The sequence below is a fragment of the Pithys albifrons genome, chromosome 8 (genome assembly GCF_047495875.1).
Source record: "Pithys albifrons albifrons isolate INPA30051 chromosome 8, PitAlb_v1, whole genome shotgun sequence".
NCBI classification, from domain to species: domain Eukaryota; kingdom Metazoa; phylum Chordata; class Aves; order Passeriformes; family Thamnophilidae; genus Pithys; species Pithys albifrons.
In genome coordinates this window covers 27,247,175-27,385,939 of record NC_092465.1, presented here as the reverse complement: position 1 = coordinate 27,385,939, position 138,765 = coordinate 27,247,175, and the positions used below count along the sequence as shown (strand labels likewise).

General features: G+C 44.7%; 1 protein-coding gene across 1 annotated transcript; it reads left to right on the top strand.

The window, feature by feature from the left end:
• The first annotated feature begins 49,916 nt into the window (after positions 1–49,916).
• Positions 49,917–116,690, top strand: KLF7 (KLF transcription factor 7). The gene is made up of 4 exons (XM_071562501.1): positions 49,917–50,326; positions 80,360–80,966; positions 101,230–101,353; positions 108,141–116,690. The coding sequence occupies exons 1-4, from the start codon at positions 50,225–50,227 to the stop codon at positions 108,190–108,192; spliced, it is 885 nt and encodes a 294-aa protein (XP_071418602.1). The 5' UTR covers positions 49,917–50,224; the 3' UTR covers positions 108,193–116,690.
• The last annotated feature ends 22,075 nt before the right edge of the window (positions 116,691–138,765 follow it).

Genomic DNA, 138,765 nt, shown 5'->3' with positions numbered 1-138,765 from the left:
CTGCTAAATATATTTAGCTCTTTTGGAAGTATAACTAAACAAGTAAAACCAATGTAAAGTTTGGTTTCGTTCATGAATGCTTTTAGCAGAGAAGGAACAAAATGGACACTGCCTATTCAGGTTTCTTGCTGCAATTTCTGGCGAATTGCAACTGGATCAATCTTGATTTCTGCAAAACAGAAATGCAGTAGGATCTTTGTTATTTGCAAAGCCATAGCCAAGTCTGACCTTGCTCCTGATGTCTCCCATGAGAGATTCTCTTGGTGGACATGAGACCCACCCTGAGTTACAGCAGTTTTTGTGTTCCTAAGCACTGAATTGCATTCTCCTCTCATTCTCTGGGCTTGCATTCACTGCCACTTCCATCATGGCTACAACATCAACTACATGTCAAACAAGAAGGCGGGATAAATATCCCAAAGCTGCTTTTGCCTTTGAGGCTTGGCAGCCTTTATGGTAACTGTGATTTAAGAGGAACGAGAGGGACCATGAAGTGTGGAGCAAGAAAACAATGCAACATGGTACCATTTTAGTGCCAGATTTCCATGAGTTGGCTGACACAAACCTCTCAGCAAGGCAGAAACGTGGGAGCCACAGAAACACAAAAATGCAAGAGGAAGCACCATGCTACAGCAGCAACTCTCAGTAAACAGAATCATGCTGTTTCTGTAAGCACAGCCAGAGCTCTATTAGATCATGCCAACCCCAGTCCAAGAGGAATAACCTCTAATTAAACAGCTGTGAAGGCCAGATAACCTGGGGTTAACTTCATCTGCAGAGGGTAGTGGGCTGGGTGTCAGCTACTCAACCAAGTTAAAATTTGGATGATGGTGTCTGCTGTTAGGCTGGCTCGTATGAACTACCCCAGGTCAGACACCTTTGGAGGGGAAGTTTGTTTTTTCCCAGCACTGATTTCTTTGTGCAGGATCCCTGCTTGCCAAGGACATCTCACCCAGTGTGGGTGCTATGCAGCCATTATTGCTTCAGAGAAGTGTTTGCCATGCCTACATTTGGAATGATAGCTCAGCTGCCAAATATCCTGATAATAGTGTGTGATAATATGACCATTCCTTTCCCCATTGTTTCTCTCATGGCACCTCTGTGGGGAGTGTCTCAGGTGATGAAAGGTTTGTAAGGAAAGGTGATATTTCTGATCTGAACAAAGGATGCAGTTGCAAATAGGTAGACTTTGGGTCAAACCCAAAGTTTGGGGTAAGGGTGGGTGCTGAGTGGTCTGTGAGACACCAGTGGTCCCAAAAGGACAGGTAAGAAAAACTACTATGGAAAAAGATTTGGTTAATCACTAGATTTTCCTAGGACTATGTGAAAGTAAAATCAAACTCTTTGAGTCCTGCTTAAGATGGGCTTAATGCAAGATGCACAGAAATAATGGAGTATCATGCCTGGAAGTATGTAGGATGACACAGGTATCTGGGGTTTGGAACACTATCATGGGAAGCTATGTGTGTACCTTGAGTTACACTGGTAATTCTCTTTAAGTGTGCCACCCTGCTGGGACGCCAGCACAATCTCCCGGCACCGGCACCGAGGCAGCTTCTGGGAGATCAAGATTGTTATTTTTTTCTCCTTTTAAATCTTCCAAACAAGAACTTATGTGCAGCCTAAGCAAAAAGTCCTGAGGCTTCAAATAGCAGAGAAAAGAGGTATAATGACCGTATATGTTTAATGGCAGGCTGTAAAGTGACTGGTGATGTGTCAGCTGGAGGTCTTCAGCAGAGCAAAACTTGATCTCAGAATGGTAGCTGCCACCCATTATCTGCAATGAAACAAATGGAAATACTTTTGTGTCTTTGCTTGATGCCTTTTTTATGTTACAGGCTTGGAGATTTCCCTTGTTCTCGTGAAGAAGACTATACTAACAAAAAGGAAAATGGCTTGCAGCCAGCTTCAGTGTGGTATTCACACTGCTAGCACAGCCTGCATGCTCCCACACTGTTCTCTGGGGCCTAGGAACTTCTGCCCTGCTTCCACTGCTGTCAGGAAAGGTGAGGGCCTAAAGGCGAAGGCAAGCTCCTTTACCTCTTGCTCCTTCACTTCTTCCTCATTCCTAACTCCTGGTGTGGACTGTCCTGTTCCAAGGTGATAGCACTGGCCAGCTGCTGCAACCAAACATGGGTACTGGTGATAGCATCTCCTGTAACCTTGGTCAGACCAGGCTCCCTTTGTTTTCCTAACTTTGACTTTCTCCACCTGGATTTGTGCTCATAAAGAAAACAGCAATATTGTACTGTGTGTCTTTTATCATGCAGTCTGTGGAGTCACAGAAACTGCATTTTCTGACCAAGTCAGGAAAAAAGACGTAGTTCAGATCAGTCCAAATAGTTTGGCTCACTCGTGGCTGTGAGTTTTTTCACCCTTTCTAAAAAAATCCATTTATATCAAAAGCAACAACAAAAAAATCTGTTTTGAAGAAAAATCAAAGTATTGTGATGCCTTGCTCTGACACTGAAAAGCTTTATATGAGTCATACAAACATCTTGGGACTTCAAACAATTTATTTTTTGGGTGCTGATTTTGGGGTGGTGCCTATCTGGTGCCGGTCCCTGGTTGGGCAGCCAGCACCTTGTGCTCTTCCTGTGGGCAACCAGGGCAGGGTTCTGCCTGTGGGAGTTTTGGGGGGCTGTGGGTTACCCAGCGTGCTGACCCTGCACAGCTCCTCTGCACATGCATTATCAGGGCAGAGCTGAAGATGGCAGCAGGAATTTGGTTTCCCTTCCCGTTTTTTGTCTCCTTGGGAAGCAAAGCTGTGAGAGTGGCTTCTGAAAATGGGATTGCAATATGGGTTTAATTACATCACTCCTGGGGTCACTGCAGAGACAAACTTTTCTCACCTTGCATTTAACCTTGTTTCATGCACAAAGAACACTGTGTAGAAACACAGGAATCTACATGTGGGTCTTGAACTGAGGTGACTGCCTTCCTTAGGGCTCCCCCATTTGGTGTGGGGATACAGGCTATACCCCCAAACCCAGGAGCTGCCTACATGCCTGTGCTCCTGCACGTACTGATATCTCCATGCTGTCTCTGATGGATTTCAGGAACAGGCACCATATGGGTTTGCAGTGCACAGCTAGAAAAAGAACAAAACCTTCAAGAAAAATCTGCATTTTGCATGCTGGATGCCTTGCTCACAGGAGCTGGCACAGGTGGCTGGGGAGGGGGCACTGCCAAAAGCCCTGGGGACTGGGGTTTTGCCTGCTCTGCTGAAGGGCAATCACGACATAAGATCTGCCTATATTATGGCAGTAGGTAAGAGAGGGGTGCCTGGTGCACTGCCAAGTACGCAGTCATGAGCACTTGACTCTCAAGCCAACGAGAGAGAGGCCAAGGAAGACAGCAGGAACTTTATTCTGCATCTTAATTTATTGATGTTTCCCTAATCCTCTCACAGACCTCATCTGTTTGAGAAATCAGGTTCATATGTCACCTGTAATGTCTCCTTCCAGACAAATAGCACCACAGCATCTGCAATTTCCATAAGTGTGTTGCACTTTGAAGATGGAGATACAGAGGACACTTCAGCATAGATTGCTTTTAAGTGCTGCAGGATTTGCCTCATCAACATGAAGGTCTATTTGCTGTACAGGGCATGCTGGTATTAGTTTCAAGTTGCTCAGATGCATCAAAAGTAGAAGAGCCCATTGCTCTGGGCAGGCAGTGTTAGCTGATGCATTGACCAGATCCTCATTTAGAAGGCAGAAATTGAGAGGATGCCTCAAAAAAAAGAAAAAAAAAGAAAGAAAAAAAAAATAGAAAAAATAGCAACCCCGTAAACTTTACATAATTTCCTGAGTTTCATTCATTTTGCTGTAATTTTACACATCTTCACATTAAGAGATTATATTGTCAGAGGAGCACTCAGGATAAGTAATGTCACTCAGCGAGTCCCAAATGGAAGCCATGTCAGCTGGCATTGCAAAATGGATCTATAACTGGCTTTTTGTCCCTCAATTTGAGATGATCTAATTCGATTTCTGTGATTTATGGCTGTAAGGAAGATGCTTGGTGTTCTCTCATTCCCTCCATGCACCTGGGCTGGATGTCTTCTCCTCTTCTGAATATCCCAGGTTTTGGAGGTCATGAGTCTCTGAAAGGGCAGTGCATGTATTTCCTGCCTGAACTGATTTGTAAAGCACTAACTGGAAGAGGGAATTTTTTTACCTGTCCTTGCTGACATCTCAGGATAACACATATCACTCATGCCCACCCTGAATTTGGAGATCATGGTGAAACTGCATTAGTAAGAAAAATGAGCTAGGCTTTTGGGTGAGTTATGGAGACCTGCAAGAATTTACCACCACAACATGGAGCTTCCAGCAGCGGCAGTGGCACCCAGTGCCAGCCCAGGCTGCTGCTGCTGCTTGGAAGCCTCCTCTCCACATGTTTATTTACTTGCTGTAGCTCTGACACAAAACCTGCCAGTGTCAGTGAGTTTCTCTGGGCTTCAGTGCGATCGAAGCTGTGACACACAACAATAAACTGTCTGTAAAATCTCACAAGCTGCTGCTTGGACAAAAGAAGAACTGTCACTTAATGTAATATGTCTGATTTAGCAAAAGAGGTGTTGCATCCCAATATCAAATACAATTAATATCAAGATAACCATGCACATATGGCAGAGGGTCAACACGTTCAACTTTGTGGACACAGTGTGTTAAGGTCCTCAGAGCCCTGCGAGGTGCTACTGCTCTTGCTGCCAGAGAAGAGGTGGCAGCCTCGATAAACCTTGTGGACCTGAAATTTGGGGCTCTTCCCAGCTCACCCTGATGAGAAGCCAGAGCATCAACATATGAAATCCATTTGCTTTAACATCATATTTAACCATTTACCTGTGCTGGTCACTGTGATTTCCCACCCCTTGGAATGCAGCAGCAAGTCCCTGCCTCCTGGCTGCCACGTCAGTGCCAGCTGTGCCACAGCTGCTTGCAGGCTGTCTGTCAGTCTGGCATGCAGAGCAGGGGGTCAGCCATGGGTACACAGGGGCTCTGTGATTTCCTGGGCACTGCTATGGGTCACACACAGCTCCACATGTGCACATGGGTGCTCGCAAACATTGCTCCTCCGAACAGACCCCAGCTGACAGCACCATGGGGGTAAATCCTCTCTGCCAACCTAAAGCCTCTGTTACTGTTCACCACATACAATACTTGCCCTCTCTGGTGCTGACCTGTGATAGAGTGTGGGTATGAGCTGCTGATTGGCTGTGGGTCCCAGCAAGAGTGGTTTTGGCTTGCAAGGAGCTCCCAGAGCTGCTGGGGTGGAAGGCACTCCATGAAAAGAGGGACAACCACCCCTTATCTTGCTCATCCCAGACACTCATGTTGCTACCTCTATGAACAGTCCTGGATAAGTTCCATCCTGACCTTGTCAGCCAGGATTTTGAAAAGAAAACATGTAGGGATGCCTTTGTGCACCCCGTGCCTGGGTCACCTACCAGGCCCCCAGACTACGTATCTATAAAATTTGGGCAAAATTTATTAGTGGCTGTCAGCAGCAGCAGCAGGACAGACATATTCCTGCCATGACCCTGGTGGGTCACTCATGGCTTCCCAGTACCCTCTTTCTTTGCTGCATTACACTTGAGTCATGAATATATGTATTAACTACAGAATAGTCTTAAACAAACATTTATCTTGCGGAGCAATGGCTGTTGTTAAAGACTCCGGGGGTGGATGTCTAGGAAAGCAAACCCATTCAAGCACAGTGCTGGAAATGAGGACATTCTCACAATAATTTTTTCCTCGGGTTAACAGTTTCCAAATAAGCAGGTGAAATGGTCTGAGGTGATTAAAGCAATAGAGAAGATTAGTTTTGTTATATATAATCACCTTTGCTTCTCTTGTATGTGTGGAGTGATTTTCTCAGCAGGATGTGTTATCTATTTTAAGGAACACTAGTCTTTTTATTCTTTTTTTTTTAATGTAAATCAGCTTTTTAATCTTTTTGTGTCAGTTTGATAGACTGTAATAGCAATTCTGTTCGGTAGTAGATTCCCCCCTTCCCCAAGCACTTCTTTGCCTTTAATTGACTTAATTGTTCCAATTTGAATAAATCTGGGATCACACCTTGGCTTGTGGAAATTTGCTGCAGATCTGTGGTGTTCTGTGTGGAGCCACTCCTTCAGATTTCTCTATCAGTTCTCATGGATGGGATGGCAGGGGGTGGGGGAAGTGAAAAACCCAGGTGGTGCCTGATCCTGGCAATGAGAGAGTACGAATTCTGGACCTCTTCTAGGATGGGTTACATCTTCGTCTCAACTCTATTTCACTCTGGCTCCTACAGCAAGTGGACACCTACTTCCTCCTAGCTGTCCCCATTTCCCAAAGAGATGAAGTTTTGGGTTAAATGAGGCAAATCTCAAAACACATGTGCCTTTTTTTTGACCATTCAAACTTTTTCTAGCAGTGCCTGCAGTGCCAGGGCACTTGCTTCTGCAGGATTTCCTTTCCCTGTGCCTCAGAGGAAGGCATGGATTTAAAATGCTTATTTTAAGTGACACAAAGCAGCAGCAGCCCTTTTGAACAGTGCTTGACTTTGCTGCCCCCAGTCCTCTTTGTCTGGGGAGAGGACACAGATGCTCCTAAGGGGATATTCCTGTCCAAACCCCTGTGCTGCTCTCAGCCTTGGGGATCTGCAGACCCTGATCAGCCGCTCCACTTCAGATTACAGACAGAAAGAAGAGAAAGGTGCAATTTGGCATCCATGAGCATTTCATTGGTGAGCTGGGTTAATTTTACCCCAGCAAAATATTTATCTCCATCAATCCCTGGGCCTTGGTGGAGCATCCTCGCCAAAAGATGCAACCAGGAGACAATGCCTCCATCAGTATAGGATGTGTTCATGATGGCGCATGAGCTGATATGGCCTATCAGTTACACAACAGGGCAGAGAAGAGCCTGAGAAATATTTCCTATAGACCACTTGGAAAACAGTCCCTGGAGCAGCCTGGATGAGAAGGGCTCCTTTGGGAGTGCTGGGAAATGAGCGTTCATCTGCCAGCGATGTTTTTAGGAGTTGGAGATGGCCATGGGCAGCCTCCTGGCCCAGACAGGGACAGCCTGTGGATGGGTCACTGCATATGGGGTGTTGCCTGCACTGGGAAGTTCCAAAATCAATGTGAAGGTAGTTAGGGGATTTATTTCCAAGGAAATTGTGCCCAGACTGCACAGGGCAGCCCAGAGAGTCAGTCCTCCTCACTCAGCTTCTGTGCCCATGACATCCAACCTGAAAGCTGCCAGGACTGGGGGAAAGTGCTCTCTTGATGAAGCTGCCACAGGGGCACTCGCCAGCTCTGGGGTCACCACCTGCTTGTATAGAGAAGTTAAGTGCTGTTGGGAAATAAAGAAGGAAAATGCTAGATGATTATCATGGAGGAAAAAGGGTTACCATAAAGAAAGGAATTAAGAGAAAAATAGCAAATTGACCATTATTAGGGAGGGAGATGCAAAGAGATAAGGAGGGGGGGAGAACAAACATCTAGTACAGTATATTAGACTTGGGTGCGGATGTAAGTATAAAATGCTCCACAAGTCCTGTAATTGAGAAAATCTATCAAATGTCCTGACAGCTGTTCCAGCATTTCCAGAAGCGATAAAACTTGAATTTATTTCACTTCTGGAAAGGGGGCAGTATCACCTTCTGGCGGCTCTAATGAAATGCCATAAAATTTGAGGAAAAACTGTGCTGTAAAGTAATAAAAAAGGGCAGTCGGCAGTGAGTTGTTTGTTGCAACACTGTCGGAGGGGACACGGTGGGGCAGACCTGCTCCTACTGGTCACAGTACCCAATCTGGGGGGATGCTCCCAGCCCTGGCCCTGCTCCCTGCAGCCACGGTGCTTGGAGTAGCCGTAGCAGGGCTGGGTCTTGGCACTGGTCAGAAAGCACGGAGGTCATGGAATAACCAGCACATGCCAAGGTTCAGGCAGGGTTGCAGAGTAGGTGGGAGAGGCTTGTGTCGCTTCCACCCACTGTGGGTCAGCCCCAGCACCTGGGCCAACTTAGAGTAGAGGAAGGCTGCAAAGTGTGACCAGTGAGGAAATTACTTTAATTTAGTTTTTCTTTTATACTGTCATTTGGTGATAGGAGAGAAGGCCATCCCTGTTTCCCTCATGCTGTAGCTGCTAGGCAACAAGCTTGTTTTCCTATTGAACTTGTTAATTGAAACTAAATTTGTAATACAATGTTTAACTTATTTGAAGACTCACGGACTCAGTATACTATTTAGTCCTAATTTGTTGTCAAGAGAGCACACCTTTTGCATACGTTTTTCTTTTTGTCTCACCATCATCTTTCACGTAATTGCTGAGATGGTTTTCTTCCTAATTTTGTGTAAATGCCGCAGGCACCTTGAGAGCCAGAGTTACTACCCCCAGCTGGCAAATATTATGGATCTAGGTAATATATTTCACCAAGAGTGGGAGAAGACATCTAAAAATAGAAGGGAGGGAAGAGCAGTTCTGCCAGTGCAGAGGGAGCCCTCTCCTCCCCAGCACTGTCACACTTCAGGCACAGGGGTGACTGCTCACACCTTGACTTCCCTGAGTGACACAAGGGTGAAGTGGCCAGGAAAGCACAGCAAAAGCTACCAATTTGCTCCCAGCTAGGGGTTAATAATGTAAAATCCTCCATGCCAAATGAAATGTTTGGGAGGAGACTGTAAGGATGACCTAGCTAACACAACCTGGTCATTATGAGCAGTACAACACTGTAACACTGATTCCTGCTCCGTGAGACCCTGTGTGCTGGCACTGTGGCCATGGCCAGTGCTGTGTTTCTGTCAGCATCTCCCACTCTCAGACACCTCCTTTGGCTGATGGACCATTTAGGGGGGTAGCTGGGACAGCTGTATGAGATGAGAAGTCTGTACTTTGGTCAGACTGTAGTTCTTAGTACACTGGTAGGAAGGTGAATTATGGGAGTCATGTGGGAGCAGGAGTCTGCTGAAGGGGACTCAATTCGAGGGAAGTATCTCACTGCCAGTGTGCAGGAGGTACAGCTGCTTGTGCTCTGCAGCACACTGAGTACTTTCCACCACAAAGCAGAAAATAAAGAAAGACAAGAAAGATGATCATGAAAGGATTACAAAATTCCTAAATGGGTTTGTGGTCTCACAGACACCAGTGTATATTGGCCAAATTGGAGAGGCTGAGCCCTGCTGATAAACCTGCTTGCTTTATTTTGTGTTCCCAGCCCAAATCCCTGCTGCTCACAGAGGTGTTGAAATGAGCAAGGGAACGATTGCCTTCAGGCTATAAGGAGAATTCAGAGCCCTTTTCTCCTGGCAGGTGAAAGGCTGCTCGTGGTCTCTGCCGTCTTGCCCACCTGCATGTGCAGGGGGAACTGGAGCCATCCTGTGGTGTCCAACCAAGTTCCACAGATGTTTCCTAGACTGCTTGTGGAAAAGTGCTTTTTCCACAATAAATACTCAGAATCAGTCCATGACTTCAAGTAGGAATTATTTGAGTGTCAGGGAGAGGATTTTTCAAGGCTTTGGTGACAGTGTGTTAGAGGCTGATACTGAAATACCCTTGAGCAGGGCCGAGCCAACCCCTTTGGCAAGGGACAGTGCTGTGCTGGCACCTCACTGGGGGGAAACCCGGCTCCTGCCCAGCCATGGGAAGGATCTTCCTGATTAACCCAAAGTCCAGATTTCTACATGAAGGTTCCCATGGCAACCAGGCTGCAAAGATTGAATATTTAAAAATATGGAAGTGATGCTGGTGTGCCAGGCAAATGCAAGAACTTTAGGGTAAGTGATGTCTCTGTTCCATCCACATGGTTGGGTTGTGGCCCACACCATTGTCCTGCAGCCCAACCTTTGCCATCTCACCTGGCAAGGCTTCTCCAGGCTGGCAGCAGCCACCCCACCCATCACTCTGCCCATCATCCTGCCCATCAGCATCACTGCCCACAGCCACTGTGGGGCATGTCCCTGCTCTCCAAATGATTTTCCCAGGACAAACTTCAGGGCACAAGGCTGGCCCCTTTTGGCAATTGCTTCTTTTGCTACCAGTGCTCCTTAGGAAAAAAGGGTGGAAAATGCAATTTAAGTGATGAACAAATCTTCCCCAGGCCTCTGCCCAGTGAAACATCATTTGTGGAAAACTTCAAACTGGTTGCCAATAATTTGGGGATGGGGGGAGCAAACAGAAAAGCACTTCTGATTTGCCTTCATTGTACAGCAGGAGGAAAGCACTGTTTAGTGAAAGGCAAATGCTTTGTGGGAAGTGATGAGTTTAATGATATTTTGACAGAAAATTTCTAATCCACTAGAAATGAATAATCTGTTTTAACCTTGTTTTGTTTCTGACATATTATTTAACTCAAAGTGCGTGGCTCGGCTGGCCCTGGCCCTGCTCACTGCGCCAACTCTAACAGTACCCATCCCATGGTAAACCACAAAATACCACTTACAGCAACACAGGACTTTCACTGGGGGTTGACATTTCAAGTTCAGCGTGCTCATGTCTTCTCCCACCAGTCAACATTAATTTATTGATACAGTGATTGAGTAATAGTGGCAATAATAAAGGAAGGCGGTACCAGCATTGAGGCATCTGCAGGGAGGTACAGATGGACTCTCCAGACACAGCAGAGATTTAATGGCCCCACAGTTGCAGCTCTCATCTTTGGAAAAGAGATATCTCATCTCTGAAATTACTGGAAAGTTAGGGAAGTTGAGTTTTTAATGGCACCCACCATACCTATATCCACTTTTAACATCTCAGTCTTTTCTCTAAGGTAAAGAAGAGTGAGGCTCATTAGAGCCCTTTTTCTAATTAGCTGCTGCAAACAGATTTTATTTTATAAATGCCTGAATGTAAAGTTATTTGTGTACCTAATTTCTTTTTTATGTTACATTTATTTTTAAGTGTAATTCACAAAGGCTTCACATTTGTAATTCTTGAAGGGGCACTACAACCAACGATGCACATTTATTACAACCCCTTAATTTGCTGCATTTTATTTCCATATGCTTTTGAATTGCTATTGAGCTTGTTTCATGCTCTTCCCATCGTTAAATTGTATTTTTTTATTGTACATAAATGGTAAATAATTGATACCTGCCATCTGGTGCTAATCATTCTGCCAGCCCTATGTCTCCACCCTGTCCTTTCATTCCTTGCTAGGTCTCCCTCATCAGTTTCCCCCCTTTCTTTCCCAGTTTTCTCTGCATCTTCACCTCTTTGCTCCCAGGAGGTGCTTGAAGTGTTGTGGTGCCAAGAAATGTGCTGCCCTTCATCTCTGCTCAGCCCAAATACCCCTCTGCCTCCCTGACACCTTTCAGGGGAAGTTGTTCCACTGGGATGTTCAACTTGCCATCCCCACCCAAGCTCCCCTCATCCTCATGGTCTGTCTGGTCCCATCACCCAGGGATTGCTGCAGACCCTGCAGTCAGAGCTGCTCTGCCGCAAGGCAGTTGCCCTTTGCAGCACATCTCTTGTGGTGCTTATGTGCTCTTACAGAGGCAGCATCCTTGCCAGCATTTCCTCCTGCGTTAGCCATACGTACAGACCTCCAAGATATGAACACTGAACTGCAGGGCTGGCTTTCTCTCAGTATAGCCTGTTCTGGAAAAAAGCAGCCAGGCATTACAGCAGTTAATGGCAGCAAACCTCATGTGCTGGTGGCTCAGGAGAGAAGCAACAAGCCATAAGTCATGGTGACATGATGCTGTGACCACCTCCTGCTCCATCAGGGAACAAAACAAAGTTCCTCTGACACCTGAGATTGCTCAGCAGTGAGTTACATGGGCTATGCACTGTAAAAAATACATTTGCAAAGTATTCAGTTACCAAAGTGAAAGTAGGGAAAGCCCAAAGCTGCCTAAAACCAGAGTGCACTTTCCATTAGCAAAGCCATTTCTTTCTCTTAGCTTGAAAGAAATCTTTCCAGACACAAATAAGACCTCCTTGAAGGCAGAATCTTGGGGTAGAGAATGTCTGTGTAAACAGTTAAAAGTTCAGCAACACTGTGAGTGACCAAAAGCAAGTCTTTATGATGGGAAATGCTTGTGAAAATCAGGAGCCAGCATTATTACCAGCCCAGCCAATAATAACAGCTGGCACTGTGCAGATATGTGACCATCCGTGCTGAGCTAATTGTTGATAAAATCCTAGGAGTTCTAATTAGCCCCTGTGGGACTCCTTGTGCTGCTAAACTGAAGCACACACCTCCCTGTTTGCAGGGGAGCTGCAGGGCAGGGCCTGGCCCAGCACCCCAATGTACAGGATGTGACCCAGCTGTGCAGACCCTGCTGGGCAGTGCTGGTCCCAGAGGAGGGGAGGCTGGGGGTATTTGAAGGAATTGGGGATAAATGAGCCAGTGCCTCCCACCATTCCACATGATGGCCAAACTGGGCTGTTACAGGACAGTTTTGTCATTCTGCCCTTGCCAGAGCACAAGCCCTTCTACTACTTTTACTGCCTTCAGGACAAGGAGGTTTTGAGATGCTGTACTTGAACATCCATGTGTCCATCTGTGTGTCCTGAGCAGTGTATATGGGACACAGGTGTGCAATGCTCCTCTCTGCTCTGTGCAGCATTGTGGGTGCAGGCATGTAGCTGCATGTGGTGCTCAACCCCTCCAGCAACCCCTGGCACAGCCCTAGCAGTGCCCCAGGGACAGGGCAGAGATGACCTTGGTGCCCTGTTGGAGCAGGTACCAATGGCACTTCTGCAGGCAATGGGATTTTTGCCTCTCCCTCAGTGTGTATGTGTGGGCAAGATGGGCCAATCCTCCATGAAACCAAAGCCTCTGCACGGCCATGGCAGGTGCCAGCCTGTGGGCACCGCTGGGCACAGGGCTCCATGGTGGCAAAGAAGGGCAGCAAAGGGGCCATGGGTGGGATGGAGGAGAGGGGAGGAGAGCGATGGGAGGTGGCAGGAGAAAGGGAGAGAGGTGAGGAAGTCTGTGTGCCAGCGCTGGGGCTCAGGTAGCCCGAGCTCTGTGAAGGGGAGGTCACTGCCAGCCATGGGTCAAAGCCAGCAGCCTTTACCTCTTAATATTGATGACTGATGGTTCATCATTAAGAGATGGAAAATCAGCTGAAGGCTAAAGGCACCCCTCCTGATGTACTGATGCCTATCATGGCTCCTTTCCATACTCTGTGCTTTAGTGCACAGGGAACAGCCCTACTGAATGTGCCTCAAGCAACTAACACCCAGAGAGACACACACAGATGGGCTTTGCTCCATCCTCAAACCCCCTTTTTGGCAATCCTGCTTGACTGGGGGACCAATCAATAATTAAAATACCGGATAATTAAAATCTTAGGAAAACCCTTTCTGAGTCCTCAAAGTGAAATATATCAACTTCTCCACTAGCTACATTGCTTGCCCTGATTTTGCAATGTCCCCCAAACACTGTGATCTGACCACAATAGCTTGCTGCTGTAGAGAGCAGGACATGACAGCCTCCAGGAGCACCAGTCGCCTGCAGCTCTCCCTGGGGCCCTGATGCATTTCCAGCACTGGTTGCATCATTTGCAGCCCGATGGCGTATGGGGTTGTGCTCAGGTGTGTGCATGCCAGTTTTTGTTGGAAAGCAGGGCAGTTTTACCTATTTACATACACCAGAAACTGAAAACCCCGGGTTCCCTTGTAGCTGAGCAATGTACCCACCAGACCTGAGCAGGGTCACCGTAGGAGTGCAAAGTGAAATCTCAGCACTACGGAGAAAGACTAAAGACACTTTACCTGTTTATTGCCAGGTAAAAAGTAACTATTCTAAGAGCTTAACTTGTAAACTGGACCATTTTTTATGTGTTCGTAAATGTAATGATGAAAATAAAATGGTAGTCATTGAAAACCCAGACCTTTTCCAGGCATCTAAATGTTAAAATACATCAAGCAGATTTTGAACACAGAAAGAGAGCTCCTCTGCTCAGGGATGCTTTCCCAGGTGCATTCAGGCCTCTGACACACTCTAGCTAAATGGCATTCATTAGTTCAGAGGAATTTCTTTAGAGGAAAAAGCTCTGTACTGGAGCCAGGCTCCACCAACGTGTGATTAATATCAACTGGTGGGGTCTGCGCTCATCAGTGGGGGGGATTAGAAATGCTCTTTCCCTCCCAAATGTCTTTGGCACAAGCCTTGGCAGCTCTTTCTAAGCTTTTCCTGAAATCTAGCTCTCTTGTGAGATTAAAAAATGCTGCTGCATCAACAGCTGTGCTTATGGGAGCAGGTGAAATGCAGCTCTGACATTTCCAGGCTATACAAGCAAGACAGTTCCTGACTATATCTTTGCCTGGATGCTAATGTTGGCTGCCAGGCCGCATTCCCTGAATCCCCCAGGCATGCTGGGGAGCAAGCTACATTGTGGGGGGTAGGCTGTAGCCCTCCTCCAGCTGCTGGGCCACAAGCCCACCCCTGTGGGTCACACCTGGGAGTCTGGGTCCCTGGGGGCAAGTCTGTGTGCCCTGCAGCCTCCACATCCCTGTGGGCCACGAGCATGTGAAGAAATGGCTGTCATTGCCAAGGCTGCTGGTGCTCAGAGCTGGCACCGGGGCTGCTGCTGCGTCCAAATCCTCCCACGCCCCCGGCGAGGCTCCGAGGCTGGCAGCAGCACCCGCGGCTTCGCAGCGTTCGTGGGGAGGGGGGGACATGGTGGCGCATGGGCCTGAATTTTCTCACTTGTGTCTGGTGGGCTAATTATTATTGATTGGCATTTTTGGAGTTTTCAGGGCACTTTGGGGAAGTGTAGAGTGTGGGAAGAGGAATATGTTGACAACTTTTTCACATAATCCTTTCCAGCCCCCTCATTTTTCAGTCAGCCATGGAACATGTCCAAATATCTGGGATTTTAATGAAATTAAAAGCAAGCAGACCCAAAGTGCCTTGAAAAATACAACAAAACTTCCACAAATCATTGTTTCCTTTCTCTCCAGCCCCTGTGCCACATGTCTGGGATGGATGTCCAAGGGGGTTTGGTAGTGATGTAGGGAGCCTGCCCTAGCCTTTGTGCCCAGCACCACACCAGGGCATCTGTCCCAGCCTCACAGCACCACATGCCCACTGTGCTTGGGTGATTGGGTGGTGTTTGGTGAGAGCATCTTTCTCTCCCTGCACGGTCTGCCACCAGGTCCTGTGAAAAGGACTATTTACATGACCAATCTCTGCCCACACAAAGAGCCACATGGCATCCTCAGTCCTGTTACAAGAGAGGGTCCAGCACCCCCACGTGCTGAGCTGGCTTAAGCAACATTTCAAGAGCTATAGCTTCCACTGTGTATTTATCCTAAGCCCTGAGCAAAACCCCACTGGGAGCTGCACCTCAGCATATGCTGTTCAGGATCCCCAAAGGGCTTTGAGCAGGTTTGCTGCAGGAAAAAAGATCTTTGTATTAATAAGTAACAGTCTACTTTAGCTTAACTGAACTGAAGCAAACAATTTGTCTCGCACATGCTATAACGAAGCAGTTAAAGATGGTTACAAGGGACAAACAATTGCATACTGCACACAGGAGCACCTCCACGTGCAGCATCTACCTCAGCTGCTGTAAATGCGTTTGCATAAGTTTAACCACCGCTGCTGGTGGTAACTCTCATATTATACTGTGAACATTGAAAACTGTTGTGCAGTAAATACGTAACTAGCAAGCTGGGTTTTAAACAAATTTTCCTTGGAAATGGCAACCCAAACTGCCTGCGTGGCTGGGAGGCATCGCTGCTTCCTCACAGCCATGGCTGCTGGCGCCGGGCAGACCCTGCACGGCGATGTCTCCAAAAGATGTTCCCATTGCATGCTAATACTGAGAAGGTACAATCCAGACACAGCTGGAGCTCTGGCTCCTACAAGATATTCAACCCTCAGCCTGCAAACACATACTCTTTGTATTTTCCCCGGGCAGCTTGCTTAGCCCTTAGGCTTCCTGGGTTTTGAATTAACTCTGCCTTTTGAGTGGGAGTTTTAAGAAAAAAACCCTAGCAGGTTGAAAGCAAAGGAGCTGGCTGTGCTGACTAACCATTTTGATTTAAGGCAAATGTGGGAAATACCGAGGGGAGAAGCAAAGCCTCCGCTTTGTGAGTGGCGCAACAGCAGTCAGCAGCAGCACGCACTTAAAATGGATCCCAATACCTGCTGTCCTCAGCTTAACACTTTTAATGGTACTTAAACTAAACTAGACTGGACAGAAGGATTTTCCCCCAGCATGGATTAGTGAGTCAGGAGAAAAACAAAATTCAGGAGAAATCCTCTTAGTCATTTTTATTGGAGGTAGATTTTCACATCTGAATCTCAGCTGCCAATTTGCATGAATAATCTCAGATTAGCTTTCATCCCTGGTTCATTTTTTTGTTTCCCACCCTAAATAAGCCCACTTTTGCAGTGACAAAGGAGAGGAACAATTCTTTAGGAGAATGGTTGTGACATCTAAATAACAATGATAAAAAAGTCCATCTAAAAACAAGCAGCTCGGCACTTTCGGCTCCCCCCTTCTTGCTATGCATTATTCATGGTAGACAACGGGACCAAATGTGTATTCTCCCTGTGCAATTACCAGGAGAACATATTCAAAGACATATGCTAGTGCCTCTTAGTGAAAGGAGATGTGCAAGTACCCATTATTTACTAGGCACTGTTATAAAATCTGCAAGTTTGACTCCAAGGTTGCAGCTTAATTGACTCCCCCTGGTAGCTCTTGTCATCCATCTAATTCAAGCCATGTGAAAGCCTGGTTGTTGTTTTGTGTGTGTACAATACACTGGCTGCTTCGGCACATGCTGGTGAAAAAAATGTGGTTTGCATCAATTAACCTTTTTTATAGCAAGGAGACTGGCTGAATGACAGGGCTTCTGAGAAGCATGTAAAACTTCAGTGCATCACCCAACACAAACCACCACTGAGGTCATCTGTGTTATCATCATGGCTGCCTTTGGCCCTGCTCCTCCCGAGCACAGAAGCCTTGATAAGGATCATCTGCTTGGTTTATTGCCTTCTTGATCCAATAAATATATTTCCTGTGAGAAAACCCTTCTGTGGGATTTATTTAAATTAGCCTCCCCAAATTCATCTATGCAAACTTCCTTCCTCTTCCTCCCACACTGTTTCTCTCTGCATGCCATAAGCTTTAAGGATCTTCGCACTGATTCCTTTCTGTATCCTGTTCCCAGGCAGGCAGTAACCTCTGCACACATGGAAATCATTTTCCTCCAGTCAACCAGACCAACTCAGCTCTTTTTCACTCCAGAGCACATGCCCCAGAGATGCATGCCCCTTTGGAAAAGGTGCACTGAGGGGCAATGGCAGAGAAGCACCACCAAGAGGACCAGAGGAAGGTGCTTTCTTCTGTCCTTTTTTGCAGTTAAGATGAAGAAATTCTGTTATTTATCTTCAATAAAGACGTTTGACATGGTGGTACAACCACCACCGGAATAAAGAGCTATGCAAGGGACATGGAGACTGGTGGTGTAAAGACACCTTTCCCAGTGCAAAAAAGCTTCAATATGCAGGTTCTGAATGCCCCCAGGAAGCTGCCCCATGCCCTGGGGCTGCCGTGGGTGGGGGATGAGGACTGCACACCACAGGGCACCAAAACCCTCCCAGCCACGCTGGCCAGACTGGCCATGGGGACCGTCAATCAGTGGTTCCTGTCCCGGAGAGCACTGCTCTAATACTGACCCATCGAGTGGGCGAGGATCTGTCACAACATGGAGCTGGGAGAAGATTGGCTGAAATTAATAAATAGGGATGATAAAACTTCCCTTGGTAGGGAATTGTTGCTGACAGACACCACTGAAATGAGAGCGGCAAAGTCCTTCTTGCACTGATGTGCCAGGCACTGATGTGCTTCAGGCAGCTGTTCTGGCCAGCAAAGGGCTCTGCAACCACCAGGATCAGACCTGACCGGGAGGACCTTCCCCATGTGCTGCAGAGGGATGTGCCTGGGTGGCCCTGGAGCTGGGAGATGCAGCAGGACCAACCGCAATGCACATCCTGCGTCATTGCTGCCCCTCGTTGTCTGTTATGCACAGCTCCTCTCCTCTTTGCCCTCCTGTTCAGTCTCGCACCAAGCAGCGTTTCCCCTGGGGCTGCCATCTGTGGGCCAGGGAGTCCAGGGCACTTGGCTCTCTCCACGTGGGATCCTGCAATATGGGAGCAGCAGAAAATGTGCTGAGGATGGCCAGGCATGGAAAAGCAGCACCTATTTCTTTTTAAAGTGAGAATGCCATGAAAAAGGAAGGACGACAGTTAAAAAAGTTTTGGGAGGACAGTACCATACTTCTCCTTAACCAGTCAAAAGAACATAAGAATCTGTATAGAAGCCCTTGTCCTAATTTTGAATGGCAACAAATTCAATTAAATAGGTACATTTTGGAGACTCTTTGTGAAATATACACCCTTTTTCGTAAGCAGCCCTGCTCTCTGCAGTGCTTTGGGAGGCAAAGCATCACTTCCAGCTTGCTGAGACTGGGAGGAGTGACAGAAGCAGAGATCTGGTGTGCTTTCCACACGAACCCTTAATGTAGACATGCTGCAGCACCGCAAAAGGGAATTGACTGCACTGCAAATGAAGCAAGGCCTTAAGTGCTTTGTTGAACAGCAGCCGAGCTCTTTGGTAATGAACAACAGTGACAAAAGAAATAAGCAAGCCATGATAGCCCGATGTGGTTGCAGTGCAGAAGCTGTTCCGATGGCTGCTGGTGTGAGATGACGTGAATGCAATCTATCTCCACATGTTGCTGCAGCCTTTCACAAGAGGCTAGTTTAAAGACCTTGAAGACTTGACAATTAAGAGGACCTCTAATTGAAGCAGAACAACGGTAGCATTTTAATTGCCATGCAGCTCCCCTCCAGAGCTTTGTGGTCTAGCAGAAATTCAAGGTTTCTACCAGCAGGTTTAAAAACAGATTTTTAAAATCATACAGAAACCATGTCATGTGTGTTTTGCCTCAAGAGCCATTTGCATCCCTGTGGAAGGGATTTGCTTTTCCACAACACCAGGGCCACACATTTGGGTAGAAAAGACATGCTGCTTCAATGGGTGACATGCCCTGGAAACCTTTGTGCTACAGGGCAGGGACACCAGCTGTAAACACTGGGCAATTTAAAATGCAATAAAACATGCTTGGAGCCCAGATCTGAGCCTCCTTAAACCAAACCACTGGCTGATAATGATTATCAGCTGGATAGGGATAGGGAAAACCCACTGGTGTGGGTGTCATGCAAACTGGGATGGTGTTGTTCCAATGTGCCTCATGGAGGTGATGCAGAAGTTCAAGCTACATCAAAGGAAAAACAACCAGAGGTCGAAAGATCCAAGTCCCATTACCTGTGTTATCCTTTTGTTTGGCGGCATTGACACAGGGTTCTTCAAGGAAGAGGCATTCATTCATTCTACAGCTGGGAAGAGAAACATTCCATGTAGCACTTAGAGTGATAATAAATGGGATTGCAGCAGCAATCTCACCACAGCACAGAGTGTGGACATGGACCCTTCAGGGAAGGAGGGAGATGCTGGAGGTGCTGGGAGCACTGCCATGGTCCCCTGTGGTGGGTGCCAGGGCTCGTGCTGGGCAGGAGCCACTGGCAAATATATGTTGTAATATATTAACACACTTTTACAATTCCTTTCATTTCCAAGATCCCCAAGACATGCTGCAGCAGATAATCCTGCTGATTAGCCAAATCAAAGCTTTGTGAGCAAACCCTGCACACTCTTTAGGGAGCTGCACAACACGAAATCAATGTATTGAAAGAGCACTCTCCTCAGCAAGTGCTGCTGATTCACAGCACTCATCTGCTTCCCATTTCAGGGCAAGTGACATCTGAAGAATGGTCACGGTGTTGTTTTCCATTACTAATTATCTACTGGTCCTGGTCTGGATAGCACTCGAGACATAAAGACACCATCCCTTCCCCAGGGAGATGAGGACCAATGCACAGAGGGAAGACTAAGGCCAGGAGAGGAGGTTTCTGCTGTGCGATCTGTGCGACACCCAACCTAGGCTGAAGTGATACATGCAAAAAATGTCTGCAAAAAATGGTGAGTAGGTGTCTGGCACAAGGGGAAAAGAGAACAATAGATGAAGAATAAAGGTCTTTTCCTCTAACCAAAAGCTGTATGAGGAATCTTAATCTAAAACCAGCCAAACCCAAACCCCTGGCTGCGACCTGGGCATTTGCCACTTGTTTTTCAGAAAATCCAGTGTCAGGTGCTCCTGTCTGCATCAGGTTCCTGATGAATGTTTTAAAACTAGGTCTTGGTCCTCCTTGAGGGGAATCAGGTGGTGCCAGGGGAGCAGCACCCTGCAGGAGTCCCAACACAGCCCCCACTTTGCATCACATATGGTGAGGCATCACCATAGCCCTTGTTTTCATCCCTCCTGGCCCTGGCAGCCCCACGGCATCTTGACGCTCCACCATGGGAAGGACCTATTAGATAATTGACTGCATCCCCTGCCAAGGCAGCAGGCAGTCTCCTGACAGAGGCTGTAACAGATATTAAACATACTGCTCTTGATCTCAGCAAAAAAAGGCCACTGGAGTAATTTTTTTTAACCCTCTAAGTAAAAGCTTTCTAGCTCATATTAATAGGTTTTATCTGATGAAAACGGTACATTCATCAGGGAAAGGCTTTTCTTTTTTTTCTCCTCCATTAAACTTTCGAAGAAATGTTTTAATTTTTTTAAGCTGTCATTGATTTTTTTTGTAAGCAAAAATGGACATGTTCAAGCAGAAAAAAATCCATTCCATTGTAAGCCAATTTTCATTTAGCAAACATTTCAACATACAATTTCCAATTTGGTCTTGTCATATCCTCCTTGTCCCACTGTTACACAGGTCAAAACATTACCAGAGACTGATAAAAGTGCAAAAATGTGAGCTTGTTTTAGCAGTAATAGGTACTTTTACATTTGTTTCTAGACAGTTTTTTCCAGCTGCTTTCCCCTTTTTCTATCAGCCCAAGAGACTAACACCTCCAGGTAGCTGCATCCTGATGCCAGGCCCATCATAGAGACATTTGTCCCTCTCCTCTTCCCATTTCTAAACAAATTCCTCAACCAGACATGAAGTATGACCCACATTCAGGTGAGCAGGCACCAGCACCACCAGCACCACATGTGATGACCAGAAAGTAATTAATTTCTGTGTTAAAATCAATCTCATTGCTGGAACACTGTCTGTCCCACACTCCCAAAAGCCTTGGTGCCCTTGGAAGGCTTGCCCTGCTCTCACTTCCCACCGGGGGGTGTGGGGGATGAAGAATGGGATGGGAGGCAATGAGGCGACAGACCCCCAGCAGGGTCCTGCTCCTGCCATCTCAGAAACACGGGGTCATCAGCATGGTGAGCCCCTCTGTGCACCTGGGTAACACCTTCTGCCAGGCTTTCAAATATTGCACCAGCCCCTTGGTGCTGGCAAATACTGGCAGTAGTGCCAGTGCTGCACCTTTGAGCTCTGAACACCTCGTGGCCTCATTAGCCCCACATTATGCCCAGCCAGGATTACATACGAGCCAGTCTCCAGCAGCCAGGTTTTCCTGTTGCCAGCTCAGCATCTCTGCCCGCAGCCTTGGATGTATTTTGCAGACGAGTCCGTTGGATACTAACTGAAGGAAAAGAGGGAAAAGGAGAAAAGCAAGGAAACGGACTCCTGCATTGTTCATCTCCAAAGGAGGGAGGGGAGCTGCTGCTACAGCCCGCAGGGGCACCATCTGCCGTGAGTCAGCAACCAGCCAGATTTACTGCCGATTGATTAAATTAACATTTGTTATAAGCCAGAGAAGGGAGGGAGGAGGGGAAAACTTCTCTTCACTGCTCTTGAATTATTTATGCCCTCGAAGCCTCCATGCCATGCTCAGGGCAGGCAGCAACGACGTGAGCTGCAAGCCCCAGTGTGCAGGGACAGGTTGGGCTACCACAGGTCCTCCTGACCCGCGACGAATTATAGCAACACAGAATGGTATGAGGTGTGCAGGGTACACCGCTCCAGAGGGCATTTTCTTCCTGTTGTTTTGGCCATGAGCTCTGTTTTCCCAACAACGGTGTGACGGATGGTAGTAAGTGCCACTGCACTGCTGAAGCCTTCCGCAAGTGTTTGTGGAGTGGTGCAAGAGTGAGGGCAACTTTGTGAGAGCAGGATAGGCCAAGCTGGCTTTGCTCCACTCCCCTGTCAGGGATCCAGGAGTGTGAGAAAAACCAAGCTGAGTTCCCATCAATGTGATGTGGTATTTTTTTCCTAGGTGCTGATAGTGAATCTGGACTAGTCAGCTGGATGCTTTCATCTCATTGAAACCTGTTTCCAGGTGCAGTGTGTGCGACATGAGGCACTGAATTGGGGACTGGGCTCGTATTTCTCTGCAGGGGCTGTCAGGGCTCAGCAATGTGTCTGATGCGGGGCGGGGAGGAGAAGACATGGTGGCACTGCTGGGAGATGTGTTACATGGGCCATGCCTGAGTGGGCTGGACTAGCCGGGAGAAAACATCCATGCAAAGCTGAGCACAAAAGTTGCCAAGCCAGTGAGAAACAGAGACTGTGGGTCTTCTGTTTTTGTGGTTCACTGTGGGTTTCAGAGCCAGCCAGCCCTAATGCAAGGCCAAAGCCCTGACCATCTATCTGCAAAGTCTGCAGCCAGCCTGAGTGAGAAATAAGGCAACTCTTCCCTTTCTCCCACAGACTAATATCCTCCATGCAGACACAGTGAGGATGTGTTTTCTTTGTCAGATGACCTGTTGTACAGGGATGAGGCCCCTTGCCCCCCTCAAGGTTATAAGCAAGGACCGTGCTTGCTGCAGGTATTGGGGCACACAGTGAGGACAGGGAAGCTAGGGAAGAAAAGGAAGAGTCATCAAGAGTGGTGAGGGCAGCAGCAGGGGTGACTGTGGGAGTAATGCCACCTCCTATCCTCACCAAGCCTTCCCAAAGCCCAGTCACTGCCTGTGCCTCTGCAAAGGCTCACCCTACAGCCCATGCTGGCATGTGAGGTCTACCTGGACCCCCATAACTCTGCACAGCCTCCCTGGCTCTCCCTAGTCCCAGGCTGCCACATGGCCTGGCAACAGCAGGGCAGCCAGTGTGACTGTACTGGGGAATGAATTTAGGTATTTAAATGTCTCATTACAGTCAGCCATCAGATATTCACAGTAACAAATAAATGAGGAGAGGAGGGGCGAGCCTATTGCACAAGGGCTGAAAAGAGAAATAACTTTTTATAACTAGACAATTAAGTTATAAGTCTGGATATATCCAGGATTTATGTACCATGCTCTCTGGATGTAAGCACACTGAAACTGCAGCTGCAAGCAAGGGTAGGACAAGTGTGCTTTGTCCAGCTCTGGCATGAGAGTCAAAGAAGGTGGTAAGAGGAGGTCAAGAAGGAGAGGATCCTGGTGTTAGGGATACAGGGAGGGAAGGCCTCCCTGCACAGCCTGCAAGAGGACATTGGGCCGTGCATGGTGGTGGGAGGTGACAGCAGGACTGATGCCTAGTGAGTTGGGGTACCAGGCAGGTCTACTCCCTCTCACTCCCCAGCTTCCTGCAGCTTCAGGGTATTATACTCCTCCATGCTTCAGCACAGATGAAGAAGATAGCAAAAAGCCACTAAGACCCTTCCCACAGATGCCCAAAGGGCCAGTGCCCATGGAGAGTTTCCCAATACTGCTAGGTTAAAGAGGAAAAGACCTCTCTCCTCAACTCCTACTGCAGGAAACAGACCTTCCATCGTGTTTTGCAATGGTGTGGCTTGAAACATTGCAGGGAAAAAGCCATGTCCCTCACATGAAGGGAGAAGACACAGCACCAGGGAGGGAACCACATCTGCTGGTACTAGACAGAAGATGCCCAGGTGGCCCGTCCAGCCCTAGGAGGGTGGTTTGGGTTTTCCTTCCTCTCCAAGCAGCTACTGAGCCTGAGCTTACCCTCCAGTGCCTGGAGAGACATTCTCATGGACTGTTTCATCAGATTTTCAGTTACCAGAGAGAGGGCAGCACATGAAGGGAGCTGCCTGCTCCCTGCTCTCCTCTGAACTGCTGGCAGGCACAGGCGCCCAGCAGGTACACAGCAGCCCCAGAAGTCACCAGCAGACTTTTCCCCATCTCTGATAGGAAAAGGGGTAGGTGGGGTGGAAAGGCTGTTCTCTCATCGCCCATCCCATTCCCAAAGCCCTCTCCCCATCTTTGTTTCCCACAATGACTGTATCCACCATGGGGGCACTGGCCAGTGCAGGAGCCCTGCAGTGAGGGGGGGCCTTAGCAAAGCTTATTTCTGCACAAGGATTTTCCCTCAGCCAGGCCAGGATTTCCTAAGCCTCAAAGGCCCAGCATTGTAAAGGTCAGGGCATATCTCAGCAGCACAGCACATCCGGCATGGTGAGCGGATGCCTGGACCCCTCTCCCAGTGGCCAGTGCAGATTCCTGGACAACATTGCAACGTGAAGTTCCAGGTTTTCTGCCTCCCAGGGAGCAGAGCCATCAGGGAGGGTCAGAGACATGCCAAGAGGAGTTCAGTCTCTGATGAAGTTTCCAGTCATGTTCTATTTTAATGTTGAGATCCTCCATTTGTTCAATTCTTAAAGGTGACCCAAAAAGGAAAGTACAATTTGGGCCCCTGCCCAGTGTTTGCTTCCCCTTGCTGAATAAAAAGACCTGGAAGTAGGTATTTTTATAAAGCTACTTTTTGGCACTAGATGTGTGGATCCTTGCTTTACCTCAAGACCCTGGGGAGGCAAAAGGACTCACATATGGTCTGGTTACAGAAATGATAATGATGTGAGCCAAGCTGCTGCGAAGTGACTGGAGCAGGCTGTTTGCTGTCCAGTGTTTCTGCTTGTTTTGTTATTAACATCACTTAATTTCAATGACCAGCTGACATTTTGGATAAAAAGCCTTGTTGAAGCCTCAGCATCCTTCCCCCTTCTGTAGTACATTTTCCATGGGTTCATCCTCCATCTGTTTCAGCAAAACATATCGACTATCACTTCCATCAGCTAAAACAACAAATGGAAAAAATCTTTAATAGCTTTTCCCTTCCAGGACTTTTGTCATACAGAGAAGATACCTACAAGACAGCAACCCAAATAAGAAAAACTCAGTTGCGGGCTCCAGGGGCCCCCAAGGTTGCCCTGGCTGTGAGGGGCTCTTTGATCTTCCGTGAGCCATGGGCAAAGGAGTGTGTTGTCCTTCCATGAACATAGCACAGCCAGCCCCTGCACCCTATTCTGGGACAGGATTTGTGGGTGTCCTCCCATAGGAGACCACTGGTATGAAGCACAGTCAACTTCACAGAGGTTTTTGTCTCAATCTGTGTGTGCCTTGGGAGCTGTATCGCTGTCACCCCTGCATGGACAACCCTACACCTCTCCTCTCACCTTTGTCTTATTTCTAGAGTCACTTCTGACTCTGGGTCTGTGCCTATACAGATGACAGCAAAAACACCTAGGAAATTTAATCATTAACAGAAATCCAGTTCCCATGGGGCTGACATCACTCTTACATGCATTGAGGGTTTTCTTGCAATGTTCCCGCCTTTTCCAGATCTTGCTCCTGGGCCAAGGCTGTTGCCTGTCCCTGAGTGCCTGCCCTAGGTGAATTGTGTCAGGTATGCTGGCAGGCAGGATGAGGGCAGCAGTGCAGGGCTGGGGATGCTGCTGGGGATGCTGCTGCAGCTCTGTCTGTGCTGAGTCACACCCGCCGGGCGCTCCTGCATATCCCCACTGGAAAGACCCCAAGAGCATTAGCACTGCAAGCCCAATCTCTACAAAATAAGGCTGTTGCCTGATCCTTGCAGTAGCTCCTGTTACAACCCATGGCTCCCTTGCCTGTGTCCTTCAGCCATTCATCCTGCCTGGGCCAGGCAGCCTCCCTTTGGTGTGTGCTGTGTGATGGATGTTCAAAGCAACATGCTTGGGCCTTCTCCAAAAAACCCAATGGATGTGGTCAGCTGGTGCCGTAGCTTCCTTACAGACTGCTGTTTCCCCTCCCATGCTACTGTCCTCCAGCACGTGGTGTGATTGGTCCCACCTTTTTGCTCCATCCCCTGGTACTGCTTAGCTGTGGGCATCTCTGCCCATGAAAGGATAGACAGATGCCAAAGTAGCCTTCAGCAACATGAGTGGCTTGGATGAAGGCCTTTTGTCAACACTTGTAAGCACAGGGAAGGCAAAGGCTGGGAGGGACTGGCCTGCCCTGCTCTCTGGAACTCTCACAGCCCATGAGCTTTCCTTTTCTTCAGCCTCAGGCAAGTGATTTATGGCTCTGTGCCTCTGTTTCCCTGCCTGGGACTCACACAAGCCTCCTTTCCTCTCTAGGCTGCTGTGACAATGGCTGTGTTTAAAGCCGGAGGTTCCCGAACACTATAGCAACGTGGCCATACAAACACTTAGGGTTGAGCCACTCTTTGTTTGGCATTTCTGGAGCTCTGGTATGACTGATGAGCTCTCATCAGACCAAAATCATCTTGAGCAGGCTCTGCCACAGCCAGGCTCCTCTTGACGTCAGTAGGCTTTGGACTGGGGCCAGTCTTCCAGAAGCCAAAACTGCTTTTAAATTGTGCTGCTTCTGCTGGCAGCAGAGAGGATAGAACAGGCCACAGGCCCACAGCAACCATGGCAGGGTCCTCCAGGGATGGAGCTTGACCAAATCACTCATTTTATCTGGTTGGCCCTTTCTACCATCTTGCCCTCAAGACCCTGGGACTTCTGGTGTGGCCAAAAAACCTGGCACACTCCCTGCCCAGAGCGCTCCAGCTGTTTCTTAGGAAGATGGGGCTTCCTCTGCCCAGTTCCTCAAGCATCACTTATCATCTCTACATGTCTTCCTTTCCAGCAAGGTTTTCTGAGGGGACAAGGTTACTGCCAACAAGCTCTGCTGACAGTGGGTGACTAAACAGGACTGAGCAGCTACAGAACTGGATCTGCTTGGCATTCATGCTGTGGGAGACACTGGAGAGACGAATTGCAAGACCCCATGATCCCAAAGATGTCTCCAAGGCAATACTGAAAAGGCCAAATTACCAGCAGTTCAGGCTGTTCCAGGGCATCTCCCCTTCCTATTGGGTATCTAAATGTCTCCCTCCCAGTCTGGGTCTTTACTGCAGTGTCAGGGACAAGGTGAAGGTCTGCGAGCAGAAAGCAATCCACTGGCCATGGTGTCTCCTCCCCAGCTTGCCCTTCCCGTGCCCCAGGGCTCCTGGCTCTGACTCCTGCTCTCCTGTTTTTGGTTTATACTAGGTCTCTCTGGGCTCCCACATTCTGAGGCTCCAGGGACTGCCAAGCCACCAGCCCATTTCCCAGGCTGTCAGATGGGCAGTGGATGTCCCAAAAGGACCCTGACCTGCAAAGGACAGAGGAAGAGGAAGGCAGGGGTGCCCTGGGATATCTGTCCAGAGTTGGGATTCATTCAGGACAGATGCAGAGATCCTGTCCCCATGCCCTGGGACAGGCAGAGCCTTTGCTGATGCTGCAACCCCACTGCTCCAGGTGCTCTGCATGAACTGGTGTCTGCCAATGGTGCTGCTCCTTCAGACACGGCTCCCCAGCACCTGCTGCCCAGGCTGCTGGCTTTGGCTCTGGGCCTACCACGTGCCTGGAGTGCTCCGCGATGGAGGCTGCCGGGCAGGATGGCAGCGTAATTAACTGCTAATCTTCCTTCTCCCTCGATTTGTTCAGCTTCGCTAGGTCTCCCTGCTCTTGCTTCCAGGCACTTTGTTGTCTCCTGGCTCCTTTCTGCTCACCTTTTCCCATCCCAGGGCTGCTCTCTGAATCCACCAAAGCTGCTACTTGGGTCTTACACTAATTTTAACAAAGGCTCTTCCTTTCCCTGGGGATTTTGTTAGTGTCTGTCAAAGCTGCCTTTGAAAGCTTTGCTGCTTGTGCTCACTAATAATTTAGTGTTTGGCTTCTGCATGGCTTCCTACTGTTCTCCTGGCTCTACCAGTCTCCCTCCTGCTTCACTCGTCTTCTTCCTCATGGAGGTTGGGAGCAGGAACCCGTTAATATTTGATTTTCCCTCTTGGCTGCCATGTCTGGGAGGCATAAGGAGATCAGCCACAGCCTGTCCAAGGTGGGAGCAGTAGACCCCTTAGAGCTATTCACAGCCCTCCTGGATGTCTTCACCACCTTTCTGCCTTATGATGCCTCATTGTCCCCTCGTCCCAGCGCACACCAACCCCCCCAAGGTCTGTTCTCCCTGTTGATAATCCATTATCTACATTTAACGCCTCACTAAAGTCCTCCCCTTTGTCTGACAGTGAAACCCCGACCAGATGTGAAGCTTCTTCTGTTACTAATGGCAAATCCTTTTGAAATAGCTGGTTGGAAAATGGGGAAACCTTTCTAATGAAATAAAAAGTGAAACACTGGACTAATTTTCATTCTGTGGGCCTCATCAAGGAGCAGGTTTCATTCGGCATTATTTATATATTTTTACAGAAGATCATTCTTTAGAACTGAGGCACAGAAGATCATTCTTTAGAACTGTGGCTGAGAAGATGGGTTTGTATTGTCAGTGCTCGCACTACCAAACATTTCCTTTGCTGTGCTGGTGTAGTTACTATTGCTCTCATGGTCCACTTGCCTCTGAAAAAAAACAAATGAAAGGGAGCAAGAGTTGGAAGAAAAAAATACAAACGTTCTGTTATGTGTTCAGACTTCAGAAAACTGAGGTCACCAGTAGCATTTTGAGAAATAAGATTGCCCTCTGCATGCTGAGCACACCCAGATGGGTGTGTAGATAGGCTCCAGGAAGTGGGTGAAGCCTGACTTAAATGAAGGCCTCCAGTTAACCCTCAAACTGTGTTTCTATTATTTGGCATGATTTTCAGAGTCCTGCAAACTTCTTCACTGCTATAAGGTGTTAGGTTGTCTCATAGTGCCACTGCCATGTAAAGTCGCCCTCATGCAAACAACCATTAAAATACAGCAGTGCCAGCGGCAACACAGCAGCAGAGCTTTCCAGCAGTACCAGCAGCAGCAGCAGCAGAGCTGTGGTACCCAACAAAGCCCATGAGAGCCTATGGACAGAGCCCTGCCATAGTGGATGGGTGCAGATAAGAGGTCAGCACATGCCCTTTGCGGGCAAGCCAGCACTAGCACAGCACTTTGGTCTTGCATTTGGGCTGCATGAACTGGGATCTGCATTGGGTTTTTTTCTGAGACAGGTGGTAAGAGGAAATCCTGAACCACAGAAATCACAAGCACTGCCAATAAACTGGCAAAGAACTGTCCTTCTGTATTCCCTTACTACAGATAAGTCTATCTTTTTCCTTCAGATGCAAGTACTCATTTTTGCAGCTAGTTAGAAATTCACTGATCAATGCCAGTCTAAAATGTTTCATCTCGTGTTCAATTAACTGTCACTGAACCAAAAAAAACCCCCAAAATTTTCCAAGGACATGCCTGCGCTCCTGGTGGGTCTGCCTACAGCCAGGATTTGAGAGCTTCCCAAACTCACTTATGACATTCTTCCAGTTGAGGGAAGTCTAGCTAGTTTTTAAGTTTTTGTCTAATTGAAAAAGATCTTTTGATTTTTGGATACAGTTTAAATCCTGTGCACTGGAAAGCCTGTGTACCAGCAAAACTGTGAGTTAGATCTGTGGAGGTTCCTGTGTCCTGTCACTTGGGATGAAGAAGTCGATGAACTCACTGGATAACCCAAAGAGCTGAAACAATAAGTAAAATATACAAAGGACAGACACACAAGGCAGCATGAACACCTATGCATCCTGAGTGATTCAATGGGAGCTGGTGCAGCAAAGGTGCTGGGTTGTGACTATGAAGATGTCCAGGGGCAAAAAGAGCAGGCAGACAGGTTCAGGAATGGCTGTGGGGAAGCGTGAGAGGAAGCTGGCAAGGTGGGCTAAAGAAGAGAGATGAAAGGAAGAGGTGCAGGACCATGCACCAGCAAACCCAGCCCTGGAGTCACAAGCAAAGACATTTTTCCCCATGTGATTTTCCCCAGGCACAAGGAAATGTTTCACAGTGCAGGTAGAGGTTGTCAGCAGAAGTGCCTCCCCTTGCCTGCCAGGCACTGTCTTTTGTGGTCTCCACCATCACCAAGGAGAGGCAGCCACGCATGCAGTGACTGACTTCAGTGAACCATGGCTTCAGTGAGTCACTTGGACAAAGGCTTTTGACCTGGGAGATAAAAACATCTGGAAGACAAAAATGCCTGGAAGTGGTGACAGCATCTTTGCCTGGCTTTTATTCTGAAGCTGAAGGCAACAGCAATGAATGCAGTGAAAGGAACAGCCTCAGCCTGCCATCCCTCAGTTCCCTTGCTGTGGCCCACAGCTGGCTGTGTTTTGGCATTAACAGCAGGGCTAGCAGGTCTCACAGGATGAGATGGCACTGATGGCTGCAGGTTGTCAGCAGGAAATGCTCTTTGCTCCCCTTAGTTTTCTCCTTCCCATTTTTTTTTCCTGGAAGCTTTTGCTGCTGAGGTGCCCTCCCAGTCAGCAGGAACAGAGCCATCCCACACGCAGAGGTGCCACTGGCACAAGGCACACACTGGGCATTGCTCCACCACTGCAGAGTGAAAGAAAAGTAGGTCAGAAAAGTAAGTTTGACAGAGCCAAGGACTGGACTTGCCACATTACTTGCCATTGGCATGGGAACTGAGAACTGCCAGTGCCAGCCAGTGAGTGGAACAGGCAGCAGCCGGGACACCAGGCAGAGTGAGCAGCCCCTGCCCTCCCAAAGCCATGGCACTGCTGCAGCCCCATTGCTGCACCTGCCTCCAGCAAAGGCTGGATCTCTGTGGGAATTATTTGGGTCTTGCAGGTGCCCCAGCCACCAGCTGCACTTGCCTGATTGATAACTGACCCAACTCCCCAGCCCGGGGCAAAGGCACTAATTGCAAATACACACTCCTTCCCTTGGATTGTGAGAACAGCACCTGCCAGCCAGTGTGGCACTCCATAAGGAAAGGGTCACTGAGAGGAGAACAGAAATCACCACATGGGCCCCCCAATACTCAAATTTGCCCCATTACTGAGTCAGAAAGTCACCTACCATGCTGCTGCCTGCTGCAGCAGAAGGCGTGTTCCTTTGTTTAACATACTTTCTAATGGATGTGCTGCAGTCACCATGTGCATTTCTGTGATGCCCACTCCAAAAGTCCTCTGAGCATTTGGGGACCCCAGTACTCTGGGATGTGGGATGGGACTAGACTGTGAGGCAGGGCAGTGGAGAGGATTTCTACTCGCTGAGACAGATGGGCTGGTGTTAACACACAGCAAATTTCTGAGAACAGAATCTTCACATAATGGAGAGAAGACTCAGGCCTTGTGATCTCCAAAGCAACTCAACACAGAGACAATGGTTGTATTTTGGCAAGCAGGGACCTTGTGCCTGAGGTGGGGGTGGCAACGGCAGGGCAGGCAGCCCAAAAAACACGGATACAGTCAGTGCCTGCCCCCCATGCCTCCAGTTCCCCCCGTGCAGCTGCCCGTGCAACTTTTTGCGGGCTAAGACCAGTGTCAGTCCCCCCTTGCTCCTGGCTAATTGCTCTAATGCTGCCCGAAGCGCCTGCCCTGCCTCCCTCCCACTCATCATTAATTCATGGGGGCTGGAGCCCCCCGAGCAGCACCCTGCTGGCCACCACACTGCGGGGGGCTGCTGTGGGGTGGCTGGCTGGCCACCGAGAAGGATGACATCATTCTTGTGATCGGAGCCAGGCATGAGGGGCCAGGGGAAAGGCTTAGCCCACTTATCTTCCGATGTACACCTACAATTTTCCCTTCCAATCTCCTTCCAATCTGGTTACTCCCACGTGAGTTACTAATATAGGACACGCAACGGGGCTTCTCCCCGCCAGGCCTATCCTCATCTATTTGACTAATTAGCTCAGTTTCGCTAGGGGGGGTGTGGGGTTAGAGAAGGGGAGAAGGGATGAAAAGGGAGGGGAAGTCTTGTCCAAAATCCACCCATCTGCTCCATCTTCCCTAATGCCTAACTGGTCAAGCTGAGCACAGCTCTGCTGATACTGGCGGTCAGGACCAACAGTGGTGCTTGGTGGCTCTAATGCCATATACCCAGTGCTCTGCCAAAATACCTGCCCACAGCAGCACCCCTGCAGGTGCTAGGGCAATATTGCCCCTGCTATGGGGAAAGTACAACCCCTGGCTTGCCATCAAGGCAGGATGGGAGGGGAGAGAGGCAAAGAACAGAGGGTACCAATTTGTTTTCCTTCTGTCCCATCTTGCGGACTGTTCCTGCAACAGGCCTGGGACAAACAGGGGGTTTGGGGGATATCACCCTTGAGAGGGTGTTCTTGACCTCCCAGCACTGGGCCCCATCAGAACCAAAACTACCCACAGTCAGACCTGTGGCATCTGAGAAGCTTTATGAGTCATTCGTCAGGGAGTGAGTGGTTAATTACCATGTGCCACTGCTGTTAACCTCTGCAAATAAGTCTAATTATCACAGATTAATGAACAGAGCACAAGCACATCCGAGGAGCTGTCGCTGAGGGTCCTTCCGGGGCCACATTTCATTATCTTTCTGAACACTGCTGTCCTGTCTCCTGCACTTCTGTCTCCTCCCCCAGACATAGACCCTACTGATGCTCCAGCTGGTCCCTGAGAGATGTGGCCCCACAGCTCCTGCATTGCCACAGCAGTGGAGAAATCCCAGGGTATGCACCATGGGAGGCAAAAAATCAGGGTCCATGACAGCTACCAGAGCTCCTCCCATGGATGTCAGCATGGCCCTACAAGGATGCTCACGCACCAGGGCCATGTCCTTGCACGGTGTTATGGAGAGACCTGTGATGTTTGGGTTGTGCCTGTCCCAGAGGACCCAGCTTTTGTGGGTAAACAATCAGATGAGATCCTCCTGCCTCATCTGGGAAAGAAAAAAAATAAAATAGAAAAACTAATGCACGTAATTAGCTCTTGTGGTTGCAGGGAAAAGCTCAAGTGAATCTCACAGGCTGAGAAAGCAGACAAAGGGAAAACAAACCACAGTTACTGATTTTTGCTTCTAAAAGCCCACTCCTTCCCCATTGCTGCCTTGTGAGAGCCTTTGGCTGGGCAGAGGGGTCCTGGCATCTGCTGTGGGATGGGCAGTGACATGGGTAGGCATCTTGCAGGGCACAGCTGTGGGACAAGGCTGAAGATGCCAGGAATGGCAGAAGGCTGGGTAAGGTACGGGATGTAGCCTTAAAGTGAGGAGCATTAATAAATGATCAGATTTTATGATCATGTCAGGAAAGCTTACACTTCCAGCATTAAAATAAATAATGAAACATGGGGGGTTTAGCTATTCTGGCTGATTTTCAGCACTTGCTGAATGGCTGATGCTTTGTTATGGTTGCTTACCCAGCACTCCAGAGCATCCTTTCAGATTTGGACCAATTAGCCCACACTCACCTTGACGAACACTGCTACAACATACACACACCACTGCCATGCTGAGGCTCCTGTGCCAGCAAATCAATGGAGCCTTTTTTTGTTGCCCTTAAGAAGTTGCTGGCTCCATCTTCACATGTCTGACACAAGAAGGGGTTTGCCAGTCGAGAAAGAAAATCTGCACCTGGGGACATGCTGCCTTTGCAACCAGCATCTTATTGCCCCTGCAGCAGAGCCCTGCTGGCCTTGACTGCGTTGAGATTGAACGTGTTCCATCACATCCCTTGTGGTGGTTTCGCAGCTGAGCAGCACAAATGCATCCCCGGCTTCAACATACTGTCACAGGGAGGAAACCGGCAGATGCAAAGGAAGCTGAATGGGCAAATGAATGTTAAAATAATTGGAGCCACCATTTCAGACTTGATGAATAAGTTGCTCAAATTATAGCTCTGCCTTGAAAACAAAACAAAACAAAAACCCTGATGAATGTAACATTAATTTAATAATAGTGAAACTTGTAAATAATGTAACACTCATTTAAATGGTTGCTCATGCAACATCTCTTGAGAGGAGAGTAAGGGACTTTATAATGTTGGGGCTGGGACAACACATGTTCTGTAAAATGTGATGTTTTATTCATCAGCTCCCCCAAGAGCTGGGGCAGTGGGGGCAGGGCTGAGACATTTGAAGGCAGCACCCAGCCCAGACACTGGCCACACGTGTGCCCTCTTCCTCGTTGCCAGTCCTGTGGGTTTCCCCAGCATTGTCCTCTGCTGTGACTGAGCCCTGGCAGCAGCTCTTGGGGCCTGTCTCCCCCATCCCTGGGACATCTGCAAAACCCACACATCTCAGAAATATCTCCTTCCCTTGCTGCAACATTTGTTTAAATGTTTCTCTTATCCTTCACCCTCCACTATGAGGCAGAATTAAATTCACAGGAACACAAAAAATGCAGTCCAGGGCCAAGCCAGTAATTACTACTAAACCTAGAGAAAATCAGAGCAGAGATACCAAATTCCACTCTTTGTCCCTTCCATTTTTTAAAGTTGACCTTTTTATTCCTCTTTTACTGTTCTGAAAGCCTATTACCAGCATCTACAACTTCCTTTCACCAAGGACCTCTGGGTTTTTCCCTGCCTGCTTCCTCTGCTTTATTTATTGACATATTCAATAATTTAGAGAAATCTTATTTTAAATGCACACGGCAGAACTCACCCCCAGGTTTAAAAAACAAATCCTGACACATTTGGCAAACAGCTGCACATAGAAGGCAGATATCAAACAAATATATCCAAATATGTATATTCAAAGAATCAATAGATTGGTGTATTCATTATTTTAATTTTTCATCCAGAAATAAAACCTGCGTAACATTATCAAAATATTGCTGTATTGATTTCCTTGTGGTAAGAAGCATCCTATGAGATGTGATAAGCTTTCCTCCTGGAGTGAAGGTCAGCCTGCTGCCATGGGGACTTACTCTTACATGACCAAAAATGCTTGATCAGGAGCTGATTGGCTGGGCTGGGCTCTAACCTAGTCTGACCAGTCTTCCTCCTCCTCAACCCAGAAGGCACCTCAGTGCCAGCTAAGGGAAGCCCTTACACACGGGGCTTTCAGTGTGAGTCCTGTGGCACCGAAAGTCGCCCCCAGCAAAGACAAGGGGTATGAACTGGTAACATGGGATCTGAGCCTGCAGGTCAGCACTGGCCATCTATGCGTCCCTCAGTCTATAATGATTCTATGTTCTAAGTTTATTAGGTTCCAATATGCTATTTTGAAGGTTATCTCTCCTCTTTAATAGCCTGTAGTACAGCTATTTTTCACCCCTCTGGTGCTCACCATGCTACACAACCTCAGAGTTGACCAGCGCTCTCAAGCCATCACCTGCCATCTGACTGCCCAGGTTTGTTTGCACATAACTGAGAAATAAATGTAAACACACCAGGATGATTAAGATATACACAGCTGGTGTCACCAGAAACAGGAAAACAGAGTGAGCACTGAGTGCATATGAGAGAGCAGCCTGTGCTGTTTCATACTGACTCATCCAGGACCGTTAGCATCCAGATGATGCCAAAGGCAAAGAGGCTGCATTGCAAAACTGCCGGGCTGTGCCTCTGGGATTTCTTCATGCATTATCATTTTCATCTTGCTGCTGTCGGTTATAAAATAAATGTGTACATCAATACAGTAGTGGAAAGCAAGCGTCTGTTTTGAAGAGATGTTGGCATTGTTTTATAAATGTCAGCAGCTGAACAGCAGTGGGCTCTGTCACCTGGTACCACTTCTATCGCTTCCCTTTGATTAAAAAAACATATTGACAATAAAAGATCTGGCTAAAAAAAAAAAGGCCCCCCCTTCCAGAAGAAAGACCTTGCTCTGCTCTTCTTGGAAAATCTTTAAACATGTGCCCTGTGAAATGACCTTACACATCTTCTCCCCTCCTGTGAATGCCATTGAAATATGCTTTTAAACGAGGCAGTAAAAAGTGAGGCTCCTGTAAGCGGCTTAATAGCAGTGCTTCTCACATCTGCTGCAGCAGCAAATATCTGAGCTTTCTAAAATACTGAATTTTGTCCAGCCTGCCTCACTCCTGGCCAAGCTGTGCTGTGCTGTGCTTGCACAGTCGGTGCACAAGCTGCACGACATGCGGCTCCTGCCCTGTCCCTGCAGGTGCTGCTGTGGCACTGGGCATGCACAGGGCTTGTGCCAGAGCTGGCAGGGGTGGATATGGCCTGGCACCAATGTCTGATGCTTCCCACTGACATTCAGGGGCACTGAGTGTGGAGGGCTTTGCTATCCTAGGAAGGTGGGAACAGGGCTGGAGCTGTTCCTGAGGCCTCACGCCTCAGGGTGTGGGTGGTAAGGGAAGGTCAGAGGCTGGGCACACCTGGAGACAGCTGACCCTGTGGTTGGCACTGTTATTGTTTTAATATGGTATCAGTTTAAATTATTTTTTCCTTTTTGGTAGGTGGATTAATATTTAATTGAAAATGATTTTTAAAAGCGAGAACCTCTTTCCTTTCTAAGTAACAGAGGAGAGAAAATTTAGAAAAGCATCCCATGAAAGCAAATGGGCTTTATTTCAACAGTCCCTGCCTAAAACCACATGATTAAGAGTTTCTGTACCTTTTTACTGCTTTCTTTCACCAAGTGTCCTGAGAAAAGAAGGCCAATGATGTTTCAGGAGAACAGCTTAGTGTATACAACCCACTGGGTACTCCACTGTCATGCATATCTCGGGTTTGCAGTGGAGATGCTGTTAAGCAGACAAAGGTTGTGCCTGCAGTTTGTATCCCTTTACACCTTTGCACCGGGGAACCATAAAGCTACCAGTCTCAACACCTTCACAGAAATCCCAAAGAAAATGCCTTTTTCAGGAACACAAGCACATGAACACTGCCATGTAAATGTCAATCACCACGAATCCTCAACATCGGCCATTTGCAAACTATCCGACTGCAAGTCAAATTTTTTTATGGTTAGAGGAGCATTTAATATACTATGAACAGTTTAAAGTTATCATTTCATACTCAAAGTGATTAATGGCACCATATTGTATTTCAATTACTATGAGATTCTTCCCTGTAATAAATGATGACAATAATATTCACATTAAGTCAATAAAAAGCATCTTCAAAGTGTGATGTATACGTGCCATTATCACAGCCCAATGTGAAAGCATCATACAACAAGTTAGCAACACTGATTGTAGAAACCTCAGTACCCAGAGGTAGATGTCTGTGCAAGGCAGAGGTATTGCCCTCTACTTCAGGAATCCATACCAGTTTCCCCACTGCTTCTGGGTACAACTTTAAAAACTCCAGCCTGAGAGCTGATGAGAAGGTGACTGCAAGCATGGACATCCTACAGCCATTTCCTAGGCACTAGCACTGCTACACAACAGGTCACAGCAGAGCCTTTCATCCTCTATTTTTTCTTCCATGTGAAACCTCATTAACTGAAAAGGGAAATTATTTTTTTCTCATACTGTTTTAACCTGCTTCCTTGCTTTTTAATTGCTAGCGATGATTTAACTTGAGTGCCCAAGAGATACTGACTGGAAACAGGTGATTTCCACAGCTTCACACCTGGAATATAGTTTCACCATCAGGAAGTGGAAAACTAAAAAACAAAAAGAAACCACTCCAAACCCCAAAAAATCAATTCAAGAAAATAAAACTAAGAAAACATTTAATTTCCATAAACATTGAATTGTTTTGCCTTGGCATCTTAATTTAATTTTGTTTCATTTGACTAAAATAAAAAGACATTTGACTTAGATGTCAAAACACAACAGTACATATAAAAAAATAGATACAGTATTAAATAACATCTAGAAAAAGATAATGATAAATTACTAACTGTTATGAACAGTATATTTAAAACTAGCAGAAAATGTGAAATAAGAAGGTAGAAGTAAAAAAAATTTGAAGCATGGAAATAACAACCCTCTCTCTGTCAAAACAAGACATTTCACCATCGTCAAAACAAAACAGAAAAGTCCAAATAATTCACTTTGACTTTCCTGCTGAAAATTATGTCCAGATTGGCACATTCTCATAAAATGCTTCAATTTAAGAAAAAAGCTGCATGTTCTTCAGATGAAAATTTACTTCTGCTGGAGACCTTTGCAGCCACTCAAGCTGAAGCCCTGGTGAGAGCAGATACCTCTGATCACACCTGGCACCTCTGTCTCTCCAGTTAAGGATGCAAATCCCCTGCCTGAGACCCACACAGTCCCTCTGCTCAATACAGGCTTGACTCAGCAATCACCCTGTTTCTAAGGTAAAATACAAGCAAGTTTGTCTCCCACTCCACAAGAAGCAAGGCTCACCCTTTGGTGCTACCACTAAGAAGCAATGAGAAATGCACCAATAACAGCAGTATTTCAAAAAGCTCTACAAGGATTTTTAAAAAATAATAAAAACAAATAAGAGAGAGAGGGAAAAAACATTTTTCTTTGCAGGTCAGCTTTAACACACCTGGTATGAGGATTGCAGAAGAGTGAGAAAATCTCAGAGGGAGTTATTATCTGTAGATAATACAGGTCCAGGCAGACCCTAATGGCCTCTCCCAAGCTGTTAGAAGCAATTCTTTCAATAAGCATCTGTCCTGCAATGAATGGCAAGACACATGGCAGTGCCCATCCAGACTCCACGCCTGTCTAGTGGGAGGGACACGGCCCTTGGGCGGGAGCTCCCAAGGGGATGGGAACTGCTGGCTTGTTAGGATGCTCTGGCCGGTGAGGACTGTGCCAGTGCTTGTTGCACAGGTGGCATCTCACCTTGCAGAGCTTCCCTGTGCAGCTAGACCCGTGGTAGCTGGTGCCCTCTTGAGACTGGGAAGCTTTAGCTGCTGGTTGTGGCCATGGTCATGTTGATTCTGCAGTCCTGCACAGAGAGGCCTCCACCAACGTGCTCTGCAAAGCACTGCCGAGCTACCCAGTCCCTTGCACAGCCACAGCCCTGTACCACAGACTGCCTTTGTGCTGCTTTATAGACCCCTGCACCACAACCAGTGGCTTTTACTAGAGCAAACAGACAACTTAGACCTGGCTAGAGCCCCCTGCATTGCCTTCTGGTGCTGCAGCTGCCAAGGTCTGCCTGGGTCCTGCACAGGCACATGGGGTGACCATGTGGGCCAGGCTGAGGATCATGTTGCTTTGAAACCCTCCTATGGTGCCTGTTCATTTGGGAACCTGAGGGATCCTCATCCACTTTCCTGCAGCCAGCAGGTGCTGTGCCTGGGGACAAGCACCATGTCAGCCACAAGGATCAACTCATTGCAAAACACTGATATCAGTTTATTAACTGTCTATTTGCTCTGAACAGGAAAATACCAGCTGATTTGACAAGCCTGGATTTAGGGGTTTCTTTCCAAAGACCTCTTTAATTTGTTCTCCCAGGGTTTCCTCCTAGCTTGTCAGAAGAAGGAACAAAACATGCATGACAAATACAAGGGCTATGCACCCTGAAACACACTTTACCCAAGTCCAATTGAAAGTGGGAATTACTGGTACAAAACAAAGAAACCACCATAGTTTATCAGTCCTAATCAAATTAATGCTAATAATACAGGTTACTAAAAATAGTACGTGGCTCTCTTCAACAAAAATCAAACTTGTACTGCGTAATGTACAGCTGAGAGATGGAGGCAGACATAGAAGTAAAACACAAGCTGAGCCTTCAGGTCAAACCAGGCCATGTCCTGATCACACCACTCCTTGCTTTTCAAGTTCCATATTATTCATTTCTTGAAACACATGTTCCTACTTAAGCCAATGGGAAATTTGCCATTGACTTCAAAGGGACCCAGAGCAAGCTCCTGCAGCAGTTGCCCTTCTTAAGGAGAAGGACTCTGCATCCCCAGTTTTGGCAAGGCATGAGCAATCCTGCTGGCTTATAAAGTGACACTCATATTTAACACCACAAGTGCTGGGTAAAAGTTTTTGCAGAAATACTCTACTAACGGTCATCATGTCAACTTAATGAAAATCACTCCTGAATTTGTGCAGAATTCAGCAAATAGGTTAATAAAAATGGTTAAAAAAATAAATACACATGCTGTAGCATCTCTGTCCAGAAAGGGATTTGTCATTGTTTCTCAGGGTGCTCTCTGCAGCAAGCTACATGCTTGAAAAATGCAAGAGCGCAGAGATTCAGCTCCACAGTAGGTCTCTCTGGGTGGCCCCTTGTGAACTGGGGTTTACCCAGGATGGAGGAGCCAAAGGGTGGGAAGTTTGTGGCCAGTGCTTTTCCTTCTTATCCAAACAGGAGAGGGGTCATTCCCCAGCAGAGTTGTACTGACAGCAAGGACACGGCAGCATTGTACATCAGCCATCCGGGCCATGAAAGCCTTTGAGACTCCCCTGTCAAAAACCCAGTGAAGTCTTTGTGTGTTACCATGGAAAAAGGTGGTGTCAGAGGTTGAGGCAGCTGCTGAGACTGCTCACCTGCTTTCAAGAATCTGTAAGAGTTTCTGGAGAGACAGGTCTCCCTCATCCTTCACTTCTCCTAGGCTCTGTGTTTCTGCCTCAACTCCTGGTTTTGGAAATCAGCAGGGTGTGACAGACACCTGCCTTCTGCTTGGCAAAGCTCTGGCCAGAAAGATGCGACCCAGCATCTCTGCACTCAGCCACCCACAAACCAGCTCTCAAGGCAGGGTGTTGCAGAACAAGACTCGGGTCTTGGCCACAACTTATCACCTATATGACCTCTTACTTCCTTTCTTCAGAAAGAACAAATCAACTCGTATTCTGCAAGCAACCTCCACTTTATAAAATTATTTCTTCCACTCCTTATAAAATTATCTCATAACATTTCCCATGGCTTTAATAGTAATAATCACTTACTCACTGTTGGCAGGAATTGCTCTGGGTACAAAGGACAGGGATGACAAACTCCTGCCCCCCCTGCTGAGCACAGTCCCAGAAGAAAGGACAGGTCACCAGAGCTCCCTCAACTCCCAAATGAAGTCAGGCAGCCAGGAGTGTTCTCCAGACACAGAAAGCTCAGAGCGAGAAGGTGCAAGAGCCACTGGCCAGTCCCTGTGCATTAATCTGCAATTCGTGAGGGGGATATGGGTTTTATTCTGGGTTCTGACTTGTTCTGTCACTTTAGGCTGAGCTTTATCTCTCTCACGTTTAACCTGTAAGCTCTTGTGCTGTGCAACTGTAACTGCAGCCTCGGAGCTGCAGGCTCTGCTAAGAGTATTACTTTAATATTTATATTTATACATAGGGTTCTTTAATACCTTATGAAGACATCCAGAAAATAAGCCAAAGGCTTGTTTCTAAGGAGTTTCTTTATCAGATAAGGGAAGAAAATAAGGGAATTTGGTAATGGTTCATAAAGGGCAATACACAAGCTAGACAGAGTTCCACCACCATACCAACCCAGCAAATGTTAATCAACAACACCCAAGGCGATATTCAACAAATTCACCACACTTAAGTCAAATCAAATCCCTTCAGCTCCAAGCCACCCAAAGCATTAAGAAAAGGAGTAAAGGAAAAGAAATAAAGGGAGCAAGAAAAGAGAGAAGCAGAAAGAGGAAGAGAGAACTACCATGGAGATTTTGGGGAGGACCAGCTCTCACACATTTAGATGTCAGGGCTGTGACACTGGCACTCCAAAACCTCTGGTTTTATCTGTTCTGGTCTCTATAGCCAGACCCTGCAAGCGAGACATCTGACCCACTGGCCACTCTGGGGTTCCAGGCAGTGTTCCCACTGTCCGTGCCAATCTCAGCTGGGTCACGGGCTCCAGAGAGTGTGGGGGTGTTACAGTTTTCCCAGGCTGTGACCGACAGCTACTCCAGGGCTTCCCCATGTGGGCCGCAGGGCCCTGCCACGAGGGATATGATGCCACCCCACCTCTATGATTTTAGATCCATCTCTGCCCCCTCCATTCACACATTCCCACCCCCCACAAGGTGGTTCTGACCCCATAATAACTAATCTGGTGGTGTAACAGCAATCAACACCCCAGGATTAATGGAATGCTCTTGGAGCTACTGCCTTTCTTCCAGCAGGTAGGCATCCATCTGACTGAGCAATGCAGTATGCCACATAGGCTGAATGAGTATAAGATGCTCTGCCAAGTGCTGCTTATTCCACAGACAGAGCCATGTAGATCCTCAAGGGAAATCAACACCAAGGAACAAAGATTGTGGTGGGAAAGAGGCCCAAAGACTGACTCTCCCTCTTGACCAACATCCATTTTCCCTTCAGCAGTCCACAGCTGCCCAGCAGACAAGGGCTGAGACCCTCAGAGAGTTCAGTTATGAGGAATTTTTTTACAGACTACCTGTTGCAAGTCCTGTTTTAAGGTCTCTTTTCAAGCAGGGTGAGGGTGCAGAGAGGGAGAAGCCCTGGGAATGCAGCTGCCGTTAGGATGCTGTTGGAAAGAGGCTGCCAAAGGGAAAAGATGCTGTCATCTTTTTTCATAACAGGAGCCCTTGACGAGATGCTCTTTAGAGGGGGAAGTGCTGCAATACACTGGTGATGTCCCCATGTCATGCCAGCAGAGCCAGCAAAGCCCAACTCATAAACCAGAGCAGAGACTCTGGCCCAGGGTTGCAGTCTCTGTACAAAGCCTGGCCACTGCTGTGGGGTATGTGTGTGCCTGTGCCAAGGCAGGTATTTTACTCTTCATGCACCTCTGTTGGGGAGCATGAAAAGCTGGCCAGCAGGTGAGCAGCACAGGCTTGCTTCCCTGCATGCCAGTATTTCCTTATCAATTCACACATCCGCACTTGACTGGGAGAGCTCCGCCTTCAACAGCTTCTCGTAAGGAACAGGACTAAAGGGAAACCCCAAGAGGATGTGAAAACAGAACATTACGAATCTTGCCAAAGACAAGCTTTGCTCTCAATGCACTGCATTTCCTTCCCTTGCAAAAAGTGTAAGGAGAAACCCCCAGTGATGCTGCTGTAACCCCTGCTTTCCTGAGAGACCGTTTCTCCCCACAGGCACCACGTGCTCCAGGTTTTTGCTGCAATGACGCAGGAAAGCTGTACACAGCAGGCCCCTCTTGCTGCGTGTGCTACCTGTGCTGCGATGTCAGCTCTTCTTAACAGGGCTCTTGCTGGATAAAGCCAAGACAAACCAGCATTTTGTCCAGAGTAATGTGTGTAATAACACAAGCCAGTCCCTGGTTCCCATCTGATGAACCATGCCAATGCTCTCCTATTTTATTGTAAGGTTTCCTATAAATAACCCAAGTGCAATCTGACTCAGTCATTAAAAGGCCACCAACCCAGAGATGCAGCACACAAGTGTGTATTTTTCATGTCTGCTGACAGCTGCACAGCATCTCCCAAGGCTGCTGGACCTCCTTCCCAGGCCACTCTCCAGCAGCATTGCTACACTGCTAGTAACAGCATCACAGAAAGGTCTACAGAGTGGACACCTTGTGTAGAAGCCGTAAAAAGTCCAGCCTGAGCTTGAGACTCAGAGGGCTTCCTTGCAGCTCATTATTATTTATTATTTGTACTGTAGGAGTACCCGAGAGCCTACTAATATGATCAGAGACTGTTTATGTCAGATGCTGAACACCAACAGAATAGCAATGATAACTGCCCTTGCCAAAAGGTTCAGAAACATACAGATCACTTTGGCCAGAAGGGAGAACGCAGAGGGAGTGGCTGGATCCAGATGCGTTCTGGGCTATTGGTGGGACCCAAAGGAAATTGTATTTCCCACCACTACCACGGGGGTTGTACCTCTCTGCTGCTGGAAGCTTTGACACATCACTGTTCTACTCTGAGCACAATCACAGTGCTCTCCTGAGAAGCACCGCTTTGTGCTCTGGCTTTGCATACTGGGAGACAGAGACCAATCCTAACATAACAGCCACAGCCATAAGGTAAAACTTATGACAAAAAATACAAACTCCCTGAAACACATGAACAAACCACAGCAGATCAAGCCTCCTTTCCCGAAGTGGAAACTCATGAGCATTACATGCTGAGTGTACTTGTTACCTTTTCAGGACAGAGGGTCAAAAGCCTCCAGACTCATGTAACTATGACTTCTAACCACCCCTTGAAGCATCAGGCTTTGTTGTTTTGTTTGTTTGTTTGTTGGTTTGGGGGTTTTTTGTCTCAGCCCAGAGAACTCAGCTGGATAATGTTTCTGCTTCAGGATGGCATGTTATGCTTTGTCATCAAACATCTGCATCTGGTCAGTGATCAGCTTGCAAAGTCCACTGAGACTTCTGGATGCCCTAAGCTATCATTATGGGTTAAATTCATTCCATCTTTAATCCTGAAGAGTGCTCATTAGCTGCTCTGCAATTAAATCCACTGCAGTGTCCAGAGGGCACTGATTTGAAAGAAAAGGGGAGTCAAATGGTGCCTGTTTTCAGGAAGGAGGGGAGGCATCGGAACCTGCTGTGTGACACTCTCGTGTCCCCTTTTGTTGCTGAGGATCTGAGGAACAGGTTGTGACTCATTGGAGGCCAGGAAGTACCTCTACCCACTCAGGCCCGGCACAGAGAGGCCACCACCCTGCTTCACAGTGTGCCACATCCAGAGAGAGCCAAGTGCTGGTGAGGGTGATGGCTGCAAGCTACGGCCATGCTGCTCCCCAGCATGGAGAAGGGAAGGGAAACTGTCTCCATTCCCTGTGCCCTTGGGATGCTGTTTCTGGGCTGCACCTGCCAGAAGGAAGTGTGAAATACTGACCTGCCCTCCAGGTCACTGAAATGCTGCTGTACAGGCATGGAAGCAAGACACAGGGCCAACAATAGTGACCTTTCTCTGGGAAAATGAGGTCAGAGGAGGAGATGAGGTTGGGAAGGTGTGAGGTATCTTGCTGGAGGGGGAATGGGAGATGTCTGGAGCTACAGAAAAACACTTCACTCTAGGAAAGGAAGTTTCCTCCCTTTGTGCTACTAGATATTTGTAGGATTTTGTTTCTTATCAGATGTGGGCATGGATACAGATGCACAGACACACTGAGGTATTAGGAAGTGGCAACTCTGAACAACAGGGCTGTCTTTGAGCTCTTCTGCTGCACCTCTGGCAGCCACCACAAATCCTCCAACCCTGCAGCAGTACCTTTCAGCATCCAGTCCTGGAGAGGCTGCAACTGCAAATCCAAGCATGCTCCAGTGAGTTTCTCAATACTTCTTCCCATCTTTGCTCTTTGCAAGGCTTTACAACCAGTGGCAACCTCAACCCTATCAAGCTTCAGGCACAGCCTCTTCCTCTCCAGGAGAAACACAGATTTGTATTGGGTTTCTATGGCCAGGTTGGTAGTGAGGGGACTAGAAAGGCAGCTTTTGGGAGTCTCCCTGCACCACTAGGGGAGACAAGGTAGAACTTGTGAAGGAAGACAGAGTGGGGAAGGTGTTTTTAATATTTATTTTCTTTCTCATTCTTCTGCTCTGATTCTGTTAGTAATAAATTTAATTAATATCCCCACTTTGAGTTTGTTTTGCCTGTGATAGTGATCAGTAACTGATCTCTCCCAGTCCTTATCTCAACTCATGAACTCTTTGTTATACTTGTTCTCCTCTGTCCAGTTGCAGTGGGGAGTGAGAGAGTGGCATTAGTGGGTCCCTGGCATCCAGCCAGGGTCAACTCACTACAACATTGAAGACCCAACACCTCTACACAAGCCTGTTAGAGGCTCTAATCACAGAAAAGCTGTATTAGCTCTCCACCTGAGATGGAGGAGAGGAAGAGATGCAGCTGGCAGCCTAACATGCAAATGTAATGGTAGAGGAAACTGGTAGCCTAGACACTTAGACCAACCTGTCCCTGAAGGAGAAAGTGCTTTAGCTCTTTTGTTGACTATGCAAGAAGATCATGGAATTTAAAACTACATCATAAGCTGTGTAGAGGGGACCTCAGTGTAGCTGTTGAAACATCATTGGTACCAAAGGTGGTGTATTAAGGCAAATGTTAAAACTATGAATTGATATACTCCCTGATGGCTTTATGGCACCTTGTCATTGCCCAAACCAAAGCAAGGAAACACAAAACAAACATCCCAAAGTCCCCTGCAAATCAGCCTTTCCTGTTGGATGCTGACTAAGCATCTTTTGTGATTACTTCTGGGGGCAGTGGGGACAGAAATATCACAAGGAAAAGCAATCAGAGCAACCAAAATTGTGATTCTATGCACACCAGTGACTTGCAGGGACCCAGCCAAGTGCAGGGAATGATTCTGCACTCCTGACTCAGAGAGACTAGAAAAGGTTGTTGCCAGAGGTCCTGTGGCAGGCTATGATAAATTCAAGATCCTCCCAGAAAACAGTGAAGTCATCTTTCCCCTTTCTCCTGAAGAGCAGAAGAAGCAAGAGAATTTTTTTTCTTTCTTTCTTTTCACTAGGACTAACCACTCTCATTGCCCCTTCATGCCAAAAATAGAACCACTTCCCCTTTCCCAGGTGCCAAAGCCCACTGATATTATTGCACAACCAGCCATACCATTTCCCTGCATCTCCCTGACATTTCAGCAAGTCATAGGAATGGTGAAGTTTGGGGCTGGCCTAAAAAGTCTTCTCCCTGTCCAGGCTGCTCTATTATGGGACAAATCAGGTATGTCAGAAATGCCTGTCCTTACTGTCTGCAGGTCCAGCCTGCATGCTTTGCCTGAATTTTTGTGTAGTCCTCTGTGCCCTTGAGCCCTGCTGTGTAGCAGTGGGGAGGTATTGCTCCTCCTCCACATCCAATTGTGTTGCAGTCCGTGATGGGTGGCGTGGTTGGGCTGGAGCAGAGAATGTGGCTGTTTGCCAAGAGTAAGGTCAGTACAGCCCAGGAGCTTGGCTGAAATCACCTTCTGTTACCTCTGGGTTAGCACAGGTAGATGCTTCCTCAGGTGCTGGACTAACAGCATTATACCCAGTGTACCACCACATTCAATTTTTGTCTAGGCTTTTCTACTTCTGCCAAGTGACAACCCCATCCTGCTTTCTCGACTGACCTCCAGAGAAGAATATCCAAGACAATAAAAATGCAATGTCTGCCTGGAAACCACCCAGGCAAGCAGCCAGATCTGTAGCCCAGCTATTCACCTCAAGGCTCACAGCCAAAATCCTGTCCTCAGACACAATTCCTCCTGAAGCCAGCCAAGGAAGCAGACCAGCATCTGCTCATCAGCTCTGGCCACCAGTTACCGTGCAACCTAGGCACAGTCTGGGCTCTTTGCTTGTGTAAAGCAGCTGAGCTCCACAACAGAGAACAATCTTCACCCTGAGGGTGGAAAACCCGCAGTTCCTACAGGATGTGCTTTCAGCAGAAAGTTCAGGATAAGATGGACAAGTAAAAAGGTTTTAATTGTTTCAAAGGAGAGCTACTCTGTAGCAAGCAGAGGTGACTGTCACAGCAGAGAGGACTCCTGGGCTGCCTGTGTGTGCCAAGCTTTGCAACAAGCCGAAGCATGAGCAACCCATTGCTAGCACAGGCCAGGCCTCCTCTCATGCCACTGTTAGAGGGGAGCTTGGACAACAAGACCAGTGAACTTTCTACATATTAAAATGGTAGTTATGTTGAGTAAGGACAGAAGTAAAGCATCCAAATGTTTTTCAGCCACAGGAATTACAGATTTTGAAGACAAAAATATATGTTTAAGTAGCTCACAGCATAAACCTTCACTTCTTTTGTCCTCTATTTCCATGCCTAGGTCAGAAAAGCATCTGTATATGCATTCAGCCTTGTTCTGACAAGCAGTTAAGGATAAATGCTTATCAAAGGCTTTTTCTGAAAGAGGTATTTCTTGTGTAACCCTCTCGGTACGGGAGCTGTGTTAGGATACCCAAGTACTGCTTCTTTCCACATTTGGCCACCTTTATCATGCTGTCTCCACTCCTACCTTTAAAAGTTTTCCCTTCCCAAGGTGCCCAGGAAAGGTGCGACTTTGCTAGATTGAGGCATGCTTGGAATTTGTAACAGTCTGCAAGACCTCTCCAGCAGTGCTTGCTGCACTAACCTTCCCTCTCATCTTCCCACCAACACATACATTTACACATTTATGGGTATATTTATGAGAAAGAGTAGTTTATTATTCACATCCAGCCTCACACACAGCTTCTCTGCTAAGCTAAAGGTGCTGGGGATGGTCCTCTTTGAGACAATCTATGGCTCCCCAGGTGAAGGCTGGGAATGGCATCATTTTCACAAGCAGCTCCCAGGAGACAGCCATCTATCTTCAAGGGAGCTGTCCCTGGACCATCCAGACCTGCAGCCACAGGGTCAACACCTGTGCAACAGTTTCCACGAGCCATCCCAGGAGAAAACTGCATATGTCCAGCTCTCTCTTGATTACTGTAGTTCTCCAGCAACATCTTCATTTACCCTTTTCCCGCTACATTTTGACTCCTTAGAGTGAGGTGCTTACTCTGCTTTATTTGTCTTGACAGCACCTACAACAATTTGGGAGTGATGCAGCCATTATCCAGGCTTTCTTTAGAAGTTTATTCTGACAAGGCTTCTTCAAACATGGCTTTCAAAATTGTTAATATGGACCCAGTCTTGAAAAAGGAAAATTTGTCTTCATCCCCAAGAAAGAAAACATACCATGAACTAATCAGTATTGATGAGTTCTGCGGCTTCATACCTTTGTGTCAGTCTGAGAGGGTCACCTGGTAAGACCTGTGTGTGTACAAGTGGCATTGCATCAAATTTACACCAGCCGAGGCCTGGCGCAGGTGCACTCAAGAGTGCAGGAGGAAGACCATAGCGAGTAGATACATTTTACTCACGGCAAGCAAAGTGTGATGTAACTGCTCTACAAGCAGTTTAACAACTCCTGGCAGCATCCGCTTGCCCTGACACCCAGTCTCACTGTGGAGTACCTACCACTAAAGGACATCGGGGGAAGGTTCATACAGCAGTCTGGTGGCTGGACACAGCCCTGGCAGTGCAACCAATGGGACCACAGAGCCCTCTGAATTTGAGAACAACAGAGAGAACACATTTCTTCTATTACTGGAATCCCCTCCCCACCCCCACCATCTTTAAATGAGCAGTTCTGCAATCCTTCCAAAAGCAGAAACGCAACCCTGCCCAGTGCCAGCACGATTTTGGGGAAGCTGCACCACACTAACCATTTAAGGACAAACACCTCATTAGCCAACCCAAACTAGCACTCGGAGAGGGTCCCGCCTGGTTAAATGCCGTGACAGATGCCTTAACAAGCGCACGAGTGTTTCTGGGGATAGCCTGGGTAGCGCTCGGGAAGCTGCGCTGCTGTGGTATCCCCACGCAGGCACCGAGCACGTGCTCCTCACGCCGCCGGCGGCTCCTGCTCGGGGTGCATTCCCACTCTTAATCCTTCCAACACCCTCACCAGCTGTGCGCCTTTCCTCAGCCACTTGCGGCTGAGGAAAAAAATGTGCTTTTCTCGGTCTGGCGACTCTCAGACGCGGGAACTCGAGCGCTGGAGGCCGGCCGGGGGAGAGGCCGGCCGGGGGAGAGGCCGGCCGGGGGAGAGGCCGGCCGGGGGAGAGGCCGGCCGGGGGAGAGGCCGGCCGGGGGAGAGGCCGGCCGGGGGAGAGGCCGGCCGGGGGAGAGGCCGGCCGGGGGAGAGGCCGGCCGGGGGAGAGGCCGGCCGGGGGAGAGGCCGGCCGGGGGAGAGGCCGGCCGGGGGAGAGGCCGGCCGGGGGAGAGGCCGGCCGGGGGAGAGGCCGGCCGGGGGAACCGGACCGCGATGTCGCGGCCGGACCGCGGAGCTGCCGCACCACCCTGAACACCCACACTCTGCCACCGCCACGCGCGCCGCGGCCCCCTTATATAGCGCCCTAAAAATAGCTCGCCGCGCACCGCCTCGCGGGCCGCGGGGAGGGGGCGGGCGTCGTTCTGCTGACCAATCGCCGCCGGCCTCGCCCGTCATGCCCCGCCTCCCACGCCCCGCCATTGGGCGGCCGCGGCTCCGCGCGCGCGGCGGCCCCGCCCCGCCCGCCCCGCCGATTACCCTACATGGGCACGCGCTGCCCGAGTGGGGCCGCGCGGCTGCGCGCGGGGGGGGGGGGGCGGTCCGGGTCTGCCAAGGGGAGGGTGACAGGGAAGCGGATTGGGGGGAGGGATGTGGGATGTGGTGTCCCGAAAATAAAGAGGGGAGGGGGCGGCGGGGAGGGCGGTCGCGAGCGCGCATGGCCGCGGCGCGGAGCGCTGCGGGGACGTGCCCCGGTGCGGCGGCCGCGGGGGGCTCGGTGCGCGCCGGCGCCGCTTGTCCCGCCCGGCCCGGCCCCCGAACCCGCCGGCCCTCCGCGCTGAGCCGCTTTCTCTCTCTCTCTCTTTTTTTTAAAGTGTGACTGAAACAAAACAAAGCCAAAGGGACGCTGGATCTATCATTGGTTGATTTTCCTCCTCCTTTTTTTTTTTTTATGATCAAAAACAACCCCCCACCCGAGCAAACAAACACACACAAAAGCAGAAAGAAAGGGTCTTGCTCAGCAGCAGCATGGATGTCTTGGCTAGTTATAGTATATTCCAGGAACTCCAGCTTGTCCACGACACCGGCTACTTCTCAGCTTTGCCATCCTTGGAGGAAAACTGGCAGCAGGTGAATCATTTAAATTACTCCTGTAAATCTCTTAAGCGCAGACAGTCGATGCATTCAGGCTGCATTTCTGACTTTGTTTTGTTTTTGTTCTTTAATTCAGGGTTGGGAGTTTTTTTCTTTTTTTTTTCTTTTTTTTTTTTTTCCTCGTGGGTAGACCTTTAAATCTCTGTGATTTTTACCATGACAAACTGTGCAGTCCATTCAAATCTGTCTGCCTTCAACCCCTTCTGAGCACACCCGGCAGCACCTGAGAACCGGCGGCATTCTTTAGGGTTTTGTTTTTATGATGACTGCTATTTTTTTATTTTTGAGCTTAGATTTTTTTTGTTTTGTTTTGTTCTCTTAAACAAGCCTGATCACTTCCAGCCAGTGCTGGAAGCTGGCAGCTGGTGGCAATGGAATAGATCATTCTTATTTTCAGGTAATTAGTATATGTCAATAAAAATTGTAGCTTAAGTCAGAGGTGGGGTTGGGCAGGTGTGTGGAAGCAGAAGCAAAAGCTTTTAGGCTAAATTCTTTAACTAGGAATGTGACTTCATTTTTTTCCCTTTTTCTTAAAAGACAGGGAGAAACACATGCTTCTTTCTGTCTTAAAACAATGACGCCTTAGGCTGGTGCCAGTAAGCCAGTGTGTTTTGAGGCACTGTAGGGTTAATGTGCAGACAGAATTAGGATAAAAATGGAAATCAAGTATTACAAATGATGACTGGTAGTGTGAATAAGTAAGACCAAGGAGAAGAGTAGGTTACAGAGAAGAGCTGTATAAAATGCACCGTGAGCCCAGTTGATAACTATAAATAGTTTTCAGCTGGGATATTGAGGGAAAAGGAAACACAGGATTCTTATTTACAGCACAGCATTGTAAGATAGCCCTGTTTCTTGACGCGATTTTCTGGCAGAGGTGCTATGCCAGGTGAAATTCTGGAAACTAGTGTCTCTTTAAAGAAAAAAAAAACCAACATCTGCTGGTGGGTAGAAATAGTGGAGTGTGGCTGGGATGACATGTGGTGCGATTGCAGCGCATGGACCCGTGGCACTATCGGTGTGAGAACAACGAGCCGCTGGATTTCATCTTGCCAGCATTCACCTGAGTCTTGGCTAGTATAAGGATAACCTGTGTTAGGGGTCCTTTAGTGACAGTGTGGGATATTAATTTAATTTTTCCTTAGAAATGTGTGTGGGAAGAAATGTGGATGGCAGAGCTTCAGGAGTACTCGTAGCATTGTCATCCAGCTGTACCACGGCTGGATCCTTAAAGGCTTACCATAGTAAAATGGTTTTGGCTTCATCTTTGTGTGTATATGCACAGAAACCAGAGGTTTCTTGACAGCTACAGGGGGAACAAATTCAGGATTTAATTTGCAAAATGACCGTTCCAACTTTGCTTTATCCTCCAAGGGGGAGGGGATGCTTTCTGTTATTAATATTCAGCGTGCACATCCATGACGGTCACATCTGCTTTCCTTTTACATTTTTAACTTGCTAATTAAACTGAAGAGGTTAATATAATTTAATTTTAAAAATATTTCATGGCATTGTTGGTCTTGGATCAGTTGCATATTCAGTTGCGTATTAGTAACAGTCTGGAGAATCCAAAGCGAGATAGTCTGTTGACAGAGCCAGCATGCTTTAGGCAGTACTGTGAGTGATATTCTGTCTCCTTCTGCCTTCTTTTATGCCTGGAAGAGCAGCAGTTTGTTGTATACAGTACAATGTAGCTACCCAATCCCCCTTTACTGTTTCAGAATTTAAAGTCAGACTCCTTGTTGAACTCCACTGATTCTCCACATGTACTTAAAAAGCAAAACTGAAAATAATTTGCTACATTTTCTCTTCTTTCCTCTCAAATCCTGCAACCTACACCCGATGTTTCATAATATGTCCTGTATTTATGGTTTGTTCCCCTGTTGCTGCCTGGACTCTCCTTGCAAACAACGGGCAGCAAAACTGATGTGTCAGTGGTGGGAGCAGCTGAAGCGGCTGTGCAGGGACCACGCTGGCACGCAAGCTTGGCAGACCCACTGACACAGAGACCCCAATTTAATTCTTCGGAATCATTTGCAAATGTAATCAGCTTTTGGCGATTTATTTATTTTAGGCAAACCGTAGCCACTCTGGGACAAGGGATATGTGTGTTTCTCTAAAGGTATCCTTTAAAACTGTCAGGCTAAAGTTGAGACCTTAGGGAAGAGAGCTAATCCAGGGACTGATCCATGTGGGAAGTGTCAGAATTGGGAATCAGCAGCTTTAATTTTGAGAGAAAACACTTGAACGGGTCTTGCCTCTGCTCCCATCAAATGCTCTGGTGCCATACCTGAACTTCACAGAGGCTTCAGAGCAGAGCTGCCCCCAGCAGCAAAGCAGTGCCCCAGGAGATTACTTCAGTGTCTTAGAAAGGTGGGGGTGGGGAGGAAGTAGTTGTGTTGGTTAAGAGGAAGCCTCCTTGTCACGTTGTGAGCTCCAATTTTGTGATTAGCAGCTACTAGTGCTTGATGTGCAGAGGTTACTCTGTGCCAGGTCCTGCTCCGAGAAATGGTGCTTACTGTGATACCATAAAAGATGCGCTTGCCCCAGTGAAAATCAGAGCGTGTCTTGGGATGGAAGTGTTGACACAGCCCTGTCTTCCTTTTCGTCCAAGCCTGGACCACAATCTTGTAGCTGCTGGCTGAGGACTATACAGCTGGGCCAGTTGCTCATGTTTCCAATTGTGAAACACCCATCACTCACGGAGGGCACTGACAGCCCAAGCAGGTTGCTAAATGCTTGCACTAAGTCAGCTGATCTCTCCCCTGTTTCCTTCCCACTGCAAGAGGAGCGTGAGCAAGTTTGGTATCTGTGCTTTTTACATTTAACATTGGAGTTGAATGAGAGCGACCCAGCAATATGGACAAAACAAACAGATTTTGTGTATGGAAACATTGTCACCTTTTGTGTAGGTTTCTTTATTAGAAGGAAAAAACACATGAAAAATCCCTTAATCCACCCTGGATTGTGCAAGTGGAAATACCTGAAGTGGAAGCTGGAACTGACCCCATGATGTGTTTGATGTTATTTTAAAACACATGTTGGGAAGAGAGGGCTTGGTTTTTAGGCAACAAAAGCTTAGATTCACTCTATCGGCTTTGGGTGCACTCCTTCAGACAAACCACCTGAGGTCAGGAGGATTTTTTCTTGTAGTGGGGGAGTCAGAATCTAATGAGTAATTCATAGCACAACTTTATCAGGAGAGAGAAGTTAGTTTAGCTTTTCCAGTGATGTTGAGCCTCTGTGGCACTGAGGAGGGATTAAAAGAAGAGGTGGGCTCTGCACTGGAAAATTAGGTGTTTGCTGTATGTCAGCTGACTGGTATCTCAGCATCTGTGTGTTTCTGCCTGGTGCTTCTTCCTGTCTCTGTTGAACTGTCCCAGTTGCTCCCTGTCCCTGCAAGCTGACCCTGCAGTTCAGGGCCAGGGTGGGGGGCAGATTTCAGCACCTCTGTGGGGCTGCCCTGTGCAGCAGGACAGCCTCTGACTGTTGTTTAGGGGTAGCTGTCCGGTGTGACATCCCTGAGATTGGAACCAGACTGCTGGGAGAGATAGCACGAGGCCGAAGAGCGCCTCATTACTCTGCAGAGGAAGGAAGTGGGTAGGAGGCTGTTTTGAGAGAGATGACTCTGAGGAGTGTAGCCTGCACAGCTACACGTGGTCCCTCTCTGTGTGCCAGGCTGCAAAGAGAGGGAGAGCCGGGCTGAGAATTCAGAAAGGGTGGACTTGGAGTTTTGGTCTGATGGGCCTTCACAATGTCATTTGGGGGTGTCATTGAGAGATCAGGGTGCAGCAAGCATCTTTTGTTATCAGATACGCCTCTTCCTAGGGGTAACATTTCAAACCATCCCTATTATCCTTCTCTGTAGGCCCCTTGGTAGACTCTGGATCCGCCATCCTATTGTGGAGCAGTGTGCTGGTCAGCAGACGTTCTGGGGGTCTCCTCTTATTCTGTGGGGGGCATAGGGCAGCCTCTAGCATGGCAGTTCCCACATTGTCAGAATAGGGGAGCACAAAGAGCAGGTAGATGCAGAGAGTCACGCTGTGTGTAGCTGATGCAGCTGTAAAAAACCCAGCATGGCCTAGGTGCCAAATCCTTATTCTAAAGGAGCCAGCCTTTCCCACATGTGTCAGCAGGCAGCACCGGACTAATTGTCTGGCAGAAGTGGAAATGGCATTATATTGTTTGCCTGATAACCATTACCCGATAACATTTTCTCTTGCCTTGGCTGACCCAGCTGCTCTCAGCTGCAGCAAACAATGATCCTTTCAAGAAAGATGCACATTTCCTGTAAAGCATAGGATTGAGGAAGCCTTTGTTTTGCTGTTGACCCTCTCACAGATTCTTCTTTGCCTACTTTTAATCAATTCTTCAAGCCTCAATTTCTCTCTTTCTGGAGTGACCAACAACATCAATGCTCAGGTCTAACAGTCGTTGTGGAGTTTACGAGTCTGAGTTTTGACCCATTCTGGGCCTTGAGATCTGTGTGCTGTGTGAGAGCAGAGTATCCTGAGGTGACTAATCTAGCAGAACTCTTACATCTTAATGCTGACTTTTGTTAGGTGGACAGGGTAATTTCAGGCCTACAGCAAAAATTTCCGCTTCTACTGGAAAGGAATAAATCACACTGGAGAACATTCTTGCCTTCACATCATCTCCATTGTTCTAGTTTAATGGCATAGTTGGCCACTACATAAACTAAACCATCTCTTTTAATATTGCTATTTCATCTTAGTTCCAGTCACAGTGTAACACATTTCTTAAGTGCTTATAGTGCATCATGCCTCTTGAGAATAACTTTCAGAAATGGTTGACTTCCAAGAACAGCCACATGTGTAATGCAGTGTATTTCAGACTCTGAACACTGGTCCATTTATACCTGCAGGCTCACTGCTTGCTCCATGTGCTGAAAGCATGCTCCTGAGATGGACAAAGAGGGGAAAGACGAACTTGAAACTGCTGTCTCTATTGTTACATGATTTCTTAATTATAGAATCTGTTGTCATAAGTGATTATCTCTTGGCATCATGAAAGCACAGAGCCCCACAATCCAGGGTACAGGTCTTAAAATAGCTGATTATGCGTATGACCCATGTCAAGTGATTTTGAAATGGGGTAAATACCTTTAAGTAATGCACAGTCATAATGTGGGTACTCAACTACAAAATATTTTCTCTTATTTGGGATGCTTAAATCTGCCCTTGTGCAAGCCCCCACATTTCTGTATGTCCTATTGAATAGGCAATACATAGATTAGAGTAGGCTACATAAAAATCAGGGTATATAGCTAGTCTGCAATGTGATACTTCCTTGTGGAAATGGCAGAAGGTTTTCAGTTCCAGGCAGTAATTTCATACTTAAGCTCTCCAGGGTTGAGGCAAGTGGTATCTTTTGGATATTGTTGTATTTTTTTTGAGTCTTTGTCAAATGACTCTTCACTGAGAAACATCCAGATTGTTTTTCCATTCTGCTATGGGAAATGTTACAGGGAAGTGAGAAGAAACTGCTTCTATTTGGCTGTAGATACATATGAACAACCTTGATTGCAACTTTCCTTATGAAACAAAGGGATTTTGCTCACTGGCTGAGCAACATTGGTGATCAGTATATTAAGCAATGGGGTAATAGTACACCTCATCTCCTATGAGGTTTCTCACATTCTGCAGAGGGGAACAAAATTTGTACGCTTTTGATCACCATGCTGAAAGCCTGATTAAAAGTTACTCACAGGTATTGTAATTGCTGGTAGTTTTCTTTTTTGATACTAAACCTAAATTTTGGAGAGTTAATAAAGGTGTTTCAAGAATGATGCTGAGTCTCGCTTACTTTTTGTTGTCCTGGTCTCTAAAGTGCCTCCTGCCCCTTCACTTAAGTATCTGTCCATCTACAATGTGTCAACCGCTTGCAAACTCCCAGCAGTGCTCAGGAGGTGGGAGAGCCATTTTTGTGGTGTCTTTCAGACTCAAGTTGCAGGAATCATCCCACTGATTTGCTGAATTTCTTCTTCCCACAGGTCCTTTTTGTAGTATGGGTGCTTCTGCCTTGGTCCACATTAGTTTGGATTCACTTGAACTACAGAGTTCAGCTGATTCTGTAGCAAGCAAACAAAAGAAGTCTGCCAGTAAAAGAGCTTCCCGCCAGCATTGCCACTTTGAGTTAAAAAATCATGATCCTTGTCCCCTAGATGCTGAGATTGTCTTTAAAATTACAGACCTTTTATTTTTTTAATTTGATGTTCTTTATACTTTCCTTGCATCTTAGCCACTGAAGATTTGTTTCATTGTCTTTTATTCTCAAAAGTCAAAAACATGGAATTTCCAACTCTTACTTGATTCCAGCAGCATTAAGAAAATGCCAGTATTGGGGCGTTTATAGGGGTAGGTGTGTATATCAAAAAAAGCTCACATGTTGCTGTGTTCACCAGGCTGTATTTGGCATCCTCAGCTGCTGAGGAAGACTGCTTGGCTGCTCGGGTCGTTCGGCGGCCTGGGAGAGCAGGGTTCATGTCTCATTTCCCTCCTTAGAATGAATTGTTTCAGCCTTTATGCACAAAGATTCTTAGACATCTTGGATTTAATCAGGACACCAAACCTGTGCTTCTCAGTTCTTCAGTTACAAGATGAGTTGGCAGCTCTTCTGTTGTCATGGGGTTGCCGTGGGGGTTGCGGGTTTGCGGTGCTCGGGGGCAGCGGCTGGGGCAGGAGAGGGCTGTGCTGGGACACCGGGACACGGCAGCCGGTCGCGCTGGAGCTGCGGGCCCGAATCCTGCCACAGCAGCCGGCAGGTGCTGAAAGTGCAGGACAGCTCCTCTGCAGGCAGGCCTCGGTGGGTCCGGCACTGCCTCTATAAGAAATCAAAGGTTCTGAAAGGTAAGCTAAATCCCCCTTCCCAGAGGTCTGTGTTGTTTTTGAGACAACCTGTGCACAGCACTGCTTTGACCTCTTTTGGAGTTTTTTAGTAGGTGTGGAGTTGAGTGTTGAAGGTCAGGTAGGAGGGCATGGAATTCTTTTTCTTTAAAAGGTTTAATATATCAACTCTGATATATTGAGCTGCTGTGATGGTCTTAATCTTTTGAGGCAGGTACTCATCCACTCCCTCTTCTTGCATGTGAAGGATCCTTTCCAATCCAGAGCATTTCTGCTCAGTGCAACTGTTTATTCATCATATGTGTTACTTTTTGGAGAACTGCTAAGATGCATGTGGTGTCCTGTACAACATACACTAACGAGTCTGAGTCATGTATGCACACTCTGCCTATTAGTGCTTGCTGAAGGTCCAGCGGCCGTACATTTAAGTGTCATAATGGTTTTGAACATGATGCTTACAGGCCTAATCCTCAAGTTATTTCCCAGCATTGTGGACTGAGTGCAAAGCTGGAGTTCAAATCATATGTAGGGGTCAACAGCTCCTGTTCTGCTGGGGATGGAGAAGTAGACAGTGACACAGGCGAGCTTGGGAGACAGTGTGATTGATGGGGAAAGATGTGAAGGGGAAGGACTCTGGCTTCTGAGGGGCTCTTCTGAGACATTCCAATTAGTGTCTTGATTTACAAATCCTGTCCTTGAACCTATAACCTCACAAGGGCAGTTTTAAAGGGATGCTGACATAGGGTTGATGTTTGACCATGATGGATCTTTGTAAACTAGCATGTTCTGACAGAGACTGCAATCTGTGGAAGTATCTCCATCTATATAATTCAAAAGCCCTGGAAACAGGGTTTGTGTCTTTTGGACAGGATCATCTTGCCCACCTGCTGCCTTTGCAGCTCTGGCACTGCAGCATTCTTCTGGTGCAATTGAAGTGACTGAAAATCACAGTGAAAACAAGTGTTTGTTTAGATTGTGGAGTGAGGAAAAACGCCTATGGCAGGACAAGTAAATTAAATTGTAAAAATGCTTTCACTACTAGTAGGCTGCTGTGGTGCTAAGCATTTGGTTTTAATCCTGATTCTCGAGTGGGTAAAGTTCACTTCCAAACATAAGGAAAGTTCTTGAGTTTGTAAACATTTGCAATTTCTGCTGACTTCTCTTCCCTCCAGCCCAGGAGGGGAATCAGCATTATGCTGAATTGCTTTGTGCTGGTGGGTGAAGTAGGGAACTGCCTTTAATCGCCTGCCTTTGTTTTCCGCCAGGGTTGGATGGAAAACAAAGGTTCCAGCGATCAAAAGCCATCGTGAAAAATGTTCAGTGGGTGGAAGAGTAGAAGGGGTGAGGGGTGCTCTTGTCTGTTTGCTTTTTACACCCAAAATGGACATAGACTACATCACAGCACTGAGGGGTGAGACCCAGAGTTGAGTCACTGTTTTGCTTGACTGAGGTCTGTCCTTTCAGATTACACACTGGGTGTGTGACATTTCAGTGGATAACGTTTGACTCCAGTTGGTATATTCCAATAAAACACTTTAGACTGGACAAAAATGTATTTTTTTTCCGAGAATGTTTGTTAGAACTCTTTCAACCAGTTGTACTTTCTAGAATTTCCCAGTGGCCTGGCACTGTTTCTGGTGTGAGAGACTTGGTTTGGCTGACATCTTTTGCTTTGTTGTCGATTTTAGCTTTCCCTTTCGGGTCTTGCACCCTTAAAACTTGATTCATTTTTCCCAGCTATTAGCAATTTGGCTAGCAAAAGGTATCCAGACTCTCTGCATCCTGTGACTCTTGCATCTTTTGAGAACTGCAGCTGCAACACCACATGATGCTGTCAGCAGTGTCTGGATACTCCTGATCTCAAACCTTCCTTGCTCTGGGAAAGGCCTGGCAAGGCGTGTTGATCCACGAGATGCATAAGGGCAGTGCATGTTTTCCTCATCTCCTTGCAACTGCTGGTCACCAGTGGGGTGCTGTGCCCATCCACCCTGGGCACCTCTGGCTTACCATGGGATCTGAGGTGCCCCAAAGCCTGGGTTGCAGGGTGGGCTTTGTTTTCTCCTGTGGCTGCACAGTAGTTTGAAGGGTGCCAGCCCTGCAGGTCTTTCTGCCTGCTCCGAGCTGGTAAAAAGTACTAAATAATTCTCGTTTGGCGCTTGTTTTTCCTTTTTTTTTCTTTTGGCCTCCCTTGTCAGCCTGGAAAATTTATGCTGCTCCGAAGAAAACATTCCACTCATCTGCAACTACTACAGCTGCTGTGTGAGTAATTAAGTACGGAAAGGAGGGAGAAAGGAGAAGAAAGATGGGATCTAGTGTTTCATATGGAAAGCATCAGGCCAGAAGTGGCTTTTGTTTCTGACACGTGGACAGGCTACATTTGCTGCACAATGGAAAATCGGTGCCAGTGAAAAAATCCCTCTCTCATTAGTGTCTAGATCAGATGGGAATGAACTTCAGTGTCTCTTGCTTTTGTTTTGAAATTTGTCTGCATTTTAAGATAATAAAGGAGAAGCAAAGAGCACTGGACTGACTGATTTGCGAATACAGCCAGTTTGGGTAAAACAGCTCTTTTCTGTCTCCACCGGATGCTGCTGTCCCAGTTAATTCTGGTGGTGTCATAGTCCTCCCACAGCTGTTCGTAAGCTGTGCCAGCACCTCAGAGCAGTTGTGAACATCTGAAGGTTGCTGTACATCAGGTTCTTACCAAGGTATGTGTTTCTTCTACTTGTTTGGTTCTTACCAAGGTATGTGTTTCTTCTACTTGTTTTTGGGCCGTGATCTTTCAGGATAGTGTAAAATCATGTTAGTAGGCTTTCCTGCAGAACTGAGGAAACCAGATTCTTGGTTTTAGTGCTGAGAAAGGCAGTTCTGATATAACCAGAAACCTCTGAGGGTCGGAGTTTTAAGAAACCTGTGAAAGAGTGGTGTGTTGCAGTGAAGTAGTGACGGTAAGATGTGTTTCTGTCTGATCAGACCAGAGGAACTTACAGTTTTGGAGGTCTCCAGTATCTTGGAAGAAGAGGTAGACTGCTCTAAGTGCTGATGTGACCCAGTGAAATTTCAGGGTAAATGTACGTCACCTGGAGCAGTTTCCTACTTTCTACTGTAGGAAAACAGTATAGACTTCCCTGTCTGCACATCCCTTAGCTCTTCTGTGTTTTTAAAGGGCAAAGAAAGATTGTTGTATACAGTGTTTGAAAATGGAAGAACCTTTTTTGACCTGAGGAGTTTTTTAAGATGGAATGAGTCTTTGGTGTTTGATGGTACAGTTAAGGTCAGGGGGAGCTTTGCTGTTTCTTACATTGATTGCAGGTTAAAACCTTCCAGACACAGACTGAATTATCTGTCTCCAGTGCCTCGTGGATGAAGATGTTTGCTTGAATCAGTGCCTCAGGATCTGAGGTGATTTTGGGGTTTAAGAAGGTAACATGAGGGCCTTGCTCTACTTGGTTTGCATGGCTCCAGGACAGTCTAGTCCCATTGCACCATGCTGTACTTCAGAGTGGGCTGCAGAGCTCATACTTTCTCTTCAGACAGTCCTGATGTCCTGTTCGCTCAAGATAGTTTTGTGTTTTCCGAGAGTGACTCCTTTATTAATCGTTCTTGGATGCTGGCAAGTAAGTTTCGGAGTATGCAGTTTAAATACTCTTTACTGAGTGTGCCTAGCTTGTCTTGGGCTTTTGAACTCTCTTGGATTGTTTAAAACATGAATAAGCCTCAGTTGTTTGAGGAAGAACAGAAGAATGCCAGTGCAGAATTACTTTGTGGTGTGGACTTGGTAAACAGGTCACTTCCCAGCATTGTTTCTGAGTGCCAAGAAGAATGACAGTAGGTGCACAGAGCCCTACAAAGTCTGCACTGGGATTTCATTTTCCAACATGAAAAATTCATTTATTTGAAGAACACATGTGAGAGAGAGCAGGGGAATCAAGGAGTGGGTGGTTTCTTACTCCCAAATACCTCTAATGCATATGACACCAAGTCTTGAGTGTCTTTTGAGCTGGACACTGAGTGGATGCTCTAGGTGGAAGGCTCCTCCTCACTAGGACTGTGTCATGTGAATTGTCTTCATGCAGTGAGTTATACCATATACCACTCAGTCAGTGTTTTGTTTGAGCAAGGTGCATCTCTGGGCAGGTGTTGTTGCATTGTGGTATAAGATGGGAATTCCCGTCTTGTTTCTTAAAATGGAAAAAGTCAAGGAGACCTTTGGCATTCAGTTCTGAATACCTTTACTCTTTGTAAATGGGAAGAATAGTACCCACATCACATTCAGGATTTCAGATCAGTTGTGAGTGCAGATCTGCCAAAGTTACAGTGGTGATACATGAATTCACACTGGCCCAGTGTCCACAAAGCCACTTGACACCTTGCAGGAGAATAGTCTATAGAAGTCCCAGGTCTTGTCAGGATGTGGAATAAATATCAGGATGTGGGCAGAAAACACCACACCCACATTAATGATTTGATTAAAACAATATTGCTGCTCTATGGCTGTTACAAATGTATTTCCACTGGTGTTGGCGAAAGGAGAGAGTCTCGAGTGCCATAATGAGAAAGTACATTTTTAGAATGTTGCACAGTAGGCCACTAAGCTGTGCTCTAGCTATATTGACTTACTCCTGGCTTATAGTGAGCATGGCCTTAGGCATCCTATAAATACCATTTCTCCCCCCACTTTCAGCTAATAAATAATGGAAACTGTACCGGAAAGAAATTGTATTTCCAAGAAGGAGTGGGAGGTCCTGAGCTTCCCTCTATAAAGTTGAGGATGTAGCATGATTTGTTTTCATTGGTTTTTCAAATGAAGAAAATGTGGGTGTGGGAGGGAGTGAGAGGATGTTTCTAAGAGCTAAATGTGGCCTCCCAAACATTGCAAGGTAGGATGATGTCTAGTGTGGGCATTGCTTCCCCCAGGACAGTCAGACCCATCTGTGAAATGAAGACAGATGAGAGAGGTCTCTTCAAAATCTCAGCACATGGATTAGAAGGAAGGATGGATCCCATTCTTATTTATCTTCAGACTTTCCTATCCAACAGTGGAAACCAGCCTAAATGTGGTTATAAATGAGAGTCTAAGGGCGTCCTTTTTGCACTTCAGTGGGCTGTGTCATCCAGAGGTGAGACTTAAATTATCAGAATAGCCTTTTTTGACATTAAAATCTACCTATGTAAGTCGTCTTTGAGATCTTTTTGCTGTGTTTTAATGATGTCCAAAAGCTGTAGTGTGCGTTTTTGAGGGTCCCTGTGTGTGCACATATGGATGGCCAGACATGTTTCATTTCAAGAATCCATCACACAACTACTGTGTGTCAGGTTGGAAACGTGTGTCAGAGGAGAGACCAGGTTTGTGGAGGTGGGGCCTTCCTCCTGGTCTGACTGGAACCAAAAGTGAGGCCATGCCATGTCATGAGTGGCACATCCTGACTGCAGGTTATTCTCTAAGGTTAGGGAAGGATCAGGGAAGACCTTGTGTTCATCAAGGAGTTTACTGACTAATTTTGAAGGTAAATTAGGTTCAAGAGCAGGCTTTACATGATAAAAAATATTTCTGGTCACTGCCTTCATCCAGCAGCAATAAATTGCATATAAGCAGATTTGGTCCAGAAACAAACAAGCCTGGAAATTGGCATTGTTAGATCATAAAATTCTTCTGCCTGAGTGCCATTTCTTAATGTACGCCTTAGTGTTGCTTTCCAGTCTCATTTGAACTCCACCTAGCGTGAGGCCTTGCTTTCCTTGGAAGCCTGTGCTAAAACCCAGTTTAGGGGAGTGATACCTAACAGGCTGTTGTTCTCTTTACTACCTGAATCTGATTCCTCCCTCTCCCATATTCTCTCTCTTCTCCATGAGTCTGTTGCTTTGTTTGGATTCACCCTGTTCATAGATGCACAAAGCTGTGACGCTTTTTCCCATCTTCATCTATATTAACTCTTTCAAGGATTTTTTTCTAAATGTGAAATGAGACTCCTGCTCATTGACTGGAGATTACAACTCTGACTGTGGAATAGATGTGATAAATAGTAATAAAGGTGCATGACCCTTTCAGTTTTTTCATACTTTCCATCTCTGTGTTCCTTCCAGTTTTCCTGTACATCAGATGCTCAGAATGTGTCCTTGAAGCTACATTGGTCTTCTTTGTGTTTTATTTGTTCTAGGTCTTTTTTCAGCCTTACTGGATCTCTGCTTTGTGTTAGGTGTGCATGTTGTGTTGCTGTTCATTCCATAAATGCATTAATTTGTGTTTTTCCAAATTCAATCTCAAGGATTTATTTCCTGCTGCTGTGTGGTTTTTCTTTATAAACTGCCTCTTTCTGCTGGCATCACTGAACAATGTAACATTTCCTGCTTAAGCCCTTCTCCCTGCTTTTCTTCACAATCAAAGCTTTTTATCAGTTTTCTTAGTTTTCCAATTTGTTTTTATTAAGCATGTTTTTGTAGCAAGGGCTGTTATCCATCAGAGTAAAGGGAAACAAAAAAATTGATGCCAAATTTGTGTTTGTTTGTTTAATGAAACTGACTTAAAATTGGATGAAGTCAAATTGGTGCTGATGACTTGACTTGATGGTAGCTGGTTGTGAGTGCTGGTTTTTGGCAGTGAGTCATGAAAGATCTCAGCATTATTAAGAGCCTAAAAGCACAAATATAACCGTGGCATGGGATTAGTATTGGGAAAAGTTGTTGGAGTTGCTATGTGTTGTTCACCTTTGTTTGGGAAGAAGTATCTATGTGCTGGTTGGTCAGTTAAAGACCACTGGGTTTGTGGTTAATGGATGTGAGGTGGGTGTTTAACCTGGATCATAATTAGAGGATAAAAACCCCTTGACTTTTGGTGCCCACTCAGCACACACCTCTGCCCTTCTCTTCATAGAGTCACCAAATGGGTGAGGCTGGAAGAGACCACAGTAGGTCATTGGTCCAACCCCCTTGCTCAAGCATGGCCACCCCAGAGCACATGGCACAGGACTGTGTCCTGATGGTTCTTGTGTATCTCCAGTGAGGGAGACTCCACAACCTTGAGCTCCTTCAGGCTTTCCTTGTAAGAGAGATGCTCCAGTCCCTTAATCATCTTTGTTGCCCTCCGCTGGACTCGCTCCAGGAGCTCCATGTCTCTGTTGTACTGAGGAGCCAGAACTGGACACAGCATTCCAGATGTGGCCTCACTAGGGCTGAGTAGAGGGACAGGATCACCTTCCTCAACCTGCTGGAACTGCTCTTACTAATGCACCCACAGATACCATTGGCCATCCAGGCCAGAAGGACTCCTTGCTGGGTCATGAACAGCTTGTTGTTCACCAGGTCCTCCAGGTCCTTCTCTGCAGTGCTGTTTTCCAGCAGTTTGGCTCCCAGCACGTGCTGGTGCCTGGGGTTATTCATCCCCAGGTGCAGGATCCTGCACTTGCCTTTGTTGAACTTCAGATGGTTCTTCTCTGCCCATCCTTCAACCTGCTGAGGTCCTGCTAAAGGGCTGCACAGCTCTTGAGTAAAGGGAGCTGCTCCAGTGTGTACAGTGAGCAGACCTGCTCGAAACACCGCGTGGTCTGTGATGGGGTCCCACCACTGTCCCTCTGGAGAGTCCCCCCTCTGCCACCACCTACTGGGGTGGGTGACTGTGGTGGCCTTGAGTGATGTGTCTGCCTTCATCCTGGCACTGCCACCTTAAAGGAGGATTTGCCAAAGCCACCAGTGGAGGGCAGAGGAGAGGGCCTGAGCCCTCTGGAAGGGGGACACACGACAGGTGGTGGAAGCCGCCCTGGACTGCAAGATGCTCCCCAGTTTCCTTGTCAGGACCACCAAGCTCTGGACCTTCCTGCTGTGTTTGTCCACTGTGCTGTTTTTACCATCTCTGTTCCTTTAAGTCAGCATGGGCTGCTTGCACAGCAAAGAAGTATTTTCCTGTTGTTTCAGGAGATGGGCGATTCCCTTTCTTTCCTGTGCAGGAGGGATGCTGCTTGCCCTGCATGGGCTCTGCTAGGCTTAGAACAAAACAGTGGGGCCTCATCAAGTAGCAGTGAGGGGCACAGCCGTGCTGTGCTGGTTTTTGTTTGGTTATGCCTCTGTGTAAACTTCTCACAGAAACTGTCATCTTTCTCCCCTTTATTCAGCAAGCTCTTAAGCTGTGGGTATCCATGAGAGATTTCAAGTGGAACATGAGAATTGTAAAGAAACAGGTCTTAAACCATATGCTTGTGCTAATGATTCTGCAAACCGGCATGTATAAAGGCAAATGTTTTAACAGAAATTAAGGAGTGAAAACAAAGAAAGGACCTGCTACAATGAGGTACCACGTGGCACCATCCTTATGACTTGATCATGTGATTGCACTGGTCTGCATCCTGGGTGTATTTTTCCACCTAATGACTTCCTGGAAGAGTTGAATATACAGAAAATTCACTGTCTATCCAGATACTAATCAGAACAAAGGTTGAAGTTCAGAAATAAAATACAAATGGAGAAAATTGTGGGAAAGCAGCACCCTCTCTGCCTAACTCTTATTTCAGTACAAGGGACTGTGCTGGCAAATTTGAGCAGTTTGGAGCAGCAAAAATCCTCAGCAGTACCCTGATAAGTCAGAGAACCCGACACCGGCAGTCTTGGAAGCAAAACTTGCAAGTTGCCTTTTTCAAGCTCAAATTTTCCAGGAGCAGTGACAGAGCTGTTTCAGCAGAGAAAAATACATACCCTTTCATCCAAGACCCAGAGGTTTAGAGCATTTGGATATCTGTTTGATTTGATTGTTGGGCTTTGAACTGATAAGATGCTTCACAGCCATTGCACTCAGAAAGCAGGGAAGCTCTAGCATGCCCATTTTACAGAATGGGAAACTGGGACACCCAAGTGCTTGGTTGTTGGAGAGAAGAAGTCAAAAGCAGAGCTTGAAAAGGATAACAGCTCCCTGATCTCCATTTTAATTAAATTATTTCTGTAATTGTCTTCCCAGGCAGTCTCACTGGTGGAATGTGGTCTAGCAGAGGAATTTTTGGCTGCAAACTTGACAGGAATATTTTTCTGGGCCAGATCCTTGCTCACTGTAAATTAAGATGACTCCACTAGCTACGATTATGGCACTAGCTATTTACACCTCCCTCTGAGAATCTGGCCCTGGTGTGCAGACAGTGGGCAGTGTCATGTAATTTGTTCTTTTTAATTTTAGTCTGTCTAGACACTTCTGCAGCACCCCTTTCTGGGAGGACTCTGTGCCAGCAGCTCTGAAGCAGCACCACACTTCTCTGGTGAGAAACACTTAACAGACACAGCATGGAAGTGGGCTGGTATGCTCAAACTCAGCATTTTTCACCTCCGTGGTAGAGGTTTGGATTTGATAGTCTCAGTGGGTTTTGGTGAAGAGGTGGCAGAGGGAATGAATGGTGGAATTTCTTCCCCATGTTGGGTACAAGTCAGTTTTTTCCCTGTTTTGACCATGTGTTGTCCCAGATGAGTGCTGGAGAAAGATGGCTGGTGCTGATGAAGCATTTCTGTGGTGTTTTTTTTCCCCAATAATGGATGACACCTCCCTTTGTGGGTGAGAAAGTCTTTCTATGCTTTCTCCCATGCTGAGTCACCTGGCATAGGGGTGGTACTTCTGTAGCCTTCTGCAAACTTGTCACCAGGCACACACAGGATCTAGTTTTTACATAATCCTCAGATTTCCTGGCTGTGGTTAAGCAGGTGATTAGCTGGGACTGTTTTTCTTCCCCTTCCTTTCTCTTGCCAATTTCTGAGTTACTCACTAGGATTGTCTGTAAATATGTTTGTCAGGAGGCAGACACAGAAAGGCCATGACTCTGGATGGAGCTCAGAAGCAGCAGTGATATATATATATATATATATATATATATATATATATACATATGTATATGTAAATATATGTATATATACACACCTTTTTGCTTCCATTATTTCTGCTTGAATCCAAATGGGCTTAACTTGATCCCTAGTTCTCCTAACCGTTGTACAAAATTTGCTAATCATAAAGTTGTGCCTTCTGTTGTAAACCACCTACATTTATGTGTCTCTACCCAGCCCCCAAAGGAAGGGTACTCATGCCTGCAGGAAAAAAAGACTGAAGATAGGGATTCTAATGTAGTTAAAAACAAAATTTCTTTTTGAGAAAACCATAGAGCACATACAATTTCTGGGATTCCACCCAAGCTTGATCAATACTAATGAAGCAGAGCTCTCCCAAAAAAAGCACCTTTCAACGAAAATGGGTAAGAGATTCTTTCTGCAGTCTTAATGATTCTGAGAGAGACGTTTCCCCTGTGAATTGCTGTAGGAGTTTGCACCCCTTCCCCCATGCTTAGCAGAGGCAAGAACATATGACTGTCCTCATGTAAGGCAGCACAGTGTTAATAATGCTGCTGTATTGATCAAATTGGGCTCCTTTGTCACCAGGGACATCTGGGAGGATTTATTCTGACTCCTAAGGCTGTGCCGCCTAAAGTGCATTTTCCAAGCCTTTCACTAGGCAAAGGGTGTGCTGTGCTTTTTGTCTAACCCTGCAGGGGCGACGCTTTCAAAAGATTTCATGGTGCCCCACCATCCGCTGCCTCTATTGCTTCTTCCCACCTCACTCCTACTCAGAGCTGGATGTGGCCCAAGTTCAAAATTGCATTGTGGCGAGATCCAGTTGTTGGCCTTTGGAGAGCGCCTGGAGGAGCAGCCACTGGCTGCTGGAATGTGGATAAACACAGGGTAACGGGAACAGGAGAGGCTTCCTCTTTGCTTAGAAAGTGAGCAAAACATCAGTAAGAAAGCAGCACAGAAGGAAAAACATGTGCAGGGTGGTTTTATTTCTCCCCCCACCCTCTCAGCTGATATTCATGACCTTGTTACAAAGATCAGTCTGCTTCAGAGGCTGCACGTGGTCATTTTTAAGTGTAGGGAGAAACCAAATGTGGCTTTTATTTTTCCATCTGATAAATTGCTAATTGCAGGTTTTACTTACAGAACACTCTGAGTAGGCTGAGAAGAACACGATCACCTTGATATTATATTTATGACTAAAAATGGTATGAGGCAAAGAAAGCTCTTAGCTCACATGCAAAGAAGACTTTTAATGCAGTTTTGCTTCCAGGAATGCATCATTACTTGTGACAGGGAAGGGACACATTAGCAGGCTTGACAGGAGGACTGAAGTGCCTGGGGGCACTCAGGGCTTGAAGGGGCAATTTGATATCATGCTTCTTTGACAGGTGTCAGGAGCTTGGTACTGGGTAGTGATGGGACATCTGCAGAGGAGCGAAGAGTTAGAGACACTTGAAATGGAGGAAACCCCCTGAAGCTTGCTCTGGTGATGGTAGGAGCACCTCTGAGGCACTCTGAGCAGAGCTCACATGTTCAGAAGGGATGTGATGTATTCTGCAGCAGCTTAGAGTGAGAAGCAAGTCCTAAGTTGTGCCTGAAAATTGTCCTGAATGCGTAGGCTGGCAGTAGTGCTGGCTCTAGCTAAAGAAACGGTTTGCATGTGTTTCTGAGTCCCAGTTCCTGGACTGTGGCATCTGAAGCAGATGCCTCCAACAGTCCTGGCCACCACAAGGCATTTTGGCTCTCTCTTGATCTCTGATATCATGCCACCACTTGGGAAGCACAACTGCTTGGGAAGCTAACCACTTGGGACGCAGAGCCGGCTGGAGGCAAAGCAGCAAAATGATCCCAGGAATGTTCCCTGTGAAACAGAGGCTCAGCCTGTGGTCTCTCATGGAGCTCCTCTCCCACCATAAAGGCTACCTTTGTATGTTTATAACCAAAATAAAATTGCAGCTCCTGAAAGCTGTAATTTGTACTTGGGGAAACACAATCTTTGCTATTGCAGGGATTGTACCAGAGCATGGTGACAGAGGTCTGAAGAGTTTGGGATGGCAGTAGCTGGCTACAGACTCCACTCAGGAGGACTACTAAAAACAGCTTTAGTTAAACAGTATCAATGATAAACAAGATGCCAGGAAGGATTGGTTACACCACGATAAAGAGGACATGCCCCTCATTCAGCAGCAGGAGATGCTGTCATTCCTCGGTTCCCACTCGTCCTCTTCCCACAAACCATGCCAAGAGAACCTAGCCATAGTCTTTCAAGCCATGACATTGGTGACTTCAGTCACATCTCAGAAAGAGAATAAAGGGAAGGAGTGTCATAAAACCAAATCACAAAGATAGGCTTATCTCTGGAGATGTAGAGTGGAAGAGGGAAATTGTCGGAAATAGGACACTTAAGGTAACTAAATATGTTTCCTTTTTCCTTGTTGGTAAGTGGGCTTTGTTTGCTTCCTTTCTCGAGAGTGGTGAGGGACACAGTTCCCTGCAGTGCATGCTCACTAGTGAGCTGGAGCTCTCTGAGGCAGTTTAATGGGTAAGGCTGTGGTGCTGTGATGATGACATCTTCCAGTTCCTGTCATCATCATGTTGGCCATTTCCTCTCAGGGAAAGACACAATGTTGAGTTTCATTTGGTTTGTTCAAGGAAGATATTTAGGAATGGGGCTGGAGAGCAAGGAGAGCCTCTCAACAGTGTGGGTGCAGGCAGAAGGAATGCCCGGAACCTTGCCAGTGAAGAGATACCTTCGTAGGGCATAATCTCTGCAAGGTGATGCTGAGTGTTGGGCTCAGTGATAGACCTGGAATTAATGTGGGAGCTCTCCCAATTAATTTTAGTCAGAAAGGTGCCAGCATAAACTTGCAGCAGGGTCTGGTGTTTTCCATGGTTATTCTTCAATACATTCCCAAGAATATTTTGCCAGGAGAAACAGGAGGCTTAAGAGAGCCCATGAAAAAGGACAGTGACTTGCCTTGAGGCTCCTGCTGAGTGGTGGTGCTGAGAAGATTCAGTATCAAAAAATAAGGAAAGGAAAGAGTGCTTATAGGAGAAGGAAGGCTGAAAATTAGAGCCTCTCTGAGGTCCTGGAGTCAGACAGATTTCTGAGAAAGGCTTGAAGAGGTCCTTTGCTATCCTTCACTTCCTTCAGGAATTGTAGAGCTTCTCCTGACCTATTTCTGCTGATGCTTCTTCACAGCACCCAGCCTCTGCTTTTCACCAGCCTGCTTAGAGTAACAAAGTACCACCCTTTGGGCCTTTCAGCACTGTAGTCTCTGTGTCTGCTGGTACCCATACAGGGCATTCCTGTGAAGGCATGTCATGGTGGCTTATCATGTAGTAACAAAAGACAGGCTGGTGCACAGAAACATCTTGAATTAACCATGGTGGTTTCTTGACTGCTGGGAAATCGTTGTATCTCCCAGAAATGCCAAGACACTGCATTCCTTCTAGGCTATTTTCTGGCTTCTTTGCTATTAATAACTGTCCTGAAATAGCATTCATATTGCAGCATATTAAAATCATAACAACTGGGTGGGTGTCCAGTGAGCCAGTGTGAGAGCCGTGGTTGTGTAAACTGGCTCACAGAGGTGTGCTGACTCTGAGCAGCTGGGATCTGACCTGCCGGGCTTTCTCAAGTCAAAAAATGGCAGGGCTCTTGATGGGATGTCCTGGCTTTGCATGCCATGCTGCAACCAGTAGCTGTACAGCCTGCTGGAAGCTGATACAAGGTTGATCTCATGATCCCTTCATGAGGAGCGAGCAGTACCTCATCCACTTCTGGCAGTGCATCTTGAGTTGCTAATGACAGCCACAAAAGGCCCTGCCAGATCTCCTATTTTTACTTTGAGCTAATGCATTTTGGGGATACAGATCTCCTTAGATGTCTGTGGGCAGCTGCCTGGGTCGCTGGTAAGGGGCTGGGCTAGTACTGGCAAGCTCTTTACCAATGTGCTGTGTCAAATTGCTGCTAAAGAGGGCCACGCCACTTTCTTCAGGGTGTGTAACAGCCTGAGTGCACTGCCTGGGAGATTGTGAGGCTGATCAAAATCTCTGGTGGCTAGAGTTCTGGTGCAAGAGAATAGCCTTGGGAGAGCAGTGTTGAAAAGAAAAGCAATGGAAAAATACTCTTGACTGTAAGGGAACATCCTTTGGACAGTACCTGGCTTTAAAGTGACACACATGTTGACCTGCAGTGGGATGTTCAAGCATGAAGGCTGTTGTTTCTGTGCACAGATAGTGAAAACTCTGGCCTAGAAGTGGCAGAAACCTCTTTGTGAATGCCCCATATAGCCTACTCAAAATTAAAAAAAGAAAAAAGAAAAAAAAGAAAAGAGAGTGGGAGAGAAAAGAAACAAATCCAAATATCAGGATGTCTGAAGTTAGTGTTGTTTTTAAGTTCTTCCTATTTTTTCCATTTGGGTCACACTGTTCCTAATAAAGTAGACAATATAAAATAACCATCTCCAGCCATCAAAAAGGATGTAGAATTCTGCTTAGTGTAAGCCACCGAGTTAGAAGGGGCTAATCAAGAGCAGAATTTCTTGGAGTTTGAATGTTGGCAAGGACCTCAGCTGATGTAAACAGGAACCATGAAATCAGGGCTGCTCTGTGCTGATTTACCCCAACTGAAAATCCGGTTGTATTTCCCATTGCTTTGTTTCTAAACTGAGGGCTTTTTCTCTGCACAACAGTGAAACTCAAGTCTGTTGTCTTCTCTTTTCCTTGCCCAGATTGATGTATTTATCACAGTAGCACTTGCATTTTCTTGCTCTTGTAAGATAAAAAATAGCCAAAATGATTTAAAAAAATCAAAGAAAGAAAGCAGCAAATGGCTATTTGTAAATGTGCTTGGACAGTTACTGTGCTCCCATTAAAGTTTAAACTTCAGCCAAACAGCCCACTGCTCCCCACATGGCTGGAGGCAGGCTTTGGTTCTATATGTTTATTATCTTTAGAAATGGTATAAATGCTCTTTTCTTCTTTTTTGTTCTACCCTTATTCTGCGACCCATTCCCCTCCTTCCTTCTGCTTCCTGTTTCCCAGACAGGTCCCCACCTCTTCCTCCCCACAGCCAAAAATAATACAAAAGGAAACATACAAAGGGTTTTTGAGCCCTGACATGTGATAATGAATGGGCATCATGTAGAGTAGTCCCAGCACAGAAATGTTGATCATGCAAAGTCAGTATGAGGAATTGCACGTTTTTGGGTTAGGAATTCAGTGTTACACATCATCTTGTTTAATATATTTTTAGGTCAGAGCAGATGAGATGACTCACAACACAGGACTCTTATGAAATGTACCATTTATTGAGTGTATTGATCACAACTCTTCTCCAGGTTTGGTTTAATAAGCTAATTGTGGCAAATAGTGCTTATGAATATGCTGTTGTCTGAGAGTGCCTGAAAACAACTGGTGTATACATTTGTGTCAGCTGTTGAGTAGAAAATGTTAAGCTATCTCTGGATGTTAATAAAACATTTCTAAAGAGTGCATTTTTTCATTCATGAACCTAACCAGAGTAATTACAAGGAATCCAATTCTGCTGTGTAACCCCACTGCAATACTTTCTAAGGATGAATCTTAATTGAGGATCGAGACCTAAAATATTGCTCTGCTTTGTACATTCCACAGCCGTCAGCATTTGCTCTTGCATATCCATTTCCTGTGAGAAGTTTACCACACTCTGGGGCATGCTTTGAACCTGATCCTTTGATTTCAGTGGGAGCTAGGACTGGCAATTCAAGGAGCTAATTGTGCCTTTTTGCTATTTATTATGCTAAATTAAAGCTACTTCCAAACTGGATGACAACAGGTTAAATACACACTTCATCGATGAAGTTAGGAGAAAAGTTTGCAGTGAGGGCCACTAGCCAGTTCACTCAAAGCCACCCAAGGTTGTTATATAACTAAATACTCTTCCTTTATATATGATTTCTCAAATGATCATTGTATGGCTCCTTGCTGTTTGGACTGCATGGCAGCATGCAGAGTGTGTGATCATGTCCTATCACACATGGCTTTTAGCGTATTTTGATACTAGCACAATGGACTGCCTGCACTTCTGTATTCGTGATTTGGCTATCCCTAATCCTTTGCTGACATTGATGCAATTTGTTGTTATTGTGACTGATTGCAGATATTTTTCCTATCTTTATTAAACAGTCAAAAAAATAACAAAAGCTCTCCAAAGCCCTGGTTCAGTGTTTGCAGATTTCTTTTATCCTTTTTTCTTTTTTTTTTATTTATTTATCTAGATGCCTATCAAATTTGGCCATGCTTAGCTGCAGTCCTTTGTTCAGTATCTCATAACCAGTACACTGAAATTCTCTGTGCTTAGGGCCCAAATACCACAGATTTTTAGTGTACAAATTCGGCTTGTTAGATAAAGATTTTTTTTTAATCACTAAGTTTGGGAACAAATCCTGATTTTGACTTCTTGGTTATAGTTGTGGGTTCAGACTTTTTTTCTGTTTGAGACACTTGTTTTATCACCCACTGCTGCTGGTGAAAATTGCTAATTTATGGAAAAATGGATTTTGATCCTTTAAGCATTAGAGTCTGATTGAAGTCTGATAACCCCATTTACATCATGCCCCAGAGCAACAGGAAAATTAATTGTGTTATGTGAAGGTAGTGATTTTGTCCTTTAAATCCACAGAACTTTTTACTTTAAAATGTATTTTTGCAGTTGAGGCTTCAGATTTCAGCATTTCTTCTGCTCTGGAGAAGTATAAGAGAAGTGGAGAACATTCAGGGGAAAAACCATCTGGGTTGTGGTAGAAGAGTTTATTAAGAGTGCTGTTGTGCATGAAGAACAGTGAATGGGCTGGTTTGACTAAATACATTTCCTTAACAGTTCATTCTTTGGGCTGAGACCAAGGGGGAAAGTGAGCACAGGCCATTATTGTATTGAAGAAATCAGCAAACAGAGGCTTGAGTCCTGTGTAGTGTAGTCAGGAATTATTAGTCTTGTCTATTGCAGGCTCTGGTGGCCAGTGTGACACATTGGCTGGTGTTAAAGAGGACTGGCCTGATGGCTCAGGCATATGGTGAAGTTACCACAGGAAAACAAGTCTTTGCATATCATGGGGGTCTCTGCTGACTGTGCCTGTGCCTGCTTTTTGCTCTTGGCAAAAGCCTGTTAGCTGAGCATCCGGTTAACTTCATTTGCTTCATATATACAAGGGATTAGGAACACGCATGCAGATATTTACCACAAGTTAACTTCAAGAAGTGTCTTATTATTGTACTTGAAAAGTGGTTTTAGCTCTTTTTTTTTTTTCAGTGAACTATAGCACATAGGCAAGATGTGCTGGCACATGACTAGTTTTGTTTTAAACCTTTGTATTAGAGATTATTTGTTATTGCCTGAAACTTTTTCTTACTATTCTTTCATTTCAGGCTGTGGTTTTCTATTTTTCCCAAGTGTATTTTGCAAAACTACTTATTTTAATACTAAAATTCTGTTTATTTTATGCTGTCCCAAATGTTAAGCTTCTGATGTGCTGCAGCTTTTTGGTGACTAACAACTGCCCAGTAGAGGTTGCCAAGAGGAAAAGCTGGAGGTTTTGGCAGCTGGGTGGGAACAGATGACCATCTTGGAATAGATGGGCAAGAGTATTGGGTTTTGTTGTTCAGGAAATAATGAAGGCTTTTGGCAGTGGGAAGAAGATGCATCATTCAAATCTTGTTTTAGGTTCAAGATAAAAAACAATATGGCATTTCAGGGATGGGAGATAGGTTTTGAATCTCTTACTCCTCTTAACTTAAGGGCAGCCCCAAAACACCCATTTCCATTTCATCCTCTGGTATCAGCAATGTAAGTACCACTGTAGCTCAAAGCTTTTGCTGGTTTGCTGCAGAATGAAATACTGACACCAGGCACTGGACCTGGTGCCATTGTTTGCTCTGAGCTTGAGTGAACTGCAGTGGCACTGACCGTAGTGTTATTGTTTTGGGTTGTCCTCAGGTTGAGGATACTTTCTCTTCCTTTGCAGTCTTGAGACTTGCACAGTTATTTAAATTTAGATATGAAGCCCCTTTTTTACCTGCCAGTAGAAAGCAATTGGGTCATGATGGAGGTTGAAATTTGACCTTCACTATTGCATGTATAATTCTGCTTTGCTTGTGTAAATTACAAAGAGAATCCTTCCAAGTACTGTAAACAGAGCTGGTAGAGCAGACCCGCTTGTCAACCACATTTGACATTTTCATTCTCTGTCACAGCCTACTCTAAGTATCCAACCTCTTAATTAGGTTTTGGATAACTTCCAGATCCAGTGCTTGATGTCCAATTATATCTGCAGTAAAATGGCACTTAGAAGTAACTAGCACTTCCAGATAAGAACTTCTCATGATCTGCTGGAAAAATTCAGAATCAAGATGTTGTAAAATACTTGAGCATCAATAAAACAGAGGAATCAGTGAACATGTTGATAAGATGTCTTCCCTGACTTTCTGTCCTCAAATTATTATAAATGTTTGGGCTTTGTTTTACCCTTGGCAGAATTTTAGTGTTGCCATATTGTCCTCTCTTTAACTATGCAAAATATCCGGGAGTTTGAGTTAAAGACTTCACAGCATGGGCCGGTGCTTCTGAAGTGACCTGGCATTTTTCAAAAGCCTGTATGTATGGGTCAAATTCCAATATGTGACATGACTGTCAACGAAGACTAGTTCTGTGCAATTCATTGAAGCAGGTTTAGATTTATACCCTGGGAACTGGGAGTTTATCTTGGGTCATCAGTTGGAATTACGTATTCCAGAGCTGTCTGGACCTGAACCGAGATGCCAAACTTGTGTCCCTGCAAAGGCCCCTGGCCTACAGCCATGTCTTTCCCCCATCATTCTCTAAAGGGGAGACAGAGACATTGGGTACCTTACACTGCCTTGAGGCTTGGCACATTGATGATGGAGGTGGTCTCAGTTAAAGCCTTCCCTGGCTCCTCTCTGGGGGAGCATGATGAAGTCAAAGATCAACATCATGAATGGTGACTCCACCTCTTTCATATCTGCATTTCGAATGTTCTAGTTGCACTTTAACTTGGACAGCTGACAGACTCCCTAAAACTGAGGCTCACTGAGCCAAGCTGAGTGTCTGCAAGTCTGAGAGGAATTGCAAAGTCGCGGTTTGTCTTGTTGGTGGTGCAATTAGTAGCAAAAGTGTCTTCATTTCTGTTGGCTTCAGAATTAGGTGGGTGCTAAGCTCTGCTGAAAATGGCACACGTAGCACATCTCTACTATCAGAGGCACATGCTGGGTTTCTCTTGTGTTGTACTTCATAGTGGTGAGCATACTCAATATGTTTGGTAAATAATCTTTACTTTCAGTAGACAAGCTTTAGGTGGGCTCTAGAGGTAAGACTACAGCTCGATTAGAGGTCATATCTTTCTGATTTGACAGATACACTGAACACTGAGCTTTCCTGGATCAGTGCTACTGCAAACTCAGAAAGGACTAGCAAGAAGTAGGTCCTTTCCAGGCACAGGACAACTATGGTAGCTGTCTTGCACTGTTTAAAGGATCTGGTCCTGCACATGGAAGTGTCATGGCGTGCAGTTTACATGTATTCTGCTGCTATACATGCCCCAGAGAACCGGGATGATATTCTAATATGGGAAGAGAAGAGATAGTCAGCATTACATGTAGGAAACATACAGCGTTTCTTGCAGGTGGTGGAAATGTTCCTTTGCTGGGGAAGTGAGGCTTTTTTCAATTGTATCCAAAATTGAAAAATCAGGCTGAAGCCTTGATAGCACTGTCCACTGCCGGACTACCATCCTTTTCTAACTGGCTTTCTGCAAGTACGTGGGGTCTTATAAAGTCACATCCTATTATTTGTCAGCCATGAATCATCATTTCTTTTAACCAGTTAAATTGAAGAGCAAGGTGCAAGGAGAATGACCCTTATTAATCAGGGCATATGGGTAAGTAGTGGGTCACTTTTTATCCCTAGCCTGTGAAACTGGCTTGACAGCAAACAGCAGTCTTATGGATCTTCCTGTGTTTATGAAGGGAGCCATCTTCTTCTTCCCATTGCAATGTTTAAAGTCTTTATTGCCATAAATCCTACAGGCACTGGAAAAGGAAGTTTTACATCCGTCAAGTTGCCTACAATGTAGTTGGACTTAATGTCATGTGATATGTAACTACATCTGTTACACAAAGCTCCCTCTCTCTTGCATAAGTGGTTAAGGAGAAGCAGGACATCCAAGCAGAACTATGACAAGAGCAGGTCTCTCCTGTCCTAGGTGTTCTTGAACCATTTTCCTGCCAGGCTGGTGGTGGAAGTAGGAGACCTGCAGGGTTCACCATCATTTTAATTCATCAGTTTGGGTTCTGTGGATTGTAGTCAGCATCCTGCTGCTCCTATTAAAAAAAAACAAAACCAAAAAACACAAAACCCCACAAACAAACCCCAACAAAAACACAAACCTAAACCAAACCAACAACCCCCCCAAACATTTGGTAGTTTTTATGCACTCACTGGCAAATGGCTTTGTGGGAATGGAGATGGAAGAACTCTCCTTCCTCTCCTGAAGGTCCACCAGGCTGAAGTGAGGTGGTATCATCCTGAGTGGTTTCTCGAGTTCAGAGCTCAAGGCAAGGGGGTGGGCTTAGTTGACCTAAAAATTGTCATGCCAGGGCAGGAGTGAAGAAAGCAGGCTGGTTTCTAAACCATTCCCCACCATTCCCTGGGTGATTTGGACCACAAGGAGAGAAGGTCGCATAAGGTACTTGGCAGAAGCTGGGAAGTGCATATGGGGAAAGATGCTTTGTTTCTGCCTGCAATTGCCTGCTCTGGCAAATGCAGCAGCAGGTAGAGCCCTGGCAGGAGGTAAAGGAAGGGCTGTGGCTGTAGCCCCTCGCCAGGCTTTGTCTGCCATGCAGATTAGGTGGAGGGCTTTTCTGGTTCAGTGTTGCTAGGCTCTTCTCTGCTATTGACTTGGTGGAGAGGCTGAGGGGGGTGGAAGGGAGGGACTTCATTATATTGTTTCTTGGAGTTGTTTTCCTCCCCCCTCTATGGGGAGATGGGCTTGATCCACTGGTTTTGGATTTCAGAGGCAGAAGGCAAGACATGACCAGCTGGTGTCTTGAAATGGCACAGGTGCAGTGGCTGCGGGAGGGGGGAGCCAGGAATAATTACAGGTTTCTGAAGCATCAGGCTTTGCCTCAAAAGGGCTCATTGAGAAACTGCTCTTTATGGAAAATTAATGGTGAAGCTGGAAAAAACTGTCAGGCCCACTTTTGTTGTCATGGGGTAGTGATGCCTTAAAGGAGTAGCACTCCTGCTCGCTCCCCTCTGCGGGCAGCCCAGAGTTGGCTTGCAGCTTTCTGATCCCACAGCAATTGAAATTTCATGTCATTGTCACCAGATTTAATGGCCTTGAGTCCTTGTCTCTCCTCCCCCCTGCTGCCCTCCTTTCCACCCCTAATTTGTGATTATGCTTGCTCTTTCCTTTGGAAGCCTTTTATTTATTAGGCCCCTAAACCTGTTTCTGTTCTACTAGATGATGGCTAAGTGGACCAGAAAGCCCAAATTACATGATGTGGGGAACTGAAAAGCTTCTTCTGGTGTTAGGGTTTATTCTTGAATGACTGTGGGGCGTGCTGGAAAGCTTCTCCCAAAACCCCTTAGAATTTATCTGGGAAGAGACCAGATTTCCAGATAAAGGTATTTCTTATGGTCCCAGGAATGTACCTTATAAAAAAATGGAAAATTTCCTAAAGGCAAGTAGAATTGATGTGTCCTACTGCCAGGATTGTGCAAACGGTCTCATACCTCTGAAAATAACCTACATGCTGAAGTATAGCACGTCTCACTTGCATATATTGCTACTCTTGCTTTTTGTCCAAGACCATCTCTACAGCTCAAATCTGTAATCAGCTATTATTTTAAGAAAAACAACAGATAACAGTGTAGCGGATTTTGTTGAGAACTCTGAAAGTCGTCCAACCACGTTGTGTCTGTAACTAGCAGTGCTGCTTCCTGAGAGCTTTGAAAGTAATAATCCTAAATTACCTGGCAGCATCTAGAGAGCTGTGAGTCGGGCCTCTTTACGCTCCTGTTGATGGGACCTTTGTACCCAGAAGGCAGAAGCCTCTGTCTCTTCTAGTCATACAAAGCTTTTATTTCTTGATCAGATGATAGACTCTCCAGTTTCAGATGTGGTTGGGTTGCCAGCTCCTGTAGACTCAAAATTTTTGCCTAAAATCCCTTTCTTAATATCTCTAGAAGTGTCCTCTGAGGAGTAGTTTTCAGAGGTTTCTAAAAAGCGTTAGTTAGATCTAAGTCCTGTGAAATCGCAGTGGTAGTATTAACCAGCTATCCTTTCAGGCAGCAAGAAATGAAAAACAGTGCTAATAAACTCCATTAAAAGCTCCTGAAACTACAGCAAACAGTTTTCTATAAACCATAAAAGTTTATAATGTTGGCTGTGGAGAACATTGGGCAGTGTGGTGTGCCTGGAGGCTTTTTGGAGCAAGCTTAGGGCACCTCATAATAGGACACATTCACATAGGAGGATCCCGCCATTCTCGTGCTGATGATCAGTGCTGTGGAGATGCAGGGACACATTTTTTATGTGGCAGCCTCTTTGATTGCAACTTCACTTACTTTTTAATAAGGGTTGTGTGTGTGTTTGTGTGCAAGTCTGGTGTCCTGTACACAAGAAGCCCCATTTGACCAGATGTGCCAAAAATCCCCCTAAAACTGACAGTAGACCCTTTTTTCTGTCTCCTTTCCTTCTCTCAGGCCTTTTAAACAAGCTGTGGTGTCACTGCAAGTTTGTCTCCTATCTTAAAATGCTAGGCTTCAGAATTGTGCTGTTTTAGAAACAGAATGGGCCCAGCCAACTATGCTGGGTTAAATTTGGAGTGAAAGTTAATGTTTGTGAAAGAAGAGGAAGCAGTTATTTGGAGAGGTGACTTTTTGTTTGTATGTGGCCAGGCAATGGGTCCGTTAGGATAGTTTCATATGGAAGTGACTGTTAGCTGGATTACACTTAAAACTGGGAAGGCCCTGGTGCCCATGAAAAATGTACAGACTAATGAAAGTGTAGTGGATGCTTTCTGCATATCTTCACTTCTGCTATAATGCCTGATACCATACATGGGTATTCCCAGACTCTGTCTTGGAGCAGCATCAAAAAAGTGCCAAATCTTCACATGTCTCCTAATGTGTAACTGTCTCACAAGAAGGAGTTGGTGTACATGAGTGCTGTCTTTGAATGGCTCTGGACCATGTTTTCCTGCCCTAGGTGAGAGTGTGCTGTAATCTGTCTCTAACAGTGGTTTCTCTCCCTCCCCTCTCCCTTCCCTTCTGTAGACATGCCTGGAGTTGGAGCGATACCTTCAGACTGAACCGCGGAAGATTTCTGAGACCTTTGGCGAGGATTTGGACTGCTTCCTTCATGCCTCCTCAGCCCCAGACGTGGAGGACGATATCCGACAGCTGGACCCCATCCTTTTACCAGTGGAGACGAGTACGTGTGACAAAAGCGCCAACATGGACATTATCCTCTCACGTGACAAACTGCTGTCTGAGACATGCCTCAGCTCGCAGTCCACCAGCTCTTCCACAGAAGGCTACACAGCCGTCAACCAGGCCCAACTCAATGCAGTAACCTCATTAACTCCCCCTTCCTCTCCAGAGCTCAGCCGCCACCTTGTAAAAACCTCACAGACTCTCTCAGCGGTGGATGGCACAGTGACATTGAAATTGGTAGCCAAGAAAACTTCACTCAGCTCTGTAAAAGTGGGTGTAGCAACAGCGACTGCGGGGACGATAAAAAGCGTACCAAGTGACAGTGAACAAGGAGGTACAGAAGCATCTCCAGAAAACAAGAAGAGGGTTCATCGCTGTCAATTTAATGGGTGCCGGAAAGTTTATACAAAGAGCTCCCACTTAAAGGCTCACCAGAGGACTCATACAGGTACTTATGTAGGATGCTTCTCTCATCTTTTCCTCCTGCCACCTAACCATAGCCATCTCCCTTTATTCTCATTTAGAAAAGAAAAAAAATCTTCTGAAAGTCCAAGCTTCTGTCTATGAAACAGGAAAAATATGGTAGGCCAGCAAATGTACCCATTATTCAATAGGACAGAGGAGTTCACCACCTACCATTAACCTGTTGGAGTTTCATATGTCTTATGGGGCTGCATGCAGAGTAATTTTAGGCTGCCTAAGGGAAGTGGATGTATCATTCATGTTAAAACTATGTGCATGCCACTTTGGGGTTTTGGCACTCACTTCCCCAAGACAACTTTAAAAATGTTAATTTTAGTCAAGTGCTATTTGCTTCAACTAGAAAATAGCATGGGTAGGTTTTGGTTTCTTTTTGTATGGGGAAAAGAGTTGAATGTGTTTCAGATCTTAGGTACATGGTTTAGGAATAATGTGTGCATGAGACAAGTGTGTGTAGATGCAGACATGTAGGCCCACAGATGCACAGACCCTTCGGATACTCATGATAATCTTGGACTTATCAGGTGCTAAAATATAGTGAGAAAAAATGAAAGAATGGCATGGAGTTTGAATGAAATAGTGTAGGTAGAGAGGGAATAGGATACATGGATAGATGTGAGGCTGTTATTTTGGATAGCATTTACAAATGTGTATGAGCTTCACTGTGTAGGCTGGCTGAAGCACATGGAATTGGCTTAGGTTTGATAGTTCAGGTTCCCTGCTCTGCTCTCATTTCTTCATAGTCCCCAGTAGCTTTTCAGCTAGTATTCATTGGCATTAATAGGTATGCAGTTCACACACGTTGCTGCTTTGTTCTAACCTTCACATGTGATGAGAGATGATAAATTCCCATTAGCACTGTCTTATCATGTGATTATTCTTGTTTCCAGAGGGATTGCTGTAATCAGTTTTCTCAGTTTTACTGTAAAATGTGTGGTCTTTTACAATAACTGCACATTAAATTCACGATCTTATCATGAAGGCAGATTCCTAGAAGCAAGGTTGTTCTTGCAAGGTAGAAAATAACACATTGGACCAATGCAGTAAATCAGACAAATTATGTGGGTTGTTAAGAGAGCTGTATTCGTCAAATACTAGGCAATCCTGTAAAAGTTACATGGTCTGAAGTATATATCATACTAAGACGTAAAAGGCATTGGTTTTGATCTTTTATATGGACTTTCTAGTGGTTTTCCTGGGGATAGCCACCTTGCCAGGAGTGACCTCAGCTGATTTGAAAGACGATGAAAGAAGTGCAATCATTTTAAAATCTGCATCAACATGGTCAGAAGGTTGGTTCCTTGTAGTGCCAGTGCTGCGGTGAGGCTGGACCCCTCTGGGGCTGTCCTGTGGAGTGTCCCAGCTGAGGCTTTCCAGCAGACAACAGAGCTTCCATGAAGGCAAAATGAAGATTACGAGAGCTTTTAACCCAACGGTCTTGTTTATTCAAATATGACTCCATGTTCCTCCTCAAGCTGGAAGTGATGAGTCTTGCACAGCTTTTCCTGACGTTAGTCAGGGATGTGACATGATAGCCTGGAAAGGGTGAGCTTGTGGATTTTTCCTGTGTTCGTTACCCAGTAGGTGGGGATGTGGACAAGGAGTCCTGCAGAGCACTTGATAAAACTACTAATCTACTAACAGCTTTACCCTTTGGTGTCAAAATCTTGTAAGATTTTGCATGCTTTTGAACCCAGCCTTAGGGTGACTGTTAGCATAGGTTGCTAGCAGGTTGAATTTTGTATCTGAAGTCGAAACCTTTTCCATCTAACATCAGCACGTGAAATCTTATGTTTTACAATTCATTCATGAGAAACAGTTCTCACTGGCCCTGTGATATTTCTGTTGAATAGCCTTAGACAATAATGTGTTGAGTCTGCCCATTGACAGCAGTGCTCAACATGGTGAGAACGGCAAGTCCACCTTTGCTGGCAGATCGGAAGACCTTTACCAGATGATGGGACTGCAGCTTCCCAGATGCAGTGCCCACACCTCCCACTCCCAGCACCTCACCTAGTGGGTTCAGCTACCCTTCTGATCTTGCCAGTTAAACATCAGTGATTTAACCAGCCTTTAAACCACTTAGTACTCTATGGGAATGTTTCTGTTTCCATTCACTGTGTCCTAAGCAGATACTGTAGGTTGTTAGGAGAGCAGAAAGGCAAAAGACAAGAGGGGACACAAACATGGATGAGGAGCTCTCCTGCCTCAGCAGCTGTATGACCACCCTGACCATGTCCTAGCTGTGCACACAGCTGTGCAGAAAGCATGGTTTCCCTTTGTGATGAGGGCTGAATGCAGCCTTGTAGTTAAAACAGACTTTTGATGGAGAACCTGGGATCAGGTAGAAACCTGTCTCTCATTTTTGTTTGTGGAAAGCAGGTTGTCTAAATACCTTGAACAGGTACATCTTGTGCGCAGTCTGAGTGAATCGAGGGGAGGAATGTGATGGGCTTATTTAACCAGCTTTTTTGAGTCCAAAGCACAAAGTCATTGAGACTCCTTCATACTGCTTAGGTGCTCTATTTCCTTAAAAACCACTGACCATTGGATGCCTTAAATCAGAGCTGGTACGATCAAGACATTAAATGTGTTCACACTCACCTCTTCAGTGGGGTTTTCACACAGGGAGCTCCTGCCTCTGCTAAAGAGAGGAATAGCTGTGGAAATTTAGGAACTGAACTATAATCAGCAAGGCCATCTCCTTTTCCCTGAAGGGCTAGGGGCAAGGATCCCTTTTTTTCCATCAGTGCTTTGTTTTTTTCACGCCTGACCTGAGTGTGGTGTGGGTTGCAAATGCATCCAGCAAGTGCCAATGGCTAGTAGCCACTTGGCTTAGTCAGTGGCTGAGCCAGAGGGTCTGAAATGATTGCAAGATATTTTCCTTTGGCTGGTGGTTTGTTAGTGTGTCATGCGAGAGCAGTCTGCCAGCATGGGCTCTGCACAACAGGGTGCGAGTGCCCCGACAGACACGGCGCTCTCGGTGCGGGGCTCACAGGCAGCGAGGCACATGTGGGCTCATCACCCAACATGCACGTGCACAGCCCACTTGCTGGATCAAAGGGATTTACTGCAGTGTATGAAAACAAGAAAACCATGGGCTGGGGAGTAGGGAAGGGGGGGGTGGAAGGCAGCGGAAGGAGGCTGCATTCCTTTTGTTCATATGTAAGGCTGACCAGACAGATGCTGGCTGCTGTTCTTCACTGCTGTGTGATGAGCCAGGCTGGGCTGGAGGCAACACAGGCTGATAGCAGCTTGCTAGATTGGGAACAGTCTTCACTTAGGGTTTTACTTTGCTGGGAAGCCCAGAGACAGTCGGACCCCACATGTCACTTGGTGCATCTCCCTCATTACTCTTCAACATCTCATCTGCAAGAGAATCAGGATAGCGCTGTAAGGCCCATCAATGGTTGAACTGGTTATGAAACCACCTTCTGGATGACCTTTGGAGAGGGATAAACAATCATCTGTGTGGGAGAGAATTTAATCTGGAAGGGAAAGGGAAAAACATTGTCTGTATGGAAAGGGAAATGAAAATATTTGACTGAACTCAAAGCAAGCTGGGGCATCTAAAGTTAAGGGTGTGTAAAGCTAAGAGCAGTGGTGGGACTGACTGTCAGATTGCAGCAAAGAAGCCTGTCAGGGAAGAAATAGCACCTGGGCCTGCAAACAGGAGGAAAAGGTGAGCTGTAGGTTTGAAAAACCACACTGCCAGTGTGAGGATAAGGTAAAAACATCTAAAGAAGGAGCAACCAGGACTAGCATGGTAATTCAACCCTAGCACCTTCTCTCACAGGGAGCAGACATCAAACAATGACATTTTGTCTCTTTTGAGACAGAAATTTTCATCCTGCCTTCACACATGCATGGAGATGAATTGCCAATGTAATGGAGAGTGGAGAGGGAAGGAATTCGAATGAGCCAAAACCCGTGTATAATCATCAGCACTTCCTAAATTAGAAAACAGGATATTGCTGTAGAGTGTCTGAATGCAAATAAGTCTAGGGTGAGCTGGCCTGTGACCTATGGAAAGATTAGTCATGGGATGTGGCTGTGTCTCTCACATAAAAGACTGCTGGAGGAGATGTCTATCTCCTGACAAAACCATTCTCATCAGCCTTCCTTGCAGTAATGTCCAGGGTAAGGTATAAGATGGCATGGATGCTTTCTGGCCAAAGATAAGAATCACATACAAACTGACCAGGAAATCCTTAAGACTGGGACAGTGATAAAAAAATTACCCTTACAAGGTTCTGCTTGAGTTTGTATTTTATGCGTATCAGAAGTTTGGTTTTTGTTTTTCTTTATCCATCTGAAATCAGAATTTAATACAACCTAAGCTCAAGTCTGAGAAACAGCAGTTGGGCACCTCATATCTATATTTAGGTTTTTAAGAACTAAATAAGTGGGAGATACCCACATAAATGGATATTATGAGTCTACATGCAGTCTTAAGATAGCACTTATGCAAGTGGGGTTTGTTTCACATTGTCAGGGCATCTGCTTTTAAATTACATAGTTCTTCGATCCAAAGTGCTGGGTGAGAGTAACTAAAACAAACAAATCTACCCTGCAGGAAAACAAATTACTACATTTGCAAGAAAAAGATGAGAGACACAAGAGATTAGAAAGAGCAAACAGGAAGGTTTTTGAGATGGGATTTAAAACAATAGGGAAGAACTTCCCCAAGTGTTGGAGATAGAAGAGGAAATAACCAGAATTTGGAAAATATTGGAAGAGACAAAATTGAGGAGAGTAGGCTGGATCATAGATAAAGAAGATTAATGCAAAATAAAGGAATATTAGGGAAATTAAAGACTCTCTGTGTCAGTGATACCACATGAATGGGAAGCTGCACTGCTGTATTGTGTTAGTATGGTAGCACCCGTGAGCAGAGAGCCAATGAAGAGAAAAAAAAGGCAAATAGCCAAGCACAGCACTAATTCTGCAGGTGGCAAAACTTTGAATAATGACTTAGGGAAAAGCATTTGGGAGAACACTATAGGTAGCAAAGGAGAAATTAAAGCCAAAACCCAAGATTTTTTGTTGTACAGAGACCCACAGCTTTGTGGTGAGTCCACAGCTGTGGACAGTCTGAACTCTGCCAAGGGGACATGGAGGAACATGGAGGATGCTGAAGCTCCCATGGCAGCAGCTGAAGCAACAGGTAAATTTGCCACCTGGAAATGATAGCAGGGGAATTGAGGGATAAATGGTGTGTGAGCAAGACCTTCATTCAGGGCTGGATTTTTTGGGGGTACAGTTGCTTTTACCAATTGGAAAGATGTATTTTGTTGTGGCATTGGATTTTTTTAAAAGTTTTTTTGTGTAAAAACATAGGAAGTGTTCATCAAAACTGATTAAAACAATCCCAACCTGATCATGAGCTCTTTAAAACTTTCTGGTTTTGAAGCCTTTTAGTTATTTGACAGGTTTGGAGGGGAGTATTGTGATTTCACTGTGGAGGGTTCAGAGCCTCACTTCAATACAGCAAGAACTTAGGCTTAGGAAATGATCTTTGAGAACTGCTGAGGCAGTAGGAGGATGGCTCCTGCCAAAAGCAGCCCTTGCCATTTAAGACACCAGTGGAGTTCATTCGCTGCTTAATTGTCAATACCTGAATTCTCGGTCCTGTGTTTCTGCTCCATCATTTGCCAAATCAATAGCACAGGACAGTCTTATTGTTTGGGTTTGAAAATGGAAATAGTTATTATTTGTTTGTTTGTTTGTCATGTGAGAAGGTTTTTGGATTAAGGTAGACCTAGAAAGTGATTTTTGTTGTCTGTTCAGCAGCTACAGGAGAGAAAGTGCAGGTGTACCAAGTGTTATGGCAGTCTGCTTTGGTAAAGCAGAGAGGACCCTTCTCTAATTTGTAATTTAGGGGTTTTTTTATACCTATCCACCCACTCCTGAGCCCCTGTGAAGCCCCCAACCAGTGGGTTGAATGATAGACATCACAGAGAAATATTCAAATTAAAAACCACCAGTTTGTCTTCTGCCAATTTCCCCTTGTGTTGCTGCTGTCCCACACTGGTTACAATTGGCAAGTTAATGATGAGAAGCTGTGATTTTCTTGTCCATTTGTCCAAAACACCATCCTTTCTGAAGTATTTGAGGTCACACCAGAGAAGAATTGGAGATGTGGGCTCAGAAATGCTGGTTTAGGCTATGGTGGTCATGAGCAGGGCCTGAGCAGACTGGGAGAGCTGAAGTTCTCTGGGCAGGAAAAGCCAACTGCACCACCTCTCATCTCAAAATCAGGTGCAAGGTTAGGTTTTTCCTAAGTACAGTGTGGGCATTTGAGTCTGGGTCATATCTGGCAAGTAGCCATCAGCCTGGGTGGACCTCTCCTAATCCAGAGCCTGTCTCTCACACCCCAAGTGGACACAGTCCCACATACCTACATGCCAGCAGCAGCAACTTGCAAGCAGGAGTAGGTGAACTACAAGGCTTCATGGGAGCTGACCTAAATACAGGTGAGGTGCCCACGCTGCTGCCAAGCGTGGTGGAGTCCCAAATAAAACCACGGACACCATGGCATAGGTGGTACCCACCGCATAGCACAAACCAACTGCAGGTAGGGAGACCGGTAAGGCACTAGGAATAGTGGCTGAAAAAATGTATTTAAAGGTAGCCAATGGAAACTTTTGATGCAAAGAATGCAGGGTGGATTTCTTGAATAAAATTGTTTGTTTCTGTTTTGCTGCACTTTTGGAGAAAGTGTATTTGTGTCTTCAGAAAACTTCTGTCCATCACCATTCTGAAAAGCCAGTTGGATACCACATGGCAAGCAGTGAATGGTAATGTGCAGCAGTAGATCGAAATGAAGGAGAGACAAGGATGTTAAATGAGAGCAGTTTCAAAGAGTAGTGAAGCCATTTCAGAAAGCAGAGGACAAACTACTGCATGGGACCTGTTTTATTCACAGGTCTCTGAGAGTGAGGCACGGGCTGTCTCCAGCCATCCAGTGCTTGTTTCCACCATTGTAAGTGTGTAGCACTTGCCTTGGTGGGTTTGTGAGAGTGTGACATAATCAACTTGCCAGGTCTCCCTGTATTTATATTTGGACCATCACCCCCCATACCACCGGGACTTTACCCACTTGGCCTGCTTAATTGCAGCACGTGTTTCACAGTTATGGATAACCAGGGAGATTGTGTCAGTGTCCATGGTTAAGTCTACCCCTTGATCACGGGCCCATCTGTATTTTGCTTCTCTTCCCTGGTGACCTGAGGTGTCATGGGCCCATCAAGTCAGAAATTATTCATCCTTATATTTCCAGTCCAGATCCACTTAAGACACTTTAATCTTGGCAGTTCAATCCATATGTCCGTTGTTGTGGTGTCCTTCAGTAGCCCAGTTCCTGGGTACTTGTGCATCTACATGATGTACTTTTACAGCCAATTTCTCTGCCTGGGCAGCAATGTCTTGACACAATTCAGCAGCCCAGAGGGGTTACCTCTGTGCTGCCAATTGGCCTTTCTCTATTGGTCCAGCCACGCCCATAGAGCATTTGACTGAAACAAAGATATTCTTTGGCTACAGGTTATAATTCATTAATTATTATTCTGTCTTCTGTTGGTTAAATTTTCTGCTCCTTTTGCTAATTAGTCTGCATGCTTAGTCTTTTTTCAGTTGGTGGGTTTCTTGAATTGGTGTGCCATGAGTTGTTGGTCATGATCTCTGCCTGCCAGAATTACCCTTTCCCTGGTTTCATGAGTTGACATTGTTTTTTCCTCATAATCTGGTCTTATCTTCATCGTTTTGTCAAGTGTTCTTGGTTTGTTGGTTCAGCAGAGCTCTTTCAGGTGAAGGTGGTAGAAAAGCCTCATGGCTGCTTTGGGCCTCCACCCTGCAGAATAATTTGGACGACCTGGATGTGCTCTTTTCCAAGCAGTCTGTCCCTGTTGAAGATGAGGACATCCATCCCTTTCCCTGTCCATGAGGTTTCTTCATATTTCTCCAGATGCAGACGGCAATACAAGCCACGCAAAGCAGCCCCACAAGTTGCTGGGCTGTACAGAACAGCCAGGCCATGTCAACGGACAAGACAGTCCCAGATCCGGCACAGAGGGTAGGGCAGGTCAGAGGTTGCACCCTCTGGTGTAATGGGTGGTTTCTTCAGGCCCTCTGGAGCAATGTCTGTCCTGACCCTGACCCAGTCCTGGGGATTACAAAGGTCAATGGTGCTGGACCATTCAGCAGTCATGCTCTGGGTGATGACAGGTCGTTTCTTCAGGCACTTGGGCACGCTGTTCATCCTGATCCTTACCCGGTCCTGGGAACTGCAAGGGTTGATGCTGCTGGTCCATTCTTCAGCCATGCACTTGATGACAACAGGTGACAGAGACAGCCTGTAGAACACCATGGTCAGGAGGACCACCAGGATGATCCTCATCCTGGTCTCTCCCAAGGATGAAATCTTGACATGCAGCTGCCTGGCCTGTCACCTTGATCAGAGTTCAGGCAGTGACCACTCACACTGAGTGGTTTCCCAGTTCGTATGTGCTTGCATGTGTTGGCTGGTAATGTGACACCACGGGCTGCTGTGGCACAAGGCTCTGTGATGTCGCAGAGGTGTTCTCTGGCTGGCAGGTGAAGGTTGAAACGATGCTGGGGAGGACCTTGCTAGGTGGATTTTGAGGCTTTCTGCTCCCACTGCTGTGTGGGCTGGCAGACTCTGAGCCCAGCAGTGGAGTTAGACTGTCCCACATGATTTCTGCTGGGAGCTGTGCCCAGGCTCCATCCAAGCTGCATTCAGTGCTGTGCCTCAGCTAGGCAGCCGTGACATGTTTCCATGTGCAATGCTCTTGAGGGCAAAGCGGCACCCCGTGTTAAGAGGAAAACCAGAAATTCATGCATTTTGACAAAAATCTTAACCCTGCCTGAGCAGGGGCTTGAACAAACTGGCCTTGGAGAGATAACATAATTTCTCAACATACCATTACCTTTCATATGTGTTTTATCAGCTTTCATCAACACAGTATCAGTTGGATATGATCTGCCATATAAAATTTCTTAGGGGTTTACTCCCTTCCTAATGTGTGTGGTGATTCAGATTCTCACTAAAGCAGTAGGTAATCTACACCTAGCTTTGTGCATTTGTCACCCAGCACCCCTTTCTGTACAACTGTAAATAAATACATCAGCTCTGTGTGTGGATCAACTTCTTGCACACTGGATGAAAGAACCTGTTTCAGAACAACAACTGCAGAACCCAGATCTTTCCATTGGTCAGCTTTATAGATGATAAGAAGGCTTTAATAAGAATCACAGCCTTTAAAACACTGCAGGCCAGTTTGCAATCCCAGCAATCCCCATTTGCAGATAGGTTGCATTGGGCATTCCTGAAAATGTCTGCCCTTCAAAACTTGGGACTGAAAACTGGGGGCTGCAAAAGCAGAATGCTGAAAAAGTCATTGCCAGTGTACTGGCTGAGCTAATGATGGACAACCTTGAGTTTCACCATAAGAGCTGATGCCCAGCTCAGTTCTGAAAGCAAGGTGTACTCACTGTATGGCAGTGCACATTCAGAGGCTTAGAGGGGATTTATTCCTTCCTCCTGTACCTCTGGACTCTTACCACACAGAGAAAGATCTTAATAGATTTGTTACTATAAACTTCCATTTGTACATTTTCTTGTTTACGACCTGTAACTTTGCAGAGCCTTTCCTTGGAGTGAAATTTTCCACATTTGGTGTTTTTCCAGTGTGGTTGTTATTTGTTATTTTAGATACTGGAGGAAAAATATTTGTTTTGTGGGAGGATGTGGCATGTGTGTTGTGGAGAGGCAGGGAGAAAAGAGCTATCCACAGTGTAAGAAGTTTAGCTAAAAACTTGGCCTGGGTAGTAGAAAACAGTCTTTGAGTAGAAGTCTTCTATCTGTGAATATCTAGGTAAAGATTAACTTGAATGGATTAAGCTATGACCTGTTATAAATTCCCATATGAGTGATACGTGATAAAATTTTATCATTAATACTTTGTAAAACCTATAAATCCCAGAGGTGATTCTTTCCTTGAGGTTTTTTTTGGCTTTGAATGTGTGCTAGCAAATGCATTTAATACAGGAAACCTCTTTATTTTTTTAATTTTCTCTCTGAAGGAAGATGCAGAGTCACCCAGCAATGGTGTTCTCCTTTAGTTACACTCACCTGGCAGCATGAATGACCTGGGCAGTTTCCAGCTGGGTGCATGTACCTCCCTTAGAGCTAAAGACAACAAATCATTTGTGCCTTTTCCAAAACCCTAGCTGTGAAAATTAATTGTCTTTACTGACTGCCTTGTGCTCTTGAGACTAGACTGCTTGGTTCGTCAAGGGTTGCCCAGCAGTTGCCAAGCTTTTTTACTGAGCCCTGCTCAGTGTGAAGCAGCAAGGAGCTCCTGTGCTGCTGAGTACAGCCTGCCACCTCTGCCCAAGGACAGGCAGGAAGCACAGGAAGGATGGGATCTCCTTCAAACATCACGTGCCTGCCACCATGTAGGTAACTGCCTGGTTACCAGAGCAGCCTTCACTGGGAAAACTTGCTAGTGTATTCTTTAAGTTCAAGCACATAATTTCCCTTTTGCATCCACCCCAAAAATCAAATCCAATATCTGAATGATTGAAATCCTGGTTCTTTTTCAATTTTTTTTTGTTGACAAAACCAGGAAAAGATAAAGGAATTTATGTTCTTTTCATCTTATGTTTTATTTCTGCGCTGTCTCTGCCAGTCTGCATCATTGTTTTTGTCATCTTTCTCTGATTTGTTTAGTGACAAAAGGGAGAAGATGGTAAATGCTGAAAAACATCAGCACTGCAATAGTTTGTATAAGCAGACCCCACATTCATTAGCAAAAATATGGAGAAAAACCATTTAAAATGTTAACATCTGGAAAAGGAGACTCTATTCCTATTAATTTTTTCATCAGTTCTAGGTCCTATGTGTCACATATTTTTCCTGGTCTATTTGCCTTTATATATAGTCTGGAATTTCTCAGAAACTCTTGACCTAAAACGTGTGTGTCTGAGGAACACATCTTGAATACACTGCTCCAGATTATGTAAATATGCACCATGTTCCTTAAAGGGCTGTCTCATTGTCCACCCTCTAAGATACCTTACAGAAAACAAAGGGAAAAAACATGTTTCAGGGGCCTGGAAAAATTGTGACCCAGTGAACTGCTGAATTTTTTTCCTTTTTCATCTGTTCCTTCTGCTGCTGCTACCTTGCCTTGCATCTTTGAGCTTGCAGAGCTCCACAGAATTTGAAACTAGAAGCCCTTATTAGAGGACATTTTTTTAAAAGTTCTTGCTGCTCCTCTGGGGACTGAAGTAATGGCAGCTTGAAGCAGTAGAGAACATGTAATTAGGGCAAACAGCAATGCCTTGCATGATGGGGAGAAACAGGAGGAGAGGAGGGGAAGCGCAACAGCCTGGTGTGCACAGGCTGTTACTAGGAGACCCCGACATGAAATGCATGAGATGCAGGGTGCTAATGGGCCGGCCCGCCTGGGTACCAGCCCGACCTGCTGCACAGCTGCTTCTGCCCTCCCGTTGCCAAGCAACTCCATCCTTATTTTTAATATTTTTTCTTTTTTTTTTTTTTTCCCATTTTTCCTCCCCCTCTCCCTCCCCACTTCTCCCTGTCCCTCTGCTGGAGCCCTAATTAGGTAGTTTTGCTGCCGGTGTTGCTGCTGGGTGCCCGCCTGGGCCTGTCGCTCTGCTGCTGTCCCCAGGGCCTGGCCAGGGGAGGATGTGCAGGCAATTAATGGGGCAGAAGTGTGGGTTGTGGGCTTGGTCTGGCGCCGGCATCTGTCCCCCAGTGCTGCTCCACACCATCCTGGAGCTTCCTGCAGAGAAGAGCTGCAGACAAGGGGTTTGAACGGGCAGCGCCTTTCAAAGGCTTTGGCACTCTCGATGGGAGTCTTGCAAAGACCCACGGAGATAAAGCATGGCATTCCTCCCCACCTCCAGGGCTCAGCACTGTGTGAAATGCATCCTCTAAAGTTGAATAGAAAATGGAACATTTCCATTTCTTTGAATGTTGCTACACGCTTTACTTTTCTCTGCTTTTCAGCTAGGCAAGTGGGCTTTGTGGATGTGTGTTAGGTGCTTATGTGTATATAAGACATAATACTGTAAAAATTCGTTTCTTTTTGTGTCCTGAATGGCTACATGCTGAAGACTGCTGCTGGCTCAGTAGACAAGCTTTGGCAAGGCCCTTAGGGACTAATCCGGAGCTTTGAAGTTTGTAGAAAGACTGATTGGACATTGGGTCTACTTCTTAACCTCTTTTCCCCCATCTCTAATATAGATATGATCACAACCATCTCTCTGTAAGGGCACTGCTGACCTTTTTGGATGAAAGGAACTGTACATCATTCATGGAAATGTACTGCTTTTACACTTGATCATCTCTCCCTATCTAAAAATAGGTACAACCTTCTCACATTGTGTATTTCACAATCCTGTCACATTCCTCTTCTGCCTCATACTGTCTTCTGCCAGCGTTTCTCTTGTGCTTTGTCACCCTTTCAAAGGCTTTTCCATCTTTCCAGCAGGTTGCAAAACTGTGAATAAAATGCTTTCTTTTCATTATTTTTAATTTTTCTCTTTTTTTTCATTAGAAAACATTGGTGAACCAGTTAAGGACTGAACCATTGCGCCCCCCCCCCCCCCCCCCCGCATTCCTTTTCAATAATAAAAATAATAATTAGGCTTCCTATTCTTCAACAAAAATCAATTAGGAGTATATTGAGGAATGAAAGGCTCAGAAAAGTATCTGAAATTGATTTTTGTAATTAGTTTTACTGGTTGATGGGTTGCACGCACATACACTTAGATGTTAGCATTGATCTCCAGAGGATGTGTGTATTAAATAGCCTGCTCTTCCTTTTTGCTAAAGAAATGAACTTATTAATCTTAAAAAGAGAGTGATGTTGTGCACTGAACTGCAGCTGCCCACTAGCCTTTTTCAGAGCAGCTGCCTGAGCCATGTGATGGTTAACATGCTGAATCTGGTGTGAAAGTGGAGATATTTGACAAGCAGCAGGTCTGGGGCAACTCCTCTTCTGTGTCTCGTATTTGACAAAGTGCATGTGTATAATGAGGGAGGACAGGCACTGGTGCTAAGGAGACCTGCGTGGTTATCTTTCATTTTTCAGGAGTCCTTCTGCGACATGTTTCTATTAAATATCACATAGCTCTTTACATTGGAAGAGAGGAGTGACCAGTAATATTTTCTGTTGTGCCATGTGCTGTGTGCTGATGTTCAGCTAATTAGAAGAATTATGGCTTGGCTTCATTGGTATGCCACGTATGTAGCTTGTAAAGCTCTTGGGGACCCTTGGAGATGAAGAGTGCTACATAAATATAAAATATTGTTAATGTGATGTTCCACATTAGGCATCCCATTGTGCTGAGGCAGATTTTCATAATAAACTGCAAGGCAAATAGGAATGCCTGCCTGGCATTTCTCTGCGAGGCAATCTGGGGGGGCTGCTCCTCCTGGAAACCACACCAGCTCCTGGAATTTCGGAGCAATTTGTGTCTGGAGCAGCAGCATCGCTGTGGGCGCTGGCAAGGATGCCTTGGGTCATCCTGCAGTGACACTGCTGCTCGCTGCAGCAGCATTGTCCCACTCACCAGCCCAGGCATAGCAGGTCCCAAAAGGATTTCTCAGGAAGGGGAGGAAGGAAAATTAATAAAACACTCTCTCAAAAACCCAGTGGCACCACTTGATTCTTCACATATTTCTTCACACAGCTCAGGCCCCAGAGCTTCCCTATAGGAAAAACCCAGACAAGAAATCTTGCATTTAATTCCTTTTTCCAGTTGTAATTTTGCAGTTTGTCTGGTTCTTCAGGAACACCAGTCCTGAAACAGGGGTAGCTGAAGCTGTCTTTCAATACATATTTTTAGACATTGAGACTTTTAGAACTATAGATAGAACTATAAATAGTGTTTAAATCACAGATGCTAAAAAGGAAGGAAATATTTGTGTTTCTTTCAGATGACTTTTTTGAAACCTGAAACTATATGTAAACAATTCATGGTGAATTAGAACACATGCTAATGTTTTTCCTGTTGTTTTCTTAAGTACACTTCTTCATGCTAGCTTTGTGTAGCTATGTAACGTCATTTTAAGGAGCTCTTCAAACATAGGACAACAAATATCTTATTTGAATGGCCTTCAAAATGTGCATATAGACAGAATTTGGGGTTTCCCCCTCAGTTTCTTTAAGCATTTTTGACTAAATCAGTCATACCGACAAAAGGAGTCCCATGACAGTACCAAATTTTAGCACGGAGAAGTATCAGCAAGGATTTTGACTGTGATTCTCTTCTGAAGTTCGCTGCAGGACTGGTGTCTTAAACTATCTTGATTGTTTTACTAAGTGCCCTCTAGTCAACATATGTTTGTGGTGGGGTATTTAAGGTAGGGTGCAAGGGACAGATAAAGAAATAGCTATGGATGTATAATCATATTATCTTTGTTTATTTATACTTCTGTAAAGATACAGGGTGAAATTCAAGCCTTAATGGACATTTTTCCAATCACTTGGATGGAGCCATGATTTGACCCTACAACATTGGAACTCTGTGATCTTACCATGCACATCCCAAAATCTGGAGGGTTTTCTTCTTAAAGTCCCTGCAGTTGAAATTCGGGGAATAAAGAACAAACTTCCTCCTCTGTATTTCATAACGAATCTTCCTAGCCTGTAGGGCTACAAAGAGAAGTTTAAAATCATGTCCCCAGGTCATCTACAAAGCAGAAGGCAAATGATCTCTAGATATTATTGTTTCCTTCTTTAAAATCTCATTATTTCTATTGAAGAGTGGACTTGTGACTTTTTAACCCTTGGGGCTGGCAATAAATAATGCAGATATAAGAAGTATAATATGCCCATTGTGTGCTGTAGTTTTGTGATCATGTCCTCAGCTGATCTTGGTTATGTACTTTTTCATCCTGTCACTTAATGATTCTGCTAATGCCTCTGTTGAAACAGCCTCTGTGAGATCTCTGTAGCAAATCCTGCCTTCATCCTCATACAAAACAAATATCCCCAGGACACAGAGGGTGCCTGCAGGATGTAGGTGACAAGGATAGGGAGTCTCTGGATCTTCAGAAGAGACAACATCCCCATTTCTGTGCTTTGTGAGGAAATACTTATTATAAAGGCTTGTACAGGGCTTACAAGCTCAGTATATGTTGGAGAGAAAACCTGATGTTCACTGTTATGTGCCTGGAGAGCAAAGATACAGGTGCCTCCAGCTCAGCTGCTTTCCTGGTCCTCTGAGCCATCAAAGGAGAGAAATTCACCTCCCATTCCAGTCTGACTGATGTGTCAGAGTCCACACATGCCTTTGCCTCTCCATTAGTTTGAAAAAGAACTTTGTGACAATTTCAATATCTAAAGTTGCATGAGATGAAACTCACCAAGACTTCCCAAGGCTGGAAAGTGGAGGGAGAAGTCCCAAGGACCAGTGTGGTGGTGATCAGTCATGTTTTGCTGGAATCCTAATGTATGTTTACCACAGTAGTGTCAATGGGATTGTGTGCTTGGCTTTTTCATATTTTAAAATGATGAATCTTTGGCTTTCAAGAGAAAGCTGTGCCAATCATTTGTTTATTTTTTTAAGTAGATACCTGTTAGTCTTGCATTTATCTTAGTCACAAAAGGAATAGTGACCTGATTTCAGGGCTGCCAGTGTCTGATGGATTTTTTGTTATGACTCGTAATTGTAGCTTCACTATTGCATGTTTCCCATAAATTTTCAGAAGTCTTTGTCCTCCAGTTACCAGGAGGTAATGGAGACTGGACTAGGCTGGATGAGACAGAGGATGGAAGGCCAAACTGTACTGAAGTGTGCTTTGGGGGTACTTCTGGAAGAAGAACTAGGTTGTGTGAGGTGCCATAAATAAACAGAAGTGGAATAGAGAGCCTACTCCTGAAGTGTCCCAATCTCAGGGCATAAAATGTGCTCCAGGAACATGAAAAGATTAAATGGGCTATGGACCACAGGACACAGCCACAATGAAGAGAGGCTGTTTTGCAGAAGTATGCACTCATGATGGACTGAGACCCTAAAGTATATCTGAAGTGCTAATGGTGTTTCTGTACCACTAGCTTTTTTGGTGATACAGTCCTTCTAGATGAGTTGCTTTCAGCGCGTTGCTCTCTGCTCTGCTGGATGTGCACAGGCTGCTTCTTGGGATCCTCACCAGGAAGCTCAGGATGTGTCTTATGCAGGTGTTTCCTGGTGATCAAGCGACCTCTTTTGAGCTGTGTCTTTGTTTGCCCGCATTCGCCATGCTTTGGTTCCACCTGGCCAGGGTGTCGATGTGGTTTTGGATGGCCTGTCCCAGGAGGTGCTCTGCAAGTTCACACCTGACACGCTCACCTACAGACGGGCCATGGGACCAGGCTGTGGCTGGGCAGAAATAACACCCTTCAAATGCACATGGTGTGGATGTTGGGTCCTTCTTATCCACTGTTTCACTCTGCAGCTCACCCTCACTGTGCTACACTGCTCTCTGATGCACACGCTGCCCGTGGGAGCTAGAATGTGGTCAGAAAAATGTGGTCAGTAACCTCCCAGGAGAACTAGAAAAAGCTGATAGCCACTATTCTGGGTCGGTTCTAGATTTTCCATAAGCAAATGGTACATTGTTTTAACACTAGTGCTCATCTCAGAAAATTGCATGATTCACTCCTTGAACATATGTCTGCATTGCTGGCTGCCTGCCCTTCCCAGGTGCCTTTGTGGATGTGTGAAATCTGAGCTGGCCCCATGGTGTGGAGCATGTTCTGAGCTGAAAGCACCGAGTATTTAACAGCTGCATATCTGGGTATCAGCTCCTTTTTGCATGAGCATTGACTCCTCCACTGAATGCATTTACATAAATGTGGATTTATGGATTTGTTTAAGGACTGCATAAATCTTTGTGTTGAATAAAGGTGACCTGAGGAGTAGAGCCTCCTTCCTGGGAGTGGCTTGCAGACATGAATTTTAAGTATGGTTATTAATTTGAGGAATTAGGAAAAAGTCAGTGTGGCACAGCTCTGTGATGTTGCTATTTTTAATTGGATTTTGAAGTTCATAATTAATTTTTTTAAAAGGAGGAGATCCTGGTCCTGTAGAAGTGAGTGGGAGTTTTGCCATTGCCTTCAGCAGAGGGGAATTTCACCATCTATTCTTTTATTCTTGCTAATCCTCTGCAACAACAGGAGAGCAGCCTAGCACATGGAAAGAATCCTTCCCATTTTTTCTCCCTGGGATTGCCAGTAGTGAGATAGGAGGACCCTCCTTCCTTCTTCGTTCCCATACTTCCTACATAATGTGCACTTTGGCAAGATATGCTTCCATTTCATCATCACGTAAGGTGAAAGCAGCCATTAAAGGAGCAGTTTGTTCTTAGTCTTCACGTGCAGAGATAGGCAGGTCTCTCTCCTCCTTCCCTCCTGTGCTTTTGAGTAGCTGCAGGAGGGCAGGAAATCTAACCTCTTTGAGGTCTCTGGGTCAAGGAGCTGTCTGACATGGCTTTAAAGGTCACGGTGCTCCTTTGCATTTATCTTGTGCCACTCGGAACACAGTATGCCAGCAGGCTGTATGGAGCACAAAGAGGCACTGCCTGACATTTTGTGGAACAGGGCTTGGGTTACAGAGGAAAAACATCTGAAAACAAAACTCAGCTCAGGGCTGTGCAAGGCCAGAGCTGGAACACTTGAGAGAGGAGCCCCTGCAGCAAGTAACAGAGATATGTGGCATCCTGTGGGTGTACCAGTAATTGTGCTTGGCATTTCTGTGTCTTGTAACCTATGTATAGCACTGTACATTTTCAAAGCTCTTGACAAATTTTAGCAGGCCAAACTCCACCTCGGTCCTAATAGCCTAATAATTTCACAGAAAGCCTGGGATGTTTTCCCTTCACCCTTCTGCTTTGTAGGTGACTGTATCCTTCAGACTGGCTGTACCTGCCAGATTTGGCTGAGCAGTCATCTTCTGCATTTGCTTTGCAGCATGTGTAGCAAATGTGCTGCAAGGCACTTTGTCTGCCTTGCTGTCTCCACTCTAATGTAGGCACTAGAGAGCGTCAGAGAACCAAGGAAGCTGAATTAACATTGAGGCTTATTTACTGACAGCTTTTAAAAATAATGCATAAACTGTTCAGGCAAAACTGGTGTGCCATCACAGGCCAAGAACCAGGGCTGGGGAAATCCCTTTTCTCTGAGAAGAGGAGAGCAGATGCAGGATGGCAGATAGGGTGTCAAGGACTAGTGGGGAGAGTGCTGCAACTGCAGCTCTAGTGTTTGGGAGCAGCACTGGTGAGAGTGTTTGAGTTACAGTGGAGTAACCAGCCCAGAAACAAGACACCAGCACTTGGCTCACTAACAAGAAGTTTCTTGCTTTTTATTTTCCTGAAGAAATCCTATTCAAAGAATAAAAGAACAAGAGGCAAGTCTGAAGATATGACCAGGCAGGCACATTCTAAGTGGGGCAGTGTTATTGTTGGCTCAGTCTGCTGTCCTGTTGGGCATTTTCCCATAGGGGACTGTGACACACAACAGAGACATCCAGACTGGCCTTTTTTTCATTCAGAGACTGGATATTTTGGTGTAGTCTTGCCAGCTGCTGCCCCTCCTTCAGTGCTTCACCCCAATTGAACCACTGAGTCAAAGAAGCTTCTCAGAGGCCAGTAAAATGACTCAACTGCAGTTAAGGTCTCAGTCCACTCTGCTGTTCCCTCTGGGGTGGGTGGCCACTGGGCAGCAGAGCTGCCTGTGCAAAAGAAGTCCACAGAGACTTACTCATGAGAAAATGGCATTTTTTCATTGATGCAATTCTCTTGCCCTTTTCACTTTTCTTGCTCTTTTGGCCTCTCCAAGTTGTCACCATGAAATATGTAGGTCTCCCATAATCAGATCTCACTCCTTTTCTTGCTGAATAGATGTGCTAAATATAGAAATCTGTGTCTTTACACTGTCTGCTGTGGTCAAGTGATTGATTCATGTGACTGACCTAGGGGGTTGTACACACTGCAGCATCAGGGTGGTCTGTGGTGGGTTTTTTAAAATGACCTTTTTAGCCATTTTAAGAACAAACAAATAAATAAATAATAATCCTTTATCTGTGTATAATTCCTAGCTTAGAAGCTTGGTAGTGAAAGTGATTTCTTGTTTGCATTTTATCTCAGCTCTCTCCTAATGCATCCATACGGTGCTGACTGTGTGGGGAAGAGTGACATGGAGTTTATATAGGAGGAGGTGCACAGGAGCATTTGTTCCGGGGCGGGGGGGGGGGGGGGGGGGGGGGGGAGATGTTAAATTTGAATGCACACCAGTGCATGTGCACTGAATAAGAAAAAGGGATTCATGAGACCTTGGAATTCTTCATCAGAAGGTGTTAATGACTCCAAGGATTTTACACCATGGCAGACTTTGATCTGCAGAGACTGATTTGCATTTTAAGATAGGTGATGTGAACACAGAATCATAGAGTATCCTGAGCTGGAAGGGACTCACAAGGATCATTGCGTCCAACTCCCATTAGCAGACTAGAGTCTCTCCTGTCCTATCCCTGCACCATTTCCTTACATGGTATCAGTAATATTTTGGGGCAGAGACACCTGATAAAGGTGTGGTGCAAAAAGCCTGAAGGACCAGCTGATTTAAAAAGGTAAAAATGTATCCTCTCATACTCAATGTTCTGACATAATTTCTTGAACCAAGGAACAGTTTTTGTTAGAAGCAAGTAAAGAAGGTGCAGCCCTTGGGGGCAGCAGGCACGACTGCTTGAGGGGAACAGATGTGTGTCTGGCCATGCACAGGGTAAATAGAGTCAGGGTAAAGCATGGGATGTTGTCGCTCTGGAGTGGTGCCACCTGCAGAGTGTCTCTGTCACTCAAGTACCACAGTGATTCATCTGGCAAGGGGAGAGAAAACTGAAAAACTGTTTGGACATCAGGCTTCAGCCACACATGTGCATAGGCACTTGGAGACATTCACACGGCTTCTTTGAAGGGTAATTGGTTTAGTTAGAAACAGGAAATAAGGTTGTGCAAGAATTTGGATGGAACTGTCCTCATAAGCCCTAAGTTGTTTCCATCCCACACTGGCCATTAATTGTATGATGGGCTAACCTGCTCAGATGGGTCAGAGGCAAGGTGGGAGGGCACAGGGCTTGCAAATTGAGTGCTCAGTAATTCTGCTGCCATGTTGACTGTTCTCTCCTCCCCTCTGCAGGTGAGAAGCCTTACAAGTGCTCCTGGGAAGGGTGCGAGTGGCGTTTTGCACGGAGCGACGAGCTCACGAGGCATTACAGAAAGCACACGGGTGCAAAGCCCTTTAAATGCAACCATTGTGACAGGTAATGCAGCCTTCTAATACAGTGTTCAAGATACATGGAGCTTTGTGACTGGCATGGAGCCGGCAGCTCTCCAAGATAAGAGACTTGGTTCCCAGCAGAGGGGCCCCTTTTGGCCTCCTGTCCCAGTGCCTCGAGCCCTGAACCAAGGAAAGACCCTCCACTTTATTCCTGTCTTGCCTTGGTGGCCTGGCAAGCTGGCAGATGTGGAATACTTCCTAAGCAGTCTAAGCTGTTTCCATCCCACAGCACAGACAAAAATGAGGGGCCAGGTGTAGGTCTGACTGAACCCTGCTGCTGTCTGTTGTGGGCACAAGATTCAGTCCACAGGGCAGCTCTTATTAATACCCTTAAATCAGAGAAGACATAGAGACGGCCTTAGACCATTTCAGTGATGGACCTCTCAACAAAGCATCTCTACAGCTTTCTGTCTCCTGATCCCATGAGCCTGGTTCCCTCACAAAGGTAGAGCTCCCTCTATTCGCTTTGTTTCCAGAATCACCTTGAGCACCCCTGCTGGCTGCCCATATTTTGGCAGGGTGGGCCTCAAAAAGCTGATGGGCCTTACAAAAACTTGGGGGCATGGCAGGAGGGATGGGCAGTGTGGGTGGTTCTTGTGCCACAAGTGCCCCAAATCTATAGGGAACTTGTAGGAAAAAACCGCTGAATTTCTGTATGATCATTGTCTTCTCTTACCATGGACTCCAGATGTAGCAAGGGAGAGTCAATGAAAGACAACAAAGGGCACCATTTTCAAAGGCACAAGAATGATTTAGACACATTTTACAGTTCAGGTTCATGGGGGTGTTTTATGTAAGATCCGTGATCTCTGCACATTCCTGCTAATTGGTGAGTATCTTCCTACAGTTTTAAATCTCATCCTTGACATCTGTTTGAAGTGGGAAATATTCTGCACCTTCATTCCATGTGGACCCAGCTTTAAAATCCTGACAGGTGCCCATAGCTAAGGTTCCTGCAGAGCCTGTCCCGCAGCAGTCCTTCTCTGGGCAGTCAGAGAGGGGTGAGCTGAGCACCCAGCAGCTCCCAGAGAGAGCCGCCTTTACAGCCGCTTCCTGCCCATTCCGTTTTATATTCCTCGCTGCTTCAATGAATGCCGAGCTCGTCTGAAAAACATGGTCATCCTTGCTTGGTGCTGAGTGTTTTTGAAAGCTGCGTTCTTTGAATTTAGAAACAAAACCAAAAGAACACCCTTTTCCACATCCCCAATCCCAACTGATAAGAAATCAGGGTGGAGCAATAGCAATTACCCCTGTAATGACTCTTGACAGCACTGACAGGATCGAACAATGAGCACTTCTCCCCCTCGAACTCCCCCCCAGCTGAAGACTGGCAGTGCCCTGGGTGAAACCTGGATCCACTATTGAGTAATCAAATAATGTGCTTGCATCTGAACATGTTATCCAGCTAATCCTATTTATATATATTTTTAAAAGAGGCTTAAGAAAATTACCCATCTTTTTAATGCAGCACTAAGGTTCTCGGCTGTGATAAGGAAACGTTTTGTAATACAATAAAGGCTCTAGGAAGCCTCTGGGTACACCAGACCAAGAGAGAATATGCGTGCAGAGAGGATGTGTGGGACATAAACAAGGGACCCCATCCTTTTATGGGAAGGAAATTTGATCATTTTCACATCCTGCCTTTCCAAGAGCTTCATCTCCTTAAGTGCTCTTCTGCCCTTGTCTCCCCTCTTCCTGTCCCCCTTCCCCCATAGAGGGCTTCCTCTTGGATTATCTTTTGTTTTATCCCTGGATTATCATTTGTTTGCTCAGAATGAGGGACAGGATAAACCAAGTAGGGATCTCTGCAGTTCTGCTTTTGTTTAAGCACCTCTGTGAAAAATAGTTACATTCTGTGTTTTATGAGTAAGGCATTCCCTTTCTCTTCTCTTTCCTCTAAAGAAGGAACTAACCATTGTGGCCCCACAAACACACACACATATACACACAAAGCCTCAGGGTTTCTGTGTCAGCACAAACAATAGTTTTAGCAGAGATCTAAAGAAATACAGTCAGTATTTTTAATTCCTCAGTCTCTTTCAGCCCTTTGTTAAGTGTTCATTATTCTCCATGTATTATCTCTTCCTACCTAGCTTTTCTTGGCAGCAAACTCAGTCACTGCAGTCAAGAGTTATATTCCTGTAATCATCTAATGCATTTTCTACTCTTCTGCTGAATCTGTAGATGAAGGAAAAGTACTATTAATAAAGTTAAGAGTGCTGGGGATTGTGCAGTGTTAAACTCCATGCCCATACCATCTGTGTGTGGTGGTAGGAGACAGATTTGTCGTTACTCTCCCAGTTAGTTTTTGCAAGCTTGTGGAGTGGCAGTGCCCATTCTTGTTTCACTCCATTCTGTCATCCTACTATTTTACCTTCTTTTCTCATTCTCAGATCTCTCTACTACCACTTTTTGCAGATATCACCTCAAGCAAGCACTGAAACATGGGCTTAAAACTGTCCTTAGCTATTTAGGCAGACTTCCAATGTTTAAGATGCTCCTTCCTGAGCCAGGATTCCAGCTGGAGAACAGTTTCTCTGTATTTGAACTGCTACCCTTTATTGCACCATGAATATTGACAGGAGTTGTGTCCAATCCCTCAGAAATGCTGGCTTGTTGCATTTTAAGGAGCCTACTGGAGATCTTTTAACAACATTGATGTTGCACAAAAGCTATGCCTGTTGTTCAGAGTTGAAGGCTACATCTTGGCAATCAGAGCATGAAAGGGGTGATTCAAATAGCAAAGGGGAATGTTGCTCACGCAGTCTGTCTGTAGTTCCCTTCCAAGGCTGTTTTCAGATGTGTTTGTCTCTCTGACCTTCTGGCCGGTGTCAAAGGCCTATTAATGTCCTCTGTGTGGAGGTCAATTTTATAATAAAAGCGATTCTCTTCTCCCGCTGCTCCAGCCGTATCTCAACACCATGCAGCCCAGATCACATGGTTAGTTATAGCTGGCAAACTACCACTGTTTGAGTAACGTCATATGTGCTGCAAATGGTGTGTGGTTTGGTGGCAGCAGGAGAGAAAGGAGAATCAGCTAAAGTGGTGTGGAAAGCAGTGTACAAGTCCTTTGTGGCTTACAAACACCAGGGCTGTGCTGGTCATTAGCATCCTCAGGAATTTAGATCTTCAGAAACACAGGCTAGGATTGGTCCTCACACAGTGCAAGCCCTCAGCACTTCAAGGAGAAAAGTTTGACAGGGTGGTGACACTCACTTGTTTTGCATAAATATGTGTTTAGGAGATAGCAGCTTAGTGCCAGACTGTTGGAGTGTATGTTCCTCTCTGCTGTGTGTGCTCATGGGCACGTGGTTGCCTTGTTGGCAGCAAGCTCAGAGCACACTTAACTGGAATGAACACATCCCACAGTGTAAAATCCACAGCTGGTAAGAAAGATGGCTGAGCAATATATTCTCATCTCATTGTACTTATTTTCCCTCTTTCTCCTTCAGAGGCTTCAGTGCTGAGCAGTGTTGTGTTGCTAAGGAGATAGAGCAAAAAGAGAAAGGAAGGAATCATGTTTGTGCGCAGGGAATTTATGTGTCACACACCACTGTATGACTTTTGTAATTAGGATGTCTTATTCCTGCATAAGCTGTCCTTTCCAGGAAGAGCTGAAGTGGGGGAGGGATGATGGAAAAGACTGATGGCCCCACATACAATGTGCAGAGCTGGTCTGGAACTGGAAGAGGTGTAGAGCCAGAGGTGCAGAGCAAGGTCCTGTCTCATGGGCAGGACTAGAGACCAGCAAGGCCTCTTCAACTGCTGCCTCTAGTCCCAAAAGGAAAGAAAAAATGTGTCCACTAATCAATAGACTTTTTGACACTGTAATTGAGCTGCAAAAATTTTGTAGGGGCTGTTTTACTGTTTAAAATAAATGTCCACATCCACCAGCCTTACCAAGAGATAGAACTAACCAAATTAGTCAGCAGGAGATTGCGAAGAATTAGTATTGCACCATTTTATTAGCTATAAACTAGCAAATAGGGTACCATTTTATTAGCTATAAAAATATTATAGGACTGAAAAATGTACTAGATGCTAATATGGTGGTTAGTGATGTGAAACAATGCCTTGAATGTGTATTTTTTAGCAGATCTCGCTGTGTTGTGACTAAGCAATACACTTTCCTGTGTTGCATCTATAATAGAGACAATTGGAGAGGAAAAGCTCTGCTGCTTGGGTGGTGGTGCTCTCATGACTAGTCCTAGACTGAAGTGCCAGCTGGTGCATGCCTTTTTGGCAGCCACTCAAGCTGTTGTTTTGTTTTGGCAGCCCCTGTAGCCAGAGCATGCGGCTTTCTCAGTTTAGACTGATGAGAGGGATGTTGGTCCAAGGGTGTACTTTGGCACCCCAGGGCTGGAAGCTTCTAGCTGTGTGGAGCCTGCTATGTTGAAAGCCCAATGTCCATTGTCAGTTTCATGTCTCTCTTGCTGAGGTTCGTGTAGGACCTTGGAAGGATGCAACCTCCATCCTATACAGAAGTCTTCAATTTTTGTCATTCTGAAGGTATTAACCCCCTTGTAAGCTGGAAGTAGAGAAAAGCTGACATGAGAAGAGCTGTGCTCATTCGTAGAAGATGAATATATGACTTTTTTGTGGAAATTACCTTGTTGCAATGTTTCTGTGTCTTATAAAAGCACCTCTTGATCACTCATCTCTATGTGTAGAACCAGATGGACTAAATGTGCAGAGGAATACTTCCAGCAGGACAGAAAACATCTCCTAACTATTTGAAATACCTTCATTTTTACGGATTTTCTCTTCCTCAGCCTTTCTTTTGTTATTGTGTTTATCCTGTGGTATTTGCCTTTAGAGAGTGTTCTTTTCTCATCTTCCATTATTGGCGCTTTTTTTTTGAGTAGTTCAGTTTGTTCTTTTACCTTATTTCTGGAAAATACAAAATACTCAAGTACTGCTTTTTTTGAAATACACTTAATGCCTACATATATATAAGCAATCCTGATTCTCACAATAAGCCATTTGGACATTCTTCTGACCATTATCGGTGGCTCTTTCATACTCTAAATCTATGGGGCAGTGAAAAGACATGTCAGGCAAGTCAGTTTTGGAAGTAGCTTTTCCTGGTACCCTTGGAACCTACAAAATTGGTTTACTCAAAAGGTACAGGCATGTGAAGGTTTGTGTGATATTTGTAGTAGATGTTTTTTTTTAAAAAATAAACCAGTGTCTTGTGGCTTAGGGTGGAAAGGAGACAAGCCAAGATTTGCAGGGGACTTGAAAAGCTCCTGTTTTTTAGTGCTCAACTTGAATTACCTAGTAGGAGTTTAATTTCTGAGAGTGTCTTGAATCCTGCCACTGTGACAGACAGGCTCCATTTCTGGGCTGCAGGATAGGCAGCCAGAACCACTGCCTGCTTGTCCTGCTCTCTGGTGCCACACATATCTTAAATGACACTGTGATGGTGGGCGTAAAATGGCTTTGTGCTTTCAATCCCATTTCTAATGGATATGGAGTCAAAAAAGTATTTTTGCTTTCTGGCAATCTTGATGGAATAAGACATATATTGAGTGACAGGTAAGAAAAGCATTTGTCCTCCTGAGAACTTATTTCCCTGATCACTCTGACAATATCTTGGTGCTGTGAAGTGGCTGAATTTGGGCTACTGTTCCTGCTGCTGAGAGTGCCCTGCAGCTGTTCTAGAATATGAATTCTTGATTAACTCTTTGTGGGGTAGCTCTTCTCCTAGAGCAAGTGTGTTTTATTCTTTATTAACTCATTTCACAAGTGGATTAAGTAACTTCAGAAGAAGGCAGTCATAAGCCTTTAGAGAGGGAGTTAATTAAGGATAGATGCTTCATTTCAAATTCATGTTCCACCTTATTCTCCATTAACTGCATATTTAGACCAGCCCTAAAACTCAACTAGTTCTCTGGGGTAGCTACTCCACGCCCATCTCATCAGGATCCAGCTAGGTGTTCAGAAAACATCGTGTTTTCTTATCAGGTGTTAAAAATGGCTTTGTGGATAAAGAACAGAAGTGAAAGCTCAAGTCTTAGCTTGGATTTTTTTCTAGGGTTTGTTTGTTTTTCTTTTCTTTTTTTTTTCTTGTTTTACCACACTTCGTGTGTGATTTACAATTTCCTTGCCTTGTCTGTCTCTCAATTGTAACTCTTTAAAAATACGCATAATACTTTATCTTCTATCAACATCCTTCAGGAAGATAGCATTCATCAGCATCCACAAATTAGCACCCAGATTCTCAGTAGAGAGAAAGGGAGAGATAAGTAGCCTGGTGGATGGTCAGCCTCCAAACTCTGAACCAGCTTTCCTTCCAGTTTGGAATTAGAAATCAGAATTCAGATTTCAAAACTATCATCATACTTTGGTGCTTGTTGCAGGTACTGGGCACTTGAGAAAGCTGATGTTTTTTAAAATGATGTTGAATATTTGAAAACACCTGAATTGTTTTATTTATTTTTTATATGCAAACACACACACTAAATACTTGATTTTATACTGAAGGTACATAGAGGAATACTCTTGATGTTTGACTCAGTGACAGAAGAGAGAGGGCAAGGAATGGAGAAAAGAGAAAAGCAGTCTCTTTAGCTGCCAAAGAGAACAGGATATTTGGCTCTCTGTGGTCGCAGAGGTCAATCTCACAGTTTGGTGATGATCCATGGGTAACTCAAGGAATGCCTCTAAATTTGGATATATATTTTCTCCTATACATAACAAGGAAGGAGCAGAAACCCTGCTTCCAAAATCCTATATTTATTTCATTTCCTACTTGCTTTGTGTTGCAGGTGTTTTTCCAGGTCGGATCACCTTGCCCTCCACATGAAGAGACACATCTAAATATCAGTCAACTTGGCATAGATGTCATCTGGGCTGTGTTATGAGATGAAAGTGGAACTCAAGTTACAACGTGCTACCTTACAGGAGAAGAGAACTTCATGCCGTGTAACCCTCTGTACAGGGGCCACATGCTCACACTGTCATGCACTCAGTTACACTTCAGTACTTACATCGGTTCTTTATGCCTTGCCCCAGCTGGATGGGAGAAGATGCAGGCGAGGAAATGCTATAGAGGTGAAGTCAGTGAAAAAGAACAATTGCTTACAGTACTTCATCCCTCTTGGATTTGTTTCCTGGTTTTGCCAACAGAAATCAAAGAAAACACAGGAGGCTTCGCTGCATGTGGATGGCAGTAGGAGGGGCTTACCTAACTTGCTTCTCAGTGCAACTCAGTAGAAGAATATGTCATCTTGAAGTTGCATATTTGTAGCACTAACTTTCTTTTTAAAGAGATGGGGGGAAAACAATGACCTAGAAAACCAAATCCCAGTTTGGTAGCCAAAATTAACCTCTTGGGTTTTTTGTTTATTGTCTGAGAATTCCTAATGTTCAGTGCATCAGACTTCTCACAGACACTTCGACCTGTCTTGGTTTTGGTTCTTCTTCCTAGAACTGAGCTATTGAGATCCTTTTAAGTCAATACCAGTGGCCTTAATGGCAGTAGACTGTGGAGTGACACTTGTGACACAAATACCCTCTTCTTGGCCTGAGTTTCTGTAGACTTCATGGAGGATTATGTTTTTGTTGGTTGTTTTTATTTTAATTTTTGTTTTGGCTATTGCACAACATTATGCACTAGGGACTCTGGAAGCTGCTGCCGTGATGGCTAAAGTAGCCAAGGGATAAACCCCTGAGAAACAGCACCTAATATATCTCTGTAAGCCTCACCTTATTGCCATAGCTAGGACTTCTTGTTTATTATTTGAACAAAAACTTTAAAAGCTTATTTGGAAGCTTAAACATTTTTTCTGTTTTCTCCACAAACAAGTGATCTTCAGAACTCCTTGTCTTCACCTGGATATTGGTCTGGGACTGGCCACACAGGCATGACTACAGGATTCTGTCCACATCATGTGAGCATGTTAGCCACAACCCACAGTGATTTAGTGGTGAATTATGTTGCTTTTTCTTGCTGTTCTTCTATTAACCAATTTAAAACATTAGACTTTTGTTTGTGTAAAGAGCACCTGCAGAATGTTTTAATTTAAAGCTAATGTTTGTTGAGCATCTTAGAAAGAAAACCCAAGCCAAAAATCCTACTCCAGTTTTTGAGTGGGAAATCAAGAATCTCTTCCAAGTACAATGGCTTCTTGCAGCATTATCCTTTCAAAGAAATTGTCAAAGTCCTCCTTTTCCATTCATCAAGTTTATGCTGTAACCCACTCCTATGTGAAAAAATGTAACTCTGTGAACAGTGAAGGAAGGGAGGGATTTTCCATAGTCTTTTCCAAATGATTGGTCTAAAGTATTACTAACCTAGAGGTCTATTTTGGCCTACTGTGTGAACCATCAAGGAGAAGTCGAGGTCTCATGCTCACCCTTCCGTCCTGTTGATAATTTGATTTCGTTGGCTCAAAGTGGATTAAAGTCTTCATTACAAAAGAAAAAAACCCACAAAAAATGTATTGCCATAACTTGTATTTGAAACTATTTGACACTGGCCCTGACTCCAAAGACTGCATTTAGGACCATAAAAATGGCCTATGCAAGCTGGCAGGTGGTCATTAAGTTGTATATTTTGTATATTCTGGGACCATCCCTACAAGATGTGTCTAGAAATGAAACAAAATGACGCGTGGTCCACAAATGGTTGCTGCTCTTTTATACTGTATTAGCCAACTGCCCTTTGACTGTTTTGACTCACTGACTGTTAAATATTTCCCTTAATTTATGTTTTGGGAGGTTAAACTATAGGGGAAAAAACAGCAAACAAGAAACTGAATAGATGCTTAAGAGTTGTCACCAGGATTCTTGGCACTTGAATTCTCAGCATTTTGCAACTTCTGGTTCCAGTGAGAGATTGAATTTACTCAAAAGATACTGGTTTTCCTCACAGTTTTCACAAAACACTGTGATTGTCAACTAAACACTTTGGGGACAGGGGGGAAATACAATGTCTGGCCCATATGGCATGAAATATGGACCAAAATCTAACCATCTTTCAGAGACAATGATGTAATTTTCATGATAAGAGCATGAGAGAGAGTGAAAGAAAGGAAGTCAGAAAGAGAGAACAAAAATTGAGTTTATTCCAAAGATTTTAAACTAACTATACTCTATATGTGTATATATATATGCTTATATATATATATGTATACATTTAAAAATTGCAGAGCACTGCTTGCTGACAATCTCGTATTTCTCTACTTCTGTATTTGCATACTTTTTATGGCCATTCCACCCAGCTGTTCCACTGGGACTGAGGGCCCTAGAATCGAATTTGTGATGGAATATGTGGAGCATCCTGCCAGATCACAGACTCACAAAATGCCCTGAGTTGGAAGGGACCCACCAGGATCATCAAGTCCAACTCCTGGCCCTGCACAGGACACCCCAAGAATCCCACCATGTGCCTGAGAGCATTGTCCAAATGCTCCTTGAGCTCTGTCAGGCTTGGGGCTGTGACCACTTCCCTGGGGAGCCTCTTCAGTGCCCCACCACCTTCTGGGTGAAGAACCTTCTCCTCACATCCAGCCTAAACCTCCCCTGACACAGCTCCATGCCGTTCCCTCGAATCCTGTCACTGGTCACCAGAGAGCAGAGTTTGGTGCTGCCCCCCTGCTCCCCCTCACGAGGATATTTAATGGGAACTGAAACCTCAGCTGTGTGAAACTGTAGAACAGAACAGCCGGTCAGTGTGTTAGATTAAAAAAAGTGTAGGAGAATCCTAGGATTTCATTACTGTAGTGTCCTAAAGTGTGTGCTCTCAAACCTTCCACTATGATACTCATTGGCTGTGAACCTGCATAAACGTCCTCCTTTGACATCTGAACACACCTGCCTTTAGACATGCTATCAGTAGTCTACAAACCTTAATTATTAAGTGACAGTTTAAGTATCAGAATCTGTTTAAATTTGAAAAAGTAAAGCAAGACTGTTTCTTTTCATTTATGGTCTTGTTGGCATCTCAGTTAGATATGGCAGAACAAGAGCCCCATGGTAAAAAAAATGCTGAAATATTCCGTTTTAAAGGCAGACCTACATCTACATCATGGATCCAAATAACTTAAAAAGCATAGAGAAAAGGGGGATAAGAGACTTAAGCAGATTTAAAATTTCTCAGGCTCTCTCTGTAGGAGGTCTTGAACTCTGAAGCCAAAATTTGAGCTTTGGAACCATCTCTTTGTGTTTGTAAAGGGAGATATTTTTCATCTGTATGTATGATGTACTCAGTCAATCTGTTGATTGAGGTTTGAGGTGCTCATAAGCAAGTGTCTTAGTCATTACTAAAATTTTGGACCAGAACTAGTATTTTTTAGAAGGAGTCTCCATTTTGGAAAGGCATAATTAGTGACACATTCCAGGTTTGGTTTTTTGCAGGTATTTTAAGCTGGGCACATCAAACTTGTATAGTCTGCTATAGCTAGTTCCTTTTTGGCTCTGTGTCTCCTTGCTAAAGTTGTACATTTGTCTTCTCTTTGTAAATGATGAGTAGAATCAGACTGAAAAGGAAAGGGTCTGTGCAAGGCTCCTTGGAAAGGGTCTGTGTAAGGCTCCTTGGAAAGGGTCTGTGTAAGGCTCCTTGGAAGCAAACCCATAAACAGGTGATTTGGTGACAGTTGAGGACTGAGTTATCCAGCTGTAGAAAGGAGAAACTTAACCTTATGTCCTTCAATGCTAAATTTATGCCTATTTCTAAAAGCAAAGCCATTGTAAGAAAGTCAGATTGTGATTTCCAAGGCCGTGGCATTATAGGATGAGAACGAATTGAAAAAGTCTCACAAGATAGTGGACACAGAGGAAGCAACTAGAAAAGAAATGTGAATTTTTGTGATTGCCTAAATAATATTCTGAGGCAGAGCAGTCAATTACAGAATCATGCAGGTGAGGAGGGGCCTCCAGAGGCCATCTTGGCCAACCTCCAGCTAGAGCTGGTTGCTCAGGGCCATATCTAGCTGAGTTTTCAATATCCCCAAGAATGGAAATTCTGCAACCTCACTATGCAAGCTGCTCCAATATTTAACCTCTTTTATGGTAAAAAGAAATTAAAAAATCCGTGTGTCAAATAGGAATTTTCCATGTTGAAACGTGTTTTCATTGCCTCTTCCTCTGTGCACCTCCAGGTAGAGTCTGGCTTCTTCTCCACAATCTTGGTTAGGTATTTGGAGAAAGGAATAAGATCTACCCTTACTCTTCTCTTGCTAAGGCTGAACCACATCTCTCAGCCTCTCTCCATCCATCGTGTGCTCCAGAACCTGGTCTCCATGGTGGCTCTCTGCTTGACTTGCTCCAATGTCAATCATTTTATTGTAATTGGGAGACCAAAACCAGGCAGAATATTCCAGATCAAGATGCTCTTCATATGTTACAGTGTCAATATAATTTGTTTATTCTGGATTTTTCCATTATCTAATTGACACAACCTATATTTTAAGACAAGATTCTATTTTGAAAACTGACTAATGAAAAATCATTTAGGAAGCCCCAGTATAAATAGTTTTCTAATCAGATTTGCTAAATCTCTGCGTAAAAATATGCTTATAGCAATGTGTTTCCTATACTGCCAGCTTGAGGCCTGGCAAGCAAATTTCTGGTTTTCCAACATGATCATTGTTGGTTTACTTTGAACTAGAAAAATTACTGTTTCATTCACACTGTATCAAATATGAAGCCACATGCTGCTGTATTTTAGTAGCCTTTTAGATAAAACACTTTGATACATCTTTGTTATGTTTGTTGTTCCCCTTAGGAGTTAAAGGGCAACATAAAATATCACATGCATTTTATAAAGATTGGTCTAACCACAAAGGAGATTTCAGATTCCAGAGTATTCTTGATTTTTCCAGAGCTGTGCTTTTTCAGTAGCTAGGGTTCAGTCTAGACAATTATTTTACCTGGCTAAACTGCCAAATGAAGAGAAAGGACAAGCTGAAATTCTAAATTCTTCCAAACTGAAATTCTAGATTTTTTCACTGTCTTGCACAAGGCCCTAAGCAGTCTGATCTGACTAATCTTTCTTTAAACAGAGGGCTGTATTAGGTGACCTCCAGGAATACCTTCCCATATCAATTTTTCCGTTTCTATGACTTGTTTCAGAGCTCTCGCTGCTCAGTTGTGTACTGGCTCTAGTTCTTTCCAGTCTTGTGCTGATGGAAAATACTGTAGGACAGGTCTGTAAGTTTTCTCTCAAATCCTGGTAATTTCATCCTTGTTAAACTTTATAAGGTTTCTTCATGAGGGACACTTAGAGAGGAGGAAATCTTAAAAAACCTCAAGCCCTTAGCAAACCAGTTTGAAGGAATATCATACCCTGAGATGTGCCACAGGTGCAGGGACCAGCCAGATATTATAGAAACAAGTTTGCTGGCCTGGAGGACTCATGTGATATCTCAAAAAGGGCTTCTAGGACTTGAAATCTGAGCCAACATATTTCCACAAAGGTGAACATTGATTTTTTTTCATTAATTTTTCTTTTCCTCAGACATTTTGGAATTGGGTTTACTGTTTCTTTAGGCTAGTACATTTTCATTGAATACATGGGGAGCACTGACCAAGCACAGATGGGGACGAAGGACCTGAATGCAAAAGGAGCCCATAGGTCCTTGCTTTGAGAACTGTTCCAACTTCAGGCATAAAAATATAACTAATCCCTAGGATGTGTAGCTAAAATGGAGTTGATCAGTATCATCATAGCAGTGGTTGAGTACATCTTAGCTGTGACCTTTCTGATATCTACAGAACCAGGCTTTCTCCCTCGTTTTATCTGACCCTAGACAATTTAGTTTAACTGTCTCTAACATAAAGGTTGCTTCTCCTATTTAACATAATTATTTGTCTGTGTACAAAAGAGGTCGTAATTGGTACTATTGACAAAACTGATGAAATCCAACATGCTTAAGCATTTTCCTTTCTCTGCCTCTTCCCTTAATGTACATCAAAATCTTTAAATTTAAAAAATAAAAAAGTGGAAGATTTTGTAAATATTTTAATGTTACTAGGCCAGCACCCAGTGGATCAAGGGCTTTTATTCTTGATTTCACTCAGGACTCGGCACATTCTGTCATTCCATCCAGTAAGACTGTTTTTAAGCTTTCATATCTTGGGTGATGCTCTAACCTAAAACTCTTAAAGTGGCTTTTGTTGATTTCAGATATAATTGCACTTGTAAAGATCCCTACATACCAAGACAAAAACAATGCTTGACAATAATTCCATTTAACTCTGCCTTGAAAAATGGAAATAATTTTCTCCCAAGATACTGCAACTACTCAATGACAAGTCTTGCTTGTCTTTCATTAGCATTAAAAGTACACCTTCACGAACGATCATTTCCAGATCAAACTTGGATGTTCTTCTTCCTTTTGTCACATTTGTGGCTCTTTTTAGTAATAGTTTAGGAATGACTACTGCAGTCTTTCCCCTCCACAGCCTGGACAGGCTTCAGTGGCAAGATTTAGTCTTGTAAGGTTTGTGGGATCTGGTCTACCAGGTACTAAGATCTGTCTCGTAAAGCTGAGAATTTCTTCCTCCCTCAGAAGAAGAAGTCTAAGACATACTTGTGCTGTATAAGTTATATATATAATGGTATAGTTGTATATATAAATTATATACATAAAAACATGGAGATCAGGAGTAGACTGCCTTTATCACCTCAAGAATGGGTTTCCCTACCTGAAAACTTTCAAATGCAGTGTCATTTTTCAAACAGGGTTTTATAGTTTTCCTTAATGCTTGTTGATGGCATTTTTGGTGTAATAATTGAAGCTGGAACTCCACGACTTTAAAAACGGAAGCTTTGATGATTTTTTTTTCAGTGCTTTGGTCCTAACTTCTACATACTGCCAGAAAACAGGTTCTCCACCCTGTCTCTATGTGGGCGTGGATGTACAACAGTGTACTGTATATACCTACACAGAAGAGGAAACTGAGCTACTGACTTACAGTTTGTAGTAGCCAACCGTGCCTATTGCTTTGATGTAAGGAGGGCACTGGCTGTTGCCACTGCATTTTAGGAATCATGTCAGCTTCTGTAGGAAAGTTTTCAACAGTGCTGGGAGATACATGTTGCTGTGTACTGTGAATGAGTAGGCTGCAAATTTGGGGTCTGGGAGGGGAGGTGGGAAGGGAGGGGTATGAAGGTTTAGCATGTACACACTAAAAGGGAACTAGAATGGAAAGAAACATGGCAGTTTTAGCCTTTATTGTTGGGCTCTCGGGGAATTGAAAAGCTAACACGCAGTCCCTGAAAGGCCTGATGGCTGAAGGGCTGGTCTTTATATTTTGCAACATACATTTTACCCATCACCCTGTGTTTTAAACTCCAGACTTGTCAGATTCTGGAAGTAGATCAAAACACTGGTTTAAACACTACTTTGTTTCCAAGGCCGTGTCTCTACCAGGGAAGCTGCCCTACGTTAAAATATCAGTCGAGTTGAAATCATTTTGTAGCTGCACCTATTACTTGATTGCCTGGATTGAATTTGCATTGGCATCCTATGCAGTTAAGCTGAAGTGTAAGAAATACTTCAGCTAATTAAGATACCTCTACAGGAAGGTTCTTGCACCAATTTAAGCACCTGGTTTTGAAATTATTGCATATAAACTATGACAGCTTTTCTCTTAGAAACAAGGCCTGAGTTTGGGATGTCTGCACATCTAGTTGAAAAAATAATAATGCAGGCTGAGACTTTTTTCTTGCTTTGCAAAGTGGCCTGCTTTCATTCTTGTTCTTTGAAACTTTTCTTGCTCTTTACTACACATTAGATTTTTGTTTGGGGGATTTTCTTTTTTTAGCAACAACAACAACAACAACAAAGTATGAATGCTCCCTATTTAAAAAAAAACAAAAAAAAAAGAAAAACAAAAAAACTCACACCAACTTTGCTTGAAGGACTTTCATTTTGCACTATAATTTTTCTTTTACCAGATGTGTCTGACAAGTGCATTTTGGAGATGCCCTCGGTCACGTTCTCTCAGGCCTACTCTGGTATTTCTAATATATCACAGAAGTACCCAATCTTGTAGCCCTCAGTTCTGCCTTTTTTTGACATTTTATTTTTTTTAAGCTTTTTATATATATATATATATATATTACTTTGTCAGTTTTTTTGCTGTACAAAAAGTCTTAAGATTTAAAAATATTATTTGTATTATATGATGGTGGTATGTTAATGTTACAAAATTATTAATGAAGAAAAAATTTATTTTTGTTACTGGTCTGTTTCATAATTCTTTTTTAAATTGGTATATTGTAAGATATCTATGCAAAAATGTTATGTGACGCATTTTTATTTAAGAATGTAATATGTGTAATAAACAGTAGAATGTGTTTGGCCCGACAGTGTTTGGTGTGCCTGGTATATTGTTTCTTTATGAAAACTTCTGTGAAGAGTGAAATGCCTTTTGAGTATCAGGTAAGCTTATGGTTCTGTAAACAGTTATTGACATGAAAAATATTACTTCTAAGCATACTTTAGCTTATCAGAATCACATTTTTGGATTTAAAAAAATTATTTTTAAGTGTTTTATAACAGTTCAAGCATTGCTTAGTTTCATGCTGTGTCACATGTTGCTTTGCTTGCCAGCATTTCCCCAAGTCCTTTCAGCCCACTCCTCATCTCCCTCCTTTTCCATGTTTTGCTGTGGCCTAATGACAGTTTCTTCTTAGCCCAAGGCCATCATCACCTCTTTACATTTAACTGATTCATTGATATTTAATGATTCTATGGTTATTCTAACCTATAATGATTACCTATTAATAGATAAATTTTCTTCATTACATAGTATGAGTCAGAGGGAGCTAAAATGAGTCCGAGAGTCTGACTGTGCCCTGGTGAGCTGGTGGTGGGACACCCGAGGGGCTGCTGGTGCTCCCCTCGCACAGACCTGGCTCCTGAGCCGTGCCTGAAACGCAGCGCCGGGCACAGCCCAGCCCCGGATCGGGGGCAGTGGTTCGGTACAGCCCAGCCTCGGATTGGGGGCAGTACCGGGCACAGCACAGGTCCAGTTCGATGGCAGTGCCGGGCACAGCCCAGCCACGGTTTGGTGACAGGGCCGGGGTACAGCCCAGCCCCGGGTCGGGGGCAGGGCCGGGCACAGCACAGGCCCGGTTTGGTGGCAGGGCCCGGCACAGCCCAGCCCCGGTTTGGTGGCATTGTCGGGCACAGCCCAGCCCCGGTTTGGTGGCAGGGCCCGGCACAGCACAGCCCCGGTTTGGTGGCAGGGCCCGGCACAGCACAGCCCCGGTTTGGTGGCATTGTCGGGCACAGCCCAGCCCCGGTTTGGTGGCATTGTCGGGCACAGCCCAGCCCCGGTTTGGTGGCAGGGCCGGGCACAGCACAGCCCCGGTTTGGTGGCATTGTCGGGCACAGCCCAGCCCCGGTTTGGTGGCATTGTCGGGCACAGCACAGCCCCGGTTTGGTGGCATTGCCGGGCACAGCACAGCCCCGGTTTGGTGGCAGGGCCCGGCACAGCACAGCCCCGGTTTGGTGGCAGGGCCCGGCACAGCACAGCCCCGGTTTGGTGGCAGGGCCGGGGTACAGCCCAGCCCCGGCTCGGGGGCAGTGCCGGGATGAGGGGGCGGGATGTGCTCCCGCCCTGTGCAGAACAGGGCCCGCGGGCACGGGCCTCTCCCCTTCACGTGTCCCGGCAGCAGCTGGCCTGTCCCTTCAGGCACCTTTTGGCATCCACCGCAAGCGCCAGCCCTGCTCAGTGCCCGCGCAACTCAGCGCCAGCAGCAGCAGGAGAACTGAGGCTGAAGGGAAGCGCAGGATGGCATGTTCTCCTCCCCCAGGTGGGTCCTCCCCGGCACGTGGAAGCCGTGCTGCCCTCTCCCCGTGCAGAGGTTCCGTCCCCCTTCTTTCCCCGCCCCATCCCTCACCGGTTTGGGATCCCCCATTGCACCGCTGTCCTGGCTGTCTGCGGAGCCACGAGGGTTCTTGTTTTTGCAGTGCTGGCAGTCAAACAATTATAAAATGCTGCTGTGTTCCTCATGGTGGGCATTGCTATTAACCCCTTGTCTGCTTTTCTCTCAGCATTCCTGGTGCTGGGTACCTGCTCTCCTGGGCCATAGAGTAGGTTAAAACTGGCCACCTAGACACACAGGTCACACTTGCATTAGCAAACTCAACAAAGGGCCGTAGTCCAGCTGTCCATAGTGTTGAGTTGCTGGTTGGGCCCCGTCAGACACCCCCTGCAGCACTGCCTGTGCAGGGCTCAGGGCCAGTAGGTGCCCAAAAAGGCACAGACAGGGAAACCATTTTGGGAAAGCATGCGGCGAAAGGTAAGACATTTCAGTGGTGTCAGGTCTAAGCCATGCTGAGCCAGGCAGCCTCAGGAGGCTCCAGGAGTGTTTCCACGTCCCTATGAGCACCACCAGCACTCCCACACAGCGCCATTCCCTCCAGCAGCTGCTCTCGGGCTCTCCCAATGAGGACAGCTGTGTGTGAGGAGAGCACTCTGGGCTCACGGGAACTGTGCTGCTCTCCCAAAATTGTCTGTGGTGTGAGAAGGTGGCTGTGCTGCTTTCTGAGTGCAGCCCCTGACAGCTGGGCCGCTTTGGCTTGGTGCCACAGATGTCCGACATGGAGCAGAAGCTTCCAGATGTGGGCTGTGCCCGCAGCAGCCAGCACAGCTGCCAGGCTGGGCACACCTCCTCCTTCCCCTGAACTGCCTGTGCTTGGTGTTACTGGCAGCAAGAGGTAAGCACATGTTCCAGAAGAAAGACTCCAGTGGGCATGTGAAAAAAACACCCACAGGCTGAGCAGTTTTGTTCAGTCCCTGAGCAAAAGACCAGCCCCTGGGTAGTTGCTGCCTGGCAAACTTAAGGAGAGCAGTTTTCCTTTTGATCATACTGGGAATTACATTGTATACATATCAAGGGGAGAATGTGTCTCTAATTAATCAGAAATCACTACCAGTCGGTCACTGTGTCAAAAGGCTTTTGGCCACTTATCCTTCACTTTTCAGAAGCACCACATTTCCGCATTGGGAAGGACTTGCTTAGAAGCTGTTTGAACAGATGAAACACAGTCAACATCTCTGAGCAAATTCCTTGTATGTTTGTGTCAATTTAATAGAGAAAGGTAAACTCAGATTTAAATGCCTTCTTGATTTATTCACAGAAGGAAAAGGGATGAAGACATTGAAGGCAAACCATACAAAGAAAACCTGGAATCAAGTTCGATTTTAATAGAGCAAGATGTTATGAGGATCTGTATGTACCAGCACCTGGAAGTGCCAGATTGTACCTGTAGCACCACAGCCATTTTAGGTAAATATAAATGGCACAGGTATAGTATACCCATGGAATTCACTTGCTCCATGCCTCTAGCAGAAACACAGCAAGCTGTTAATATCTGAGTAGACATTTTGCCTGGGTGATTCTGACCTGAAAGGCTAATGCTGGTTTCCTCTTTCCTTGGGGAGAGTAGAGATGGTTCAAACATAAGCAGTGGGAAGAGGGCTTTTACTGACAGTAGACAAGCTCAAGGAGGATGGCTTCAACTATCATTTGTTATAACTAAATTCTGTGCTAATCCAGTTTCTAGGAATTTACAGCCTAGTCTGCACAGGACTTGAGTTGACTTTGATTCCAAATTGGGAACAGCATCTCTCCTTGACCAAAACCAAATCCATGTTAACTGTAGCCATTGGTTACAATACTTTTTGTTATATCAGCTAATTTTTAATAAGGCAGAGAGAAATTTCATTGCTCCATGTGTTGGTTTTTCTTAAAAGAATTTGTAAATAGTTTCAGAAAAGTTTACAGTTCCAGCAGAAGAATGTGATCCTCAGACAGTGCTGTTTTTTATTTGCTTGGTTATACTGCCAGTTGCCTTATAGTGTGATGGGACTGCAAACAAGGAGAGTCTGATGCCAAAACCACTTTCTGCTCATGATGTTTTTTGTTTTGCTTTGTTTGGTGAAAAGTTATGGCTGGTGTGAATACTAGATAAGTCAAGGATGTTTATTATTCTTCCTGTACATGCCACATGCCTCACACCTGACTGTGAAAAAATATTTTAAATGGAGGATGAAAACGGTTTCTGCCCCACTTAAATTCAAGGTTTATTGATTCCATCTGCTCTTAGCTGTGCTGAGTATCTCCAGCTGTGGTGGGGATGCCCACCTGTTAAGAATCAGACTAATATCTATTTTGTGTGCTGGCAACTGTCAAAGTGAACAGGTAATCACCATCATTACTGCTTTATGTGTGGACCCACACACATAAATATGTGTTTATACATGTGTATAAACACACAGATTTAGAGATACTCAAGTTCTTATGTTCCCTCCTTACCTTTCTGGTGGTACGTGACACAATCCTTAAGAATATGCTCCTACCCCCACCCTTATAATGAAGCAATGTGAGACAGGAGAGGAACAAAACTCTTCTGAGTGTAACACTAACATTGTGTTAAAAAGCCTTGTCTGCCAAGCCAGTTACTCCTGTGACACTGTAAACCTGTCATTTTGGTTCAAATACACAGTAGAATTCACTACCTAAATATCTTTATTGATATTAAGAGTCTTTAGCCTCCCAACAACTTCCTAAATCAGGGATGATAGCACACTTCTACCAGAGAGGTGTACCTGCCTTAATGAAATTATCATGTTCCAAAGACACAGAAGACCCAGACTGATTTCCTTGGTCTCAACTGTCTGCTAATCTCTTTATAACACCCTGCCATTCCTGTTTATGTTGCCTTCAATCAAGTTATATTCTTTTAAACACCGGCTTCTGCTTAGTTGGTTGCCAAACTGCCAGTGAACATTTTCTGAAGGGAACTAGTCCATCCTTCAGCAACAAAAATGTAGTAAACAAAGGGTCTTCTCCAAGAACTGCTCCTTTGTATGATGGCAGCTCAGTGTGCTGTATTTCCTACAAATTCATAGTTTCTGACTAATATGCTGGTCAGATGTTACATGTACATTCCTGTCAGTGATGGCAGTAACAATGGAGATATTCTCCAAGTTTTATATAGACTTCTTTTCCATTTCTCTTAAAAAAAAAGTTAATTTTCAGCCCACCTCAAGCATTTATTTTTTCCTCATCTAACCCTCCCAGCCCCCTCTGCTCCACCAAGCTGTGTGGAATCTTTCCAGTAAAACCTAAAACCATGTGATATCCTCTTGGATTTATGTTTCACGTGGAATCTCAGTCTGAGGCCTCAGGATGAAGCACTTACCGACAGGAGGATGGCAAGGCAGTCAGGATTGTGTAGGCGTGCAGAACTGAGGAACCAGGGCCGCTCAATATGTTTTTAATGAAACTAATAAATACAGCCATTGAATGAATAGAGCTGATTGACAAGGGGAGTTACTAGTTCTCCCCTTCCATCTGCAGCCTTTTCAGAAACAGAACAGAATAAAGAAATTTAAAAGGAAACTGGGACATGTATTTTCAAAGAAATGTTATACAAAATAGAAGCAATATTCTTGATAAAAGAAAAATTGTTCTTTTGCTACAAAAAGCTCTATAAGGTTTCTCTGTGTTCTTTCCACAGAAAAGAATCAAACCCTCTCTCACAGTTTCCAGCAAGCCAATGGAAGGTTTAGTAATTGAATAACTGAATAAAATTCAAAGTAGAAATTGTTTTTCATTATAATTTTCCTGACAGGGAAAAAACTGCTAGGAAAAAATCAGCTGTCCCACTGCTTTAAAATGAAAAAAAAAAAAGAAAAGAAAAAAAGTAAAAAATAGACCTGAGCTTTGAAATATCTTGATGATAAAGAGGGAGCATTTCCAAGGGAAAATGCAGCCTTGATCTAATTATGGAAAAGAGTTTGCAGCCACACAGCTCTGACCTCATGGCACCATGCAGGATCAGGCAGAGGATTGCCTGCACTGGATGGGATGTGGGCAGCCAAGTCTTGGGGTAAAAGAGTGTGTCTGCATTTCCACATAGCTGCTTTCTCCCCCATCAGCATGTTAACTGTGTGTCCAACTATAAAAGATGGGAACAGGGGTAATGGATGACCTTGAAGATAACTAAGCTGAAACCACAGTGGTCTATTCTGAAGCAGTGAGCCAGGCAGCGGAGTTGACTAAAAATACATAGATGACCTGTTAAAATAAATAAAATAAATAAAAATATTGAAATTAAAATAAATGCTATCCATGTCTGCATACTACAAACTTAAAAATAGTAACAGATGAAAGCAGAATGTGTGACTGTGGAAGGAGAACTTGACATCATAGATATTCCTGAAGGGTGAGGGAGAGTCAAAATTCCAGGGGATATTGTAATACATACTATAATCTCTAGAGCAAGGATGGGTTAGCTTACAAGTGAAGGGGAGGAAGGGCACTCTGCAGGTGCAAGACCATCCTATATAGGTAAGATTTTAGTAGGTGAAGAAAACCAGATAGTAAAATATTTATCTATTAATGGCTGACAAAAGCATCTGTAAATTAGGAGTAAATAAAAGGGACCACAGCATAACTCTGAGCAACCTCCTCTGGGTAAGAAACATGCCAAAGAGTAGCTTGTCAATATTCAAATTCATAAAGGAAGAATTTTCTAATAAAAATTACAAAATCAAATAGAGAAGTTAGTGAACAAGCTGTAGAACTGTGAGTAAGGATATTCAGAGCATTAGGCTGTGCAAGTATTTCTGAGTAATATAGGAGCAACAAACAGCATACAGTAGATTTTAAAGTCTAGATTTTAAAGTCTAGATTATGTCTGCTTCTCTCTCTTCCCACTTCACACCCTAACTTTACACTGAAATATTTTCTAAGATTTTCTTTCTGCTGTTCCCATTTACACCTTCCTCCCACAAACCTATTATAACAATAATTCAGCTGTTTTCTTGCTACTGTTGATGTATGCAGAAGACTCCCACACCATTGTGCAGATGATAGACCAGAATGTCTCAAAGCATCATTGAGCTGCTTAAACTTACACCTTGCACACACTGAAATCAAGGAATTAAAGTTGAAAGGGGTGGGAGGTTACTCCACAGAGGTTAAAGTTGAACATATGCACAGATCTTTGTAGGGACAGATGTCCAAATGCAAAAATAAAAAAAATAAGTCAAACCAACCCTGTGTATTCATAGTCATGATGAAGACTTTGTATTTGGAAAATGATGTGGCCAGAGCCTGATGCACAATGGCTGATACTTTTATTCCATAACTAGGTTAGTCTTGCTGGCTCTCTACTGAATCCACACAAATATCCAAATTAAATGGAATTAAAGCAGTTGAGAGCAGATTTTCTGTAACTCTCACCTCTCAGTCTGGGCCCTCAGTAAATAGGTGCATGGTGTGCATCACACCAAGTGTCCAGCAGAGCTGAGCTCCAGCAAGTCAACTACAAACATGTGTTTCAGAGTTGAACTCCTTGGTATCAATGGAAGTTTTGTCTTAACAGTGAAAATGGATCTGAGTCCACTCTGGACTAATCTGTTGTGAGTGCCTGTGCTATGGATAGACTACTCCAGGAGGAGAAATATTTTTTAAAAGCACAGGAAACAAGAGTCAGTAAGAAAGGAAATAGTTGTAGCTTAAAAAAAGTTAATGAATTAACCCCCCTTCCCTGGTTCTTACTTCTTCTCTTTGTTCTAGCAAACCATCTATTTAATCAGGGAGTTTTCGTCAGAGTGATTTTTGCATATATAGGCAGTTAGTTCTTTGCTTGTCTCAAGTTTGACTATCAAGTGATAGTCTTCAAGATTTATTCCTCCCATGGACTAATAAGCTGATAACCTTGTGATAAAGTGAAGTAACCCTTTTAAAAACATGAGACTATCTTTAAGGAAGTGATCAGATTCCTTTCAAGTATTTCAAGTGAAATCATCCAACCTGAGATCCACCAGTTCATGCATTATATTTCCAGAATTTTGTTCCGTGGAACTCAGATCCAAAATCACAACTGCTGCCAACTCTAGGGCTGGATCAAGTTTCTGTGAAAATCAGAATAATTGCATTGGCTTTACAGGCTACACATGCAGGCTCATAATGTCTGATAGCACATTCCTATTAAAATATTTTCAAAGTATTGGCAGCATTTTTCCACACCTGCAACACGTGGGAACATTTTTTTTGCCATGGTCACAAATCCTTAAAATCAGATGGATATTCAAAAGATGTCCTGGAAACTTGGGAAGGAGAAAGTTTAATTTTGCATGGTAGTTTCATTTCTTCTTTCATTTTGCTTTATTTTTTATTTGTACAGCTTCTTGATGGTAATTTGTGGTTTTCAAAAACTGAATGTATAGTTAACTTATAGAAGATAAACAATAAATTAAAAAGCCAGGTTCAGTCTTATGTGTACTTAGTCCTCAGGCTTCCAGAGAAATTTAAATGATTCAGAAGTACAAAATCCTGTTAAAAAGTTGGGAATGTGCTGCTTTCTTAATAAGTTACTCCCATACCTTGTTATTTAAATAATTGTCTCCTTGGGCACCCATCATGTTTAGGAAAGAAAAGAACATTGCACAGTTTCATTATATATGACAGGGAAAAAAGAAAAGGGAAAATGTAAAAAAAAAAGAGATAATCAAAAAGAGGAAAAGAAGGCACATAACTAAAGGACTTTAGTAGAGAAGAAATAGTCTTCAGTTCCTGTTCCTAAAGAGGTGATTAATCATGTGTTTGAGGTTAAGCACACATGCCTTGAAAAAATTAGATATAGGAGAAAATTGTGTGCTGAGTAGAACATCCTAATTTTATTTTTTAAAATGTCTTCTTGTCTTTAAAATCTTGTCTGTTCTGTCTGACTGGAGAATTGAAAATCATGGGACAAAATTGATCTAGACGCTGGAGGAACTGATTATCAGCTGGTGCATATCTTGTGCTGGGGACTACTTGGGGGTTTTCCAGTTGTTAAGAGATCTGCTGGAGAGACTGTGAAACCCAGCACATGTGTTTCTGTTTTTATTAGTAATAGGACAGAAATTGGAACACACATCCTCATTCTTTACATCCATCCTTACTTGGAAGTATCTGAGTGCTAGAATAAAATTAATGAACAGCTTCTTATTTACATTCTGGTACATTTGTGTAACTGTGCAGAAATGTCTTTCTGCGAGAATAATGTAAAAAATGGCACTGAGTTATAAAGTGGTATAAATAGCTGTTCTGTCACGTGAGTCTTACCTCAAGTATTAGGAGCTTCAGAGCAAAAGAATAACGTTGTTAAAATATAAAGGGGTAGAGAGACATAAATTCAAGTACCTAATTGCTTTGCAGATATTCAGCATGCAAAAATAGAAGGCAGACTTGCTAGGAAGAGTAAGACAGTGTGATACATAAAGACATTTACCCTTAGGTAAATCAGGAATAGTCCTCCTGTAATCAACGGATTGGTGTAACATGATCTTGGAGCAAGATAGGACTCCAAGATAACATTTGCTCAGGTTACCTGCTTTGTTATTGGAAGGATTGTCGGCTGCAGCCGCTCAGCACAAGAGGATAAAAGGAGAATGCTTGAGAACTAATTAACAAGTTACCAGCTGAGTGGGTCTCATTATTTTGAAATGTAAATACTTTAGTTGATTAAATCTGGACCATTAGCTCAGCTCTTTGATAGAGGAAGTTTCATCAAAAATGAAAAACAAGGAAGCAAGGAGCTTTGTAGTGTTACTGAAATAGTAGCTGGTCCTTTAGGGAACGTCCCAAGAATGTACAGAGAGCTAAAAACATGAGCTTTATTTGAACTTACCCTCTACAACTGAAGTTGAGAGAGGCTTTTGTTCTCTTCAGACTACTCACAGAGAAAAGCATGACTTACACTGACCAGCCATTACCAGTCAGTTGAATGACAAATACATTCCTGTTCAGCAGTGTCTTATTAATGTTTCATATAAATGTAATTTCTAGCATAGAACAGGCAAAAGTTTCTTCTCAGATTCTTACCATAGGTTTTTGTCTACCTCAGATGTGTGGGGTCTCTGTTCATGAAACCAAATTTCTGCACACATAAAAAGACGTGTACTGGATTTAGACACCTTCCCAACTGACCTGCATTAGAATAATCATTACTTTAAACACCCACTGAAAGGCACAGTTTGTTATATACAGGGTCAAACTGTATCCTCATTATAGGGAAGGGTGAAAGAAAAACATTGAAGTGAGCAAAACAATAATGGGTAACAAAGCTGTCCTTTCAAAACTTCTGGTGCTGTGGTGCAGTTCTCTAGATCTGAAATACGTGTTCAGCTTCTGAACAGTTTATTCTTGACCTATATCAGAGAGCCAAGACCATAGCATTTGGATTTTGCAATCCACTTTTCTTCTGTCTTCTTTACAGCACAGCAGGAAACTCCCCAGGCATTTATTACCAGAAATTGTAGTGATCTTCTGTCTACCTTGGGAGACTGTTACATGAAATGCAGTTACCTATATTTTGAATGATCTATGGACCAATAGGATAACTTGAAGTTTATTGCACAGCTGTACAGCTCAGTCACCCTGTCAAATTACCACTATCAGTGATTATTGCTCAAGTTCTGGATTTATCACATGACAGCAGTTGTTTTCACTGTAAAGTAAAACACAAAGTAAAACAAGCACAGACTACGCAAGATCCTTTTCATGTGTGTTTAATACAGCACTAGTAGAGCATTATCCAAAATTACTTATACCCTCTGAAACAATGATAGCTCTAGGAAAAAGCAAATATTGATACTCCAATAACGTTCACCCAGCAATCAGTGAGTGGTTTACAGCACAGGAATCAGCTAGGAAAATGGAAAACTCAGGTCTTCCAATTAGAAGTATTTAATAAATGCTGACATTGAAGATGTCCACCCTGTGAATTTTTCTTAAGTTATGCATTTGTCTGATTCTCAGTACCACTTGAAACTCCTACTCCAGCTGACTACCTCCCAGTATTCATACCTTCCATTTCAACCTTATCTCCCACATATGAAAATAAATGTTTGTCAGTCTAGGTCCACCTGTTCTGCCTCCAAAAATGATCAACACCAGCTTTATCAGAGGACATAATCCTGCAGCTGAGAAGATATTGAAAATATGCTGCCAGGGAGTGTTTTCTCCTATTCCTGTTAACTGCATAGTGTCCTGATATGGAGTTCATGTACTTTGATTACATGACATCTGTCTTCTTCCTGCAAACCCTTGCTTCTTTCCCTCTGCTTGACTGATGCTAAGATTGACCTTCCTGTGTACCAGATCACTGAGATTTGAAAATAAAGGGCTGGAGTCTTGCATAAATTCTCCTTCACCACTTTATACTGCTGGCAAGACAAGGGACTCTGTAGTCCTCTGCATACAGTTCCAGTTCTTCTGTGTCCCCAGAGCAGTCAAAGCAGTTTCAGATGAGTGAGGCAAACCCCACAGGTTCAGTGAGTGAAAGCTGGTTCCAGTTTTTTGTGTCTGCAGTGCATGGGACAGAACTTCTTACTGGAGAGATTCAGCAACCTCTAGGCAACTCCATCAGGAGCAGATTGTTAGTCTAATTCTTGTATGCTATTTTCTTATTCTGTTAGCATTCATAAATGTCTTAATATCCAGCAATTTTCCATTACAGCCTCTATAATTTGTCACTGCTTCTCTAAGGACAAATATTTACTGTGGAAAGATGAATCTGATTGGCTTGTTTTTAAGACCTAGGCCTTTCCTTCTTTTCTGATAGCTTCATTATTGTTTTTGGCATCTGAGTCACCAGAAGATGTTACACAAAGGGTATTTACAGTATAATGAAGTTCAGTGGTTTTGAAAGCTAAAGTTCATTAGCCTCACATTTAAGAGTATTAGAGCAGAGAGGCTGCAGCGAAGCATTGTGTTTGTCCTTTGCACAATGTTTCTGAAAAGCAAACAGCACAGACTCTCCAAACATTTACTGCCTTCCTTTCTATCCTCGGAGCTGATTTTCATTTGCAACAGAGTCCAGTATTGCAGAATGGAGATTGATGGAACCATTCAGCACAGTGTCAGCAAGTGCATGTCACCTCTGCTCTGACCATCACCAAAGCTACCAGGAGAATGAATCAGAAAGGATGTGAGCAAGAGATGTTGTCGGTACCATAGTGACCATGCAGTTGCTAAGGATGTGATTAGCACTCCGATTGCAGGAACGGGAGTTAATTGCAGTGTCCTCATTCCATTTCTCCAGGGAAATACCTGTTTGCCATTGCTACGAGACAAAACCCCTGCCTCTAGATTTTACAGCATCTGAAGCCAGCACCTGTTTGACCCTGAACATCTCCATTATGAAACTAGGATACATAACTGTTATCCACTAAGTGCAGCACATGAAATGTTAACAATTTTTTCATTTTTCTGCTGTATTTCCCTCTCACATGCACAACACTCACTCACTTCCTTCTGGAAGTTTGATAGCCCTTTTTCTTTTTTTTTTTTTACGTAAGTCTGAAATGCAGCTATTAAGTTGAGGAAGGCTCAGGGAAATGAACTAAAATGTCTAGTGAGAAGAAAAATGGCACTGTAAGGAGGGGACAAAAAAAAGCTCAGGGTAATAGAGATTGATCACTCAATCTGTCCATGCCCTCAAATAAAACTGAGTGAATTTAACATGTTAGGTTACAGTTAAAAAGCTGAATTGTTTATGTGGATAAATTATGGTTTCAGAGTCTCATGGGGAGCCATTTATTTTTGCATATGTGAGTCATTTAGGCAATCTCTTTATGTGAGTAAAAATACGTTTATTTTCCCACTCCCTGCTGTTATGTATTCTATTAATATCACACTAGTTGCAATAGACGGGTACACAAGAAACTATTTGGTGTTGAGTTGGTTTTCCACATTTCTTTTTCTCTTCTTTTTCTTCTCCAGGCAGTTATTTTTATAAACTAGTTCAAAAGCCCCCAGGCACTTTTCATACCAGTTTTTCTCCATTTTTAAAACAGGGCTTAACCCTACAATGACAATCCAAAAGGAAACAGTAGCCTATGTAAGGTCTGTAATGTCTTTTATCCCTTTCAGACAAGATGGAGGTGACATTGTATTTCCATAGCTTCCCAAAACAAAGCTCTGGGCACTCAAAAGTGGACCCACTTCCAACTGCTCCTATTTGATTAAAATAAAAAGACAAAAGCTAGAAGCTGTCAGAAGAGATGCTGAAGTGAATAGAAAAGGAGTGTTTCTATGAGATACACAGGTCCCTGTTGTTTACCACTACCCACAACTTCTATCTCCCCCTTTCTCACTCAGGACATTCCCAGTAGCTGCCACCACAGATCCTCTTGCCCTTTTCCTCATGGCAGAAGATAATGGGACACTGATATATTTGTTCCTTCTTATGCTTCCCATAACTTCTTGGAGTTGTTACTGTTTGTTCTACCCTTCCTATGGCTCTGTTTGGATTTTAGTAAATTATGGACACCCCAAGCAGGGATCTGGTGCCATGTCATGCTTGCCGCTGTACATACAGATTACAGTGAGGATACTGAAGAGCTTATTCTCTAAAGAGATGATGCACAACATGTTTACAAAGGAAGGAGAAAATGAACATGAAATTACCAGCTGAGCCAAGCAGTTCCCAGCTGATGGACGTGACAGACAGACAAGAGCTCAAAGTCCAGGAACTGGAGCCAGAAGACTTGATTTTCCAATCTGATTCAGCTGTTTTGGCTCATGTTAAAATGAGGGGGGAATTAAAGCACCCGTGCTTGATGAAAAGTGCCCTCCCCTTGCTGGAGCCAAAGAGATTATACTGGGGGCTCCAGGTAGTTATCTGTGGGCTCTTGAACTCACATAAACTGAACTGTGCTGTCCCTGCTGTCTGTAGCAAAGCAGGATGGCAATGAAAATAAAATCTGCTGCACACCCTCAGCCAGCAGGACCCAGTCAGCTTACGGCAGACATCAATCAGGATGTTTGCCTCTGTCTGTGACTGAGCAGCCTCCTCTAGTGTCCCTGGCTTGGCTCTCGGTTTGGCCCCCGTTTGTCTCCCATTTGTTATGTGTCACTCTCCTCTTGCTGCATGCTGTCTAGGCTGCAATGTATGTGCTGTCTTTGTGGAAGTGGCACTGCCTTTGTTTTAAATATCACTATACCTTGTCCAGCATGGCCCTGACCTCTTGGTATTGGTCTTAAGAGCTATAGAAATAGAAATTAATACATAAATTCTCCCAACTTAACAATAAAGGAAGGGTGGGCTGGTTGTGACCCCATAATGCATATTTCCACTCTCCTTAAGAGTCTTCTACCGTAAATTGTCACTCCATGATGGAACACATATTTTGAAGGTAACCTCACCTGCTTTCTCCTTGTGGGAAAGTGCTTCTGTCTCTTGTTCTTTCTTAATCATATATTTTAGTTCACATATAACCACCTATGTCCTTGCCCCTGCTAGTGGGAGGACAGTCATTTTGAAAGGACATTAACGATCTTATCATTTTGTACCTGCTTCAGATAGATCACTGAAAGTGTCAGCTCTTCCAAAGATACCACTGGATAGTAAGCAAATGTTATAAAAAGGCAAAGAGCTTCATATTCTGCTCCAATGGCTTAGGCAAACAGATAAGAAGACATGAACAAGCTTCCTGGATGGGGAATCTAAAACAGCAGCCACAGGGAGCTACAGATAGAAGGAATTCAATGGAAAAGAAGGCAGGAAATTAAGGACAGCTGGTTTTGTGTCAGTCCTACTTTCCTAAAGTCCAGTGGAGATGTATCAGCGTCTACAAATATGAGCAAGATCAAGACATAAGAACTTATCCCCTCCTTGCCTATTGTTTGTAATGAATATGCTGATATTATCTACTTTATCTGTCAATTCAACAAAGGAAACAAGCTTGGTAAAACATGTCATATGTCTTCCCCGGGAACAAGTTTGAACATCTGAGTATTTTTGATCTAGGACATAATTTTCCTCTGCTGTTATAGCAAAATCAGTGGTATAACCCTATGAGTCATCCTGTACAGCAGCAGTTTTTGAAGGTGTTCTGCTTTCTAATGCTGCATATCTTTTAATAAGTCTTTTTCCAAAGTCTTCAGACCCTAGGAGGCCAGTTTATAACACATCCTTTTTTAAATGCATGTGCCAGAAACCCATACTTTCAGCATGTCAAGAACAGTAGCTTGACATTAATTTCTTAAACCTGTAGCTGGAATCCTAAAATAAGCACCAGAATTTTCAAGAGGGATAAAATCTAAAGAGCTTCAACCCATTATCAAGAAATTATGTATTTGGTCCTTCTGAAAAGCCAGAAGATAAAAAAAGGCAGAGTTTGTAATGCAGGACTCATTTTCTACCACATGTGAAGTGTACAGAATTTTTCACTGGCTCCTCTTGAGAGTGATATTCATCCATTAGAGAACTGGACATGGGTCCAGGAATTTCCAGCTCTTCTTATTGTTGATCAGATGTCTTGGCTGCCCTTTCACCTTCCATAAAATTAAAGGTGGGGATTGGAGAGTAAAATTGTAAGGGGGAAAGAGGAAATTATGGTGACCAGATTCAGGAAGCAGATTGAACTCTCCTGATTAAAATGGGACAGAAGAATCAGCAGTTATTGTGGGGCACCATAATCACACTGGACTAGAATATGTACAAATAGCCTCACCAGGAAAAGGAGAATTCACTCTTATATTTATACAGGGATGTAAGTATAATTGTTATAGGACTGCACAGTCCTGATGTAGTGACAGGGACATTACTGCTGAGCTCTGTGACTCTGTGTCATAACCAACCCCCTGCCCCAGAAATCCTTGCCCAGTTCCATTGTTCCACTGAAGAAATTTCTATTACTGCTCCAAAGATATGAAAAATAAATCTATACTACCTGACTTTTGGAGAGTAAACTGTGACTCTGCCTGGAAAATTCCTTCCTTGGCAACTGTTTTTATTAACAAAGCATGTACCTTCTGTGCAGGCAGATCCCAGGAGCCAAAAATGTTCCGCATTCCAGAACTCAAGATCACAGTGGCAAGACTGGGCATTTGGTTAGGTGGGTTTTTTTTAATTTTGTTTGTCTGTGTAGTTTTTATCATGACTAGCAGTCTCTTAAGCAATAATATGGATAGGAGGAAAAGTAGCAACTAGGCTAATAGCAAAACCAAGGGAAATCCCTGCCTGAGTCATTGCAGGAGAGGGAATTGGCAGTCCCCTTAAGCCTTGTGACACTTAGTCAACAGGAGTTCTTCAGGATTATCATCCTGTCACCTGGGGTATGTGCTTACCAGGTCTTCCTAACTGTAGAGCAAAAATACCTCGTTGACTTGCCTTCTGCTTGCTTTTAAAAAAGCAGTATTTTAACAATTGAAGAGTGAGACAGTCTTCAGCAGGAGCTAAATTCATAGAGACCAGATTTTGTTCCCAGATAGGCTTTAAATGGGAGAAGAGCCTGGCATTTCTGCAGGCTTGCTTTTGCTTTTCAAGCCACAAATGGAAGCAGAATCTGACTCTTCAGTAACTTCATAAGGGCAGTTCCTGCCTAGTGTGCAGCTTCCTCATGTCTCTACACAGGCCTCATGTCAGATCTCTTCTCTCTGAAGATGTGGTTTCTTAGGGCTGACACTTGCTTTGTCTCTAAGCATTTATGCTGATGCCCCAAGCACATTCCTACAAAACAGAAGGTTGTTGAAGTGTTTTTCTAAAGCCTGCAATGGTCAGTTCTGAGTCAACAGTCCCACAGGAAGCCACAGTGCAGTAATAAGGTGTTTCAGGTTGTCCAACTTTCTAAAGGACCAAGAAATTCTCAGAACAACCTTTGGCTGAACTCAGGTATGTCCAAAAATACACACCGATTTATGAAGGCACCACTCTTACTCTAAATGGCCTGCAGGTTCTTTCCTAGTTTTGAGGCCTTTCTTCTCATTTATTACTTTAATTGACATGCAGTGTAAGTTATATGTTGATCTTAGCTCATCTTGTGTATGATATATTACATGGCTTCTTAGTATTGGAGCTTCTTTTCTCATCATCCCCTTGTGGTTTTGTTCAGGCCTTTTCATGGTGGTAATGCAATTACCAGCTATGTCTAATAATCCTCATCATTTTTATAGGAAACAATAATACAACTAAGCAGCAGAATTAACAAAGTCTAGTTTTCTCTGAAATGGTGTGCCTGCCCACACACAGTCTGTAACCCACTTCTGCGCAATTTCCATCATAAGTGTGCCAAAAAACACCCACAATTTCCTCAGCTCTTCTCTTGCAGAGATTCCCCCTTGCTCTTTTCAAACAAGTCCTAATTACTGACCTCAGCATAGACCCTTTTCCCTCTTAAGGGCACTAAGTGGGGACTGTACCCCACACAGCCACCTTTTCCTTTTGTGACCTCTTTCACATTGCCAGTTTGGCCAAAGACAGCCAGCTGGTTCCAGAGTTATTAAGGAGAGGCTGAGAGATAGACACTATGATCTCTCAGGCCTTATTTCTTCAGGAAAAGAGGATAAAACCCGAAGGTGATTAGAGCCCAAGTGTTTATGTCTATGTACCTGGGTTTTCAGAGGCATCTTTACCCCATAGAGCTGGTGATTTTGTTAAGGAGTTATTATGTATTCTCCTGCATGGTATCTAATCATTGCATTTTATCATCATCCACTGAGGACAATATAAATATTTTAGTATAATGGTTGATTTGTCTAGTTGGCCGTGAGAGACTGGGATTTGCATTTAACCAAGGCAACAATTCCCTTCTATTTTAAGCAGCTTGGAAGTTTCCAGGGACTTTGTTTGACTCCTGATTCCCCTCCCTTACTGTTCCCTGTCTTGTAAATTGGCACATGTTGCCAAAATTGCCTGCTGCCCAAGAAGTGGATGGCATGGCTTCCTGTTGGGCTGTCAACATAGTTCTTTTAATCAGTCAGGGATTTGTTGCTGAATGAAAGAAATCTCCCCCAGACATCTTTCAAGTGAATGGTTTCCACAAAATTCCCAACCCAGGTTGCCGTGGGAAAGTTGGTAAAAAAGGTTTTAGAATTCATGCTGTGGTCTCAAGCATGTTAGGATTTACAGGGTCAGATCCAGCACTGCTAAGGCCAGGAGAAGTCTGATAATGGACTCAGTGAGTGCAGGATTAAGCCCATTGCCACTTAGCTCCCATGGTGACAGAAACCTTAGAAATTTTTGAGGCACTGCTGATGTGCTGGACTAATTTCAAGCTTAAATTTAGAATAGTCTCTACAGCCAGTTTAACACTGCCATTTAAATTATGGTCAGCTATCTTTTCTCCTTAAACTTGTTAGATAATAGTTATTTACAATGTTAGCCTCTTGAAGGTATGTTTTTTAAATTCTCTTCCTTTTCATCTAGAAAAAAGGACTGCTCAACAAAGAGGATGATTTTTCTTTAAGCACCTTCTGTTTCCACTCTTACAATCAGAAAATGCTGTTCTTTAGGGAAGAGCCCTCTGAGACACTCTGGTTTCTGTGAGGTCAGAACTCATCTCCTGCTCACTGCAGCCTCCTCCTGACACAGATGAATGTTAATGTTGCTGGCAGATTTCTCCAAAGTATCTCTGTGTTTTGAAGCTGAGAGAGAGGTGGAGCCAGTAATTTCACAGAGTGCTGTGGCACTGTGTCAGCGCTTGGGTTTAGTCCTCTAAGTAAAACCTGCTGCTCTTCATATAGAAATCTAAGGTCTCTCTCAAAAAAATGTGACCTTTAAGCAGGGTGTATTTCACTAGAATATCTGTTAAACATACTGTCAAATGCTCTTCATGGTTTTTCTTTGGAAAAGGAGAATAAGAAATTCGCACTACATTACTAAAAATATTACATGAGAGAAAAAGGATAGGCAAAAAATACTTACCAACTCTAGGATGCTGTGCATTTTTAGAGCAGACCTGTGGTAAGAAACACTTTCTTTTCCTCTGAAGCCATTTTTCATTTTAAAGCTCTGTGTCTCAGTTTGAATGCTGCAGGGTTGTGAGTAGGGCTCAATCTGTGCTCTGTAGTCCATCTTATTGGGTACCCTTATGCAAGCTGGTTCTCCTTCTCTTCAGTTCACATGTGGGCTTTGGGTAGTTTCACCTTCCACTAAGAGTAGGACTTTCAGTAGCAGTGCGGGCTTCACCCTGTTGGTCTCACTGAAGGTACTGTATTGACATTAAAAAATATTTTTGCTGTTCAAATAAAACTCAAAAGTAGTTCTGCAGTAAGTGTTGTATTGGATGTACAGGGAGGTGAAAAAATGTTGTCTGTCCCTGAAAGGTTACAGTATGGGAAAGTGCCAAATTATCCTATTTGTTAAATAAATAGCCTGTTCTTTCCCGGTCACTTTTACAATAACATAGACTCTCTGAGAGGACCATCAGCTGGACTGAAAAGTGGTGTAGCTGATCAGTGGGACTGACCAGTCAAAGAACTCAATCTTCTCCTGATATTATAAAGAAAGTATACGGTAGATGCAATATCAGATTCTTAGTAACCTGGACAAACCCCATAAATTACAGATAAAAAAACACTTCATGATGATCTTATCCATACAGTCTAAGGGAAGTAACAATTTCTGGAACTTATGCTTTTTTTATCCCTGGCATACTCTGTGTCACAAGATAATCAATGGGTGAAGCCAGTGGCTTGAAAGTCCATGGGTTCCACAGAAATAACTAAGACAATTAAGACTTCCTGAACAAAACAAATATATAAATGAAAAATGCATCTACTGAACAGAGTCAAAGGTTAGAAACCGAAGGTAAATGTACAACTCCACAGTTTGAAGCAGGACACAGAGGAGAGCTTGAGACTTTAATGACTCAACTAGAAAACCATGCCCAGAAATGTACCCCAGAGAGCAGTCTTAGGAGATAGATAGTCTTCTGTTTCCCATTTCTAACTTCTTTGATTCCACACATTTCATGTCCCTTGAACAGAACAGGGCTCCTATCAATCTCTTGGTTTGTTCCCATGGCACACACAATGACAGTCCTATGTGGCACCACAGGGGTTTTACTGAAGTTTTTTCCTAAAAAAAATATCTCCAACCTGCTTTTGGATTGACTGCTTCTGCACCCCATCATTCTGCTAGTTCTTCCCGTTTCTTTGATGATTACATTGCATGACTTTTCTCCCACTTGTAAGATATGTGCTTTATGTTATAACATTTCTCATGCACTAAAAAAAGTGCTAAGTCAAGCAGCTACCAGAGTTGGAAGATATTCCTCCAATTGGCACAGCCATTATGTAGTAGCCATCATGTTAACTTTAAGTATAAATTATTATGAAGGAGCTTGTATTACCTTGGCTGTTTGCCCAGCATGTCCTTGATAACTCAGGGTCACAGAAAATCCGCAATACTCTGGTCCTACCCAATAAGATACAGGATCATCATGACAAAAATGGCCTTAGCATTTGAGAGTCCTTTAAATTTGGCACTCCAAATTATATGAAAAACTGGTTTAGATTGCTTTCCATGAATAATTGCTACTAACCCTTTTTCCCCTTTTGCCCCTTCCCAAGACTGTTATTGATTCCCAGTTGCTTGGATGCTAAGAATATTCATGGATAAAGTTTTGGGGAGTTAGGGCACAAACAAGTTTATGAAATGAATGGGACTTTCTAGGTAGCAGATGAAGTACAGCTGGATAGATTTCTCCATGCACAAGTAGCTTAATATCTGCCTCTGAGATGGGAGGAATATCAAGTAATGTATTTTGACTGTGCACTCTTGTGCAATTATTTCCCCAACAGAATTACATTCTCCTGGTGTGGCATGGTTTGTTACCCCTGAGTATAGTATATATACCTTTTATAGTGTTTCCTAGTCGACAGTTTGGCACCAAGCTGGCTTTCCCATATTTCTGCATCTAGATAATGATCCCTTCAAGTGTTTTCACAATACCATAATTGGTTCAGACCAATGTCACAGGTAGCTGGTGAAGCAAACTCCAATGAATTCATAGACAGTTTCAGTATCACAAGTGTCAACCACAAGGGACATTGCTAATCCCAAGGAAGACTCATTTTCCAAGTAGAAGCTAAAGCATAAGCCCCTCCAAAACCAGATAAAAAGTATCTTCATTTGTTTCTAATTAGGTAGTTGGGGAAAAAAAAGTCTCAACAGACTTTGCAGAAACAGTGACTGAAATGAGAAGAGAGTTTGGGATAAAGTGACCTTTTTCATAGTTCATGTGTTTCTGTGTTGCGTTTAGAAAGTAGGGACACAGTTTCTTACCTTTTGTGTGTTAGACAATGGCAGTGGATGAGGAATACTTGCTACAATCAGTTGATTGACCTGCCCTGGAACAGGCATAAATGGTATGAAGGCCTGTACTGCATCCTCAGGATGGGAACTTCTGTTATGTGTCTCTGGCAAATAGACTTTTACACCTAATTATTGCAGAGTGTGTTGCCTACTCTGTGTTCCTTGCTACCTGGTTATTGCTTGTGCCCAGTGTCACCCCCATTAGTTTATCCTTCTTCCACCCTGTGCCTCACTAATCAGAGCTGAGCATCATTCGTTGGTAATCCTTTTCCTCCCCAGGACCCTCCCATGTAAAGCTGTATGGGTGTTTGAGAACAGGAAGAGTTTGTATTTTTGAAACAAGGGCTGGTTCTTAGATGCTCATGCAGAAGAAGCTAAAGCTAGGAAAATGGCATTAGTAGCCCATCTGTGACCTATCCATTTCCTCTTTCCCACTGCTAAAGCCATCTCTGTCATCACAATAAATTTCCAACATTTTTGTTAATGTTCTTCCTTCTTGAGGAATTTTCCACTGCAGTTGGTACCATGCAATCCTAACTACTCCCTAAATTACACTGCCTTCATTTGAGGCACTCCCACACAACAGAGTGCAGCTGTGATGGGATGTGCCTTGGGTCAGTGTACCAAGGTGAATTAAAGGGCGCAAGGATGGCATTGCATTTGCTCTTTCTGCTCACCACTGGCTGACTTCTGAGTAGTGAGCTCATATTTTTTTCCAGCTTGTAGAAAAGGAGTGGGTTATATGAATGTCTACCATGCACATAAACAGACTCCTTGAGATTTGGCAGACAGGAACAAGTGATGACAGGCTGTCATCAAATTATTTCTTTATATTTTATACCAACAGGGACCATCCAGATTTATTGGAAGGCAGATACATGAAATATAAAATGCATCTTAGACAAGATCCTCATTAAGAGTATCCAAGCTGGCTAGTCCTAATGCCCAGTCAGAAACTCTGGTAATTTTTTTTTTTTGTCCCCTCTCAGCTTAGTGGCAATGAAAACAAAGCAGCCTTGGCCAGCCATTCATGTGGAAGAAAATTGTTAGCACATCATGGGTTCTGCTGTGGTTTTTGTGCATGATATAACTGGACATCCCATCCAGTCAAGAAATGCCAACTCTGGATGAAGCCAAAAGAAGACGCAGGGAAAGAGATAAAGCTTATCAGGACCATGCACACCTGCAGCTTGTTGCCTAAAGGGAACCAAAAACCAGATCAGGATACTCTGATTTCATTCAGAACCTGACCCTTCTGTCTGAAATAGGGTCCCTGACTACCTTTGGAAAATGCCTGGAACCCACTGAGAACATCTTTCTCTGTTCC

What these genes read in the sequence shown, in the direction of transcription:
- KLF7 (XM_071562501.1), top strand. Translation starts at nt 50,225, where the DNA reads ATGGATGTCTTGGCTAGTTATAGTATATTCCAGGAACTCCAGCTTGTC. An exon ending in TGGAGGAAAACTGGCAGCAG is followed by an intron (nt 50,327 to 80,359) that starts GTGAATCATTTA and finishes TCCCTTCTGTAG; the next exon opens with ACATGCCTGGAGTTGGAGCG. An exon ending in AAATGCAACCATTGTGACAG is followed by an intron (nt 101,354 to 108,140) that starts GTAATGCAGCCT and finishes TTTGTGTTGCAG; the next exon opens with GTGTTTTTCCAGGTCGGATC.